The sequence below is a fragment of the Lycium ferocissimum genome, chromosome 4 (assembly GCF_029784015.1).
Source record: "Lycium ferocissimum isolate CSIRO_LF1 chromosome 4, AGI_CSIRO_Lferr_CH_V1, whole genome shotgun sequence".
Taxonomy (NCBI): domain Eukaryota; kingdom Viridiplantae; phylum Streptophyta; class Magnoliopsida; order Solanales; family Solanaceae; genus Lycium; species Lycium ferocissimum.
In genome coordinates, this window is record NC_081345.1 from 47528036 (window position 1) to 47656960 (window position 128925).

At 33.5% G+C, this 128925-nt stretch overlaps 9 protein-coding genes and 1 non-coding gene across 18 annotated transcripts in view; 6 read left to right on the forward strand and 4 right to left on the reverse strand.

Annotated features, from left to right (window-relative positions):
• LOC132053369 (E3 ubiquitin-protein ligase RMA1H1-like) overlaps window positions 1–742 on the forward strand; it is an 8161-nt gene extending 7419 nt beyond the window's left edge. Inside the window, exon 2 of the mRNA XM_059445364.1 lies at window positions 1–742. This exon is cut by the window's left edge and continues 160 nt beyond it. Within this exon, the coding sequence (XP_059301347.1) occupies window positions 1–583 (583 nt within the window). The 3' untranslated portion in view covers window positions 584–742.
• Window positions 743–5238: 4496 nt separating this feature from the next.
• On the forward strand, window positions 5239–7476 carry LOC132053367 (E3 ubiquitin-protein ligase RMA1H1-like). Its single transcript, XM_059445362.1, has 2 exons — window positions 5239–5345; window positions 6352–7476. The coding sequence occupies exon 2, from the start codon at window positions 6390–6392 to the stop codon at window positions 7101–7103; it is 714 nt and encodes a 237-aa protein (XP_059301345.1). The 5' UTR covers window positions 5239–5345; window positions 6352–6389; the 3' UTR covers window positions 7104–7476.
• A 17371-nt stretch (window positions 7477–24847) lies between these two features.
• On the forward strand, window positions 24848–25718 carry LOC132053373 (E3 ubiquitin-protein ligase RMA1H1-like). Its single transcript, XM_059445367.1, has one exon. It carries the CDS (start codon window positions 24978–24980, stop codon window positions 25623–25625), a length of 648 nt encoding a protein of 215 aa, XP_059301350.1. The 5' UTR covers window positions 24848–24977; the 3' UTR covers window positions 25626–25718.
• Window positions 25719–28096: 2378 nt separating this feature from the next.
• On the reverse strand, window positions 28097–31974 carry LOC132053371 (uncharacterized). Of its 2 annotated transcripts, XM_059445365.1 has the most exons (4): window positions 29942–31971; window positions 29094–29360; window positions 28480–28599; window positions 28097–28394 (listed from the first exon to the last, which is right to left on the reverse strand). In XM_059445365.1, the coding sequence occupies exons 1-4, from the start codon at window positions 31049–31051 to the stop codon at window positions 28338–28340; spliced, it is 1554 nt and encodes a 517-aa protein (XP_059301348.1). In that variant the 5' UTR covers window positions 31052–31971; the 3' UTR covers window positions 28097–28337. The 2 variants fall into 2 exon arrangements, with proteins under 2 accessions (XP_059301348.1, XP_059301349.1); XM_059445366.1 differs by lacking the exons at window positions 28097–28394; window positions 28480–28599; window positions 29094–29360 and adding an exon at window positions 29653–29820 and having other exon boundaries at window positions 29876–31974.
• Window positions 31975–63365: 31391 nt separating this feature from the next.
• TRNAV-UAC (transfer RNA valine (anticodon UAC)) lies at window positions 63366–63438 on the reverse strand. Its single transcript has one exon. It is a non-coding gene; the product is annotated as a tRNA-Val (tRNA).
• Window positions 63439–78220: 14782 nt separating this feature from the next.
• On the forward strand, window positions 78221–82612 carry LOC132053374 (expansin-B3-like). The gene is made up of 4 exons (XM_059445368.1): window positions 78221–78491; window positions 79432–79732; window positions 81040–81169; window positions 81826–82612. Exons 1-4 carry the CDS (start codon window positions 78350–78352, stop codon window positions 82021–82023), a joined length of 771 nt encoding a protein of 256 aa, XP_059301351.1. The 5' UTR covers window positions 78221–78349; the 3' UTR covers window positions 82024–82612.
• Window positions 82613–87896: 5284 nt separating this feature from the next.
• Window positions 87897–94146, forward strand: LOC132053375 (lanC-like protein GCL2). The gene is made up of 6 exons (XM_059445369.1): window positions 87897–88189; window positions 90632–90810; window positions 91744–91855; window positions 91976–92092; window positions 92185–92502; window positions 93542–94146. The coding sequence occupies exons 1-6, from the start codon at window positions 88001–88003 to the stop codon at window positions 93875–93877; spliced, it is 1251 nt and encodes a 416-aa protein (XP_059301352.1). The 5' UTR covers window positions 87897–88000; the 3' UTR covers window positions 93878–94146.
• Window positions 94147–94542: 396 nt separating this feature from the next.
• On the reverse strand, window positions 94543–98262 carry LOC132053376 (uncharacterized). The gene is made up of 5 exons (XM_059445370.1): window positions 98109–98262; window positions 97753–97964; window positions 96568–96738; window positions 95687–95922; window positions 94543–94880 (listed from the first exon to the last, which is right to left on the reverse strand). The coding sequence occupies exons 1-5, from the start codon at window positions 98176–98178 to the stop codon at window positions 94634–94636; spliced, it is 936 nt and encodes a 311-aa protein (XP_059301353.1). The 5' UTR covers window positions 98179–98262; the 3' UTR covers window positions 94543–94633.
• Window positions 98263–99150: 888 nt separating this feature from the next.
• On the forward strand, window positions 99151–108021 carry LOC132053377 (uncharacterized). Of its 8 annotated transcripts, none has more exons than XM_059445376.1 (10): window positions 99151–99370; window positions 102490–102579; window positions 102993–103102; window positions 103315–103383; window positions 103951–104066; window positions 104538–104592; window positions 104706–104826; window positions 105515–105562; window positions 105654–105748; window positions 107521–108021. In XM_059445376.1, exons 2-10 carry the CDS (start codon window positions 102558–102560, stop codon window positions 107614–107616), a joined length of 732 nt encoding a protein of 243 aa, XP_059301359.1. In that variant the 5' UTR covers window positions 99151–99370; window positions 102490–102557; the 3' UTR covers window positions 107617–108021. The 8 variants fall into 8 exon arrangements, with proteins under 8 accessions (XP_059301359.1, XP_059301357.1, XP_059301360.1 ...); XM_059445374.1 differs by having other exon boundaries at window positions 102505–102579; XM_059445377.1 differs by having other exon boundaries at window positions 99156–99370; window positions 102505–102607.
• A 7461-nt stretch (window positions 108022–115482) lies between these two features.
• Window positions 115483–119243, reverse strand: LOC132053378 (uncharacterized). The gene is made up of 6 exons (XM_059445379.1): window positions 118838–119243; window positions 118420–118640; window positions 117245–117464; window positions 116513–116598; window positions 116137–116228; window positions 115483–116045 (listed from the first exon to the last, which is right to left on the reverse strand). Exons 1-6 carry the CDS (start codon window positions 118925–118927, stop codon window positions 115807–115809), a joined length of 948 nt encoding a protein of 315 aa, XP_059301362.1. The 5' UTR covers window positions 118928–119243; the 3' UTR covers window positions 115483–115806.
• Between the last annotated feature and the right edge of the window lie 9682 nt (window positions 119244–128925).

A 128925-nucleotide genomic window follows, 5' to 3' on the forward strand; every position in this document is an offset into this window, starting at 1 on the left:
AGGTTTCGACTGTAACATTTGCCTGGACGTTGTGCATGATCCCGTTGTTACCTTCTGTGGTCACCTCTATTGCTGGCCTTGCATCTATAAATGGATTCAATTCCAGAGCATCCCTTCAGAAAATTCAGATCAGCAAAAGCCACAATGCCCCGTTTGCAAGGCAGATGTTTCACAAAAAACGTTGATTCCGCTCTACGGCCCTGGCCAAGCTACAAAACCATCCGAAGACGACGTTCCAAGTAAAGGCACGGTCATACCACAAAGGCCTCTAAGGCCAAGATGTGGGGTCCACATGCCGATAGCAACTACCTATTTGCATCCATCCCAGCAGAATCCTCAATCACATCCGTCTATGGCCCCACCAATGCTCAGCCTTGGTGGCACGACAACGAATGTGTTGCACCCCATGATTGGTGAAATGGTTTATGCACGGGTTTTTGGAAATGCGTGTCCAAACTCATATAATCTAGCAGGCAACAGTAGTTTGAGAATGAGAAGGCAGCTATTACATGCTGATAGATCACTCGGCAGAGTATCTTTTTTCCTCTTATGTTGTGCAGTGGCATGTCTTCTCTTGTTTTGACCACTTTTCCCGCTATATTGCGTGTAATTTGTAGATATGAGTAGTTCGTTAAATGATGAATACATGAGCTTGGCTCAATGTAACATCTTGTGGAAGCTTTTCATCTTGATTCAGACTAGCAAAATAGTTAATCTTCATCAAGAAACCAGTTTTTAGAAAGTTGAATGGATCTTTCCTTTGACAAACTATCCATGGGTGTTTTTCCTTTGTCAAACATGCCTGTTTAAATTCTGGCGAATCCACCATTAGTTTGTGTAGTCATCTAGAATGTCAAGGCATGTGAAGTTTTAATTTCTTTGCTTGAAGCTGAAAACTCTGCTTCTATTACAAAGTTGAAAAGTTCATATTTGCCAAAGGGTTTTTGACGAAATTTCATTACGATATTCTAAATTTCACTACCAAATTCGAACATCAACATCATGGTGTTCATGTTGTTTCACGGTCAGTATTGAAAATGAATATAGAAGTAGCCAAATTGGAAATTCGTCAGTGGGATCAAGTTACTTGCCTACGTGGATGTGACAAAAAAGAGCAAATGTATACTAGAGAGAGCGCAACAATTTGAGGAAATTGATGTGGTGTATGTGGTTCAATCTAAAGAAGTGTTTTTCCCCAACAATATAAAATAGATATTCACTTTTACCTTTTGAGCATCAAAGAATAGAGAAATACTATAAATTATGAAGTGAACTAATAAGGCTTATTACAATTGTGATATAATAGTCCATATGACCTGGTTAGCAAATTTGATGACCAAGGCAGATTACTTAGAAATTGTCAAGATCATCTATTTCTATCACAAAACCAAAACATAAAAATAAACTATATGTCTATTTGTGTGTACGAAACCAAGTTTTCTTTCAACATATGTTACGATATTCTAGTTGCATATCTTTCAACCAACGCTTGGAAAGAAAAGAAAATCTGCAGAATTACCTATGTTTGGTAATATTTTTCAATCTTTTCTTGTTTGGTTGATCAAAATATTTTGGAAAATATCTTTTTTAGGAAACAAATTCCTTAAAAATGAAAATGACTTTCCGAAGTGGGGAAAACAAGTGGAGATAAGTTGAATTTGCTACTTGAAGCTGCTCCGCTCAAAATAGCTGAGAGTATCATACTTGCCATCCGGTTTTTGACTAAGTTTGATTCCGTTTATATATTAAGCCTAAAATTTATGAATAGTCATTTTTTAAAAATGGATCGACTTGTCATTTTGCACTTTGAAGTCTTGATTAACTCAGAGTCGCATCATGTGAAGTCTATTAAAAAGAAAGATTTTCTATCAGAATTTTTTTTATTTCAAGAACTCAAACTTTAAGATATCTAATTAAGGACGGAAGAATTCTCATCCCACCACCTGAGTGATCTCTACTAAAGACTAATTGGTGCTTTCTTGGGATTAAACTTTTAGCTATTTGTTTAACCAAATAAACTAGAGAATATATTATTGCATTCACATCAAAGCAGATCTTGGACCAATCCTTCCAACCTCTAATTCTTTCCTAGCAAGAAGGAAACAATAATAATTCCTCTGATTATAAATATGAGTCGCTTTGACAAATTATAATTAAGATAATTAACGCTTTTAAAAAAGCAAGAACAAATTTATTTATTCTCTTTTATATTATCCTTATAATATATTTAAATTCAACTAAAAAGACCCGCTTTCTTTAGAAAGTGTTCTGAAGTTCAGTTTTTGCAATTCAAATTTTAGAATAATATTGTTGTGAAGTTCAGTTCAGGCAGTTCAAACTCAGGTCACTATCCTAAATTTTGAACTATATTTTTTTTAATAAATCATGAAAATCGATGCAATATTTTTTATTTATTTTTTGCCTTAATACTTCAAGTTTTTATTAGGTTTTTACTTGATACGTAAGGTATTTCGAGATACATGATATCTGAAATTTATAAAAGCTTATCAAAGTTTTGCTTCTAAAATTAAAAAGGCGTAGAGGTTTGTCCTAATCACTTATCTATATTCATTTTTCTAAGCTTTCTTTTCTAAGAAAAGCAAAACTCTCAACATTAATGGCTTCTAGTTTGTACTCCCTTCGTTTCAAATTATCTATCTCTTTTTTTTTTCACATATCCTTTAAAAAATATTAATTAAGAGGGGCAATGACTTAACCTTATTTATGTATAAGTTATAATCTCTTTCATTAGATGCTACTCTATTTATGTGTCCTTTCCATTAATGATAAAATTCTACTAAAGATAAAATGACAAAAAATAAATAATTATGTCTTGAATTTCTAAAATGACAAATAATTCGAAACAACAATTTTTATTAAAATTATGACAGATAATTTGAGACTAGGGGATAGTAATTTTTACTCGTCAGGTTTTGTAATATATCGTTAGTTTTTGAAAATAAGAAAAACTACCATCACGTTTCATAAATATTTCTCCTTAACATGTATATATACGTAATTTTCCCTTTGTTTTTTTCCGATGGAAGAAGGATAATGAAATGCCTAGATTAGTTGTCAAGTAAACTTAAAAAAAACTTATTAATTCATTTCTAACAAACTATGATTGATACACAATTCTAAAAATATCCTAATTATTACTCCATTGATAATTAATCAAAGATTTCCTCAAGATCCGCATAAGCCTCTTTGACTTCTTTAAGAAATATTAATCAAGAGGGCATTTGCTTAACCTTTTAAATTTACATATAAGTTATAATCTCTTCCATTAAATGTTTATTCTATTTTTGTGTCATCTTCATTAATGATAATTTTTTTATTTTTTTTTAAATTGTTTTTTATTACATAGCGGGGGAGGGGTAGGGGAAATAGGGGAGGGGATTACAATGTGGGGATTCGAACCCTCACCAATAAGGTGAGAGTTCAGGTAGTCAACCAACTGAGCTACTAGATCCCTACATTAATGAAAAATTATACTAAGAATAAAATGATGAAAAAATAACTAACTATATCTTGAACTTCTAAAATGATACTCTCTCCGTCCCATAATAAGTGTCACCTTAGCCAAAAACACGCATATTAAGAAATCAATAATGTAATGTGAAGGTTACCAAATTACCCTATATGATAAAAATAAATTACTTTTACCTTTTGATTGGAGAATGCACAAGAAGTAAACCTTTTAACATTGGGAATTCAACAATACCAAGTTATTATGTGACTTTTTCAATCATCATTTAGATGTTACTTTATTGTCTAAGAGTAGAACTGAAAAAAATAATCAATTTATGTCTTGGTTTCTTAAGGTGACACTTATTATGGATAAAATTTTTTAGCTAAGGTAACTCTTATTATGAGACGGAGGGAGTAAATAATTTGAAATAATTATTTTTAATAACCACAACATATAATTTCAAATGGAGGAAGTAGTAGTTTTTTGCTCGTAGAATTTGCACAAAAAAGTTTAACCGGCCTCTGGAATATTGGAAGCCTCTAGGAACATAGATTTTCTAGAACACAGTTTTGAAGTTGCAATTTAATTAACGTGTGATTACTGATCGCAGTATTAGTAGTCAAAACTAAGAGAGTTTACAAGTCTAAAGTGCGAGACTCGTTTAAATTAATTAATTAATAAAAGTACTGTTATTAAGAAACTGACAAATGTTTATTAGACCTACGAGTGTGAAAATGAAAGGAAGGGTCCAACCAAACTAAAAAGGTGGCGAAAAAAGAAAGCCCTAATTAGAAAAAAGAAATTGGGTGATAAAGACTGATAACTTGACTTTAACATTATAATTGCCAGGGTGGATAATAGCGCTGATCTTGATATTTAAGTACTCTCATGTTAAAAAAAAAAGAAAAAGAAAAAAAAAAGACCTTTGATATATAAAATAATTTGTTGGTAAAGCGTGAATATAAGAACCCTCTTCCGCCCCTTTAGCTTCATCCCTGGCTCCCTATATCTTGTATTGTCTACATGGCATAAATTTAAGAGAAAAACAATGTCTTAAAAATTTTATAGGTAAAGTAAAGCATAAATATTTATATGGTCATAAATCATATGAAATTAAAAATTAAAAATTAAATTATTTCTAAATAAAAATATAATAATTTATGAAACAAATTTAAAAGGAAAAATATGGCACATAAATTGAAATGGATGGAGTAATAATTCAATTAAAGGTCAAATAGCCCCTTAAAGTTGCTACAAATTTTTATTTGATACCTTAACTGAGGTCTTTACCCATTAAACACCTAATACATGATCAAACGTATTTATTATAATCAGAGTTTATTAAATATTTGACGGAGATTAAAAAAAAACACTAAATTTATTTTTGACAATAAAATACCAAAAATTGCTCAATTATATGAGTATTAAAGATGTCATTTTGATCCTATCCAAACACAAGCGACAATTGTTTGTCATTTTCTGGAGTAACAAAATCCAAAAATAAAAAAGCAAAAGACACACTCAAAAACGGCGAGTAATACGAAAAATCCAACGTAAGCGCCACGTTATTTTCAATTATCCAGAAGAAATTGACAAGTAAAATTTGTACACGTTTATTAGTATATAAATATTATATTACGCGCTAAATAAACTTTCCTATACACACATACACAACAACCTTGTACCTATAGGCCCATATGTATTTGTAAAGCACTATATATATGTAAAGCCACCTCCAAAACCACTTCATTCTATCTTACACATTGCTTCTTTGCTAAAATCCTCAATCTTGAATTTCTTTTCCCTTTATTACAGTCAGCATAAAATTACAGACTTGTTTTGTTTGGACATTCTTGATACAAATATAATTCAGGTATCTATCTTTTTTGCTTCTTTATGTCTATGTTTTTTATTTCATTTATGTATTAGATTGGAAAGATTTGAGCTTTTCGTGATTCAGTTGGTGTTTGAGAAGTTTTGATGCAAAGTTAGGTTTTTTATTTTCAATTTCCCCTTATCAAGAAAAAGATTCAAGAGTTCAGGTAGAATTTTTAAGTTTTTGTTAGTGGGATTTTGTTTTATCCTTTTTTTTTTGGAGTATATAATGTTACTGACTGTAGGTGTGGAGCTATGGATTATTGTGCTTTGAATTTTCTGTATAGATTCTAAGGATTTCTGCTGAAATATATTGAAGCATAACATCTAAGTTTAGCCGAATTTATGGATTCATAGCTAATTTTAGTTACTGTTTCGCAATTAAATAAAAGTTTGTTCTTTCTACAGCTAGATAACTGACAAAACTTACATGTGCTTTGTTAAAATTTATAGATCCTGTTGAGCTGAGTTCTCCCTGGTAGAACCAAATCTCGCAACAAAGATGTTCCTCAACAATAAACAATTTTGAGATTTGATGTTCACTTCTCTTATCTTTTTTCAAAAACAATTTAACTAATTGGAAGAATCACTATACTTTTTATCAAGTTTTCTATGAAGATTTCTATGGGTTTCTTGGTCTACAAAGTGATAACAAGACTTCTCTACCTCACAAAGGTAGGGATAAATCAACTATGAAGATTTCTATGGGTCTACCCTCCCTCTCTACCTCACAAAGGTTAAAGTTGGGATTATGCTCCCCGGGTGATGTTCTTGTTTATTGATATTTATCTTCTTGGAGTTTTATGATGTAAGTTAACATCTTGAACTGATGGGATGTGGCTTTTCGGCAACCCATCATATTATCGCTCCTTTTGTGCAACTTGTGCACATTTTTGAAATAATTGGAAGGCCTTAATAGGGAAGTTCGCAAATTTCCATACTAGTTATATCTAGTTAAGATCCTGGATTCTAATCCTTTTCCCTCTTGGCATTTGTTTCTACAGGCACTAGCAATCAAGAAAATTACATCAAGAAGCAGGATATGGCCGCTGATCTTCAATTCCAAGAGCAAATAGCAGAAACTGCCTTTGACGAGCGTGTTACTCCTTTAGAGAAATGGAAGACGTTTGATGATGAGGGCGAAGAAAAAATCTCTGGAGGTTTCGACTGTAACATATGCCTGGACGTTGTGCATGATCCCGTGGTCACATTTTGTGGTCACCTCTATTGCTGGCCTTGCATCTATAAGTGGATTCAATTCCAAAGCGTCTCTTCAGAAAATACCGATCGTCAACACCCACAGTGCCCAGTTTGCAAGGCTGAACTCTCACATAAAACCTTGATTCCGCTCTACGGCCCTGGCCAAGCTACAAAACCATCTGAAGACGACGTTCCAAGTAAACGCATGGTCATACCACAAAGGCCCACGAGGCCAACATATGGGGTCCACACGCCGATAGCAACTATCGATTCACATCCATCCCAGCAGAACCCTCGATCACATCAGTCACATCCTGCAAGCTACATGGCCCCACCAATGCTGAGCATTGGTGGCACGACAACAAATGTGTTGTACCCCATGATTGGTGAAACGGTTTATGCACGGGTTTTTGGAAACGCATATACAAACTCATATAATCTAGCAGATTACAGTAGTTTGAGAATGAGAAGGCAACTATTACATGCTGATAGATCACTCGGTAGAGTATATTTTTTCCTCTTCTGCTGTGTAGTCGCATGTCTTCTCTTGTTTTGACCACTTTTCGCATATTGCGTGTAATTTGTAGATACGAGTAGGTCGTTAGATGATGAATATACATGCTTGGCTTAATGTAATATGGTGTGGAAGCTTTTCATCTTGATTCAGACTAGCAAAATAGTTAATCTTCATCAAGAAACCAGTTTTTAGAAAGTTGAATGGGTCTTTCCTTTGACAAACTATCCATAGGTGTTTTTCTTTTGTCAAACATGCATGTCTAAATTCCAGAGAATGAGTCAGAGTTTGTGTAGTCATCTAAAATGTAAAGGGATGTAAAGTTTAATTTCTTTGCTTGAGCTGAAAACTCTGCTTCTATTGAAAAGTTGTAAATTGAAAAAGAGTTTCTACTTTTCAAAAGCTTTTGATCAAATTTCATGATAATCTGCTAAATTTCCTATCTAATTTTGGACATCAACATCCTGTTGTTTCAAAGAGTAAAACACATACTTCCTCCAGTTCAAAATAATTAATGTCTTAACCTTAAAAAACTAGTCCACAATAATTGATGTTTCACAAAATCAAGATGTTTAATTCTTTTCTTCAAATTTGCCATTGATAGATTCCCATGATAATTATGTCAAACTTTAAAAATCAATTATTTTGGATTGGAGGAATAATTAAGAGAGCGTAACCAAGTAAGTTTGATTGATGGATAGATCACCACCTCATTTGAAGAAGTTTTTACGAAAATCTATGTTTCAAACTAGAAGAAAATCTTCATTTCTATCTTTTTTAGCATCATAGGATCGAGAAATCTAAGTAGAAGTGAAGCAATACGCTATTACAATTGTGATAACAGTTGTCCATATGACATGAAAAGCAGTTTTGATAGACCAAGGCTCGCGCGCACAGATTTACATATATCAACTTTTTTATAAGTTGAAGTTAGGTTGGGCGCATTTCGACTTTTACATTAGGTGCCTGCAGCATCCCCTCCATTAGCAGAGGCGGATGTCGTGCATAAATTACTGGTTTATTCGAGCCCAATACCATTGGCCCAAATCCTGTACATAGTCATTTTCTTGTGCGGATTTCCCTTCAAACGCACTGGTCTTTAATTTTTACCCTTCACTTAAAAAAAATGACCGAAAATATCCCGAGGTTCTGGGGTCGACTCCTCGCTCAATCAAAAAAAAAAAAAAAAAAAAATGAATTTTGCAAGGCAAGACTTTCGCGAAACCTTTGTCTCAAGGCCTAACATTTGCCCAAAATTAAGCCAATTCGGGCAAAAGTTAGGCCTTAAGTCAGAGATTTGCCTTAAGGCCTAATTTTGGACAAATGTTAACCCATAACTTTTGCCCGAATAGGCCTAATTTTAAGTAAAAGTTAGGCCTGAAGGCAGAGGATTGCCTTAAAGCTTAATTTTGGGCAAAAGTACCTTCAGGCCTAACTTTTGCCCGAATAAACTTAATTTTGCTACGAAACTCTACCTTGCGATTTTTTTTTTTTATTGAGCCGGGGTTTGAACCTAAAACCTCGAGATATTAGGTGAAGGACAAAAATTAAAGACCAACAATTTGAGGGGCGACAATTAAAGACCACCCCCGAATAAGGGCAATCGTGCAAATTGTCTGTGTATGGTCACTCAAGGTAGGAATTTCAAATAATTACACGGTTTGCCCTTCAAATGGACTGGTCTTTAATTTTTTCCTTTCAAATGGACTGGTCTTTAATTTTTGTCCTTCAAAATTAACTTATGCTCCTATATGCATAAGTTCTTTAATGGATAGGTCATAACTTGTGGATATTATAATGCGTAACTTATGCCCCTATAAGCATAAGTTCGATTTTGAAGGGAAAAATTAAAGACCAGCACAAAATCGGGAAAAAGGTGCAAATGACCCCAGGAATTTTACCTATGACCCTAGAAAAATTAAACAATTTTTTTTGTTTGTTTAATACTCAGGTTTTTATAAGGTTTTAACTTAATGCGTAAGGTATTTGAAGACATGTGAATATCTGAAATTTATAAAAAGTTTATCAAAGTTTTGCTTTTCGTTAGAAGTCAATACTTAGAACATAATTCTATACATACAAAGAAGAAGTAGCGCAGTGGCTACCTGGTATTAAGTGTAGAGGTTTGTCATAATCACTTAGCTATATTCCCTTCCCTTAGTTTTCTTTTCTAAGAAAAGTAAACTCTCAACATAAAATCATAAAATCTTGAAAATTTAATGGCTTCTAGTTTGTACTCCCTCCGTTTCAAATCATCTGTCGTTTTTTTATTTTACATGTCCTTTAAGAAATATTAATTAGAAAAGGCATTTGACTTGCCCTTATTTATGTATTCTTTCCGTCTCAATTTATGTGATATAGTTTAAATAGGTACGGAGTTTGAAAAAAGAAAGGAAAACTTTTGAAAATTGTGGTCAAAACAAAACATACATAGTTGTGTGGCTGTAAATGATTTCATCAAGGATAAGTTTTAAGTTAAATTATTTCTAAATATAAAAATGCATCATTTTTTTTTGGATAGATTAAAAAGGAAAGTGTATCACATAAATTGGAACAGAGAGAGTATAAGCTATAATCTCTTTCAATTAATGTTTACTCTATTTATGTGTTATCTCCATTAATGATAAAATTCTACTAATGGTAAAAATGATTTGGGCTAGCAAAATAGTTAGTCTTCATCAAGAAATCAGTTTTTAGAAAGTTGAATAGATCTTTCCTTTGACAAACTATCCATGGTTTTTTCTTTGTCAAACATGCATGTCTAAATTCCAGAAAATGAGTCAGAGTTTCTATAGTCATCTTGAATGTCAAGCATGGGCGGAGCCACCTTAGACGAAGGGTGGTTCAAAGGCACAACCTTTGCTAGAAAATTAAGATGTGTACATAGGTTAAATGTTAGCTATTATGAGTATATATTTGATTTGCACACCTTTAACGCAAGTAAGAAGAAAATTGCACACCCTTTACTAAATTTCTGGCTCCGCCACTAAATTGTCAAGGGATGTTAAGTTTTAATTTCTTTGCTTGAGCTGAAAACTCTGCTTCTATTGAATAGTTGTAGACTAAAAAAGAGTTTTTACTTTTCAAAAGGTTTTGATCAAATTTCCTTCCTAATTTTGGACATCAACATCGCGTTGTTTCAAAGAGCAAAACACATAGTCCCTCTGGTTCAAAATAATTTATGTTTTAGCCTTAAAAAATTGATCCAAAATAATTGATGTTTCACAGAATCAAGATACATCAAACCTCTCTATAATTGTCATTCATTATAACAACACTTTACTATAACGACCTGATTTTCTCTGAAACCAATTTTTCATGTTATATTTTACTTCTCTATAACAACATTCTACTTATAACAGCAGTGTCATTCATTATACCGATACACTCTTTGTAAAAATACCTCTCTATAACAGCTATACTCAAATATTGTGTAATAATATTTTTTAAGAAATATATTATGTATAAAATAAAATATTAAAATATTTATGGTAATCATCATTAATGTCATGAAGAGCCTCAACCAATTGCTATTTCAGGCGAGATAGAAGATTCAGTAGAATTTCCCATTTGCTGATAGTTTGGACAAAAATCTTCGACAAGTCAAGCGTTATTATCACTAAGAGACTAGAATTTGCGAAACAACCTACAATTGTAGAATTCTTACGTCAAACTTGAAATATTTAAATATATAATTAATTTCAAATGCATATGTTCCTTAGATTTTTATTCTTATCATACGGTACAACTTATGAATTTATTAGTCTTTTCAATAACAAGTATTTTGTTTTTGTTTATAACATGAAAAGTATAGAAAATTAACTTTTTGCGTACTTTTGTTTGTAACAGCTAAATGAGATCTAAACATCAAATGTCAGTATACATACAAAACATCACCTCACTATAACAACCACGAAATTTTCGGACAAACGCGGCCATTATAGAGAGATTTGATTGTATTTAATTCTTCTTATTTTTTTCCCTTAATAGATTCCCACGATAATTATGTCAACCTAAAAGAAAAAGAAAATAATAATTAAGGATATCTTAGTTAAAAGTCCTCTTAACTTTTAGAAATGGATAAATTTCTTAATTTATGTGCTCAAGCTTAAAAAAGCAATTATTTTGGATCGGAGGAATAATTAAGAGAGCGCAACCAAGTAAGTTTAGATTGATGGATAGATCATCACCTCCTTTGAAGAAGTTTTTACGAAAATCTATGTTTCAGTCTAAAAGAAAATCTTCACTTCTATCTTTTTGAGCATCAAAGGATAGAGAAATCTGAAGTAAGAAGTGAAGTAATACGCTATTACAATTGTGATAACAATTGTCCATATGACATGAAAAGCAATTTTGATAGACCAAGGCTCGCGCCCACAGATTTACATATATCAACTTTTTTATAAGTTGGAGTCTGCTTGCGCGCATTTCGACTCTTACATTGGATACTTCCTATATCCATCCTATCAGCAGAGGTGGTTGTCGTACATATATTAGGGCCATTCGCACGAATGCCCTTATTCGGGGGTGGTCTTTAATTTTTGCCGCTCAAATTGCTAGTCTTTAATTTTTGTCCTTTGACGCTTTAAGTGACCGAAAATATCCTGAGATTCTGCGTTCGAACCCTAGTAAAGTATAAAAAATAAAATTTCGCAAGATAGAATTTCGTAGCAAATTAGGCCTATTCGGGCAAAAGTTAAACCTTACTTTTGTAGAATCCCATAAAAAAAAAATCGTAAGGCAAATTATACCTTAAGGCATAGTTTCTATATATAAGTTTACCCGCTCGGCATAACTTTTGCCTTAGGCATAACTTAGAACTACAGAAGTTGTGCCTTACGAGGCCTAACTTGGAACTATAAAGATAACTAAGTTAGGCCTTATAAGGCCTAACTTTCGTGAAACCTTGCTTTGCGACTTTTTTTTTTTTTTTTTACTGAGCCGGGATTCGAACTCAGAACCTCAGAGTATTTTCGGTCACTTTTTTAGGCGAAAGACAAAAATTAAAGACCTACAAAGACGTTTGAAGGACAAATCGCGCAAAAAAGCCCATATATTACAGGTTTATTCGAGCCCATTAACATTGACCCAGACCATGTATATGGTCATTTTTTTGTGCGGATTGCCCTTCAAAAGCACGTTTTAAATTTTGTCCTTCGCCTAAAAACTCATGAGTTCCGGATTTGAAACTTCACTTAGTCAAAAAAAATTTAAAAAATTGCAAGGCAGAGTTTTGGATTCAAACTCTACCTTAAGGTAGAGTTCGCCTTATGCCTGAAGATAGAGTCTTATGCTGAAGGCAAACTATAAGATAGAGTTTGCTACCTTAAGGAAAACTCTGCGTCATAAGGTAGCAAACTCTGCCTTAAGGTAGAGTTTTGCAGGCAGATCCAAACACTGCCTTGCGAATTGTTTTGTAATTATTGACTGAGCGAGGGTTCAAACCCAGAACCTATAAATTTTCAAGCAAAAAACAAAAATTAAAGACCAGCAATTTGAGGAGCAAAAATCAAATACCACCCCCGAATAAGGCAATCGTGCAAATTGCCCTATCAAAGGTAGGAATTTTATACAACTAGTGTTGAGATCAATTGTTGGCCTACTATATTTTTCAGCCCCTTTCTTGTAATGGATCTCATAGTCCAACCCCTATAGTTTGGTTAGCCCATTTTGTTGGGCTGCAGTAGTAACTTTCTGCTCTATATAGTGATTTAGTTTCATTTTCTTTCTAAAGAATACTTGATTTTCTAGGACACAGTTTTGAAGTTGCAGTTTAACTTGAGGTATTATAGTTCTAACTCGATTTAGTTAGTAATAGTCCGTAAAATCTTAATCGCGATATTAATGATGATTGTATTCAGTGTTGGATTTTATTTTTGGGTTGGATCGTGGGTCGCGCATATGAACCCGACCCGGCCCATTTAAAAGAGATAACCCTTCAGAAAGTTACTTAGAAGTCAACCCACAATATAACTCCTACATTATCTGTACGTGTACGTGGGTTTATTCAGAAGAAAACTTCCTGTGACTTCTTCTCTTTTAAAAGGAAAAAGAACACTTTTTTCTCCAAAAACTGCAAGTCTGCAAAATATTCTCCTCTTCTAAAATTCTCCCTAAAGAACACACATGCAAAAGGATATCTAGTTTGTGGTAATTAAACTTTGTTTCCTAGTGAATCAAAGTTCGACTTGGGGTAATTTTTTGGCGGCGAGTTCAACAATTTCCGCTGCAATTGAAAGGTACACAATTCGTTATTCTTGCCCCGTTATTATTTTCTTATAATGGTATCACAGCCAAGATTGTTTATTCTAATTTGAGTACATGATTGTATCGGTTCTTTCCATTGTTTGTGTGGCAGCACTGCATCTTCGCTATTTTTTTTTGTGGAAGAATTTGAAATTCGTTTCGTTGTTGTTTGGAGTAAAATCCAGTTTGAAAACGAAGTTGCGTTGAAAGTTGAATATCAAATTGCATATTCCTGTAGGTAAATTGAGAAACACGATTCTCTAAATAAATTTTCTCCACTTGTGTTGAAGCACGTTGGCAAGTGTTTGGTACAATAATTATAGTAATATACTTTGAAAACAATGGAGATAATTTCAATTTTGTCGGACTCCATTTTTTCTCCTTTTGTGTTGAAAACTGATAGAGAGACCAACGAAATTGTTTTTTTTAAGAGAAAAGTACACATAATTTGACAACAAGTCTCGATAGCAAACGGAATTGCTTCTCAATTTTTAATAGTATATATGCTTTGAATTGCTTCCCTGCACTTCTGAAGTTAAACCATGTGTTTGGTCTTATGAGATTTGACTAGTCAATATTTGTTTCCTTTTTGTCATGTTCCTTGTGTGTTTTTCTCATTATCATAATGATAATTTTTTTTTTTTATGAGAATTGTGATAAACACAAACCTTTTTACAAAAGTGGACAAAGGAATGTCAATTCAAGAATCGGTAAACTTCAATTCTTTTAGAAGTGCCCCTTTCCAACGTGAGGAGTTTGTATACTTTCCTTCCAACGTGAATTGGATGGTGCTGCATCTTTAATTTTTTTTTTTTTTGTTTAAATTCAAAACAAAATATGATCTAGTTTACTTAAATAAATTAGAAATTATCCCTCAGATATTATTTTTTTGTCTTCTACGAGTAATTGTGGCATGTGTTGTCACATGGAATATAGTATAAAAAATACACGGTATAAACCAAAAGGGGACTGCCTTTTCATTACATACCAAAACGGGTATAACGTGGATCAGTCCACGTTATACCCCAAATTTTTTTTTTCAACTGAAAATCACAAAAAAATTAAAGTTCCCCATTTATACAAATAATTTTGTATAACGTGGATCAATCCACGACAAATATATGTTGTAAAACGGGGTTATACAAAATTATTTGTATAACGTGGGAGTACCACGTTAACCATTAATATATATATTTCTCCCCAACGTTTTACAAAATATTTTGTAAGACGTTGTCTCTATTTAAATCATACTCGGCTGTGTTTTTAATAAAAAAATTTATTGATTTTTTTAAAGCATATAGTTAATTTCAGTGATTAACTGAAATAAATATTTTAACACATGCAATAATTAAATATGTGTTATATATGCGAACATAAATAAAAAAAAATTTGGCAAATTTTTTTTGTGCAACAGTTAGTGTGTTTTTTCATACTATGACCAACGATTAGTCGTGTGTCAAGACTTCGAAACGTCAATATTTTATATAGAACCTGATATTTTTTTCTGCGTACAATAATGTAGGCTCAATACATCAAGGATACGTATACGAAGATCGTCATTTTAGGGATAAAAGGTGCCCGAAGTAAGTTTTGTTTGAAAAAACTTAGTGTTTGAAGGTTATTTTAGTCAACTTTAGAGAAAATTTGTAGAATTTTCAAAAATTGAAACCGAAAAGTGAAATTGACATTCACAGCTACATTACCCCGGGATTTTACGTTGAAATCTATTGCGTATCATCATCTTATAAGTAAATAAAACCTTTCGTTTGGGGAAAAATTGAAATCGAATTAAAAGGTGTTTTTTTAAAATCGGGAGGAAATTGTACGCAAGTTCAAAAAAAAACGCATAATGTTTCAACATTTTAAAAGTTTTTCTCCTTAAGTAAAATGACGATCCGATACGTATCCTTGGGAACATTATTGTAGCAAAAAATATCAAGTTCTATATAAAATATTGATTATCTTCACACACGACTAATCGTTAGTCAAAGATGAAAAAACACACTTTATCACAAAAAAATTTGGTCCCATATATAACACATATTTAATTATTGGTATATATTTATTTCGGAAATTAACTATATGAAAAAAAAATCAATAAATTTTTTTATTAAAAACACCGGAGTATGATTTAAAGAGACAACGTCTTACAAAATATTTTGTAAAACGTTGGGGAGAACTAAATATATATATTAAATTTGGACTGGCTTACTAAAGTACTTGTTCTTATACCTTTTAATTATTTATTTTTTTAATTTTTCTGATTTTCCCAGTTGAAAAAAAAATGATAACGTCCGACTGATAGTTCCTATGTAATGACAAGGCGTCCCCTTTGGTTTATACCGTGTATTTTTATGCCCTTTAGGGCTAGACTATTCTCCTTGTTCCCATTTTAGATAAAAACATTGGCTAAATACATGGTTGAAAGTGTATGTAATGATTCATCCTTGTCACTACAAAATATCGGGATGATAGAGTTGTGGGAAGGGAAGGAGAAAGAAAATTTGTAGCAAAAATGGACCCATCTACATCTATTCCAAGCTACCTTCGTCTTTTGGAGGATGACTAATGTTTCAACATTTTAAAATGTAAATTCCAATCTTTACCGAATTGCAAGGATGTTGGCTGTTTATCTTTGGTCCAAATGAACCTATTTGGGTATATATATGGAACTTGAATATGAATATTTATTTATTTATTTAGACCCATTGTTAATTGATATGCTTTCTCCCATAGATTTCTAGACTTTCTCCCAAATACATGGTTACATGTTGTCGTCCTGTCACTCACGAAGTAGTATATGACTTGTAAAGAAATTCCTTTTATGAACCTATGTTTGTTTATTCTAATATATGCATATGAATATTTATTTATTTATTGTTAATTGATATGCATTAACGAATGTTGTAAAGATTAAAAGAATCGCTTATATAATTAAGGCCTGTTTTTAAGCCAAAATAGCTTTAAGTACTTTTTTAGTGTTTGGGTAAGACCAAAAAGTGCTTAAAAACACTTATTTTTAAATAAGCCAAAAGCCATAAGTTAGAATTTCCTAACTTCTGACCTTTGGCTTATAAGTCAAAAGCCATAAGTCCATCCAAACGGGCTCTAAATACACATTAAGAAATGATATTATTTTTGGTTAAACATTTAGTTCGTAGATAATTATTGGAAACTTTTGTGATCATTCGATTTTACACTAGATGTGAAACCTTTATGAAAATTGATTTGCTTGAATGTGTATATCACATGCTTTTATTTAAGGGTAAATATTGATAAGTAAAAACTTGCTTAATTGTCTTAATCAACAAATATGGCATCTAAGAGCATCATTGCTGATTTAAACAAGGGTGAGAAACTAAACAGTGAGAATTACGACATTTGGAGTCGTAATATGTGGTATGTACTGGAAGAGCAAGATGCTTTAGAAGGTATTAACCATGTTTTGGTTCACCCAGAAGAGGGTAACACTGCTCGACACAAAAGAGAACTAGAAACTTACAATACGTGAAAAAAGAAAAATTCTACTACACGTGGAATTATTGTGAGTTCTATTGTTGATGATCTCATTCACGAATGTGAAGAATACCCTACTGCTCATGCTATGTGGGTACACTTACGAGAGACTTATGGGGGTACTACTGTGACCCGCCTTAGACAGCTGACTATCAAATTTGACACTTACAAGAAGCGTCATGATAACAATGTCAAGCAACACCTTGGGGTGATGTCTAACATGATTGCTCAACTCAAAAGTGTTGGTCATGTTCTCTCTGATGAGCAGCAGGTTCAGGCAATGATCCGGTCTCTTCCCAATAGTTGGGAACATTTGAAAGTTAACTTAACCCATAATGATAGCATCAAAACTTTTTCTGATGTTTCCTGTTATGTCGAGCTTGAAGATAAGCGACTTGGTGCAGCTAAAACTGTATCCAATGCCTATGTGGCAGAATCCAGTGGCATAAATTCTTCAGGATTCAAACTCAAGAAGAATTTGAAAAATGACGGAAAGTGTAAGGAGATCGGAGAAGGACCCTCCAAGAAAAGGAACAAGTCAAATCCCAAGCAGGGAAAACGGTTTTTCAAGAAGAAAGATAAGAGTAAGATGAAATGCTACAACTGCCATGTTCTAGGGCATTTTGCTCATGAGTGTCCCGAGCCAAAAAAAGTAGCATTTCAAAACGCATCTCTAGGTGCTACATATGTTTCTAGCACTGTTTTACTAACTGAATCTTATCCTGTGTGGATTGTAGACTCAGGGGCCACCGACCATGTGAGTCGTGATCGAGAAGCGTTTGTCGAGTTTTGTCGAGTCTCACCTGGATCAAGGTGGATATATGTAGGAAATAATGCAAAGTTTGAAGTCAAAGGGATAAGCACTTGCAAAATGGACTTGCAAGGTGGCCGAACTTTGATGTTGCATGACGTTCTATATGCTCCAGAGATCTGACGTAACTTAGTATCTGTGTCCGTTCTTGTAGATCTAGGTTTCGACTTAAAGTTTAGTCGCAATGGTGTTAGAATTACTCAAGACAGTGTTTTTTATGATTTTGGACTTCGTTATGATGGTTTTATCGTTTTAGATTGTAATCCTTCAACTTATGACTATTATGTTGACCGTTGTGTAATGACATGTTAATCTAGTAATAGTGAAGTTGATGTTATTACATGACATGCAATATTAGGTCACATAGGGCCAGACGGATGAATAGATTGACAAAGGAAGGACATTTAGGTTCTTTCTCCAAAATTGTCTTGTCGGAAAGATTACGCGTAAACTATTTAGGAAGGCTAAGAGAGCAGATTCCCCATTGCAATTAATCCATTCTAATATCGGTGGTCCAATGAATGTGAGGGCAAGGTCTGGTGCTTTGTATTTCATTACATTTATTGGTGATTTCACACACTTTGGTTATGTCTATTTGATTTCTCATAAATCTGAAGCACTTGAATGCTTTAAAAGATATATGAATGAGTTGAGAATCAATTAGATAAAAGTATAAAGACTTTAAGAACCGATAGAGGCCGTGAATATTTATCGAGACAGTTTGAAGAATTATTTAATGAAAAAGGCATTACAAGACAGTTAACTACTCCTTACACACCTCAACAAAATGGTGTAGCAGAAAGGAGGAATAGAACATTATTGGACATAATAAGGTCAATGATGGCGTAGGCAAATTTACCTATCTCTTTCTGGGGAGACGCATTACTGACTGCTGCCTACATATTGAATAAAGTACCTTCTAAATCAGTTACTTTCACTCCCTATGAGCAATGGACTGGTCATAAACTGAACCTGAATGATCTATGACCTTAGGGTTGTGCTGCATATGTAAAAGATCATTTTGATAAGTTTGAAAAACTGAGTCCAAAAGGAAAAAAATATATCTTTATAAGATACTCAGAACACTCCAAAGGTTACGTGTTCATTAGTGAATTAGAAGATGGAAGTATTACTAAAATTGAATCACGAGATGTCACTTTTCTAGAAAATGACTTTCCAAAAAAAGGGCAAAATAAAGGAAGGAGAGTCTCTTTACGAAATATTGAATTCAGATGATCAGACAATGTCTTCGGACATGTTTGATAGTCAAATAGATCAAGGACCGGTTCCTAGTCCAAGTGGGAGTTTTGAATCCCAAAATCCTTTAGAGGTATCTAAATTTCAACAACGTAAGAGTACCAGAAAAAGTGTACCTAAACGATCTTATGAGATTGAAGATTATGTTTTCCTAGTGTCTCCCACAAAATTGGATGAGCCTAATTCTGTGACTGAGGCTTTGACTAGTCATGGAAAAGATGAATGGATGAAAGCAATGAAAGAAGAATTGAAGTCTATGACAACCAACAAAGTCTGGGATCTGGTTTACCTTCCTTCTGGGCGTAAAGCTATTGGGAACAAATGGGTTCTCAAGGTTAAACGTAAAGCGGACGGGTCAATAGAAAGATACAAGGCACGATTGGTCGCAAAAGGTTTTACCTAACAAGCCGGAATAGATTATGAGGAAACCTTTTCACCTATTGTGAAATTTACCTCAATTCAGTTACTTTTGGCTATAGTTGCATGTTTTGATCTAGAATTACAATGGACGAGAAGATAGCTTTTCTCAATGGAGAATTAAACGAGGAAATCTAGATGGAACAACCTGTAGGTTTCATCGTTAAAGGCCAAGAAAAGAAAGTTTGCAAATTAAAAAGATCTATTTATGGCTGAAAGCGTCTTCAAGGCGATGGTATTTGAGATTTCATAAAGAGGCGATTTCATATGATTTCAACATGATCGATGAAGACCATTGCATCTATGTGAAGAAATCCAATAGAATGTTTGTAATTCTTTCACTTTATGTGGATGATATTTTATTAGCAGGAAATAATTTGGAGTATGTGGAAACTATCAAGTCATGGCTTTCAGAGTCATTCGACATGAAAGACATGGGTGAAGCAGACTATATTTTGGGTGTTAAGATCCAAAGAGATTGTTCCAAGAAGTCTTTGAGTCTATCTCAAGAAACTTATATAAAGAAAATTTTGGAATGCTTTTGAATGAATAGTTGCAAACCCATGAATACTCCTATAGCAAGAGGTGAGACTTTAAGCCTTGAAATATGTCCGGAGACTGAAAAAGAAGACATGTCTCGAGTTCCATATTCTAGTGTTGTTAGGAGCTTGATGTACGCTATGATGTGTACTCGTCCGGACATTTGTTATGGCGTAGGTCTGGTTAGCAGGTATCAGTCCAATCCTGGAAGAGATCATTGGAAAGTTGTAAAGAGGATTTTTCGATACCCGAAAGGAACTGATGATTATTCACTATGTTATAGTGGAAATGACTTACACTTGAGAGGGTATACATATGCTGATTGGGGTGGTGACCAGAACAATAGAAAATCGACATCGAGTTATGCTTTCTTACTTAATGGTGGTGCTATTTCATGGAAAAGTAAGAAACAAATTTGCACGGCTCTTTCAACTATGGAAGCTGAGTTTGTGGCTTGTGCATCTGCAGTACAAGAAGCTGTTTGGTTAAAAAGATTCTTTGAGCATTTGGGCGTAGCAAAGAATTCTCAAGGATCAATGATTTTACATTGTGATAGTCAAGTGGCTATTGCATACACAAAGGATCCTAAGTATCACAAAGAAAACCAAACATATCGACATCAAGTATAACTTTGTAAGAGACACAAGCAAGTGGAGAAGTAACTTTACAATACATACCTACACGAGAAATGATAGCCGATCCTTTTACAAAGGCGATATCTAGAGACCTGTTTGAGAAACATGTTATGGCTCTAGGTTTGCGTTAGGACATAACTATATTTCTGTATTGTAAAATGACTTGGTTGTTATAATATTTTCATCAATATTCGACCCTTGAATTTGTGTTCATATCTTATATGCATGTGATGATATAATTTTATTGATAAAGTGTGTCGAACAAGTCGCAAGATTGGCTCTCTCACACGAGCAATCACCTCTTACGTTGAGTAACGTGAAGAAATGAGTTCCACCACTATGTTATGACTTGTTTTGTAAGCCAGATATCATTTTCTCTAAGAAGATGGATTTGAGGATCATTGAAGAGAGAAGCTCGGATTAGACATTTTGGAGATGTCTAGATCAAGATCTGTACGGTGTTGAATGAGTAAAAAAATGAGACACACGCGCCAATATAAGGTGAGAACACCATAAAGACGTGTTTCATACCACGTGTGCTAAGCGACCAATGGGTTAATGGAAGAATGGATCGCTAGTTCTTCATTGTGTGAGACCCCGATAAGTTACATTAACTTTTCAATGGAATACCCTTTGACCTTTGACTGTTTCTTGAAGTTTCCATCAGTGTTGCTACTTTAGCATGCTACTAATAGCCATAAGTGATTCGGCAATGCAGTGCATGTCTAGGAAAGCAGTTGATTTGGAACAGATAGGTTCGAGTAGAAAGGGAAGACAATTAAAATTATTATAAAGTTACCATAAGGGTGTCAAGTGTAGTTGTGGATATAAAGTTAAAACACGAGCTCGAGTTCACCTCTTAGGAGGATTAGAGATTGGACAAATAGCTACTGGTGTAGCGGATGATGTTTAGGGTATTGCGAGTAATAAGATCCTTATAATTGATGGTGGATTCTTTCCGCATGTGATTGAATTCCTACATTGAGCTCAAGTAAAACCTTAATAGGTATTAGCTCTTGATGCTCGTAGGTCACACGAACTATTTGTCTGTATGAATTATGTGTGTTATTAATATGGTACCGATTTGGGTCTAGTCCACCATGTGCGAAGCGGGAGATGTTGGATTTTATTTTTGGGTTGGGTCGTGGGTCGCCCATGTGAACCCGACCGGGCCCATTTAGAACAGATAACCCTTCAGGAAGTTACTTAGAAGTTAACCCACAATATAACTCCTACACTATCTGTACATGTACGTAAGTTTTTTCAGAAGAAAACTTCCTGTAATTTCTTCTCTTTTAAAAGGAAAAAGAACGCTTTTTTCTCCAAGAACTGCAAGTCTGTAAAATATTCTCCTTTTCTAAATTTCTCCCTAAAGAACACACATACAAAAGGATATCTAGTTTGTGGTAATTAAACTTTGTTTCCTAGTGAATCAAAGTTCGACTTGGGGTAATTTTTTAGTGGCAAGTTCAACAATTTCCGCTGCAATTGAAAGGTACACAATTCGTTGTTCTTGCCCTGTTATTCATTTCTTATATTCAGTAAAACCAAGATATATTTGACCTTACAAGTGATAAACAGCTACTAATTTGCACAATTTAACCCATAATTTATAATAGAGAGTCAGAGAACGTGTACTAATCGCATTATTGATAAGAATCATATTTTCAAAATCAAGAAATTTTATAAGTGGAAAGTGGGTGTGCTCACTTGCTTTAATTTTTTATTTTTTATTTTAATTTATGCTAGTATTATTGTAGAAGTCTCACGCCACTTGTTTTAGGAAAAAGTTACGTGAGTGTAAGTAAAAGATCCACTCTAAAAATGCTTAAAAGAAAAAATATTGCTTTGCAAAGAGAAAAAATGAGCATGTCATGGTGTATCTAAATGTGGACATAATATACATGAGCATGTTTGATTGACTCATTAGCGTTGACGCAGACCCCTGTATATATATGTCAAAAAGATAGGAGTATTAGATAGGTAATGAACAATGTGTATAAAAAAAAATCTTAAACTAATAAAACTTAAATCATGTATTCACCTCAAACAGTATGGATCCGAGAAGAAAAAAGTTGCTCCATATATGCAATAAGATACCAAATATCCATTCATGATTCTGATTATGGTAAAAAAATTGTTTAGCAATAATCAATTATCTAGCATTAAATTGTAAAAGTTAAAAAAAGAAAAACATATTTGTCGTAATCGAATAGGAGCTTTGTAATTTATAACTATTATAGGTATTCTTTCTGATTCATAATAAGTGATTTTTAAGATTTTGGCATATTCATTAGAAGAATCACTTGATAACGTTAACTAACAAAATTATTTCACTAAATTATCTGTTATCAGGTATCTCTCCTTAACATTAATTAAGAACTACTGAAAAACTTTTTAAAAATTTATTCATATTATTTGTATTAGACAAGAATAAATTTGAAGAAGACAATAATTGAAATTGCCACAGACCACTCATATCTATAGGTGCTTCATTGTAGAACACTATATATATAGTGCCACAGTGTCACCCCCATAACCACAACATTCACTCTTTTATCTGGTCTATCTTATTTTTGCTTCTACAGTTTTACAGTACCTAATTTACATAAATTAGCATAAGATTAAAGAGGTGTTTTGATTGAGGACATTCTTGATACAAATATATTCAGGTATTTATCTTCTTTCCTTCTTTCTAGCCTATATTTTTGCTTACATTAGAGCTTTTTGGGGTTCAGCTTGTGTTTGACAAGTTTGATACAAAGTTGAGTTTTTTGTTCTTTTTTCAAGTGTTCAAAGCTTTATGTTCAAGTGTTTTAGTGTTTTTGTTAATGGGGTTTTGGTTTCTCTCTTTTCTTGGAAGTGGGGTGGAAGACATTGAGTTATTGTAGATGGGATTTTTTGGGCACTGATTGTGATTGTGGATTTGAATGAGGGTGCCAGCAATTTTTTCTGAGGATTTCTGCTAAAGGATGGTAGTATTTTGTTGTTTCTACAGCTAGATATTTGATAAAACTCTAAGTAAGCTTGTTATTATTGGGCTAAAACAGTTCAAAGTTAGAGTGTGTTTTTGGCCAAACCTGCACGGTTTTCCTGAAGAGGCCTCACACCATTAAGAGTATTAGAACACCTTATATGTAGCTTCTTTTGATTTTCAACTCTGAATGCCAGACTTTGTTCGTACACCCAAAAGTTATAACTAACTATGTTGCTCGGATTCTCCAAAAATGCTGCCTTACCCATGTCAGATTCTCCAAAAATGCACTACTTTTAGAGGATTTGACATGCAACCGATGATATTTTGAAGAGTCCGAGCAACATAAATACCTAAAGCATGGCAGAACCTTGTTTTCTCCTATCCATTTTGCAGTTTCAGAGAATACTGAGTTGTTTTGGTTTTGACAGGAAACAAATATTGTGCCTTTCTGGGATAAGATAGAAGGCCGTTGTTTAGAAATAATAGCTGAACTCTACTTAGCTGAGCAATGTATATATGTGCCTTGAATTTCTTAGGATGGTTAAAATGATTTTGGTTTAGAGCTTATCTTAAACCGGTTTTGATCCCGTGCTTTACCTGCTTGTCCACTTTTCTGTAATTTTCTCGAAACTATATAATCAATTCAAGTTTTGTCTACAAAGATCTCCTCAATTTCAAAATTTTAGGCATAAGTTTCTAGTGATTTTTCTTTACTTGTGATATTGGTTTATTTGGCGTTTGTTGATCTAAGTTAAGCTCTGAGGCACTAATGGGATGTGCTTTTTGGCATCCCTTCAGGTAGTTGCTCCTCGTGTACAGCATGTGCCGCATTTTTATTGAAGTTAACAGATTTTTTATTCAATTGGTAGGTCTTAATATGTTTAATATAGTGTAGGTCCTTTGGCCTTGCCCCTTTGAATAGTTTGAGAAACAGCCTTTGAGCAGTTTTCTGTAGCTTGCTTTCTTAGGAATGGTCAATTAGGTGAACACTACTTGATACTGATTAACTCTCTAATGATAAATTACCTCCACCATTTGGTAAAAGGAGTGCCATGAGATTATTGAGATCCTGTAATCTAATCGTTGTCCCTCATGGCATATGTTTCTACGTTTCTACAGGCACTAAAAATCAAGAAATTTCATCAAGAAGCAGGATGTAAGTGCTTAGTTTAGAATATCAAGAAGCAGGATATAGCCCCAGTAGCCTGTTTGGCCAAGCTTTTAGGGAAAAATACGTGCTTTTGAGTAGTAGCAGAAATAGTTTTTCAGAAGCTAGTAAAAGTAGTTTTTCCCAGGAAGCACTTCCGGAACATTGGCCAAGCACAAAGTACTGCTCTAATATTGGTAAAAAATAAATTGCTACTCTTCAAAAGTACTTTTTCTAAAAGCACTTTTGATATAAAAAAAAAAAAAAACACTTCTCAAAAATAAGTAATTTTGGAAGCTTGGCCAAATAGGCTATAGACCTTCATTTCCAAGAGTGAATAGAAGAAGGCAGTCCCTTAGAGAAGTGGAAGATGTTTGATGATGAGCGTGAAGACTATCTCTCCAGTGGTGGTTTTGAGTGTAACATTTGCCTGGATCTTGTGCGTGATCCGGTGGTTACCTTGTGTGGTCACCTATACTGCTGGCCTTGCATCTACAAGTGGATTCACTTACAGAGCAGCCCTTCCGAAAATCCAGATCAACTGAGCCCACAATGTCCTGTTTGCAAGGCCGAAGTTTCACAAAGAACCTTGGTTCCACTCTATGCCCGCGGCCAAGCTACAAAACCATCTGAAAACGACGTTCCAAGTGAGGGTATAGTCATACCACAAAGGCCTCCAACTCCAAGATGTGGGGTCCACACGCCGATAGCAACTACTGATTCACATCCATCCCAACAGAACCCTCGATCACATCAGTCTCATTCTACCAGCAGCTACATGGCCCCACCAATGCTCAGCGTTGGTGGCACGACGACAAATGTGTTACATCCCATGGCTTATGCACGGGTTTCTAGAAATTCATCACCGACGTTGTATACATATCCAATTAACTCATATCACCGGGCAGGCAGCGGTAGTTTGAGAATGAGAAGGCAACAATTACATGCTGATAAATCACTTGGCATATTATATTTTTTTCTCTTCTGTTGCGTAGTGATATGTCTTATCTTGTTGTGACGACTTTTACTGCTATAATTCCGTATGTACTTTGTAGAAATATGTACTACTGTAGTGGATCATCAACATGCAAGCTTGGACCTATATGAAATTTCTCGGGATCTTTTACATCTTTGTTGGTGCTAGTGGTCATAAAAAGAAGACCACAAGCAATTGCTAGATAAAATGAACAAGACGGAAAAAAGAGAGGAAAATTGCTACCCGTGGAGTATAGGCAAGCAAGCCGCTACCTTATTTCAACACGGACAGAAGGAAGAAGGTTGTGAAGTTGGCCTCGTTATCCATACCTTCAACCGGAGGAATGGAGGACCGATTGATCGGAGGTATGGATAATGAGGTCACCTTCACAACCTTATCCCTTCCGTCGTTATGTTGGAATAAACAACTTAGTAGCCTACATCAAGAAACTGATAAGTACAAGTTGGTGATTTTTTTATTTTTTTTTTGTAGAAGGTGAAAAGGTTGAATGGGTGCTCTCTTTGTTGAAACCACCCGTGGTGCTCCTTTGACCCTTTTGAATTTAACATACATACACTAACCGTGCGTGTAAAGAATTTTTACACTATCAATTCAATTTAACATATTAGTTGTGACCTAATGTAGTGTAGCTTTTGCTTAGAGTATGAAGAGAAGTGGGGTATTCAGATGCTCAATGAAAAATAAAATACTATCTAGCTTTCACTTATGAAGGTGTGGAATATTCAAGCAAGCACTAAGCATGAGGTTTGAAAAAAAAAATGGAGATAAATTAGACCCTGTCACGATCAAGGTACTCAAAATGAAATTGTCCTCCTTTCATATTCCTGTCCTTATCCAACAACCAACAATAATTGTGAGAAAAGTTTATTCTTTTCCAATTGTTCATATAGAGGAGAGAAGGCGCAGCCAATTTCTACATCAACAAAGAGATCCTTTCCCTGATGGCAACCATTCTTAAGCTCTCTATCACTCTCCTTCTCCTTGTACTTCTCAACAAAAGTGTTTGTGGTTGTGATTTGAACAATATAACTATTGGAACAATCAGGAGTGGGAGAGAAATAAAGGGAAAGCCAGAATGGAACGTGGTTGTGGTGAACAATTGTGATTGTCCCATGCAAAACATGTTATTGTCTTGCAATGGTTTTCAGACAACTGAACCAGTGGATCCAGCTATTTTCAAGCCTACCGGAAACGACACATGTAGTATCAACAACGGCAGTTCTATAAAACCAAAGGATAGTGTCAAGTTCTCTTATGCTTGGGATCCTCCGTGTTTCCTAAGGCCAACTTCTGTTGTAGCTTCCTGCTGAAACTAGAATTAATCAAAAATGAAATTCAAGCTTTGTTTGGTTCAAAAAAAAACAATAATTGTGAGGATTGTATGAGAGGATATCTCATTCAGTTCTCTATTGAACGCCTTGATTAAATTCGAGTTTGTTAGGCTAGATATTCAAGGGGTTCAACAGAGAATTGTATGAGGGATATGTAAAGACAGAATTGATTGTGGTTGCTTCATTGGTATTTGGTAGTATATCTCATTCACTTGCTCGTTGATTAGATCGTCTTGCTCCCAAATAAATTAAGAGATGAAAGAAAATAATAAGTTGACAATAAGTTCCCTTGTTGAATTTGCAAAAGTTTATGTAGGATCCACCAAAGAATAAATCCATGACCAGGAAAATACAGACTTGTTAATGGAAGATATGATTAAGGAATTGAGAAAAACTAAATAAACCAAGTAAAGTTCCCAATGTCGCCTCCATACCTCAACTGGTACAATTAAGGGTGTTAAGTCATAAGATCAATTAGAAAAGTATAGATAAAGTATTGAAAAGATAAACCTACTCGGCAATATACAGAAAAATATGGTAAAAAACATTAACAAGTATTACATACCACATTTAAAGAATTGAAAACACTCATAAACAGATAGCACATCGAGATGGAAGGTCGCAACAACAACATACCCAGTGAAATCCCACGACGGTGGGTCTGAAAAGGATAAAGCGTACGCAAACCTTCCCTCTGCCTGGGAAGGTAGACAGACTGTTTCCGAAAGACCATCGGCTATTCCCAAGATGGAAGGTCGTAACTAATGAAAATAAGTAATCACCTCAATTAGTCGGACAATTCTTGTACAGACATGCACATTTTCACACATTCCTGCACTATACACTAATCGTCTCTAATACCTTTTGAATTAGAAAAACATAGTTGAATGATTTAAGCAGAATTGAACACTCCTCGAAGATGCTTGCTGTATGCACCAGAAAGACGTTCTGCACATCTGATTCCCACAGATATAAAGCTGTAGACAATACTATAAACAGTTTGCACAGTTCGATGGATCTATATTGATATACTCTCAAGCCTGGAAAAGTATTTCGCAACCCAGTTTTGGCCAGAGTTCACATGAAAGATTTAAACTGTGTCTCACGAAAGACATATACACCACCTAACAATATATGTTGTCTCACCTAGGAAGCATGATATATGCAGCTTTAGCAAATAGGAGTACATCTGCATTGAAAAATCATCTCCTCATATTACACATTCATCTCTACAGTCTATACACGCTACATTAGCAACCAATAGTTTCGTCAGATACGTGACATTTACAAAAGGTTAATATCAATGGAAAGAGTAAGTTCTACACAAATCACAGTCGTAAAGTCATTCTACACATATCACAGTTGTGAATACTTGTCAATGTGACTCATCGGAAATATAGGCTCAGCTCGAAACATTAGCACGATAGAAGGGCAGCAACTTGAGTGGTGATACATATTCCTGCAAAGAGCAAAAAGAAAGCATGGTAAGATCCCTGAGGACCATCTCCTTCTAGTGTTATACACATAAGCTCTAATATTCCAACCTGGAAAAGAAGATCATGCTCAGGGGGCAAATCGAAGCCCGTTGAGCAGTTTTGCAACACCTCAGGATTCTTCATCCATGCTTTACGTGCATCACTGAGTTTAATTTTGTACCTGAACATCTGAAAGTCAAGTTGAAGAAATAAGCTAACAAGTAATAACTTCAGTCACATCCCCAATAGTCCAAATGCTGCACTCAAGAGAGTATACTATGGCGCCATGACAGTGCAAGTCTAAATGACCATCTGGTCCCCACCGCATCTGCTGGTTTTACAAGCCAACAGAGGACTCTCATATATGGGCATTTCAAGATATTAGAGATCACTAGCGCTATCTAAGTATTACTCGCCAGAAACAATATTGGTTACACAACTTTTTCCCAAACTGCACTATGCATACAGGGACGGGGAGAATCTAAGTAGAAATAAGACATGGAAGAAACAGAAAATGCAAATGAATTAAATAGCATTAGCGTGGTGATGAACAACTATCCCAGCAAGAAAAAAACCACCCCACATCTATTTTTGCTACTCTTTTCTTTTTTTGGGAGGGGGGGAGCAAAAGAGGGAAGTTGAAGTAGAGGTGGAATGAGAGCAATTGCAGGTTGTTTGCAAACCTCGGAAAGTGAGACAGTAGGCTTCTCTAGCTCATCTCCCTCAATGCTAATACCGGTGCCCTGGCATTCTGGACAGAACACTGAGTTTATCTTCCTCGCTGCTTTTATCTCATCTTTCTTCCCTTTTGCACTGCGTTTGGCTCCAGTCTTCCTCTTAGATCTTCGTTTTGTTTCCACTTTTGGTTCCTCGACGGGTTTATCATAAGTTTCCAATTCACAGAGAAGTATCCAATGAATGAGACACGACACGTGAAACACATGAAACGCCTGTATTGACACAGGAATTGTAAGTCCATGCAATGTAGTAGTTAGGTAATGAATCTTCAGTAATGTTTCCAAAAGTGGAGAAACAAGTCTAGAACACAATGCATGAGTATCCAAACAACACCAACAACAACATACACAGTGTGGTCCCACGAGTGGGGTCTAGGGAGGATGAGATGTACGCAGACCTTACCCTACCTTTGTGGGATAGAGAGGTTGTTTCCTCTCAAGAAAAACGGTTTTCAGAACAGGTTTGCAAAGAATGCAAGAGTAAGAAAGCTATGATGAAAATATTGAAGACAGAAAAGTACTACCAGCAAAAATAGTAAAGATGATCAAAGTAAGAAACAACAGCAAAAATAGTAAAGGTAACTAAAGTACGAAACACAGTAGTAGTAAAATTGAAGAAGATAATGCTAGCATAATGGTAATAATATTGGTAAGAGCAGAACCATGTTACCTTCTCAAAATAAAAATAAAAAAAATAAATTAAAAAAAGAGCCGAACCATGCTCTAACACAATGCATGAGTATATATGAACAAATATCATATGGAAAAGACCAAAAAGACAGAGCAGTGTTTACCCCTGTCAAATTTCTACTGCTGCACACAAGTTTTCCAGTTTTCCTGCTCAGGAGAGCTGCCACATCCTTACCAGGAAGCATTTTCTGTTGGCAGATATCACACATTCTCTCAGAAGCTACTCGCTGTCGTTTCCTCAACTCTCTCCTCATAGTTTTACTGGTAATAATTCTTGAACTCACTTGTTGATCATCACATGTGCCCAGTATCAGTTTCATATTTGAACTATTTGTTGATTGAGTTTCTTCACCAGAAGAATCACAATGATTACTCATAGACTCACTTATATCCTCGGGATCCGAAAATGACTTTCTCTTCCTCTTTCCAGCAACACTGATTTCCTCTGATTCTGAATAAGGACTGGACGGGAGCAAAAATCTCTCATCAAGTAACGCCTTTCTACCCAAATTATAGTTATAAGGAAATGTAACAACCGCGAACTCATGATCTGGAACCTCAAACGCATCGATATCATCAGCATCCTTCTGAGCCAACCATTCACACCATATCCTACGAATTCTTTTCGAGTCAATGTCATGTACAGTAAGCCGTACTGCGATTTGTCCAATACCAATAAGCTTCACTTCAAGATCAGTTACTTCATCTTTACACAACACACCCGGAATAACCAAGTTATCACTCTCTCCATTATCAGTAAACTCACTATCCATCAGGCCGTAGTCACGTGCACCCCCATTAGGTCTCGAGTTGCCATCATATTCAACAATAGCAAGACTACTTTCATCTACAAGACAAGTGTCCACCAGCTTGCTTTTTCCAGCATTCTCAATAGGTGAGTGTTTATCTTGCTCCGAATCATAAAAGAAAAGTACCCCATCGTTGAAAGGCCAAGGATTAGGTTTCAACAACGTGGCTTTCGCAGCAGCAACCATTTCCGTATGGAGACTACCTTTCAAATGATTAAAAAGAACCGAATCGCTATAACACGGAGAATGACATAGCGTGCAGAAAAAGACTAATCTCTTCCCATCCTCTCTAAGCTCAATATACGTGTGCCCTTGAGACCTCACATTTTGCAAAGTTCTCCTCACTAACTGCTCTTTCAAGTTACAAGTACTCGTCTTAGGGAAATCTAGTTGCCTACCCGCCATTCAATTCGTCCACAAACCAAATTTCCAACTCAACAATGGCCTCTTAAATCAAGTACTCCGAACAACAAAAGCCAACAGATCTCTCACCATATTTTCAATATTGTCCATATAATGGCAAAAATCACCAAATTCGGCCAAATTTTTCAGAATTTTCGCATGAATTACAACAACAAAAGCACTACTCTTCTCCAATTTGACAGAATTATCAAACAAGGAATTCAAACTTCGGTAATTCCGAACCAACAATTTCCACAAAGTACACCAAACTTAAACAACTTCAAAACCACGAAATTCGATGAATTTCCACACTAATCCTTCAACTTCTCGAAATTTGACAGAATTATCATTCACAAACTTCAGTAAATTCCAAACTAACATCTAATTTCCTCAAAATTACCAAATTTAACAACTTCTCTCGAAATTTGACACAATTATCAAACAGAGAATGTAAACTTGAGTAATTCCAAACTAAACAACTTCCAAAACCACAAAATTCAACGAAATTCACCTTCAAATCAGTACTCAGTAACAACAACAACACAGGTAAAAAGTAAAATTTAACCGAACGGTAACAGAAGGTAAATTTAGCAAACCCTAAACTTACACGAACTTCGAGGCGCGCTTAGTAGTATCGGTATCTTCATCGTGAACGGTTTAATAACAACTATTCGATTTTTAGCAGCGAATCTTCCAGAAGAAATCACATAAAGCAACGAAAGTAAATACGATAAATCTTCCATTTTCATATACATCTCCATTTAAAAAAAAAAATACTTCCTAAAAAAAGAAACCAAAATAACTAACCGAAATTACCACAGTTAGAGAAGAAGGAACAGTAAATGTATAGAGGTGTGTAGATATAGGGTTGTGTGTATGTATAGGTAGAGAGAGAAAGTGGAAGATGGAAAATTCTAGAGAGAGAGAGGAGGGAAGATGAAGAAGAGAGAATTTGTGAAATGTTTTAACTAAATTTTGGTGAGTATCTGTAAGATTTTTAGTTTGAGAAGTTAAAAGGATATTTTAAACGGAAAAGGGCCAAAATTACCCTTGAACTTTGAAAAATAGTTCATTCATCTTTACTTTGTTATCTTTGGGCTAATTATCTGCTTCTGTTATCTTTATGGGGTCAATTATCTCTCTGCCTACAGCATTGCGCGTGACATCCTAGCCCTTCAAAATTATTTTACCTTCAAATAATTTTTTACTCACTAAAATAACTCAATCAGGCTGATTTTTTTTTTCAAAAAAATAATACGGATAATTTTTCCAAAAAAAATATAAAAATAATTCCGCATTATTTTTGTTGAAAAAAAAAAAATTCGGCCGGATTGAGTTATTTTAGCCAATAAAGAAAAATTATTTGAGGGTAAAATAATTTTTGAAGCGGCTAATGATGCCACGTGGCAACAGCTTAATATAATTGACCCCATAGTATAACTGTAAGGTTATAATTGGCCCTAAAGTATAACGAAGGGTATGGATGAACTATTTTTTAAAGTTCAGGGGTAATTTTGGCCCTTTTCCGTATTTTAAATGATCGAGGGTTGTAATCTTATGCTTCTCGGTGTACAGTTATGTTATGTTTTTTGAGCTTTTTATATACACCTGCATTTGACATTTAAATAATTTTTTGATTGGTATAAGTAAAAAAAAATTATCAAATTTTAAATTTAATCTAAAAGAAAAATCATTTTAAGGACAAAAATATAAATTCATAAAATACTAGGGCTGGGCATAAATACCGAAAACCGAAAAATCGAACCGAACCGAAATCTCGAAACTTCAACAAACTAGTTTAGTTCGGTGTTTGGTGTCCACCTTCAAAAAATCGAAACCGAAATAGTCGAATCGAAGTTTGATAAAACCGAACCGAAAAATCGAACACACACCGAAATTTAATACATTACCCCAAAAAATTAAAATAGTCCAGGCCCATTAAGATTAAAGCAAAAAAAAAAACCAATTGTAACAAGCGCTTTGCATTTATATATATATATATATATATGAATTTACGAGAAAATCAAATATGTTAAGGAAGGCACAGATGTGTCTTTAGGATTAATATGTCCTTTATGTGTTTTCTTAATTATTCTTACGGTATATATATATAATACCTAGTAATCCTATATCATGGTTATAGTTTTCTATTCTTGTATATATCGTTTGTTTGATTTTGATTTCAATTTATCGCCTTTATATTTTATTGCTTTTGAGAATATGAATTAGTGTCAAAATCGCTTCTAATATCATATCAAAAAAATCGAATTGAAAAAGCGAAACCGAACCAAACCGAAATTTAAAAATCGAAACCAAAAGAACCGAACCGAACTAGTTTGGTTCGGTGTTCGTCCACCTTCAAAACACCGAACCCGAAATAGCCAAACCGAATCGATATAAAATCGAACCAAAAATCAAACGCCCACCCTTATAAAATACTATAACAACAACATATCCAGTAAAATTTTATTAAGTGGGGTCTAAAGATGGTAGAGTGGTATGCCGACCTTACCTCGACCTTGAGAGGGTAAATCTCAAGGTAGAGAGGCTGTTTTCGATAAACGCTCGACATAAAAAGAAGCAAATCAAAGCAGGATGTAAAAGAAATAACGAACAAACATGTAAACAAAGTAATGCAATAGAATAATAGTAGATAATAACAGACATCATCAGGCAAGAAACTACGCGAGTGCTACTACTAATACTAGAAATTGCAATCAAGGAACAGAGATTGCATAGGTGTAGATATAGGGAGTATATTATGTATGTATAGGTAGAGAGAGAAAATGGAATAAGGAAAGTTCTAGAGAGAGAGATTAGGGAAGATGAAGAGGGAATTGTGAAAACAGATTCTTTTTAACTAAATTTTGGGTTAATATCTGAATGATTTTGGTTTTAAAAGGGCACCGGAAAAAAGAAGTTAAAATAGGGCTGTAATCCTACACTTTTCGGCACATAGCTATATGTAGGGGTGTCAAATGGGCGGGGATGATGAACGTGACATGAAAATAGGGTAGAGAGAGAGAGAGAGAGAGAGAGAGGATTGGCCCAAAAAAATATTTGAAAACAAATTGGGAAATGGACTAAAAATAGGGCTAGGTCATATATTGACCTGGCTTCTAGAAAAATATTTTTTGGAAAATATTTTCTAGAAATACATTTTCGCGAAAATATTTTCGAAAATTATTTTTACGGATTTTTCGCTAGAAAAATATTTTTTAAGAAAACAATTTTCGTGGTAAATATTTTTCGAGAAAAAACATTTTTCGTGAAAAATATTTCCTTCATATTGAACACACCACAAACTATATATATATATTAAACAAATAAACTATATAAACCCAAATTTAAGTAAATCTTAAAAATGGGCTAGAGGTTGCTGGGGATTGGGATTGGAATCCAACTTTAAAATGGGCATGTTGGTGTCAAATTTGGCCCAATATCTGATGACCCGCCCAACCCGCCCAAACTTTTATGGGTTGGGCTCAAGATAATTTTATATTCCCACAATTAAATTTGATTTTTTAGTCCCAATAATATCAATTTAATCTCCAATTAGCCCAATACTAAATATGCAATTTAGCCCATTTTTTTTTAGATTTACTTAAATTTGGGTTTATATATATATACGAGATTTAGTTTATTTGTTTAATATATACACTTTTCTTGTATCATGTATCTTATAAGTTTGTGGTGTGTTCAATATGAGAAATATTTTTTACACGAAAAATGTTTTTCTCGAAAAATATTTACCACGAAAATTGTTTTCTTAAAAAATATTTTTGGCGAAAAATCCGTAAAAATAATTTTCGGAAAAATGTATTTCTAGAAAATATTTTCCAAAAAAATATTTTTCTAGAAAATAGACCCTTCAAAAAAGCAGGTTCCATGTTGGGCGGGTACATAATAGTTCCCCATTTTTTCTCTTCATTTTCAAATTTCAAAGCCCATTTTAATTTATTAAAGGTTAAATGTTTCGAATCATATTTATAAACCCATTTATTCACAACCCATTTTTATTAGAATTGCTACAGTATTAATCCCCATCATTCAAAGTACACAAAGTTAAATGTATGTTCCAGATTTTATAATAGCTTGATAATGAAGCTACTCTGTGACGGGGATGATGAACGGCTAGGATTGTTAGTAGTAGATATAAGAAGATTGAAGTATAATGTGTAGTTGATTAGCTAAGCAGAAGGGTGATTCTTGGTATAACCTGATATTCTTTTCCTTTTTGTTTTCTTCTTTTCTTTTAATCATTTTTAAATATGTATTTTGTTAAACAATTTCACACGTAAGCTAATTGCCAACTGGCTGAAGCTCGTGTTGGTTTTATATTATTCTTCTTGAATCTTGAGCAGTATAATCTATTTAGGTATTACACTAAAAACAAATTAGGACCACCTGTGATGTGATTACTATGATCATTCAACGTATAAGTTTTGTATTCAAACTTGAGGATGGAAATTTTTTTTTAGCATGGAACGACCTTCTTATAGTTTATCAACTAGTGACGAAATCAGAATTTTCACCTAACAGGTTCAAAAATATGAAGAAACCGCGGAAATTCAACGGCCATCTACTATATATACATAAAAAAAAAAATCTTGTATATACATTGTAATTTTTCGCCGAGGGGGTTCAGATGAACCACCGGAACCTACCTAGTTCGCCCCTGCTATCAATAGGTCACTTAATACCAATAAGAGACATCTTGCTTAACGGAGTGAGCATGCTTTCGTCGACTGTCAAAAATGATTTTTTGTTGGGTTTAATTGATAGGTTGAATGGGAAATGGAGGAAAAGTGGAGGGAAAAATGAGTTGTTCATCTTGCTTTATAAAATAAGCATTTGTCCTCATAAATAGGTGATGGAAAGAAAAGTTCTCCTACTTAAAGTAGAAGCACTCCTTTGTGTTGCTAAAGGGTCAAGAAGAGGGTCTCTCCTCGCGCTGTCGTAGTCGCTTGGCTAGGCTCCGGCTACTCGCGACCCGACCCGTTTTCTTTCTTTCCCGGATTAATTTAAAACATTTCCCTCCGTTTTTCCAACGGAATTTCCCAAACAGGTTGTATATTTCTGTTGATCCTCAGAATTTTTCCTTCTTTTTCTTTCTCTGCACTTCCTAAAAACTCTCGTGTGATATACTACCTTTGAGTGGTTCGTAGTCACTTTTGCTTTGCTTATTTTGGTGAGTAAATCGTTCTATCTAGGAAAGATTCCAAAACCTCGGGTACATTAAGGGGAATAATCTCCTTAAGGACACACTTTGAATTCAATGGAGCTCAATTTGGTTTTCCATATCTTTGTTCATATTATTTTTCGGTTGCTCGTTAATTTCGTTTTCTATAGTTTTGCGAAAAAAGAATAATTTCGGAATTAGTCTAACTTTCAAAGTATTCTTTGCAATCAATAACAATCTTAAGGAAATTATTGCTTATATATTTTAATTTGTGTGTTTTGAAGACTAAAACCTACACTCGTTGGAATTTTCTAGTCCAACTTGAAGGACATAAAAACTTCGTTGGATTATTAAAGTTTATAACAGTGTGTGAATTTGAAGAACATAAAAACTTCATCGTGCATTAAGGAAAAAAGGGAAAAAAATAATATATATATATATATATATATATATATATATATATATATATATATATATATATATATATCTTCTCTCGTATTTGCCATTTATTAAACGGTTGTCAATTATTGACGAGAATGGAAACGAGTGATGTGATGTTCAAATGGAACTACAACCGGTTCGGTACTACCGTTGGCGTGACGTGAGAGAATTACACACACGCGATGGCACCGGCAAAGAAACCGATCAACTTCAAAGGATGGCAGAAAGAATGTTCTTCAAGTCGACTACTCTAGGCATGCGAACAAATGAAAATCCTCTTTATTGAAGAAGGAATGCTAAAACCGGCTTTATGATTACCGAGGCTTGGAAGCATGTAGATTTTTTGTGCAAAGGATACATCCTTAGTGCACTAGATGATGATCTGTATAATGTCTACGATTTAAAACTTCAAAAGAATTATGGCTTGCACTCGAAAAGAAGTATAAAGCGAAGATGCGTGGAAAAAAATTTATGGTTGCCAAGTTTCTTGACTACAAGATGACGAGATGCAACGTTCAAGAACTCCAAGTCCTTATCCATGACCTTATTGTTGAAGGTATGGTGATCGACGAGGCATTTCAAGTGGCTCGTATTGAGAAGTTGCCTCTCGTGGAGAGACTTCAGAACTATCTGAAACACAAGCGTAAAAATAGTCGAAGATCTTGTGATTCATGAAGATTGAGGGAAGATAATAAAGTTCTTTGAAAAGAAGTCGCGTGGAAACTCAATGATTATGGGAGCGAACATCGTTGAAGAAGGCGTTAAAGAATAAGAAAAGGAAGAAACCTTTTGGAAAGAGTAGGAGAGAGAGATAATTGAGAGAGAGAGAGACAAGAGAGAGAGAGAGAGAGAGAGGAGTGCGATTTGGTTGGAAACCCAAAGGAGTGGTGGCTTGATTAAATTGCCACTCAACATGTTTCTTATTGTAAAAGAAGCATTAGCAACCTATATGTTTTTAAATGCGCAACGAAAAAGGTTGAAGGATATGGGAAGATACTTCGAAGATGACTTCGAGCAAGTCACTCTCAACAACGTTACGCATTCCAACAATTAGGAAGAATTTAGTTTCGATGTCTACTCGTCAAAAACGGGTTTAAGTGCGTGCTAGTTAGTGAGAAAATTGTAATAAGTAAGAATGATATGTTCATAGGAAAGGGATACCTCATGGGCCTTTTCAAACTTAATGTAATGGTTGTTGACGGCGTAATAAAAGAATTATTTTACTTGTCGAGTCAAATGATTTATGGCATGTTCGTTTAGGACATGTCAACTACAAAACCTTGCGAAAATTGATTAATTTAGAAGTATTGCCTAAATTCGAGTGTAATAAATCAAAATGTGAAATGCAGTGGTGAGTCTAAGTTTGTTAAACATCCGTATAAGTCTATCAACAAACATCCGTATAAATTACATTGATAGGAGTTCAAATCACTTTTAGACAATCCGCGTATATGTGATATGAAGTCAATACCATCACGTGGTGGGAAAAGTATTTTATAACTTTTATTGACGATTGCACTCGATATTGTTATGTGTATTTGCTTAATAGTAAGGATGAAGAATTGATGCATTTAAGCAATACAAACGAAGTGAAAAATCAATTGAATAAAAAGATAAAAATGATTAGAAGTGATAGGGGTGGAGAATACGAATCTCCTTTTGCGAGATATGTTTAGAATATGGAATTATTCATCAAACTATTTTAAATGTCACAAAATGGAATTGCGGAATCAAAGGAAAAACCAAACATTAAAGGAAATGGTGAATGCTTTATTAATAAGTTCGGTTTACCGCACAACTTGTGGGGAATATCCTTAGTTAATCGAATACTCGGGGGTGCCTACGTCTATTCCATATGAATTATGGAAGGAAGAAAACCTAACTAAATATGTGTAGAGTGTTTAACAAAGGTCAAGTTTCTTTGCCCAAAAGGGTAAAAAATCGGACCAAAAAGCGCTGATTGTGCTATCTACAAACAAACGACAAAGGTTGTCGGTTTTTGGTTCTAACAGGACAATCCCGAAATTCATGTTAATACATATAATGCTGAATTCTTTGAAAACATTTATCCGTATAAAAAGCTGAATGTGAGCCGTCAAGTGAAAGATCTAAATGCCGCGAGAAGAACCAAAGGAAAGTAAACCAAGTTCCAAGGCGTAGCAAACGTCAAAGGATATCTACTTCCTGACGGTGGCATTGAAAATGAAATGAGCGGCAAATGTCTTCTTTTGATTGACATTTTGGAAAGAAATGAGTCAATAGTGAGATTGAATCAATCTTGAATAACCATACATGAGAATTGGTTGATCTTCCTCCCGGACATAAAACCTCAGGTTCGAAATGGATTTTTAAGAGGAAAATAAAAGCTGATGGCACTATTGACAAATATAAGGCAAGACTTGTGGTCAAAGGTTATAGACAAAAAAGGCCTTGATTACTTTGACACATATTCACCAGAAATAAGGATAACTGTATGTTGGCCATAAATGATATGGTTTGAAATCCGTCAAATGGAGGTCACCAAATGGAGAATCGAGGAAGAAATTTAAATGGAACAACCTTGAGGGTTTTGTGGTTCGGTTAATAGTCAAAATACCCCCCAACGTTTGACCAAAATCCAATTCATCTAACATTGCGTTGGTCGTATTACCCCCGGACAAATTTTTTTAGTATTAAAATGCCCACTTTTTCTTCGATGTGGCTTGACAAATATTAATTTTTTGTCCAATCTTTAATTTCTTCTCATTTTTTATTAATTTCCCCCCCCTTCCTCCATACATCTACTCTTCTTCAAAAAAAAAAATCTCTCAATTTTTCACACTTCATTTTTTTCTTTCCTTCATCTTCATCAACATCATCATCATCATCATCTTCATTAGGAGTTGAAAAAAAAATCACACCAACTTCCTCAAATTTGATCCAAAAAAACCCAAATGTGAAAGGAAGCTTCCTAACACCAAATAGAACAAAGTTCATCCATTAATTTGATCAAACAATCAAGAATTTAAAGAAACCCACTTGGTGTTCTTCATAACTTTCTCCAAATTCTTAGCAATGGAGTTTAATTTTCTCCCCAAATCAACTCAAAAATTAATTAGCAACTCCATAATCATATTTTTTCTTTAACAAGATTAGATTATTTTTTTTTCCGCATTTTCATTTTTTTTTCTTTTTTTTGAATTTGGATTTGGGAAAAAACCCAAATGTGAAAGGAAGCTTCTTAACACCAAGTAGAACAAAGTTCATCCATTAATTTGATCAAACAATCAAGAATTTAAAGAAACCCACTTGGTGTTCTTCATAGCTTTCTCTAAATTCCTAGCAATGGAGTTTAATTTTCTCCCTAAATCAACTCAAAGAATTAGTGCTTAAACAACTCCAACCAAGCAACAAGTAGCAACTCCAAACAAGCAACTTTCAATCGAGATTTTCTTTAACAAGATTAGATTTTCAACTTTTTTTTTTTTCCGCATTTTCGTTCTTTTTTCTTCGCATTTTTTTTTTTTTTTTTGAATTTGATTTGGGAAAACGGGATTATAAGAATAATCACTATCCTAGCTCTAAATTTATAATGGGTATTATTTGGCAAAAAGAATGGAGATGGGTATTAAATTGGGAAGAAGATGAAGTAGCCTAAAAATGGAGGGAATTTAAATTTATCTATGTGGCATCTACGTGGTTTGGCTCTCCAAAACACGTCGCTTTTTTTTTAAAGGCTATAACGCGCCACCGAGGTACTCACGCTCTTGTCCACATCGCAAAAAAAGGCATTTTAATGCGAAAAAATTTGTCCGGGGGTAATAGGACCAACGCAAAGGTTAGGTGTGTAGTTGGCATTTTGGTCAAACGTTGGGGGGTATTTTGACTATTATCTCTGGTTCCTGGTAAAGAAAGGAAAGTGTGCAAACTTGCTAAGTCACTTTATGGACTTAAACAAGCACCCAAACAATGGCATTTGGACCAAACAATGTTGGCAAATGGATTTAAGATTAATGAGTGTGACAAGTGTGTTTACATTAAAAATACTCCAAATCATGAAGTCATTGTTTATTTATATGTTGATGACATGTTGATAATGAGTAGAGATATTGCCGATGTAAATGCTACGAAAGCGTATGCTTCCTAGCAAATTTGACATGAAAGACTTAGGGTTCCGATTTGATCTTAGGAATTAGGATCCATAAAACTCCACAAGGTCTAGCATTATCACAATACATTATATTGAAAAGGTACTTGACAAGTTCAAGTATTTAAATTTCAATGTTCAAAGACTCCAATTGATGTAAGTTTTGCACTTCAAAAGAATGAAGGTGAAAGTGACTCACAATTGGATTATGCACGAGTTTGGGAAGTTTGATGTATATTATGAATTGTACACGACCAAATATAGCATGTGCTATTAGCAAGCCGAGTCGATTCACGAGTAATCCCAATCAAACTCATTGGATGGCAATGAAACGAGTCTTAAGGGTATTTGAAACACACACCCAAAACTATGCTTTGCATTATAATAAATATCCCGCAAGAATTGAGAGATATAGTGATGCAAACTCGATCACCGGATCATATCTGAAGTTAAATCCACAAGGGATATGTTTTCACACTGGAAGAGCAAGTTGTCTTGAAATCATCAAAATGTATACGCATCGCCCGCTCTACAATGGAATCTGAATTTATAGCTTTAGACAAGGCCGATTTTAATGGCTCCGAAATTTCTTGAAGATATTCCATTTGGCCCAAACCTTTGGCACCTACGTGTATACATTGCTAGCCGCGGCAATAGGTAAGGGAGCGTTATGTATAACGGAAAATCGCGTCACATTCGACGGCGACACAATACCGTTCGACAACTACTCTCTAGTGGTGTTATCACTATTGACTACGAAAAGTCAAGAGATAACGTATCGGATCCGCTAACAAAAGGCTTATCTAGAGAGGCTGTTGAAAGATCATCGAGGGGAATGGGGTTAAGGCCTAGGACAAGTCATCATGGTGGTAACTCTACCTAGTAAACTGGAGATCCCAAGAACTAGGTTCAAAGAGATCAAACAAAGTTATGAATGACGGTTCAACATTGTCAAATAACTCAACCCATTCTTGTTTATGACAATGTTCGTAAATAAGATAAAACCTTAAGACTTTTTAATGAGTTAATAAAGCATTAAAGTTTTTTAATGATTATCTAAGCCTCGTAACATGACCGATAGTGTGTCTATAGTGACTACACGTTTAAAATCACCTATGCGAGTGTGAAGTATAAGCCGCTTCAAGGGGAAACGATGGTAAAGGCCCATTCTCTAATTCACGAAACCAACTGTTCATGGTCGAAACGAGCACAACCGTGAGAACCATAGATGGTTGAGGGTTAATTGTGTGACTTATGTTGTCTAGTTATACAACAAAGTTCGAGTTCAAAGATATCACATCTACCGATTGATCGAGTATATCCGATATAAGTTCACTACGGAAAGTTCAAAGGAAACCTACTTATCCGTATGCAATTAATCTTCGCTTGTATATCACACACTTGTCCGTGCATTCCTTTATCTTATAGCCATTCCCCATTCAACATTGTTGGTTTAATTGATAGGTTGAATGTGAAATGGAGGGAAAAGAAGTGGAGGGAAAATGAGTTGTTCCCTCTTGCTTTATAAAATAAGTATTTGTCTCTCATAAGTGGTGGAAAGAAAAGTACTCCTACTTAAAAGTAAAAGCACTCATTCTTGTTGCTAAATGGTTAAGAAGAGGGTCTCCCCTCGCGCCATCGTCATCGCTCGGCTCGGCTTCGGCTTCGGATTTGGATTTGGATTTGGTCGAATGATCTGATTGATTGGTAATATTTTTGGACCAAATTTCCTTTAATTTTAATTATTTAATTAATCATTATTTAATTAATTAATTAAAGATCCTGACCTGCGACCCGACCCGTTTTCTTTCTTTCCCGAATTAATTTAAAACATTTCCCTCCGTTTTTCCAACGGAATTTTTCTGAAAGGTTGCAAACTTTTCTGAAAAGTTGCAAACCTTTTCCCAAACTATATATTTCGTCGATCCCGAATTTTTCCTTACGAAATTTTCTTCGATATTCATCTTCTTCTTTCTCTCGCACTTCTTAAAAAATCTCGTGTGATATATATACTACCTTCGAGTGGTTCGTAGTCACCCGAATTTGTTGTGCCGTTATTTTGGTGAGTAAATCGTTCTATCCTAGAGGAAAGATTCCAAAACCCTGCTATCAATAATTTCTTAAGGACACCGTGAATTCATTTGGTTTTTCATATACCGTTCATATTATTTTTTCGCTCGTTAATTTCGTTTTTCTATAGTTTTGCGTAACGGACAGATTCGTTTTCTCTCTCGTTTCGTGAATTAGTCTAACTTCGGTTCAAAGAATTCTCTCTGCAATACGATTTAATAACAATTTTCAATTTGTTATGGGTTTCAACCTGTGAACTTGATAATAAGAGTTGTTATCGAATTCGGTCTTAAATGGTTGGCAGACAAAATAGAAGCAATTGATGATAGAAAAAAAAGGTAATTTAATAAATATGACATCATAATAGGATGAAGGCGAGAGTTCTTATTGATATGGATTTCAAACCTATGAACTTGATAGCAAAAGTTGTTATTGTATCCGGTCTTAGATGGTTGGCAGACAGAACTTAGAAGCAATAGCATGATAGGAAAAAGGTAATTTAGTAAAGATGACATCATAATAGGATGTAGATGAGATTTCTTATTTACTTTCACGTGACGTTTCACCTTAAATAGATCTTATATCGTATGGACTCAACTAATTGGATGTTAAAAAGGATACCAAACATTAGGTGAAAAATAAAAAAGCAATGTTAAGAAATGCACATGGGATTTTCTTTACTTAATTAGAAAGACTACCCACCATAATTTTGGTTAATATTTAATTTTTAGATCTGTAACTTATATCGAGTGTTTAGTTTTTCCTGCCAATAACGTCTTTCTGTCGTGAAGCTAATTACCAACTGGTGGAATCTCGTGTTAATATCACACCTTTGAGTATGATGTTAGAAAATGCACATGACTCATGTGGCATTTCTTCTTCGACTTGAAATACTATCAACCATAATTAATTCTAGGATTTAACTTATATTTATTGATATTATAATGAATATTTTACACTATTAATATAATTTTGTATATTAGAGTAGGTTGTGTTTTATTACGTCATCAGTAACATATAATTACCTTTTTAAGTAAATTAATTTTGTATAAATGATTTTTCCGTTATCAGTACATAGTAATTAATATAACCTAAACTCGTACAATACAAAATTGCGACATTCTGTTCCTTTTATGTTCGTTAATCGATTTTGTACTCCTTTACAAATTTATTTTTTGGTTTGATGTCTTTTTTATAAAAACTTTTTTTACATATAAAAGATTCTAAAAGTAACACATAAGAAATTGTTACATGGTCATTTATAGGGGTGTCAAATGGGCGGGTTGGGCTGAAATTGGCCCAATAAAAATGAGCTGAGGTAATAAATGGGTTGGGCTAACATTGGCCCAAAAGTTATTTGGCAAATTAATTGTCATTGGGCTGAAATGGACTAAAAATGGGTTGGGTCATGACCCGCCCAACTTGACCCAGTTTTTTTGAAAGGTCTATTTTCTAGAAAAATATTTTTTTGGAAAATATTTTTTTTCGCAAAAATATTTTCCTGAAAATTATTTTTACGGATTTTTCGTGGAAAATATTTTTTAAGAAAATAATTTTCGTGGTAAATATTTTTCGAGAAAAACATTTTTTGTGAAAAATATTTCCCTTCATATTGAACACACCACAAACTTATAAGATACATGATATAAGTAAAGTGTATATATTAAACAAATAAACTAAATCACAAACAATAAATCCAAATTTAAGTAAATCTTAGGAATGGGCTAGTATTGAGCTAAGTTGGACATCACTTTAAAATGGGCTATGTTGGGTTGTGCTGAAATCAGTCCAATATAAAATTATCTTGAGCCCAACACATAAAAGTTTGGGCGGGTCATCACCTTTTGGGCCAAATTTGACACCCCTAGTCATTTCTTTTCCTTTCGAATTGCAATGAGTTGTGTTTACTTATTTCCTCGTCCTCCTTTTGTTATCAGTTATATTCAAAAACCTTTTCAACCTAATGACTTACTGTCATGCACCGAACCTGAGCCTGGACGTAATATGATACTTGGTGTCTGACTGCATATGACCGAGCGAACCACATGATTGGCTAAATCAACATGGGACATGAATTGATACGGGATATAATTTGAAACATGAATAGTTAAATAAATCCTGAGTCATCCCAATAATAATACTGAAAATATTGTTTTAAACATACGTGCAGAAAATAGTCTGAAAACATAGTTGTGTAACCCACGAGGCTAAATATTACTGAATATTGAACATGACCTACTAATTAGTTTATGAAACCTCTGACATTAGTATGAAAATACTGAACTGTTGCTGGGACAAGGCCCCTAGTAAACCTGATTGTCTAACACGACATGACTGCTGATAAATAAAGACAATGCCCCGAAGTAAACGGGGCTCACCAAACAACTTACAATGAAGTCTCGAGCTCTATCGTGTCGGCACCCGCATCGTGAAACGCAGCCCCGGCAAAACTTAAATACACCGGAATCACCGTACACAGCAACTGAAAGAAAGAAATTTGTTAGTGGGGTGCTCGGGGAATGGGCAGCCCAAATCAATGACATGGATACATAAAGAAATCTAAAACTGAAATTGTAACTATGAACTGAAGCTGCAACTGTAAGCTGTAAACTGTAACTAAATACTGTAAAGCTGTAACTGTAACTAAAACCTGGACATGACCACGATCTACATGATTAAGCTGTAAACTGAATAAAATATTTTAAGCATGTATATCCGTGGGAGAGCCTTAGTAAAACCGACATGTAACCACCACGTGAGCATGTGGTGTATGGCCTTTGACCCGACCAGCTGAGCCATCTCTTACCTTGCCGGGGTTTGAGACATGAATATGGTATGAATGGATCCATAAAATAACTCGCAATGGATAAAGTAAAGGAATCAACCTAATCGAAGTGAGTGATCCCGATCCTGCCGCATATGTAGCAATTAAGCCTTCGCAATCAGACATACTCCCAAAACATGAACACATATAATAGGTGGCATCTGAGCCCATGATTTTCAAAACATAACTTAAAATATAGTTCATAACATGTATACATAATATATTTTCATGAGACATGAAATTCATGGAGGGTTTCTTGGAATATAACGATAGTAGTTCATATACCTTTTCGTATGACATGCTTGAAAACTCATGAAAATCAAGATATGAGTATTCATGGATTACGTATTGAGTTCATGATGCTCAGAATGATATACATGAACAAAATACGAAGTTTCGTTATTTAAACTATAAGAACATTTAAGCTTTTCATGAAACTAGGGCATAATACTCATAAGAATGAGAAATTCGTGGACAAACGTGGCGTGGGGAAGAACAAGGGCATCCCACATGTAGATAGAAGCCATACATACCTGTAAACGCTTCAATCCAACGAACTAGTTTGCTTCTCTGACGAATAACACCCAAAACCCTAGCTTTAATCTCTTGAGAAAGATTACCTTAGAAATCCTATGTTTTCGTTTAAGAATCATGTATTTAGTACTAGGATCGATTAGGGATCTACAGATGTTCTTACCTTGATGTGGGGGTTTGAGATGAGAGAAAAATCATCCTTCAAGGGTTTTTTACAAAGTTGGAATGTTTGATAAATGAATTTCTGGGTTAAGTGTTGAATTTAAAGGATGAGACTTCGAGACTGCCTGGCTAGTTGAGCAAGCTCCAAAGCGAGAGGTGACCTCGCTCAGCGAGCTCTATAGCGAGATCATACCTCGCTTTGAGCTTCGCCCAACGAGCTCACCCGACCTAATCATACTTAATCAATTTTCTGAATTTTTCTCCTTCGGACACTACACCTCGTTGAGCGAGGTCTATAGCGAGCTCCTGTCTCGTTGCGAGCTCCTGCTGTCATTTCTATACTTAGTCAAAATTTTACTTTTTTTTTAGCTCCTGCTGGAACACCCTAGCTAATGAAAAGAAGGCAATGCAGCTCGGTCTTACTCACCGAGCTCCCTCTGTCCTACAACACTTAGTGAAACTCCGGCCTTCTGATTTCATGGTTCTATACTTTAGTTCTGGAGTACAGAATGTTACACTTACAATTGTCGTACATACTAATAATAAAGAGTAGGGGAAGGTCAATAAAAGTAATCGAGCTTGCAAAATGGTGATTCAAACGGTGACATCTAAACCCGTCTTAATTGGCTTTTTAAGTTAATACACTTTTAAGATATTTTAGTGGAACCATATATGCAGAGGTGAATTTAGGATTTTAAGAGGATAGGTTCACAATTTTAAATAAAATTAAAAAAAAAAAAATGGAAGTGCATTTAGTGGGGTTCAATCCCATAATCTTAAGGGATTAAACCCAACACTTAACCAGTGCTCCACCTAGTCTAGTTTGATCATGTGTTCTTTCAGTTAATATTAGATATATTTTAGTAATTATATACATAATATACCGAGCTTAATCGGGTGACCATGTGTTCACGTGACCTATGTTTAATGCATAAATTAGCCACTTTGATATATGGGAGTTCTTATATTTACATGCATCATCACATACTCTTCAAAAATGTAAAAATAAAAAATAAAAAAATAAACATAATAAAAGTTTTCTCTCTCTTCTCTCTCCTCACTCTAGGTGCACGTTCGTCTAGCGTACGCCCCGACGGCCGGATGGCCAGAGGAAGGACGAAGAAGGGTGGCAACACCATAGATTAACCGACTATGGCGACGAAACAGATTGGGAAAGGACCGGGAGTGACACCGCTACCGAACCAAAAGGAGAAGGCGATTAGTGAACTATGGCCGGATACCACCGGCAGTGCCGCCTACGACGCCAGGGAAAGCAAATGAAACACGCATGGCTACGGACGGGATATCAGGAAGTGGGTCAGGGGAAGTTAAAAACCCTAGCGCCATGACTACTCCGAGGGCCATAGGTGATACTACAGAGGAGACTATGGAAGAACAACGGGCAAATGAGCTACAGGTAGAGCAGGAACCAACCAAAGCTTGGAATACACTATTCCAAAGAAATAAAATGGCTGAAAAAGGTATGAGTCTCACTTATATTGCTCCTTCTATTCGAGATGGGAAAAAAATTATTGAATTAGACCAAGGAGCAGTGGATGCAGGAAGTGAAAAGTGGAAAAATGCGATTGTTCTGTATGTAATTGGGGCTTCCCCTACTATTGCGAGCATTGATAGATTTGTTGGCCAAAATTGGGAGTATGTGGCAGGACCTAAGATCTATTACCATAACGATGGGTATTTTGTGGTTAGATTTGGAAGCCTTGAAGATAGGAATGAGGTTTTGTATTCAGGGCCACAAATGCTAAATACCAAACCCATTATTATGAAAGCATGGACAGCTGAGTTTGATTTTGCAAACGAGGTGCTGAAAACAATCCCATTATGGGTGAAATACCCCAATCTGCCCCTCAGTTGCTGGGAAATGGAATCATTAAGCATAAGTAGTTCTTTATATTTAATGCACCACCATTATGGAAAGGATCTCCTATGCGAGGGTATTGATTGAAATGGATATAACAAGGCCATGAAATTCATGCAAGACCCACAAGGAGTGTTTCCAACAAATTGTCACATACGACCGGAAACCATTGTAAACTTGGCCATGATTGCTCAAAAGATAGATTGAAGGGGCTGGTGCCAAATGGGAAAATGCAAATAGAGACCTTCACGGTAAAACCCGTAGAAGTAGCTAAGGCTCCGCCACAAAGAATCCGCTTGCCACAACAATCGTAGGGGCTGCTCAAAGACCTGTAGAGATGGTCCCTAAGGCCCAGCAGCAGAGAAACAAACAGGAATGGAAATCTAGAGTAAATCAAGGTGGGGTGGCAGTCAGTGTAACACCACCACCTAATGGAGTTGATTGGCAAACTGTAAAACAAACAGCTGCTGCTAGAGGAAACATGTTCCCACTAGTGGTAAAAGATGTAGCAGGTGGCAAAGATGTAGGACAAAATAAAGACAGACCAGAACCAGGTGTGATGGATGAAGGTGGGCAAACTAGCAGTCCCACGCAAGGCTTGGAGCCTAAACCTCCTAATGGAACCAAATGATGTTTGGTCATATTAATGTGAGGGTTTCAAGGTTCGTATAAGCAAATAGAGATGATAAAGTTTTTACGAGAAAATAAGGTGAGTATTATTGCTATTTCTGAACATAGAGTTCACAAAAAATTTGCAAAAAAAATAGTAAAAAAAGTGTGTCTAGGGTGGGAATGGGCTGAAAATTATAATGGCAACGAACAAGGTAGACTTTGGCTGCTATGGAACCCCAAAGTTGTAGCTCTTAAGGTTCTACAAACTCAGGATCAGTTCATCCACTGCCTAATCACTAGTGGAAGCTTCCAATTTTTGTTCACTGCAATATATGGGCTGCACACTGTTGTAGCTCGAAGGACCATGTGGAAGGAGCTGGAAAGACTGAATAGTGGTATAAACGAACCATGGTATAGGGGATTATAATGCAATCACTGAAGGGGAGGATAGGATTAATGGGGCGGAAGTGCAGGAAAATGAAATCAGAGATTTCAGAAATTTCATTCAAAATACAGGCTTAAATGAACTCCAGACTACTGGGAGGCAATACACTTGGAGTAATGGGACAATTTACAGCAAGATAGATAGAGCCCTAGTTAATGCAGCCTGGATGCTTACAGTAGCAACTACTAATGTGACTGCCATGGAACCCTTATTCTCAGATCATTCTCCTATAAGCCTGTACATTACGGAATCTGGAAGGAATCAACCGAAACTATTCAAATTCTATAACTATATGGCTGAACATGATGGCTTCAAAGAGGCAAGTAGATGTTGGAATAGTTATCTTATCCAACACTTACTCAAGTACGGCGTTTAAAGAACTAATGAAGGTGAAAAAGGATGAAAGAGTTGAGGAAGGTGGAGTTTCAAGGAATTGAGGAGAGAATTACTAATGCCCGACAGAAACTACTGGATATGCAAGGCTTAACAGCTGATGGCAAGCACCAGGAGCTCCTCCAAGAGGAAAAAGGCCTAAGAAAGGAATTAGAAAAATGGACTAACATTGAGGAAAGTGTATGGCAAACGAGAAATCAAGAGTGCAGTGGCTAAAACTTGGGGATTCTAATACAAGGTATTTTTTTGCTAGCATGAAGAGTAGAACTGCACAAAACAAAATCAGCTGTCTCACAAGTGATACTGGGAGATTATTGCATACTGATAAGGAGATTGAAACTAATATATGTACTTTCTATGAAACATTACGGAACCTAATCATTCCTTATCGAACCGGAGTAATGAAAATGGGGAATATTCTCGATAGGAAGGATCAATTAATGCTACTCCAAACTGTCTCTACTGAGGAAGTAAGACAAGCTCTAAATGACATTGATGATGGGAAAGCACCAGGCCATGATGGTTTTAATGCAGTATTTTTTAAAAAGGCATGGTGTATTATTGGAAAGGACATCACAAGTCTTTGTGGTGCAATTTTTTGATAATCCAAACATACCATCTGTGGTAAATCGCTCCAGTGTAACACTAATTCCGAAGGTAAAGAACCCTACTTCGGTGAAGGAATACAGACCAATATCTTGCTGTACAGTGATCTATAAGATCATATCCAAGATTATAACTAAGAGAATGAATGGTGTCATGGAAAAACTAGTGGAGAACAATCAGACTGCTTTTGTGCCTGGCAGGTTGATTAGTGACAATATCATCTTAAGCCATGAACTTGTGAAGGGATATAATAGGAAAAATGTTTCTCCCAGATGCATGCTTAAGATAGATATGCAGAAAGCATATGAATTCAGTGGAATGGCCTTTTTTTGGAGCAAATCCTCATTAGCATGAATTTCACATCGCTTGTTACATAGATCGGGATGTGTGTCACTCCGTATCGGATGCCCTACATTAATGGAAAAGTAACCAAAGCCTTCCGAGCTCAAAAGGGCTTGGACAAGGGGACCCTTTGTCCCCTTATGTGTTGTGTGGAATTTTTGAATAGGATGCTTAAACCATCGGGACTTACCACCGATTTCAATCACCACCCAAAATGTGCCAAACTCAATATCATCCAATGTTTTGCAGACCTTTTGATGTTTTGCCGAGGGGATGAGATATCTATCTATAAAGTCTTTGATTGCTTTCAAAGATTTTCCAAAGCATCTGGGTTGATCGCAAACACCGGCAAGAGCTCTATATACTTTGGAGGAGTGGATGAGAGGACACAACAAGCAGTACTAGAAAGATTGAAGTTTTCCAAAGGGACTTTGCCATTTCGATATTTGGGAGTACCACTTAACACCAAGAGGCTATCAGTCATGCAATGCACCCCATTACTGGACAAAATGACAGGCAGAGTCACCCAATGGACTGCTAAATTACTCTCGTACGCTGGCAGAATGCAGCTGGTTAAAACTGTCTTGTTTGCTATACAAACCTTTTGGGCACAAATTTTCATACTCCCTAAGAAGGTGATGAAAGTAGTAGAAACTATTTGTCGAACTTTTCTATGGACTGGTGATACAACTGCATCCAAAAAAGCACTTATAGCTTGGGAACAACTCTGTCTGCCAAAAGTTGCTGGGGGACTGAATATCCTACACGCACAAACATGGAATAAGGCTGCATGTAAGTTTATGGAACTTGTGCAAAAAGAGAGATAAACTTTGGGTAAAATGGGTACATGTGTATTATGTCAAAGGTCAAAATATATGGAGCTACTTTCCAAATCAGGCATCCTGGATGGTAAAAAAGATCTTCAAAGCTATAAACACCTTAGAAGAGGCTGGTATAGATGAAGAACAGTTCAGAGCCTCAAAGGTGTTTTCCATCAAACAGGTATATTTGAAATTGAGGGGGGACTTCCAGAAAGTCAGTTGGAGAAGAATTATTTGCAACAACTTTGGAACACCTAAATGGTCCTTCATCCTCTATCTAGCACTTAACAAAAGGCTGTATACAAGAGATAGGCTGAACAAGTGGAACATTACTGATCAGATAATGTGTCCCTTATGCGAGAGTGAAAATGAATCAGTGGAACATGTATTTTTCAAATGTAACTACTCTGCTAGTGTCTGGGAAAAACTGCTAGGATGGCTGGGCTATAATAGGGATGCAATGGAATGGACAAATGAAATGTCTTGGCTGATAAAGACAAGTGAATGGGAGAGTCGCTTACAAATGGTTAGAATGGTGACCATGTCTACTATGTGTGGCAAGAGAGAAACAACAGGGTGTTTACAAGCAAGCAAAGGGCTCCTAAGGTGCTTATAAAGAGAATCATTCAAGAAGTGGTGATAAGGGGAAGTATGCAACCAAAATCGAGCCAGTAAACTCAACTTGAACTAGATCATTATCCTGTGTAGGTTGTAGGACTAGGGAGACTTCGATGAATAGATAGAACTGTTTTGATGCACTGGACCATGGGACTGTCTGTCCATGCGCCAGATTTCACTAAGCGTTGTACATAACTCTACTTTGGTTAATAAAGAACTTTATTTACCAAAAAAAAATAAAAAAAAAATAGGAATGTTTAATTACAAATCAAATTAGATTATTTTTGTTGAAGAAGGAACAATAAAGTATGTTGTTGGTCACTGAATCCCTTTCAGATGCCAGGTGAATATCCCGAAAAGTTTATCAAAATTATTATGGTTACTTTCTCAAGCATTTACATTATAAATTCTTCTACAAGTGCTTCTAATAGTATTTTTTTACTGATGTAAATTTCTAAAATATTAAAATTACGTGCAATTTAGGTAGGCTTTTATTTGTAAAAATAAAAAAGTTACACTTATTTAATTATTAATTCATAAACTATGTCAGTAATGGTCAATAATTACAAAAAATTTAACTACATCACATCTAAAAAAAAAAAAATATCAAAAGAATCTAAATGATAACCACATTAGTATTTCAGATCGGTCAAAATATTGGTAAAGCATTGTCCAATAGGGTGAACGACATTATTTTTCATACTAAAAAGGGGTAAACGTGTGAATTAATTCTCATAATTGCATACACACATGTTAAGATGCCTTTCTTTACAATTTAGCTATATATACATCTCTCTATTTTAGCCCTCGAACCACAGTGTTTTTCAATCGATATTGTTCAAATAGCGATATGTCTGTCTTTCTATAGTGAAATTTTTATTTTTTAGTATTTTGTACAAAAAAAAAAAATTAAGATGCACTCATTAAAAATACTTAGATTTGTATAATTTTCCGGAGAAGGTTTTCTAGGGAGGTTTTTTCATATAAAAATAGAAAAGTTTTCTCACAAAAACTCAAGACAGTTTCTTGATTGTGGCTTTTTTGAGATAATGCTTTAAATGTCGATTCACACTTTGAAAAAACTTAAGGGTAACTATTAAAAAAATATAAAGAAGTCAAAGTTCTAGAGAACTTGATATAAAAACAGAACCATTTTATGCCTTCAAAATTTAGATAATTACTCTATACTTCTTATGCATCTTTTACCAGTGGCGGAGCCAGAATTTTACTAAGGGGTGTCAAAATATAAAAAAAGTAAATTCAGAAGAAATCGAGAAGGAGTCATATGTAATATATATACATAAAAATACAAAATTTACCTAGCTACACAGTGTAATTTTCCGACGAATGGGTGTCGATTGACACCCCGCAACTACATGTGGCTCCGCCACTGTCTTTTACAGGCTCAACAAACCCAAAGAAATGATATTAGTAAATGGGTGCTAATACTCTCTGGAGTATCAAGTCATCCAATGGAGAATGTCTTAAGGACAGCAATAAGAAAATGTGTTGAGTGTCCATCTGTTGCAGATGGAAGAAGATAGTGGCATAAGAGAAAATCATCTAATATATATCTTCTTATATCAGCAACAGATCGACACATTTTCTTACTGTTGTCCTCGAGACATTCTCCACCGGCTGACTCAATACTTCAAAGGGTATTAGCACCCATTTACTAATAGCGTTTATTTGGGTTTGTTGAGCCTGTAAAAGATGCATTAGAAGTATAAAGTAATTGTCAAAAATTTTAAGGCATAAAATGGTTATGTTTTTCTATCAAGTTCTCTAGAATTTTGACTTCTCTAAATTTTTTTAATAGTTATCCTAACGTAGCGTTAAGTTTTTTCAAAGTGTTAACCGATATTTTGTTATGAAACCATTTGAAAAAAAAAAAAAAAAAAAACAAGAAATCGGTTTTTTTTTTTTTTTTTTAAGAAAACTTTTCTATTTTTATATATGAAAAAACTTCTCTAAAAAACCTTCTCCAAACATTATACAAATGATCTAAGTATTTTTAACGAGTGCTTCTTAATTCTTTTTATACAGAATACTAAAAATAAAATATTTCACTATTGAAAGATAACATACCTCTATTTGACCAATATCAATTGAGAGAACGTGAGTATTATCTAACGCCAATTGTTAATTTCAGAAGAAGAAATCATTTTTCCTCTACAAGCAAGATCTAAGAAAAAAAAATTTACTCAAAAGAATATTGAAAAACAATGTGGTTTGAGGGCTAAAATAGAGAGATGTATATATAAGTGAACTGTAAAGAAAAAATATCTTCACAGATGTGTGCAATTATGAGGATTAATTCATACATTTATGTCTTTTAGTGTGAAAATAATGTTGTTCACCATATTTGGACAATTCTTTATCAATATTTGACCAATCTGGAATAATATTTATCTGTAATGATGTGGTTATCATGTAGATTATTGTAATTTTTTTGTAGATGAGATGTAATTAAAAATTTTGTGACTATTGACCATTACTAACATAGTCCATGAATTAATTATTAAACAAATATAATTTTTTATTTTCACAAATAACAACCTACCTAAATTGAGCATGATTATGATATTTTAGACATTTACAATATTAAAAAAAATAATACTATTAGAAGCACTTGTAGAAGAATTTAAAATGTGAATGCTTGGGAAAGTAAACATAATGATTTTGGTAGGCTTTTCAGCATAGTCATCTGCACCTGATAGGAATTTGGTAAGTAAGAGCTTTTTTTTTTTTTTTTTTTGTTGCTTCTTCGGGAAAAAAAAAATCTATTTGATTTATAATTACACATCCCTATTATATTTTTTGAATTTTGAAAAGTATGTGATGATGCATCCTTATATGATGTGTGGTTTAGATATTACTGTCCGAATCACAATGTTATTTTATTGACCTTCCCTACTGTTTTTTTAAATTTATTTATTATTATGATTATTATTATTATTGTAACCCGTTTGGATGGGCTTATTTTAAGTGACTTTTAAGCATAAGCCATGCGTTAGGAATTCTAGCTTTTGTTATTTTGGCTTAAAACATGTGCTTAAAAGCATTTTTTCACTTTACCCAAACACTACAAAATGGCTTAAAAGCGCTTAAAATCACTTAAAATAAGCCAATCCAAACGGGCTCTAAGTCATTAGGTTGAAAAGGGGGTCATTCGAACAAATGCCCTTATTCAGGTGTGGTCTTTAATTTTTTTTCCCCTCAAATTGTTGGTCTTTAATTTTGCCCTTCGGCACTTTAAGTGGCCGAAAATATCCCTGAGATCACGGCTCGTACCCAAGTAGAGTATAAAAAAAATTCGCAGGGTAGAATTTCGTCGCAAATTAGGCCTATTCGGGCAAAGGCCTAACTTCGGTAGAATTTCAGCAGAGCAAAAAAAAAAAAAAAAAAAAAAAAAAAAAGCAAATTTTCGCGAAGCCTTGCCTTGGGAATTTTTTATTTTTTTATTTTTTATGAATGAGTGAGGATTCGAACCTCGAACCTTGGGATTTTCAGGCACTTTTTAACAAACTTTATCTATTAGCATCGACGAAAATTATGAAAAAATAAAGATTTATCGAGAACTAGCATTTGAATGTGCGATTTTTGTAGTTTCTATTAATTTTGATTTATTTTTATAGTTTGATACAATTTTTCGTGGTGTAACTTATGTTATTCTTGGTCTATTTTGATATGTAGTGCAATTTCCAGAATTTGATGAGACTTTTAGTGTTTCGGATTAAATCCATATGTTTCTTAACACTGAAACATATGAGATTTATATAGGTTTTCAAGGAAATCTGCTAAGCTTTGTAACCTAAAATAGCAAATTTCTAGAGCTTATTCGAGAGGTAAAATTTCAACCCCTTGTGAAATATGAGTTCATAATTGATTCTAATAATCTCGTTAACTTAATAATCAGGGAGCATCGAATTATTAACTATGATTGTGGGAAAAAAATGAAGATTTGGATTGATAATAGAAGGCTTGGAGCCATCTTGTGAGCACGGCATGAGTAATATTTTATTAAATTCAAGTTGATGAAAATCGACTAGAATTGTGTAGATTGAATTGAATTGGATGTCTGTCGGTTAATTAGAGAAAAGTTACATGAAAGCTGTTTATCCCGAATTTAGGTAATCAATTGAACTTGTAAGTGAGGTTTAGGATATGTGGACAAATTTTAATCTATTTTGATTTTTTCGTGGAATATATATATATATATATATATATATATATATTACTGCAATGGTTTGTATATATGAACATATGCGTTAATAAAAACTTGAACAAATACGTTCTAATCTTATGGATTTAAGTCAAGTAAATGATGTTAGAAGAGTAAATAATTTTCTTTTTTAAAACAATAATATTCCACTTTTAGGTCCTAATCTTATTTATTTAAGTCAATTTTTTTGTTTTTGCCAAAGAGAAAAATGATACTTTGATTTGCTATTACAATGCTCTAGATCCCAAAATTCAGATAACCCTTAAAAGTAGGGAAATACCTCCAAAGATTTTTTCCATAGTTTTGCCTTATGAGAGCAACTTGCATTAAATTATGTATTTGTCATAAAACTTAACTTTTAGATTAAAGAACTAAATAACTTCAAAAAGGATAAGATTGAATGTCAAATTCTGGTTCCAACCGTTTGATTGTTAAATAATTTCATCAAAATGACGTAAAATATTAAAGAGTGGAATGAAAATTTTGCTTTCATATAACTAACCGACTATTGGGACTACAACTAACGGATGAACTGTTGTCATGTTGTACACTTGTACCAACACAAATTATATTTCTCGGTCAAATATCTACTTTTATATCCCGGGCTTAAGACAGGCTCACATAACGGAGTTTATTATATATAAGAGGGAGTGAGGACTTTTGTATCAAATAATTTCCAAATTTTTCACTTTTCTTAATTACTTTTATGTCCTAATTTTATTTATTTAAGTCAATTTTTTTTGCTTTTTTTGGTTCTAAGGGAAGACTCGGGACTGATCATGCAATAATTTCTTCTTATATCCGGTCCCCGGTCTCACCGGTCTTGAATATATCCGGTTTTTACCGTATACAAAAACTATGAATTTTTTGTTTAATTTTTTTAAAAAAAGAAAATCAATGGACGTCCGTCAATTAGTTTTGCACGAAAATTTAATTGAAGAGTACAAATAGCCTTAAACCAACGAGCACCAATGGTCTCATGATAGAATAGTATCTTGTCAAGGTACAGACCCTGCTTCATTTTTCAGTTGGTAAAATTTAGAATTTTGTGAATATAATAATTACGTAATTTAATAAAATCGATGGACTTTTTCTGCCACCGTCTTCTTTTTAATTTAATGAACGTCTAAGAATTTTGTGAATATAATTGCGTAAGAAAATCGATGGATACGATCTTCTTTTTAATTTAATTAACCGATAGTGGTTATTGAAATTTTTGATGATACCTGTTTCAGTGGAAAAATAACGTGATAATTCCCAATGAGACGAATCTCTGTTGCTTAAAAATCCTTGATTACTGATGGCTCTCGATCGTTTTTTACTTCAAAAAAAAAAAAAGTGTTCATGATTTAGTAGTGATTTTTTTTCTGTAACATATCGCCAATGTCAAAAACTAAAATCCAGTTAAGCATTAAATTTCATTATCATCCCAGAATCCGTCATAGTTATTAACCGAGTCCGGAGCCTATATATACATATAAAAATACACGGTATTTACAAAAAGGTGTATTTTAAAATTTATATACCAAAGGGGTATATCGTGGGCTGATCCACGATATACCCAAAAATTTTTTTCCCCGAACAAGTCAACGAAAAATTAAAAAAAAAAAAAATTTAATTGTATAACGTGGAGTCGATCCACGTTATACAATATAATATTGTAAAACGTGGATCAGTCCCGTTTTACAAATATATTTTGTAAAACGTGGGCCTCTATCCACGTTTTACCTCTAAATTTTTTTTTTTTTTTTTTGCGAGCACTAAAAAAAGAAAATTTAGTAAACTTTTTTTTTTGGTAACACTTAGTGTGTTTTTTCATACTTTGACCAATGATTAATCGTGTGTGAAGACTCCGAAACGTCAATATTTTATATAGAACACGATATTTTTTGCAAAGTACAATAATGTAATATTTTAAGGGCTCAATACATCAAGGATACGTAGACGTTCGGATCGTCATTTTAGGGGTTGAAAAGGTGCAAAGTAAGTTTTTGTTTGAAAAAACTTAGTATTTTTTCATACTTTGACCAATGATTAGTCGTGTGTGAAGACTCAAAAACGTCAATATTTTATATAGAACACGATATTTTTTAGTTTCGCGTACAATAATGTAGGCTCAATACATCAAGGATACGTAGACGTTCGGATAGTCATTTTAGGGGTTGAAAAGGTGCATTTTTTTTCAAGAAATAAGTTTTGTTTAAGGTTTAAGTGTTTTATTTTTAAGGTTTTGATTTAAGCGTGTTATTTTTTAATCACGATAAAACATTATTTTGAATATAAATATAATTCTAAAAAATATAGGGAGAAAAAACTAGTTGTAAAGTGGTCAAACTTTAGATGGTCATAACTTTGCGCTCGGACGTCCGTTTTACGCGTTTTTTTTTTTTTGAACTTGCGTATTTTTTTCGAGATCTATGCGGACAAACCGCCATAATAATTCTTTTGGCCGAGCCGATTTTTAAAAAAACGCCTTTTATCCCTTATTAACAATTTCGATTTTCCCCCAAATTGGCGTGAAATTTTCAGTTTTTTAATATTTATAAGATGATGATACGTATATATATTTGGACGTAAAAATCCCAAGGTAATGTACTTGAATAAATACGTGCTATGGAATGTCAATTTCATACTAAGTTTCAATTTTTGAAAATAAAAAAATGATTAATTTTCTCGAACATATAAAGTTGACTAAAATAACCTTACGATCAAACACTAAGTTTTTTCAAACAAAACTTACTTAAAAAAAGACCTTTTCAACCCCTAAAATGACGATCCGAACGTCTACGTATCCTTGATGTATTGAGCCTACATTATTGTACGCGAAAAAAAATATCGGAGTTCTATATAAAATATTGACGTTTCGGAGTCTTCACACGATTAATCATTGGTCAAAGTATGAAAAAACACACTAAGTGTTACCAATCCGGTTTTTTAAAAAAAAAAAAGTTTACTAAATTTTCTTTTTTAGTGCTCGCAAAAAAAAAAAAAAAAATTTAGAGCACCAATGGTAAAGTATCGTGGATCGATTTTTCACGTTTTACAAAATATATATTGTAAAACGTGGACTGATCCACGTTTTACAATTTATATTGCTCATAACGTGGATCGGTCCACGTTATACAATTAAATTTTATTTTTTTTTAATTTTTCGTTGACTTGTAATCGGCGAAAAAATTTTTAAAATATCGTGGATCGACGATTTTTACTTCAACAAATAAAAAAAAAAAAAAAAAAAAGTTTTTAGGCACCTTTTTGTAAATATCGCCAATGTATTTTATATCGCTGCTATTATCATCCCAGAATCCGTCGTTATTAACCCCTAGAATAGAGAGACATGATAATGAGCACTTATCAAAATTCCAAAGTTTTAAACCAACTCTACTGAATCTATTACATTTCAACTTTTTAAGAACCAAACTGCAAATTAAACCAAATTATAATGATGACAGAAACCCAATTTCTCTCCAATCCTCAAAAAAATATTAAAAAAAAAAAAAAAAAGTGGAAAATAGCTCCCTCAAAGAAAAAGAAAAGAAAGAAGAAACCTACATATCATGTTTAAAAAAAATAAAAGATTAATTTTTTTTTTCTTCAAAATTTCAGCTTATTTTTTCTTTAACTCCTCATGTGCTTGACCTTATACCAACCCTTCTTGCAAGAATTTCCCACAATCTTCAATCCCTTCTTGAAAAATGTCTTCAAATCTTGTGCTCTCTCCTTCACTTTCTCAAAACTCCCCATATTTCCCTTTCCCTATACAATATAAAAAGGAAAAAAAAAAGAATCACAAATCAAAACAAATGATACGAGGGCGGAAACTTTCTTATCTTAGAGTAGGGATATATAGCTCCAAATGAGAAGGGTGAGGGGATTCGCTTTTTTAATAATCAATATTACGTAGCAATAGACTTACAATAGTGATTCTTACCAGTATCTTAGCGACCTCTAAGCAATGCAACGATCTATGATAGATACTCCGTTTGTTCTTTTGTACTCGCTTATGCTAGGAGTAATTTAAAAAAAACAAGCAAGCTAAACTTATACTCACTATTTCTTAGATGTGAAGAGAATGTTTGGCAAAGCCCAAAAGCAAGGTTTTTAAAGGAATTGGGGTTCGTGGGATCCAACTCATAATTTAGACTTTGGCTCTTATTATTAGATGGACGTGAGGAGAGTGTCTATATCATTTCTTTGGCTTTTTCAAAGAACTTTCTCGATTTAAAAGAATGACATTTGGCCTTTTATCTTATGCTTTACGTGCACTTTAAGTTAATTAGCTTGTGGTATAAAACTTTTGGAAAGAATTGCTTTATTTCAATTTTATTATGCCTTTTCAAGATCTTCTTTCCTTCTGCTTTTCTTTTTCCTTCAAATCAAAGTTGTTGTATAATACAGCAAAACGGAGACCCTGAAAAGGTAAAAGAAATAATAGGGGATAACTAAGAACCCATTCAAAAGTAAAAGGAAATTAGAAAGAGAATAATCAACACACCTAACCTATTTGAATTAGTGGATTAAAAGTGGTTGATAAGCATCGAATACTGAAAAGCATTTTAGGTGTTGAAATCCATTTTTGATAAATAAACAACATGTTTGAATAGAAATATTGAATCCGATAATAAGCAGTTAGTGTGTTTAGTTTATCAATACTTTTTCTATTAAACGACAAAAATGTCCTTAAAGCTATTTACAAAAGTATAAATTTTTAAAAAAGAATTACATAAAAAGATGCGAATGACAGAAATAGAATAGAGAGATAACTAAAAATTATGTTTTCGGAATATAAAAGAGATATTAGGGATAAAATTGTAAAGACTTGATCAAATCAACCAAATTACTATTATATATAAGAGGGAATGTGAGGACTTTTGTAGTCCAATAATTTATGGCTGATTTTTAAAAACTTTTCATTAATTACTTTTATGTCCAATTTTATTTATTTAAGTCAATCTTTTTGTTTTTTTGTTTTAAAGTCTACTTTTGAGTATCGACCAGGGGCTTTTGTAGTCCTTACAATAATTTTCAAATTTTTTAAAACTTTTAATTAATTACTTTTTTAGGTCCTAATCTTATTTATTTATGTCAATTTTTTTGTTTTTGTTTTTAATCAACACTACTTTTCAAGTCCAAACCTCTATTGCATTCTTTGATTTTTGATTGGTGCTCGATATCCGCAAGCCCAATTAATCCCGAATAATTCGCCTTTGCTCGCGCCTATTAAGAATGCTTCCTCCAATTTTTTAGTATCATGTTGAACCCACAATCCTAATTAAGAGAGGGCTTGAGCTCATCCAAAGATGCACAAGTTAAATTATGTATTTGTCTTAAAAGTTCATTAACTATGTATAGATTATTTATTTAGAACTAAATAACTTGAAAATTAGGATACATAAGTTATAATTTCATCGAAATGGAAGTTAAAATATTAAAGGAGTGGAATGAAAATTTTGCTTTTATATAACTCCAGCTTGTGGGGCTCTGATAGGTATATGGTTGTTGTTGTTGTTGTTGTAATTGTCTTACTATTAAAATTATTCTTTAACTAAAATATCTGCTTTTATATCTTGACCCGGGCCTCACATAACTAGTATATGTATAAGTTGTAAAGTCATTAGTTTGAGGGTGACCAATTACTTATGGCTGATTTTAACTTATGACCACTTTATTGATAAATACTTTTTGTGTTTATAAGCTAGTATCACCAACTTATAACCTTTGCTAAACACCGCTACTTACTGTAGTTATGAGAAAAACCAAAAGTTCCTTTAGCAATCACGAATCTAATACTAATAATCAACACTACTTTCAAGTCCAATTGCATATAACAACAACAACATACCTAGCGAAATGTTCATGAAAGTGGAGTGCGAAAGGTAGAGTGTATCATAACCTTTCTTTTGAAAGATAAAGAGGATGTTCAGGTTGGGCCCTGTTATAATATATGTACATGCTTCAATCACATTCATGTTTCAATCACATTGACTTTTAAAAAAATGATATTGAGAAAGAGTGGGATCCCAATAACCTTTCTCGCTTTGCCCAAAGTTTTGGGCCTTCTACTTTTTAGTATACTTCACGTATTTATATTGACGATGGGAGGAGAAAACCATTTCTTTTGAATGAAATCCCACCAGCCAAGTACCAACTGCAGTTATGCTCTCATTAACAGTTAGCACAATGATCTTATTCACATGATGTCATAAGGAAATCTTCAATAAGAAAAAATGATAAAAGTTACACGTCAATATAACATGCTTACCTAAAAGTTGACGTCAAATTTTAAAGAAAGAGCAAAACCTTATACTAAAGGCCTCAATAATTAAAAATGGCGAAAATGCAACATGACACAAGCATGATGGAATATAAACTTCACACATGTGCCAAGTATAGTGACCCAATCAAGGTCCTCTCCAAAATTGCCAAAACAACCAACCGTAAGAAAGGGAATTTCAATTTCTTTTGATAATGATTTAGCCAACTCAAATAAGATATATCTACATTCAAATAAACAACATATTATTAGCGAAGCCAGAATTTTAATTAAGAAAATTCAGAATATAAAGAGATAAAAAAAATGAAGAAGTTAAGATGATTCAACATCAATTATATACTTGTACACAGAAAATAATTGTAACTTTATATATAAAATATAATATTTCAATAATGAAGATTCAGATCAACCTATTGCACTCTTAGTTTTACCCCGCAACATATGATGCCAAAGTAAGTTGATCTCATAAGGCCGCCCTATATTTCGTTGGTTTTGCAACTAATTAATCTCATTGTAAATACGATAAAATTAACAAGCTCTGCATCATCATCTTTTAATAGTAAGTACTAAGTAGTAACTAAATTAAGAACCCAACACTAATGTGTTCCTATTACATGCTATAACAATGGCAAAACAGGTGTTTTTCCTGGAAATGTCCGGAGAAACAAGTAAAAAATGTCACATAAATTAAGATGAACAGTAATAATTTGGTTTACAAGCATAAGCTGGTGGAGCAAAATTAAAGTGTAAAACAGTAACTTAATGTTGCTGCCCAGGATCGAACTGGGGACCTTTATTGTGTAAGACTAACGTGATAACAACTACACCACAGCAACCTGTTGATGTAGAGCGCTTAGTAATATATTAGGGAACCACATCACATGTATACTAACATGAACAGTTGTTTTGAGCAGGACTAAATTCAGTTGTTTTCAGTATGGCTAAATTTAACCGGTCATTTTAATGGTACTAGTTTTATCGTACGTGTGTTGCACGTGTACATCGCGTCAATCAATATAACAACAACAACAACAACATACCCAGTATAATCCCTCAAGTGGGATCACATCTAACAATATAAAATGTATAATAAAAGAAAAAATTGTTGAAGAGTGATTAACATAAAAAAAAAAATACAGTATTTTTTCCTTGATTTCTACGAAGAAAAATGAAATCAAGGCTCTTACGGTAAATTAATTATAAAAATTCTGACTTGCAAATTAATATATATTAGTTAAATTGTTAACTATGATAATTAGGGTTAAGGTATTTAACATTCACAACCTACAATTTTTTGTGCAATTTTAATTTAGACTTCTATTTTTAGAAGATGCACATCGCATCACAATAATAAATATCAACTAAATGCTCGACTAAATTAGGATGTACTCCAAATTACAGGCAAATAAATCAAAAGTTAGATGTTTAAGAGGTAAAAAGGGCATGCGAAAAGAATCTCTAAGAAAGGTTCTCAAAATTTGGAATATCATTTTGTTCATATAGGTCCTACGACACCATATAAAACATAGCAGATTTCACACACGACTTAATCATATGTATATATCTTCCATTATTAATAATTATTTAACACAATTAAAATTAGGAAGAGATTTGTATAAGTAAAATTAATTGATTTTAAATTCCAAAGTAATAGGAGTTTCTACATAGTTTAAATAAAGAAAGATTTAATAACTAAAATTTTAGTTAATGTGTAAATCTTTAATATTTGAAAAATAATTAAATTACAATTCTGTTCAATGTGAGATTTATTTTAAAATGGTAAAAAGGGTGTATTTCGTTTTAAACAATTTTTAAGTTCAATTCCACGCATAATGACGCTAATGATCAAGGAGAAAGAAGGAAGATATCAAATAAAACGTACAAATATAACCAAATACGAAAAGTAAAAGTATACCTACATAATTAAATGTCGTCTTTCGAAGATCAAGGGTGATGTCCTTCCTACAATATCTGAATCATAATCAACATAACAATTGAACTTCTTGGTTTTTTTTCATTCTTTTGATTTCCTTGTTGCCACTTTTTAATTCTAGCTTATGGTTCCCCTTTATCTATAGATTTAACATGACTTGAAGATGCAGCCACCAACGAATAAGGATTCTCAACCATCAACTCTCAATTTTTTTTGTATTCGTTTGAGAATTGCGTGCTAATGGGAGATAGTATTTACTCGATAAAATCAAAATGCACAATTATAAAATACTGTATATAGAACAAAACATATGGTAGATCAATAATTTTTCTACAGATAGATCGTAGCATGACATGAAGAAACATTAGTAGTATTGAAAGAACGGAAAAGGACCAAAATTACCCCTGAATTTTGGAAAATAGTTCATTCATACCCTTCGTTATACTATAGGGCCAATTATACCCTTATCGTCATATTAAGGGATCAATTATACCCTTACCGTCATACTATGATCTAAATATACCCTTATGTTAAACGGACTGCCACGTGACATCATCCTAGACGCCCAGCCCATTTTCCTCCCAAATAATTTTTTACCCATCAATTTAATCCAACCCAACCCGACCCGAATATAATATTTTCAATCAAAACTATACGGACCCAACCCGTATACTCCTAAAAATCACTTTCCCCGTAAACCCCCACACACACTCTCTCTCAACCCCACACTAAATCGCCCCTAAGAGGACGGACGAGTTTCCGAGTAAAAGGATTAGTGTCCAATCAGTCACAACTCAACATCGAACATCCACACCTATCTTTTTCTTCACTCACGCTACTTGTACGGTCTCGATTCACCTGTCTGATTCCTCCATTACTGCAACTCATAGCTCCGTTTCATTCAACTATCAAAGACCAACTTTTACTCTCTTGTCTCCACCAAAAAAAAAAAAAAAAAAGACCTCAGCTTTATTTCACACACAAAAAATATTCAACATTCACTGCAGTGCTATCCAGCAACAACTCTCTCTCTCTGCTAATCTCACCGCCACAAAAAAAAAAAAATCTCTAGCTATTAAAATATTAATTTGTGTCTGACTTTCTTACTGTAAATACTCTCTTTTCTTTTCCCTTTTTCAATTCTTCAATGGAAAAGTTAAACTCTTTCAAATCTCTACCTCCTGTTCATCATCTTCATCGTATAATCTCAACACTTGAATGGGCTATTTAGTGTGGAGAGAGTGAGAGTGTGTGTGGGGGTTCAGGGGGGAAATGGTTTTTAGGGGTGTACGGGTTGGGTCCGTAAAATTTTGGGTGAAAATATTATATCTGGGTCGGGTTGGGTTAAATTAATGGATAAAAAATTATTTGGAAGGAAAATGGTGAAGCTATGGATGATCTTACGTGTATCTACATTTAACATAAGCAAGATATATTTAATTACAGATGACGGAAGTGATAATTATTTACAAGATAACGAAGCAGATGAATTTAATTATTTTTCAAAGTTCAAGGGTAATTTTGGCCCTTTTCCGTTGAAAGAATGAAAACAACATCAATACTACAAATAAATGAATAGTTTTAGACTGCTAGAAATATCTCAGACGGGTAGAACTCAATTTTTCTTACGAAAAACAACAAATAACAGCTTCAATATGCAAAAAAGAAAAACACTGTCAAATTATTATAAATATATTATGAAGTACAAAATTACAAACTTGTGAAATCACATGTAACTTTTCTCTCTTGATTTTGTAATACTCACGCACTTCCAACAAAGTGTTTCTCATAAATAAAATTCCTCATTAATTATAATTGCTATGAAACTTTTTCATCACCCTTTATATAATGTGTATACAGTTGTCCAACTATTTCTTCCTCGGACTTCTTTGTCCACTTCCGCATCTATCGTATCCAGAAAACCTTGCTGCTTGGCAGAGCATTTAGTAATGCCAACAGCCTGGTGAGGGTTGGCTGTCTGAGGACAGGTTAAGGCAGGGCCTGCTTCTCATGAGATAAGGTGAGGGAATCAGAAAGGGTCTCAAAAATCGAGCCGGCAGGCTTTTGGGCTCACGAAAAAATAGAAGTGGGTGGAGGGTGCTTCTCAGCTAGAATTGGGGGTAGTGGGTGCTATAGTGACTAGGGTGAGTCTTCCTACACGACTGGACACCGCGTTCTTAAGCTGCAGGAATTACCACCACATCCTTTCTCGATAGACTTTTGAAGTTCTTCATAGGCAGGTGAGTAGAAAATTTTCTCTCAAAAAGAGAGACAAGAGATGACAGAAGAAGATATTCAGTTATTAAAAGATACGGCAATCAGAACCGCTTCAATCTAAAATTGACCAAGGACAGAAGCAAACTACAAACCTTAGCGATCTATGAACCTTTTTCCTATTTGGTCAAAGGTTATATTTCTTGGCGTAAAAGTTTATTTCCCAAAATAAACTTTTGGACATTTTACTCGTGGAAAAACTTGAATCCAATTCGTAATTGGAACAAAGGACTGCCTTGAGTCCTTGGACTTTCCTTAAGTCCCATAGTTTTTTCTATTGTTCTTTTTTTCAAAATCGAATCCAATTTCTAATGGAATTGCTTGCCGCGTGATGGACTTTCCATCGTCATACCATTCTTCAATGGACTTTCCATTGGTGAATCTCCAATTCAAAATGGGGCTCAAGCAATATTCTAAAGTCCTAAATACTAGAAAAATTATTAAATAATTATTTTGTCTATTGTAGAGTCTTTTAATGAATGATAAATAAATCCAATCAACATTTTTAAGACACTTCGTTCTTTTAATATAAAGAAATTTACATGGTATAGAGAACATTTGGCCTTATTTATATTTAGTAGCTATACTTTGCCAAAATTACATCTCATAGCTAAATCTTGTATGTCAATTACACAAGGTAATTAGTACACTAAAATTATATTGTATTTATTATTAAAAATTATATTCTCTCTATTCTCTCACAATCTGCTCCCATTTTCCTCCATTTTCTCTCTCCTCCGTCACCTCTCTCTCTAAGCCGTCTTCTTCTGCTCCAACAACCACCACCGCCGGCGGAACTCCGGCAGCACCCACCAAATCTGTCACCACGAAACCGCCAACCCCACCGTCCCTCCACTGCTCCTCAAATCACCACTCCTTCTCCGATCCCACCCTACACTGCCATCTCCGTCCAAACCAACTTCGGTGAAACCCGGCTCCGGCGAAACCGGCTTTTCTGTCTCTCATCGGCGTTTTCTGTCGCCGCCAGATTTGAAAGTTGTTACTAGCATTATTGGTTCTAGATGATTTAACTATTACTAGACGTGCATTTCCTCTAATGTGATGTTGTTTTTGAAATCTGCAATGCTGTATTGTGCTGGAGATTGTGTTTTTTTTTCTTTCTAAATTTCTAATGGACTAGTCGATTTCTTCGGTTGCAAGGATTGTTTGCTAATTGAGGGATGTTATCTGGTTTAGGTAGATGGACGAGTCAATGATAATATTAAATCTGGCTCAGTGAAAAGAAAAAGATAAATGGCATAACAGGCGTGTAATTGGTCTAAATCGACACAGAGCTAAGAATTCTGATATCGTAGATTCAGATAGATATGAGATAAAATTCTGCGATAGATCTGGTCGGAACTAATGGTTGGTGTTGTTGTATTCACGAATTCGACGATTGTATTCATTCACGAATTCGACGATTGTATTCACTTTTTTGAGTTTTTTTTTGTTTGTTAATTTTTTAGATTGTATTCATTTTTTAGGATGTATTTGTTAATTTTTGGTGTATCTATGTTTTTTGAAGGATATTTTTTTGGATACAATGGATTTTAAATATAATAAAGTGAATACAATGTAAAAGTAGCTACAAATGAATACAGTTGAGTTGGATACATTTGACTTGAATACAGCTTAGTTGAATACATCTAACTTGAAAGACATCAAAATTTGACTTGAATACAATGAAATTTAACTTGAATACACCAAAATCTCACACAGCCGAATTTTGAATACAATTTCGTTGCCGTTTTGAATACAATCTCTTTATACAATCTACTGTAGCGTGCGTCTACTATAGCTACGAAATGTAATTAGCTAAAGTGTAGCTATGCCTAAAAGATAACCCCCAAAATGTAGTCATTTATGTAAGTTTCCCTTTAATATAATACTAGTTGTAGCGTACGTGCGTTGCACGTGTCTATTGCATCAATTAATAAAAAATTGTATGCAAATTATATAAAAAAGCAATAATTAATGTCAAAATAGATGCAATATTTAGTTAAATGACAAAAATAAATATCACTACATAACGCGATAGTTGAATTCAAATAATTGAATAGCTTCTAAACATATAATTTGCAAAGACAAATAATTTAGTTAAGTTAGGTAAATATAATATTCTTAGTCCCGAAATGTTAAGAAGAAGAGTACTTCTTGTGGGCATTTTTGTTTTAGTTATCCTAGTGTGTAGTATTTTATTTTCTCTATTGTTTACAGATGTTCTCTCACCCTTGAAGTGAGGATGATAAGAGTGACAAAGTTACTTTGTTTACTGCATTCAACCTTCAAATTAAGAAAATCCTTGCAGTTAACATGACTTGCTTTTCATAGAAGAAACACAAGTATGAAACAGGCAGATTGTTTTTTTTTTTTAGAGTGTCCATTTGACAAACTAAAGTTATTTTTCTTGTGTTCTAGGGTCGTGATCCAATTCTCTCATCTAACAAACGCAAGGTTCTCTTTCATGCACAACCATTTCCTATTACAAATGAAAATGTTGGTCAATTTATTAGGATGATTGAAGCCACCCCTATAAATTCACCTCTTCTCCCCATCTGCCTGATGCACCACCAGGCCAACAAGGTATCTTGTATAACAGTTTTGAATCTTGTGTTATTTTGAGTATTATGTTGCGTGTTTTTACACCAAATGGTGATCAACAGAGATTTTTTTTTCCTGATTTTCAACAATTTTGGTGCAGGTTTCGTGGATCTTACATTTCATGGTATTATTAAGGGTTGTTTTCTGATTTTCCCCCTGGTGTCAGTTTTTGGTTTGTCCTGCTTTGGAATATGGGTTGCACTATTTTACACCCATGGGTGGCTCAAGGGTAAGGCCGCAAAAGCATCTGCTTTAGGCTTGCATGAGTCAAAAGCCCTCAAAATTTTTATTGTTATTATATAACTACTCACTTGTACGTATTTATAGTTTATAGCTTTTTATGTTAAAAAAAATAATAGTATCGTATGTCTTATTATATAATTGAGAGAGGATCTTTCAAGTTAATAAAATGTTAGCCATTTGTTGTAATACAATACCTTCATTCTTGTTGTCAAAAATCATTTTGGTAGATATTAAGATTATACATAGTTTAATTCAAAATTCTAAAATATCAAGCAAAGTTCTACCGTCATTTAACTAAAAACTTTAAAAATTGAAAGGGATTTACTACATTCCTAATGTCATGACTATATAAGGAAACAATAAACTTTTCTAAATATTAATTGTAACTTTGTTATATGTATAGCAATTTTCTAGTGGTTATAAGAAGATTTTTGCCAAAGAATAATTATTAATTGTGACTTCAAATATTGAAATAAAAACTTGCTAATATGGAAAAATGTTTAATGCATTCCTCCGTCACTATACAAGAAATTATAACTTTTTATATATTTTTTTTTGGCAACTAACATTGTTTATTACCAAAAGTGAGCGTTTGAGTACAAGAGAAAAACTGGTTATTGGACAGAGTCACAGTATTCCAGTTTGCATAGCAGCAAAATAGCGTAAGAAACACCATAACTACATGCTAGCTAGGGGTAAAACTTGTAGTTTTCCAGCCACTTCACCATATGAGGGTGTGAATTTCCTGTACAATAATAACAATAAAGGACATAAAGGAAAACAGACCACAAATTTGAGGGGCAAAAATTAAAGACCACATATTTGAGGGGCAAAGATTAAATCTCCATGGAATATCTCTCAAATTATCAATTGGATGCAAAAGTTGTTGGTGCAGAATCAGATTCAAATCAAACACTGTCTAAGAGAGGCTAACCAAACTGCAAATAAACTGGCACAAATCAGTCATACTCAGAGTGATACATTGACTTACAATGAATCTCAAGATCTTCTAAAACCAGTGAGAGGCATTCTCAACATTAACAGATGGGGTTTAAGAACAAGATCATAAAGCACTAATCTTTTCTACTTTGATCCTCCTTGAGATTATTGGCTGCTAGAGTAGTATAGATTACATTATTAGTCTCTTTAAACTGCAGAGAACATCTAACACTAATTAAAAATAAGTACTAGATGTCCTTTGTACATAGAAAAGCATGCATCACTTAGAATTTTCCCACTATTTAGTAAGAATCCCTTTCACCCCTTAGGACATTCATCATGTAGTTCATGTATAATATTACTTTGGCCACCATGCATCAAACTAGAAATGTTCAGTTTCATTTTGTATAAGGGTAAGGTTTATGTCCTCCTCTCTATGTATTCTTTTGCAAATGACCCGTAGTACATACTTCCCATGATTCTCAAATTAAGCCCTAGAACAACATTTTGGATCAACATTTCTTGAATTTAGGATCTAATGTAGCCCAACTTGTATGAACTTAGTTAATTAATACTCCAATTTAAATGTCTATTGTATGCATCAAATCAAATAAATCTAATCTGATGGGTCTGATATCACCCACCTTCCGGTGTGGAGTTGCCACTGCCAATTAATTAATTAAAATTTTCGACCAAATCAGATGATTATTCACAGTATTGTGCTATAAGCTGAAAAGAAGTCATATCCCTTCGTAGCAAAGAGTTATTCATAATATTTAACTTAATAAATTAACAAAAACGCTCAACTTCAATCCATTATGGAATAGAACTGTTGTAAATTACAACTTGTAATTAACAATACCCTAATCATCCAAATAATGTCATCTAAATTATTAACGTTGTCATGCTCTTGGCCTCTCCGAGAAGGATTAATTAAAAAAAGTAACCAATGTATATAATTACATCTCCAATAGTGGCCGAAAATAAAATACTACTGAGTAATAATTTCAAGTGTCCCTCGCGCTCCAGTTTTAAGCTTACAACTATCATCATCCCCGTGACAAGATGAACTTTTATAAAACTATTAGGTCATCACAAAATATATTAATAGGTCATGCAAAATATTGGGATCTAATTTAGAAAATAAGTCAACTTACTTGGTACAATAACCTGTAAGGGTGCCTTAATAGTGTAAAATTCTTTAAACTGCCAATGTATATAAATTATAAGTAATTAACTACAAGTTAATTACTTTTCTATTTCATTTTATGTTACTTTTCTTTTTGCTCCATATAAAAAGAATGTCATCCTTCATTTCTTCTATATTTAGTAATTTTTTAATTCTAAAGTTCGCATTTTATAATGACACTCCTCTATATGAATGACATGACATGATTAACATCACAAGATACAAAAGTTATTTTTTTGTATATTGAATACAAGTAGTTTAAAATCATAATATTTAAAAGTCTTTTGAATAGTTATAAATTTTGTGTTCATTTAAATTAAGACACATAAAATTAAACGAGAGAGCGGCACAGGAGTTAATATCAATTTGGGGGCCTTGTTAGCAAATAACGTTTAAATTAAATATTGCCACATGTTCAATTGATGATAAATTTAGGAGAAGAAAATATATAATCTAACATATATGAGTTTAACATTTTCTCCCGTGGTCACGCAAATAATAAAACGGACGTAAGCAAAAAACTGGTTTCAATTGAATAAAGAAATTCAACTTAATACGTACTAACACGTGTGTACTACGTACATAATCTTATATTGTTATTCTAAATTGTAGAGAACACCTAGGAAATTAAGTGCATAATAATTCCTTGGAATGTTGATACATATGACTTTTTTTATTCTTTTCTAAGTGGGTTCAGCTATGAAGCTAATTACGAACAAAATATGCTACAATGCCACTTTGAGGCAGGTTTAGGATTGTAATTTGATAATCTATTTTTCTAAATATTTTATGAGTTTAATTTTTAAGTTCTTATCATTAAACTCATCATATATTTGAAATTAGAACTTTAAGATTTATTATTTACGAAAAATGTAGTATTATTTTTATATATATATTTCTATGCTTATGTCCAAAACGTTGAATTCACATAAATCCATTACGAGTACTTTTTATTGTTCACCGGTCACTGCTCGTACACGTCATGCAAAGAGCATCAGAACGTGTCAATCATTGATATGGTAACACTTACACATTTATTTGCTTAAAAATTATGAAGTGAGTGGTGATTGGTGTGTGATCCATTTGTTGGATGGATAAGGAATGCACGAGGCATGTTTTTGCCTTAACGTCCCCAAAATCACCAATAATATCTTAGACTTCAAGCTTCATTCCAATATTCTTATTATATTATTATTATTATATATTATTACATCAGGGTTGGAGAAAAGAAAGAAAATACGATACTACTGATAGGTTTGAAATTACTAAACAACCTTTACAAGTATAAAATATCCTACGAGCCACTTTGAGGCGATAGATTTTAATTTGATAATCTATCTTTCTAAATATTTTATGAACATATTAACATCCTTTCATTAAACTCATCATAATTTGTGGAATTACATTCGATGTTTTGTTGATAGATTCGAGCATAATTGAGATGGCAGGTTCAAGCTTCATTCCATTTTGAAAAATTGCTTTAACTTTCATGCTTAATACGTGAGAAAATAGGGATGAAAAACATTTGGTTATTCACATTTATGTGTAGCTACACTAGCAAGCCCCAATAGTACGTAATCCGCAAATTCTTCTGCAATGCACTATAACTACTTCATTTTTTGCCCCCTATTTATGTCTATATATACATAAATACATACATAGACCACTAAAAATACATGAATTTATGATAGAAATTTCTAAGGAAGGTCCGTTAGGAAATATGAGGTTCCCAATGGAGTATCCGTCGGATAAACATACATCCAACGAAAATACAAGTGGAGGAAAAAATATTGGGTTCCCTATCCCTTCTTGTGATTTTTGCTCTGACTGCAATCTCAAGTTCTATAGGCAGGATCGAACAATATGCTGAATTTTAATAAGCATATCACTAATTGGAGGATTTCTTTTTACAAGGATTGCAATAATACTACATGTGTGTGTATTTTTGTCGCATGTTTGGGCTCCCCGACTCTTCTTGCCTTTTGATACTTCCATTGTAGTCCCAGGTCAGGCAAAGTTTGGATGACGTACTCGTTGAGTTTAAGCATATCAATAAGTAAAGAAAAGAAATTTATAAATTTCAACATTAATGGCGAGCGAACTGGAAATAGATCGTCGTCTTTTGATTAATGTAGTATCAAAGTTTTAATCATAATAATTTCTCTTTATGACTTTGAACATAGATGGGTTGTCCAAGACTCCAAAGTCATGAACAGAATCCATATACCAGGCTAATAGAGGTGTCAATCACATGAGCATAAAGTTCTCCCTGGTAGCCCCGTTTGTCAGGCCTAAAGAGATGCCTAAAGTGAAAGGAACGTGAAAATGGCAATAATAAAGCCAATAATAATATTCTAAAGTCAAGGTTTGAGACTTTGAGGACTTGATAATTAAAATCATGTTATGTACGTGGGGATTCTCTGTCTGTCATCTCACATGTGTCTGTTTATAACTAACTAGTAAAAAATATCTCTCCTTGTAGAGGCAGGGTAAAAATTATTGCTCACCATAAGTAATAATGGAGTCCGCGACTTTTGTAGCACAAAAAAAAAAAGTTGAACCAAACTAGCAAAAAAAAAAAAAAAAAAACATTAGTAGGTTTCACGCACTAAATTAGTGCGTGAAAGGACCAAACTGTAAAAGTGAAAATTGGGCCTTTCACGCACGAATTTCGTGCGTGAAGGGGTAAAGTCGCTAATCTCTGCAAGGCGGAGAGGTTCCTTCCATTTCTGATTCGATGGTTGTCATAAGAGGAATGCTTGCTTGTGTACCACAAGTTTCATGGATTTTTAATGCAAAAGGTAAATAACCCCCGTTTAAACGGAATCCGGAACCAAAATGACTCAATAAAAAATTAAGTGAACCAAAATACCCCAACAAATTTTTTTTTTACAAAACTACCTTTAGCGCAGTATTTTACTGCGCTAAAGTAGTTCACGGAGACGGAGCCATTAACTGCTTTAGCGCAGTATTTTACTGCGCTAAAGATTTTTTTTTTTTTTTTTTGCATAGGGTAGTATTTTACTGCGCTATAGCTAGCACTAAAAAAAAATTTGGTAAACTTTTTTTTTTTTTTTTTGCAACACTTAGTATTTTTTTCATACTTTGACCAACGATTAGTCGTGTGTCAAGACTCCGAAACGTCAATATTTTATATAGAACCTGATATTTTTTTCTGCGTACAATAATGTAGGCTCAATACATCAAGGATACGTAGACGTTCGGATCGGTATTTTAGGGGTTGAAAAGGTGCCCGAAGTAAGTTTTCTTTGAAAACTTTAGGGTGTTTTATTTTTAAGATTTTAATTTAAGCGTGTTATTTTTTAATCAAGACATAACTTTATTTTGAATATAAATATAATTCTAAAAAATATAGGGAGAAAAACTAGTTGTAAAGTGGTCAAACTTTGGATGGTCATAACTTTGCGCTCGGACGTCCGTTTTACGCATTTTTTTTTTTTGAACTTGCGTATTTTTTCGAGATCTATGCGGACAAACACCGCAAGGCGGTTTGGCCTAGCCGATTTTTAAAAAAACACCTTTTATCCCATTCAATTTCAATTTCCCCCCAAATTGGCTTGAAATTTTCAGTTTTATTTACTTATAAGATGATGATACGCAATAGATTTCAACGTAAAAATCCCGGGTAATGTAGGCGCGAATGTCAATTTCACTTCGCGTTTCAATTTTTGAAAATAAAGTCGACTAATTTTCTCGACATATAAAGTTAACTAAATTAACCTTACAGTCAAACAAAACTTACTTCGGGTACCTTTTCAACCCCTAAAATGACTATCCGAACGTCTACATATCCTTGATGTATTGGGCCTACATTATTGTACGCAGAAAAAAAATATCAGGTTCTATATAAAATATTGACGTTTCGGAGTCTTGACACACGACTAATCATTGGTCAAAGTATGAAAAAACACACTAAGTGTTGCAAAAAAAAAAAAAAAGTTTACCAAATTTATTTTTTTAGTGCTAGCTATAGTGTAGTAAAATCTGCGCTAAAAAAAAAAAAAAAAAAGTGCAGCTAATGACTCCGTCTCCATGACTCGCTTTAGCGCGGTATTTTACTGTGCTAAAGGTAGTTTTGTAACTTTTTTTTTGTTGGGGTATTTTGGTTCACTTAATTTTTTATTGAGTCATTTTGGTTCCGACTTCGTTTAAAATGGGGGTTACTTATCGTTGCATTAAAAATCCATGAAACTTGTGGTACATAAGCAACTGTTCCTCTTATGACAACCATCGAATCAGAAATGGAAGGAACCTCTCCGCATTGCAGAGATTAGCGACTTTACCCCTTCACGCACGAAATTCGTGCGTGAAAGGCCCAATTTTCACTTTTACAGTTTGGTCCTTTCACACACTAATTTAGTGCGTGCTACCTACTAATGTTTTTTTTTTTTTTTTGTGCTACAAAAGTCGCGGACTCGCAATAATGTTACGATTACATAATTGCATAGATAAAAATACATCTATGTATTGAAATAAAGGAAGGAAAATTATAGTCAAAGAAAGAGCCCTCAAAATAAATTAATTTTCATATAAATTGAGATGGAAATTAAGTATGCACCCGCGAGAGTTACAAACTATTACTCATAATTAAGCGAGTTAAATTGTTGTTAATCGACTGACTAAAAATGTTAAAATTCCATCTATAACGTCTGGTGCCTTGTCTACCAATTGCGAACATTTAACTCGTTTGGCAAAACTGAATTAATATATTAATAAATTCACATTTAGTACAGTAAATAATTCCAACACGTATGACTCTGACTCCCACCAACACGTGGGGACAGTGATATTCATCAATTACTGTGGCATAAACAAGAGAGAAATTAGACATGTACTTTTCATTTGCTCTCAATTTTTCTCACCCAAATGGAACAAAAAAGAATTACTGGATCCAAATATTTCAGAAGAAAAAAGATTCTTCTCTCCTGTTTTTGCTTTCTTTCATTCTTTTTCTTCTTTAGATGAAAACCAAAAAATGGAACTTAGAAACAGTACAATTGAGGAACAACCCAAATCTGCCCAAAACCCAATAAACAAACAAGAATAACGGTCGAATGCTCCATTCTTTTCAAATGACCAGTATGCCCCTAAAGCATTGACCGTTAAATATAGTAAGCAAGTATTTTATAGCTTTGTATGAAGTATAAAATCATGTTCTTCCTTTGTTCACTTTTACTAGTTCAGTATTCTAAAAATAGATTTTCATTTTTATTTGTCACTTTAAGCATGTCAAGAAAAAATAATTTATTTTTTCTGTTTTACCCATAGTTTTAAATACTCGCTTCAAATCATTTTTCAAATACAATAAAAATATGTACCAATTAATATGGGTACATTGGTAAATTATGTACTTCATTTATTATTTCTCAAATAGAGTGAAAAGTCCAAAGTTGACAAGTAAAAATGAACGGAGAGAGTATATATTACTACTAGTTAATCCCCCTGTCACCAACACAATTTTTGGTTTTCGGTACATATGAAGTTTAATACGGGGAACTTAATGTTGTATAATTAATAGTACTAAATAAAGTACACGAAAATCCATGCATTATTTTTTTATGAAATACTAATAAGTGAAATAAATAATACGTGTATTAACTACGTGGATTTGAATATACAAAAAGCAAATGCCCTTGCAATTGTAATTTCTAAATAACATTCATGTATTTATTCACCATATAACAATTCGTGCATTATTTATCGTTCATATAACAATCCTTATATATATATATCTCCGCATAACATAGTTATATTATTATGAGTATAAGTTACATATATCGTTGTAAGGAATTTTTATACCATCATAATTGCATGTCATGACTTCAACCTATTATAGTATACAAGTAATTTGTCTTATTTTACAAAATTATAAATGTACATTTTACCAATCCCGTTTTTAATATTCACATAACAATTGTTATGTTATTATCATGAGTTTAAGTTAATAGACATTGTTAGTGTAGCAAATTTTTACATTATCGTATCACTTTGATAATGTTAATTGCAAGTAGCATGCATATCTTATTTTCATGATTCCAAATCTACATTTTAACAAAAAAACACCTATTAACCATCTTTTGACTGATTATTTACACTAACTCTCAATCAGAATGCTACATGAAGAATTAATGCATTACAACGTCTATAAGTTAAATTCTGTTATCATTACGTTTGATAATTAATGCATTACAACGTCTATAACTAAAACCAACAACCAAACTGACCCCTAAACTGACAATAGTGTCAAGAGCTTTATAGCTTTGCTGTTGTAACGTCTTAACTGTCGCTGGCCCCCATATTATAAAGTAAGTACTGACACCATCGTGAATAAAAATAATTCAAATAGGGTCACATGGACCTAAAAGTTCCACTACCCTTTATATTCCCACCTTATAAAAATAGGACTACATACCTTACAACAAGTCTCCAAAATTAACTTTGTTCTTACTTCTAACTTCTAACACTACATAGCATTCTCTTCTTCTTAGTACCTCGGTTTCTCCGTAAAGCTGAGAAACTGAGGACTATATTCTACACTTACATTATGGATTTTAGTTATTTGGTTGTGTTGGTGGTTCTAGCTTTTTTCGTTGTCATCGACATTGCTTCTGCGGGCAGCCCTCTCAGACATTGGCACTCTGCTTCAGCTACTTGGTATGGCAGTCCTAATGGTGATGGTAGTGACGGTAAGTTTCGAGTTCTATCCATATTTACATTTACTTTTGTTTTTCCCTTTATAGTCAGTTCAGGGTTAAAAACTTATTCCCGCAAGTGTTTACACCAAATTAGTCGAATAAAAGCATGAAAAAGTCAGACACACATTTTTTTTTTTATAAAGGTGGAGTTTAGGCCAGTTTACTTACATTTCCACTAATTTTATTGAATACGTGCTATCTTTTATCAACACAAATTATTCTATTTATCAAAACTTGAATAGATGAAGAAAAAACACCAAATATTTTTGTTTTGGTAGCATTGGAACCAAAAACATCACGATTCTCAACCACTTTATTTATCACTTAGCCGAAGTCATACACACTTTTTTACTTTAATTTTTAACAAAATTTACGTTGCTTCAATTTACACGCAGGAGCGCTAGATAGTTGAAAGTCAGTAAAACAAGTCAGTTAATGATTAATTTTATTGTATTAAATAAATGCATTAGAACGTGCTCTCCAGGTCATGCATTACAGCTAGAGCCTAGAATAATGAACCAACAAGAATAGAGGCCGCTTCAGAAATTAAAATATATGGGTTGAGAGTGAACACGATCTATTAAACAATATAATTATATTTTATACCATCAGTTAAATTGAGTGTTACTTGCAAGTTACAAGTATAGTTGTCCTTCTACAACAGGTCAAATTGCACTACTCATATAAAGTTTTCATTACACTTCTCACTAAAATATAAGTTAGTACATTCAATACATTTACATTTTATTTTTTTTGCATATGTGGAAGTGATTTGAGTTAAGTTGAACCACCATACCCGCTCTAAATCCGTACTATGCATAGACCGACCCCAACTAGTTTGAGATTGATGAAACAACATATTACTACTTGTTATAACTACAATTCATTCAATGTCCTAATTTTCTTGTCAATGATTTAATTTTTGGCGTAGGTGGGGCATGCGGATACGGGTCCATGGTGGATGTAAAACCATTCAAGGCCAGAGTAGGTGCAGTGAGTTCAGGCCTATTTAAAAACGGTGAAGGCTGTGGTGCCTGTTATAAAGTAAAATGCTTGGACAAATCAATTTGCTCGAAACGAGCTGTAACAGTTATCATTACTGATGAATCACCGCAACTAACTAAAGGCCTAAACCATTTCGACCTTAGTGGGTCTGCATTTGGACGCATGGCTGTTTCGGGACGTAATGGGAAGCTGCGTAACCGTGGTAAAATCACCGTCATTTACCGCAAGTAAGTCAAAAGAGTAGTGAATTGTGAATTTTATAATCTTAAATTAAAGATGTGTATAATTTTAAAAAAAAAATTATTTGAATTTTGTTATTAAACATCCAAGTAGGAAGGGATAATGTTTTTAATAATACTACTAACAGTGTGCAGTTTCAGTTTTGTCAATTAGTGGTTAGTGTATGATTTAATTTTATTTACCGAAATTGGAAGTACACCGTACAATTTCGTTTTGAAAGTGTTTGAGCGACAACTGACAATGACAGAGCTGAGTTCAGTCACTGTGATGGGGTTATTTCTGTTTCATTTTTTAAATCTATTTTTATTACTTTTTCTATCTAAATTTATGCAGTAATGTCCTTTGCTTTTTAGTCTATCATAATTTTTTTATATTCTAAAATTCTCACTTTATCTTTACTGAAATAATTTGTAAATATACAAATGTTTAAGATTTGTTTTAGAATCTTAGACTATAAATATCAAAAGTTTAATTTTTTTCAAACTTCATTGCCAAACCACATAAATCGGGACGGAAGGAATAATCCCTTTGTCTTTTCTATAAATAGGTTGTTTAATTGGAAATAAAAATTTAATTTTAAAAAAAGACTTCTGGAATATTCAAAATTTGTGATTTAAAACGAATCAAGTGCTATAAAAATACATTTTTATGAGTAGAATGATAGTAGTAATAATTTTGTAAGGTGGTGAATTCTGTATTATGGTACACGCCTCCATGTTTTATCCTTCTTTTTTTTGGTCAAAATCTTCACTGATTTCTTCCTCGGTTTGCATAAAATAGAGTCTTGACTGCTGACACACTTTTCGTTTGACCAAATTTATTTCACTATTTTCTGATTACTGTGACTACTTTTTTCCTTTTGGGGGTCATTAAAGAAGTGAGTCCTTAGGTACTTCCTTTTTATTTTTATTTTTATTTTTTATTATAGTTATGGGAAATAACTTTTTTTTTTACAGAGGTAATAGTGGGGTTAATAGGGAGAGGAAAGAGTTAGCTGAGAGCAATAACTTGATTACTTCAAACTAAATTCAATACTAAAATGTCATTGTTGAGTCATCGCGGTGAAAGGATCGCGATGATCATCTAAAGTCCAATTTTCATTGAGCATTGGGTAGAATGATTTACACGATTTAAGTACGGAATGAGGTATTGTAAGTGCTAAAGTGATTTTGCTGCCACGAGTAACTGAGATTTAACTTTTTATCACTATGATTTATAAAATGAAAAAACTAAACACAAAATATTAGATAAAGATGATGATTGCTGAGAGTTTTAATTTTCGTGGTGGGTGTAGGACTCCTTGCAAGTATCCTGGACAGAACATTGCCTTTCATGTGAATGCAGGCTCAACAGCTTATTGGCTCTCTCTTTTGGTTGAGTTTGAGGATGGAGATGGTGATATTGGATCTATGGATATTAGAGAGGTACATATCTTAATTGGATTTCACTTAATATATTCACTGATAAAAAACATTTTTTTAGTAAGTACATTTTATTTCATGTGTACTCAAAGTGAAAATTTAGAATTCCAAAATGACTACCAATTCTCTAATCACTGCCTTAGAAGACTCATTACAATTTACAAGAAATCAAACACATTTCGATGAAGACAAATGAAAAGTATTTTGGATATCTTAGAATACTATTATAACCACGTGATGTGCCACAATGGTAGCCACCTTTTTCTAAATGCTACTATTGGAATGTGACCACTACTAATCACTTTTCAGATATTCAATAGCAAGGGTAAGCTTGAAATAATAATTAATTTGTCTTGATTTCTAAAACAACAATTATTTGTGACCCTTTTATGCTAAAACAGCACCTAAAATGGAACAGGGGGTTTATTGACTTACAAATCATTCATTTTTCTCCTTAAATGAGTTACAATTGATTACACATGTTTCATGGAATATTAGTAAGGGTGAAATCAAAACATATGAATGCATTCTTGATTTTCTAAAGTGTCAAATTATATATTTTGGACCAAAGTTGTTTGGCTAAGAGTGACAGTTTAAAAGGACATGATGGGAGTATATGTTGAAGTTTATTTAAAATTAATAATTTGTTAATTTTTCAGGCAAGGTCCAATCAATGGTTAAAGATGACACATCTATGGGGAGCAAATTGGTGCATTATTGGCGGACCATTACAAGGGCCATTCTCAATCAAGTTAACAACACTATCAAAAAGAAGAACCCTCTCAGCAAGAGATGTAATTCCAAGCAAATGGACTCCTAAAGCCACTTACACTTCTCGTCTTAACTTCTCAAAATAGACTTTTGACTCCATAACAGGATCACAGGAGCGGATGCAGTTAAGGACTTACAAATTTACCGAATAAGTACAAATAATAAAGTTCGTGATAGTATTCTAACTCGAATTAGTAATATTCAATTTCTGAATTCGCCTCCACTGCGGCAAGGATTTAGAAAAACTAAAATACTAATAGCCTTATAACATTGTTACATAGCTACCTTTGTCGGTTGGGTTTTCAAAAAAAAAAGGAAAATCAACCTTTGGATCAGCAAAATAAGTATCCGAGGTTCACCCTTTTTTTTTTCTTTTTTTTTCTCTTTTTGTCCTTTCTTGTTGATGTAACTCTTTTGTAAACTGCTTATATAAGGGTGGTTAATAGTAAGCCCTCTCCAAAGGAGAATGAGCCACCTTTATGTAATTTTTTTTTTTTTTTGGTTGTTGTTGTTGTAAAAGTTGTTTCCTATGTTTAGTTTTTGGGTTGTATATTAGGTGGTGTTAGGTCTTTCTATGGTTTTAGCTGAGGGAAGGACAAATATTATGTACATTTACTGTGTGTTTGCTTTATATGAAAACATATATATAATGAATGGTGTGGGAACGTTCTGCTACGGTGTTGTTTAATCCGTTACTATTAGTAATTTAGTATATTTTAACCTATTAACGCGTAATTGAACCTATTACCTATCAATAATATTTTAACCCGTTGAAGGTGGAAACAGGGCTGAGGCACAATGTTATTTATGTGTTCAGTAGAACTCAGTAATTTTGGCTCAAATCTTGCATTTATAATAGAAAAAGTTTATTTAATATATATAAATAATCTATTCCAAATTCAGTATACAAAGAGAGTTATAGTTCAAACCCTATAAATTAAAAATCTTAACTCAGGATATGAAGCAGGGGTAGAGCTAGGTTGGGCCGAGGGTATTCATCTGAATCTCCTTCGGTGAAAAATTAAACTGTATATACAACGTTAAAGTTATTTTTATATATTTATATATATTAGATGTTGAATCCCTTTGACTTCTTCGTGTGTTTACTTCTTTATATTTTTTAACCCCTTAAAGAAAAATTCTAGCTCCGCCATGACTATGAAGAGAATAATTTAATTTCAAAAGCCAAAGCAAAGGTTGGCCAGCACTTATGAGGGTATGACCATATCTTTGAAACAAAGAATATCATTCTCACATGTATAATAGTTGAGAAATAGTTTGAGTGTGGACAAGTATGATAATGTTCCACACGTGGAGGAGGTCCCAATAACTAATGACTGCTACTATTTTTTGGGATCTAACTGACACTGAGTAGTTCTTCTCCATGTGAATTTGCATGTGATCAAATCCCCACACATTGAAGGTCAAAAGTTACACTGGTGACAGTAGATGTCCCTTGTTGAATGGAGTAGTTTGCAATATGAAATAACCATAGTGGTTATTACTTACACCGTTAATTTTAAGTTATATGGCATAATTGGTACGGATAAAGAAAATAAGAAAGGAAGAAATAAATATTTTTTAAAATTTGTGTATTTGCGTGGTCTATAGTGTGGTCTTAAACACAATACAACATTTGTATGATTATAATTTTTTTGGAAGGTAGAATGGTAAGTGTAAAGTCAATTATTTGCGAATTTCAAAAATTTAAAACTGAAAAATGTACGGCATAAAATAGAAGGAAGGAAGTAAAACAAAATGATATCTCTGTTTTAAAAAGGTTTTAACCTTTTGAAAAATGTTCTTTGATAAACGTTATTGGTACTTCTAAATAAGAGAGAGTGAGACTAAGATCAAACAAAAATTACAACAGCCACTGTTAAATAATTATTAGACTGGTATTTTCAAAGATTAATCTGTTACCCCCAAATCAGGCAATCAATCTTTTGAGGAAATATTCTATGTTGGAAATCTTAACAAAAGATAGAATTAACTTATCGGATTAAATCGTTGTGTCAAGTGTTTTCAAAGATATCTTGAAAGCAATCAATTTTGCCGATAGTACAAAATCGTTAAGGCCGGTCACTCCCCAAGATTTTACAGTTCTTCCAAACACGTGCACCAAAGGACTAAGCTTTTCCAAACACGAACAGACAAAACCAATTGCCCAAAAGACAACTCAAGAGGAAAAGATGAAGAAGAAATAAAATTTTTCTGTGTGTAAGTAATTCACCAATAAGGTGATTCTATATAGGCTGAAAATCCGAAAGGGTAAAAGAGGATCAATAAGCCATTAACTCAGCCATTAAGGAGAACTTAATGAGCCATTAACCTGGCTATTAAAATCAACAATAAATCAGTCTCTAAAACGGAATTAAAGATGAGAGATGATAATTTGTTTATTCTTTGCATCATCACAAGGTTATGTCCAACATTCTACACACTTCAAATTTTTATTTTTGTCGGTAATATCTTTGTTTTCCTTCTTTCTATTTCAAATTTCTAACAACTTAAAAGATTTAATACAATAAATTTTGCCTAAGCGCATACCAATTTTAGACAAGGCTTGGAAAGTGTTGCCAAAAGTATATGTGAGAACTTCTCACTAAGAAGTATTACAAGCGTGTTTTTTGGTTAATGAAAAGGCAACACTTTCTCGCAAATTAATAGCCTTTACCTCAAGAAAAATGTTGCTTTAGCAAAGGCAAATTTGGAAGCTCAATACTTCGACTCCACATTCAACAATTGTGTTGGAATATATTAATTGAAAGCCGTCGAATTTTAAAATTGGGTAGAATTTGGTTTCTAATTCATGTTTAGTTAGGATTTATCGTCAAATTTATATAAAGACTAGGTTTTCCTGTTTTGAGTTCAAGTAGGTTTCTTACTATTATAACTAGAGGTGCCGCTATTCTCATAATGTGAAAAATTGCAGGAAGCATTCAAAGATTTGTACATTTATGAATAAAATTCAAGAAAATAGTGTTGCTAATTGATTCAGTACAAAAATGGAGGAAACATATGAAGGGTCAACATATTTGCCCCAAGAAATCATCTTTGAAATTCTCTTGAGGTTACCTGTCAAATCCCTCTTGAAATTCAGTTGTGTTTCAAAATCATGGCTTTCTTTACTCTCAACTCCAGTTTTCAGCAAAACTCATGTCAAATTTTCATTGAAGAACCCCAAAATAACTGAAAGTAGACTTGCTGTGGCAGCCTCAGTTCCTGGCTTGGATGGAATCTGCAATATTTGCCAACATGGGGTCTGAAAATTCATTTGTTCATTCAATCGTCCTCCTATATCTTTACCCCTCTATGGTCGGATTTTGGGTTCTTGTAATGGGTTAATTTGTTTACCTAGTGACTCGTTTACGTTAATGTTATTGAACCCACTTTATTCTAAAGCATAAAATCAGGAAATACATCAAACTTTTCTAGTACATGTGTTCAATAGCGTTAGCGTAAACGAGTCACTAGTTAAACAAATTAATCCATTACACGAACCCAACATCCGAGCCGAGAGAGACAAAGATTTAGGAGGACAATTGAGTTTAAATGAATATTCAAACCCCAAATTGTAAACATTGCAGATTGTCCCAAACCAGAAAAAGAGGCTACTACAGCAAGTCTATTTTCAGTCATTTTTGAGTTATTTAATGAAAATTTGACATGGGTTTTGGTGAAAAGTGGAGTTGAAAATAAAAAAAGCCATGATTTTGAAACACACCAATTTCAAGAGGAATTTGACAGGTAACCTTAAAAGAATTTCAAATATGATTTCTTGGGACAAAAACTTTGCCCCTTTAGATGTTCCCTCCATTTTCTATGAATGTTCTTGATGCAACTATGGAGTGTGGAGTGGAAGTACTTAGCAAGATTTGGCTTGCCGTCAAAATACTACTGAAACAGAAGCCCTTCTGCTAGGTATTTATATAAATGTATAACTGTAATGAATAATTAGATAGATTTTTAATTTTATAAAAATAAATTTAAAAAATATAAAATTTAAAATCTATCTAATTTAATTTTATAAAAATAAATTAAAAAATATCGAACTTCATTGAATAAATTTATATGTCTAAAATAATACTTTATACATTAAATTTAAAAATAATAAACATTAAATTTAAAAATCTTGGGCCTGGCGCGACGAGAACAACTTCAAGCCAGCAGGAAGCCCATTATAATTTTTCTACTAAAACTAAATGGGTCATTTGTACGATTGCCCTTCAAAGGCACTGGTCTTTAATTTTTGTCTTTGGTGGTCTTTTAGTTTTTGCTCTTCGTTAAAAATTTTTTAGTTTCGGATTTTAATTTTTGCTCAGTCAAAAAATAAAAAAAATTACAAGGTAGAATTTGAATTAGCAAGGCAAAGTTTTGCAGCAAAACTTTGTCTTTTGAATCTAAACCTCTGCCTTGCGGATTTTTTTTTTTTTTTTTTTTACTGAACTGGAGTTCGAACCCAGAACCTCGGGATGTTATGCGAAGGGCAAAAATTAAAGACCACCAATTTGAGGGGCAAAAATTAAAGACCAGTGCCTTTAAAGGGCAATCCGCAAAAAAAAAAAAAAAATGATACGAAATTAGTTTTAGTATTTCGAATAGTAAGTAGTAAGTTACAAAAAATTCGAAATTCAATACTAAACTATTCAATAGTCTTAAATATTCTTTCTCTCGGATGAAATAAAATTCTCTCATTTTACAGTCAAACCTCTCTATAACAGCATCGTCGGATCCGAAATTCTTCAGCTGTTATAGAGAATAGCTATTATACACCTATAACAGCATTGACATTTAAATAATACTTCGCTGTTATAGGCAAAAGATGCATAAAATCTAATTTTCATTTTTAATTATCAAATTCTAAGCTTAATCACACTTTGTATAACGAAGGAAGATCGTTTAGTGATGAAAATATATATATATTCATATGACATTTTTTGTCATAAATAGTGTATTAAATAATCAAATATTTGGTCAAAATCTCTACACTTATTATTGGTAATCATAAGTATTTTTTTTGTATTAAGATGGTTAACTATTATGTTACCAAAAAAAGAAGATAGTTATTATATGGGGTGTAATTTTACAAAGAGTGTACTGTTACAACGTTGGCTGCTACTGTTATAGTTGAAATGTTGTTATAGAGAAGGAAAATATAACATAAAAAATTAATTCCGAAAAAACTTAGCTGTTATAGAGAGGTGCTATTATATGCGAGTGCTATTATAGAGATGTTTGACTGTATACTTTTTCTGTCCTAATTTATATGATACAATTTTCATTTTAGTCTATCCCAAAAAGAATAATATATTTTTATATTTAGAAATAATTTAACTTAAAACTTTCTTAATTTAACCTAAATAGTTTAAGAAAGAAAGGTGCAAATATACCCTTTTTGCTGATGGGAGTTTTTTCTTTAAAAATCATTTAGGTTATTTTTTAATTAAAAAAATGCAACGTGCCTTTAAAAAAGGTCTACCTATTTCGTTTTGAGTAGACATATTTTTCTAAAGCCATGGTGATTTTTTTATTGTGTCGGGTATAATTGGTTTAAAAAAATCTCCATAATTTAAAAAAAATAAATCTACCCATTTTTTAAACGGATCAGACCCCACCCATCACAAGAAAAAAATTACTATGTTGCTATAGAAAAATATGTTTACTCAAAAAAATGGGTAAACTTTTTTTAAGTCACGTGATATTTTTAATTAAAAAATAACTTAAATAATTTTTTTTAAAAAACACCATCAATAAAAAAAATATATTTATATTATTTTATAATGACAGGAGTATATTTGCATCAATTTTATATTGATAACATATATATATATATATACCTTTTTATAATGAGGGGTATATCCCTTTAACCATATATATATTTTCACCTACCACTTTTTCACGATGCGATGCCACGACAAGTACACGTGTAAGGTTCAGAGTCTTCTCAAATTTTCTTGTCGGGACAACTCAGTATAGCATCTACAACAGCATACTCAACATAGCATCTCTCTATGTTAAAAAAAAAAAAATAGTTCTTGAATTTTTGGTGGAATTACAGAAATGTCGGACAGGTTTTATCCAAATGTAATGCCTGATTTTGTAGCAGAGAATCCAAGAGTTGAAGAAGAACAGTTACAACAGCAACCAATTCCACAAGGCACAAATGAATCACTGTTGAAGCTTCTGTCTACACCGTATAATACTCTATCTGAGAAGTTCAAACGTGCTGCTCTCGATCTTAAAGAAACTGTAAATAACTCTTCTTCCCTTATACACATAAATATATATAATCTCTCTATTTCAGTTTTTTGTCTTACTTGCCTTTTCAGTCTGTGTTTAAAAAAAACATGAACAAGATGGATATTTTGGTACTATTAGTCCATGCTATATTTTGACTGGGCACAAAATTTAAGGAATAAAAGGAGATTCTTAATCTTTTGATACTTAATTAAAGATGCGTATAATATACTTTAATTCTTGTGGTTTTAGATTTGACATGTAGGATATTTGACTTTTCAATTTATTAAATATAAAAAGATTAGAGACACTTTTTTGGATAGTCTAAAAAAATAAAACACTTAAATTGAGACTGTTGCTCCCAAACGCACACGCAAGTATACGTGGTCGTACAAGTAATATAGACTGTTAAGTCCAGATATCGATCCCACAGAGACTTAGATTCTACTGTTAAATTAATTCAAATTCGGATGAAACTATTCAAGAAAGTGAAAATCAAGATGTTTATTGTACTAAAACTAAAACTGAAAAGTAAACAATTTGTGATGGGTGTTTTTGTGATTGGGAATATCTTGACAAAGATTTTAAGAATTATCAGATGAGAGAAAGATCTAGGGTCATGGCTTTCGACAATCCAGTTAATCTTCGGACAATTCCACCTATATTATTTTCTGGGTTACTAGTTGACGGGTTAATTATACTTTGTGATATTCTCTCGAACTACTTACAAGCCTGTAGATATTACTATAACGCCTATATCTCTATGGTCGTCAGAGGTAATAAGAACGCATTTATTTCTCCGTATTCAACTAAGTAGGGCTAAAGGGTATATCTCTATCCTCAGTAGCCAAACGATCAAATCGAACAAACTCTATTTATTCTTATTACGTACGTGAATTCCCTTTCTCAAGTCCAATTCGCGCACCACAGATAGTGTCTAACTATTGGCCAGATAATCAAATAATTAAGATCAAGAATAAATAAGCAACCCAAAATATGGAAAATCAATATATAATAATTGTCATCAAACCAACTTTCAAGTCTTTCGCCACAACCCTAGAATTAAGAAATTTAGCTACTCATGATTCGATCATAGACAAAAGAAATCATGAATAACCTAGGGTTGAAAAAGATGAAAAATAAAATAAACCTAGAGAGAGAAAATAGAACGGTGGCTTACAAGTCTTTGAAATAATCCCAAAGACACCTTTTTCAGCTAATAAAATATCTATATATAGTCTAGGGTAAAAACAAAAAATAAGTAAACCTAATCCTAGTCGAACCGGGAAAGCTTCCGCAGAACCCCGCTTTCCTTCCGCGATGCGGAAGAAAAGCGCAATGTTCTGAGGCCTCCCGCTTTCCTTCCGCGATGCGGAAGGATAGCGCAAGCCTGGTTCCGCTTTTCTTCCGCTATGCGGATGAAAAGCGAGACCTTCAGTTCAATTTTTTTCCTTTTAGTTCATCACTTGTGGTCTTCGACTCGTCACCTCGTGTAGTCATCATATGCTCCAAAGTCAATCACTTTTAGCCCGGTTTTCCATCGTTTGTCTTCATCGTACCTATACACATGAAATATAACGACATAAGTTCAAATACGACGATTTCATCATAGATTAAGGGACAAAAGTCATAAGAATAGGATGTAAAATGACACGAAACATAGATATTTGTGCCAAATATCAGAGATGGAGGGAGTATCTTTAAATTCAAGACCACACAAGATTCCGTAGTCTTCTTTATTTTGTTAAACTCCGTGCCAAGTCAAAATCAGCCAAATAAATTTAAACGGAGAGGGAGTATTAAGTAGTCAAATTTTAAAAAGAATATATTCTTAAGTAGTAGAATGAAATGGGTCTAAGTGAAACAGAATGGATAATGAGGATTTATATAGTGGAGGTTAACTTTTTTGAGTTGTTGTTAACTAATTCTTGTAGAGAACTTGTAATTTATATACCAGTGGACTTCTCTAGTTTGAGGTTGAGTAGTAGCAGCAGTTGTTACAAAACCCTTAACCCTAAATTATTGAGTAGTGTAAGATTTCAAAGGGTTAAATGAAGCTGAATAGCCTGTTTGGCCACACTCCTGAAAAGTCTCAACGAGTGTTTGTAAGTGCTTATTTTAAGGAATTGAGGTGTCTGGCCAAGCTTTTATAGAAAACTTTAAGTGCTTTCGAGTAGTAGCAGAAGTTGAGAAAAGTAGGCACTTTTGGAACCTTGGCCATGCACAAGTGGCTGCTATATCTTGCAAAAGCATTTTTCAAATTGATTAGTCAAACACAAACTGCTACTCTCCGAAAGTACTTTTTCAAGAAGCACTTCTCACGAAAACACTTTTCAAATTAAGCAGATTTTGAGAGCTCGGCCAAATAGGCTATAAGGATTGATGTATAACTGCTTGAGATTGAGGTATAACTGTTTTTTTTGAGTAATCGATGTCTGGTGCGACCGCTGACAGATAGTGGTGGAGACATGGGGACTAACAAGGCAACAGGTTCCAGACTTTACTCTTTACTGTGGAACACTTGGGACTGCTCTTTTGCTGTTCAAGGCCTATCAGGTGACAAAGAACACGAACGACCTTTCTGTTTGCTCTCAGATTGTTAAGGATTGTGACTCTGCTTCTCGTCACTCAAGGTCTGCCCTCCATCCACCCAAATCAATCCTTTATTTATTATATATTTATATATATATATATATATATATATATATATATATATATATATATATGCATCGTGGTTTTCGATTTAAGATTTCCAATGCTGAAAGATAAGCTAAATGGACATTTTGGTTGATCTTTTTTGTTACTTTGATCCCCATTTCACACTCCTTTCTTGGTTTTCGTTTAATGCTCAAATGAAATCAAGATAAGAACATCGGCCTTGTTTTTTTGATTTATGTGTTAAATAGATCCATGACTTTTAATTATTTGATATCCCTTTTTGGGGTTTTCAATTTAAAGCTTCAAATGGCAGAAGGGTGAGGAAAATGGGCTTTTTCGGTAGACATTGTGTTAGTTTTGATAAAATGAGCTTTAGGTGGCTTTTCAATTTAAATCTTCAAATGGCACCAAAATAAACGAAATGGCGTTCTTTGGTTGATTTTATGTGTTAATTGGATCCATGAGTTTGAACTATTTGACATCCCTTTGTGGGATTTTCAATATAAAGCTTCAAATGGAAGGAAGATGAGGAAAATGGACTTTTTTTGGTAGATATTGTGTTACTTTTGATAAAATGAGATTTAGGCAGCTTTTCAATTTAAAGCTTCAAATGGCAGCAAGGTAAACAAAATGGCTTTTTTTGGTTGATTTAATGTGTTATTTGGATCCATGAGTTCTAATTAGTTGGCATCCCCTTCTGGTGTTTTCAATAAAGCCTCAAATGGCAGCAGATGAGAAAAAAAAATGGGCTTCTTTGGTAAATCTTTTGTATTAATTTTGATAAAATGAGCTTTAGGTACGTGATGACTTTCTGGCTTTTCAATTTAAAGCTTCAAACTGCAGCAAGTTAAACAAAAAGCCCTTTTTTGGGGGTTGATTATTGTGTTACTTTGATCAATGAATTACAGGGATGTGACGTTCCTATGTGGGAGAGCGGGGGTTTGTGCACTAGGTGCTGTCGTTGCCAAGTACATGGGCGATGATCAATTGGTTTATTACTATGTGTCTCAATTTAAAGAGGTTCGTTTTTAATAGTTGATTGCTAGACTTTTCATATTGTAAGTTTTTCTTTATATAAGCTTCCCTTTTGTTTTCCTTTACGTGATAGCTTATAAGATACACATTTGGTTCTAAGAGCAGATAAAATTAACCAAAGATCTTCCTGATGAATTGCTGTATGGTAGAGCTGGATACCTCTGGGCCTTTCAATTCATAAATAAGCATATTGGCAAAGGAACAATTCCTTCCACCTACACTGTAAGTGCAACAGCAAGTTCTGTAATCTAAGCAGGCATTAATCAGGCGGTTGTGGTCGAATCCGAACTTACTTTTTCTTGGTGGCATCTTAGGCTGCTGTGATCAATGAAATCATCAAGAATGGAAGAAGATTGGGAGGGAAGGGCAGAAGCCCGTTGATGTATGAATGGTACGGTGAGATGTACTGGGGTGCAGCTCATGGATTGGCTGGAATTATGCATGTTTTGATGGACTTTGAACTGGACCCTGATGATCTTGAGGATGTCAAAGAGACTTTAAAGTACATGGTTAAAAATCGGTTTCCCAGTGGAAATTACCCTGCAAGTGAAGAAGATAGGAGGAGAGATTTACTCGTGCATTGGTGCCATGGAGCTCCCGGTATTGCACTAACACTTGTCAAGGCAGCTGAGGTAATAACCCCTTTAATTATATTTACTTCACATGCATTATGTGTGGCATCGTACTGATAGAAGATTCATCATTTCCTGTACTAATTAAGGGAGTTTGAGCATCCAGACTTCCCTTGTGTAATTACATAGAACATTTTTTTTTTTCCTTTGTTTTGATGCTCCTGAGATGTAAGAGGTTCTAGCATCTTTTACAATGACGAATTCCAAAGTTTTTTATATGGTAACTGCTTAGCGCATTAATTCCAATGGTTCCTATCATCATAAGTAAGTGCACTTTCAACTGTTTCCACCCCGTCTATATGCTTGGAAACAAAAAAGTTGAGTAGTCCCAAATCCCAAGTCCTCTATTGTCTTTCTTGGCAAAATTTTGTTAACGTTTTTTAACAGTTCAACAGATATGCTGTGTAACCTCTTTATTTAAATATATACTCACTGGGTCAGATAACTGAATTTTTAAAAATGGATCAAATATGGATATTATCCACTATAAAATAGATATCCAGATGGATAATATGGGTATCTATATTATCAATACCCATTTGTCTGCTTGTTATTTTTCATGAGTAATTACTTTCTAGGAGTCTAAGCTTATTTTTGGTTTTTAGCTTGTGTTCTCACCTAACTTATTTCTGAAACCATGGATAGTATGGATATCTGTTTTATCCGTTGGTTAAACAATTTTTTATCCGTGTTAAATATGGGCTGGTTGGATATTTATCTGCTTTTGTTTAACCCGTTTTCAACCCGCCTTTTTGCCACTGCTAATCGCGATATATCGAATTCTGCATTGAAGTTACCTTGTTATCCATGGACAAGTTTGAGTGTGTTTATCATTGCATTTGATTTCTGAAATAAATTGGGTTGTCAATGAGCGTTATTGCATTCCTACTTTGGCATGGACACCATAAGTAGAAAAGGAACGAAGAAATGAAGAAATTGCATTTTCAAATATTTATATAATTCTTGGTTTCCTTAGCTTAAAGACTTTCTGTCACTTGATTTTGTAATTTGGAATTGCCATACAATATTCCAATGCCAGGTTTTTGGAGACCGAGAATTTCTTAATGCAGCAGCAGAGGCAGCAGAGGTAGTATGGAACCGCGGTCTTCTTAAGCGTGTTGGGTTGTGTCATGGCATCAGCGGGAATGCATACGTCTTCCTATCTCTGTATCGACTCACAGGAAATGTGGAGTACTTGTATAGAGCCAAAGCTTTTGCCTGCTTCCTTCTTGATAGAGCTCACAAGCTAATAGCAAAAGGAGAGATGCATGGAGGAGATAGCCCTTACTCTCTTTTTGAAGGTATTGCGGGTATGGCTTATCTTTTCCTAGACATGACAGATCCGAAAAACGCTAGATTTCCGGCCTACGAGTGAAAAGTTCATCCCACTGAGAGAGATGAAGTAGTAGCGTACTTCTCGTACATGTATAGAGAACTCACTTCTGTGACATGCACCTGAATTTCTTCTATTTCATTTGCTTTTATCCCATTTCCCCTACAAATGAGTTTGACAATTTCTTGTGCTAGTGGAACTTCGGTGCTTTCTTTTCTGAAAGAAACAACTTTTAGAAACAATAAGAAGTGATTTTTGAAAATAACGGGAGGACGGCTTAGGCATTTCTTCACTTGAATGCCTACCACAAACATTTAGTTGAGCACTGCACTATGATCCTTCTTGCCTGTTAGATTACTTTGACTAAGGCAGATCTAAAATGTCTCTAGCCTGCTTGGCCATGCTTTTAACATTTATTTTGAAATGATTCAATGAAGAATAACAGAAAATGTTGCTGTAAAGTCTCTGGAAACATGTTTTGGAAAAAATATATTTTTCGAGGCATGAAAAACACACTTATTTTATCCTATGCCTCAAGTCAATTTTCTGATTTTTTTAAAGAAAATAAGCACTTTAGGCTGTCTAGAAGCTTTGGCCAAACATCAATGAAGAATAACAGAAAATGTAAACTGTTGCCCCATTCAACATAAACATACAAGTAGAGATATGCTGAAAATGTGATATGGTATAGTTTGATCAACATGTGATCAGCATTCAACTGTGAGAAATTATCTTATTTAATTCAGAGATTTCAGAGAACTACAAAGTGGAAAAATATGTTACTTCGATTCATTTTCATCATATGAGCTTATTGAGGAAGGTGATGATCAACTGATTGACCTGTTCAGGAAACTGTTCTTGGACAAAATGGCTTCCTTCTGGTAAGAATGTGGTTTCTAGATTAGGTACATATTCTTTAACCATTCCACTTGATATGAAGTGCTCTAATCCACCAAACTTAAGGGCGTAATCCTTCTCCCCCATTAGAAGCAGACAAGGAACTTTGATTTTGAGATCTTCAACTCCATATTCTTCTAGCCAAGCCCTGTCAAAAATCCCCAGCTTAATATTTTACCAGATCACAACTGCTAAAAGAAAAAATGTGCTAAATGAAATGAAGAAATGTCTATTGGACGAGCTACATCATATTTTCAGCCACAGAGTTGAATTCAAGATCTAGTGATTATAAAGTAAGGGAATGAATTCAAGATTTAAAGCCAGTGTGGGTGAAGTAACGGTTCGCGTACTAGTTATACGAGATTATAATGTATGAATTTATGCGTGATGAGTAATGAAGATATCGTTAGATATGAATCACATACTTTAAAAGGGAATATTTTGTGTTTGAACAGTTTCTGCATTATTAATACGCGTATTCTTACTTCATTTTCGTTCTCGAATAAAATAACACGTATATTACCGCACAACTCAAAGGAGGTGTCATTAATATCGCCAACCAAATGATGCATTAGTTATGTGGCAACCATTTTCTCTTAGTGTGGCCAATCAAACACTATATTATCTTATGTAGAATTTTATGCTGGAATTAGTTGTCCCAACACCTTTACTCAAACCCTAAGCGTAATGTTATTATGCATATACACACTACAAAAGTTCTCTTGTAATGCATAGTTTCAGAGTGAAAAATAATGGGTTTGTAGGAGCATTAATTCCTTTCCTATGGGCTTTTGAGTGGAAAAATTGTTGAAATTTCATGAAAGAGTCTCGAAAACCAAGATCATACATGCCAGTTTCACACGACCAGATGGAGTGACACAAGATCTGCCTATTAAACCTACGGAACTCGCCCTAAATCTGACCACCATTAGCATTTAATTTGAAGTGACTGACCTATAAGGCACCTGCAGTGCAGTTTGGAAGCCTGATTTTTCATAAAGAGATGCATAGTTTGCAAGATCTTCTTCAGTGAACCAGGCAGGCAATGGAGTAGAAGGATCAACCAAGTCCATTATTTCCTCATCATCCTTTGCTATTGGCAGTTCACTTCCAGAGAATAGAATATATATGTTCTTAACTACTGTTTTTGTATCAAATCGGCCAAAGTCCGCTTCAGCTCGCCCTGGTTCCTGCAAAAATTGAGTGTGTATTTGGTATAGAAAGTCATTTTTCATGCTATATTTGCATACTGAAGATTAATAATAATGTGTAAGTCGAAGCTAGCAATATGAAGCTTAATGTGAAGGAAAATCACTTCCGTCCATAAGTGAGGCCAAGCTTTCTAGCTCATTTTAAAGCGTTGAAGAGAGAAGTAGGGCATTCTAAAGATAGTTATTGAGGAAGCATCTGATTTTCAACTATGAAAAAGTTTTCAAGCTAACTGAATGCCTGTATGTTGTTAGTTCTGTTCTACTATCTGTTGTTAGTGCTCTCGTTGTCGGGGTGGCTGAGTAGATGCTGTTATCTTTCTTCTTGTTTTTGGGTTCATAACCGGCGCTAGTGAATCTGCAGTTAAAGGAGTATCACCCGTTCTTGAAATAAGAGTGACTTCATGGAGGGAATTAGCTTAGGCTTAAGCCTTTTCAGAATAGAATGCTTCTGTAACTTGACGTTTTCTCGTTTGATGAAAGATAGATGTTCGGAAAAGTATATTCTGTCAACTGTACACTAGAAAATGACTTACTCATGAAAACTATTTTCCAAAAAGTGAATTACGCCATATAAACACGCTCTTATATTCGAGTAATTTTTGTATATAAAAGACATGAAATTACCTGCCATCTCAACACATAGAAACCTCTGGGAATGAGATCTCGAGGAAATGTGACTGGACCAGTGGGAAGGAATGGAACTCCAAGTGTTGCAACTGCTGAAACTCTATCAGGGTGTAGTAGTGCAAAATGGTAAGCTACTCGACCTCCAAAATCCTTCCCCACAAGAATAACCTGCATAAAATAGCAAAATTGTGTCAGTAAATTTGATGGACTAATTAAGCAGAGACAGAAAAAAAAAAATTCTAAGTAGGCGTTTGGCCATGAAAACCAAATATTTTTCACTTTATTTGGAATTTTAAAGTTGGAGTTGAAGATGAAGTTGTGTTCGGTTATAGTTTTTGCAAAAGATATTTAGTTGTTTGAATGTATTAAAGTGAAAAAGTGAGAACAACATTTTTTGTGTTTTTCAAATTTCAAATACAACTTCAACCTGTATTTGGAATTTTCATGGCTAAACATTGATTTCCAAATAAAGTGAAATAATTTTTCAAAAAAAAGTGAAAAATTCTCAGGGCCAAACTGGTCGCGACAATAGATTTGATGGTCCAATAGAATCTATCATTTTCATCACAAGTACCTAGCTAAGTATATATGCGAAAAATCATTAAAATATCAACTTGTAGTAAAATTTAAACCAAAATCTCAGAAGTAAAATGAGCTTAATAGTAAGAATCTTATAGGGTGAACTCATTAACTCAATTCATGAATCCTTTTCTGCCTACTTTTTTACTAATAAGAGGTAACAAGTATCTAATGAAATAATTGATGTGTCTCTGAGCTAACTCAAAGTCTCAGACTGCCACGTTTATAAAAAAAAAAAAAAAAAAAAAAAAAGAAAAGTGAGATGTACTTGTGTGTTAGATAAATTTACAACTTGTACATACTTTGACACGACTTGGTGGTAATTAATGAATTTTTTTTTACTTTTTAAAAAGAGAGAAGACAGCTGATGTAGGTAGTAGAATAAACTTTCTCCACAATTACGATGTGGTGGGATGGTAAGTACCTATTTATCCTTAATGAAATCTCATATTCAGAGTTCTAATAATGCAATTGCCTCTAACAAAGAGAGTTTTACCTCAAAGTGGGACTTTCCAGTGTGAATTTGGATTAGTCAATCCCCAAACGAATACCGGATACTGTCTGAAAAACAAAAAAAAAAATTCTCTACAAAGGGTTCTGTACCTGGTGGATGCCTAATGAATCAAGCATGTCAAGCAGATCATCAACAAGGTCCTTGAATTTAGTTTTCTCAGGTTCTTTAGGCATATCAGACAAACCATAGCCTCTGTAATCCGGGGCTATGGCTCGAAATCCCGCCTCCGCCATTGCTATCATCTGATGCCTCCACGAGTACCATATCTCAGGAAATCCATGAAGAAACACTACAAAAGGACCTGTATACATGTAGTTAATTATAACTTTACTTCAGTACCAATTATTCAGAAAGAAAAACAAAAAGATGATGAAGAAAATTATATTTACACAAAAAAAAAAAAAAAAAAAAAAACACAGATCAGACGTGGAGTATTAATTAGGACCTGTTCCAATCTCTGCAAAGTGAAGCTTGAGTCCTCGTACTTTCACATAATTGTGCTGAATCTTCTCCATTTTTGTAAGGTGTGATAGGAGTGCAAACAAAGAGAATCAATAGTAAGTCAATGTGTTATATTTTCTAACTCATACATAAATGGACTTTTAAACGAGGGAAAAGGGTCAAATATACCCCCTCAATTTTATTAGCTTTATTTTATTAACCAATATATCTTCCGTTAGTAAATTAAATTATCCGATTTTAAAAAATATTACCCAATTCTTTCCCGAAGAATCTTCTTCTCCAAGGAGAGCCAATCTCCTTCAATTCTCAATCAAATGAGCTTAAATTTGAGATGCAACTTCCTTAAAATTCAGTGAACAAATCCCAATCACTAATTTCTTAATCAACAATGAAAAAAAATTATATTTGAGCCTTTTCCCTTTAAACAATGTAAGCCATGTGGTTCATTTAAATATTTACATATATTCTTTATGTTGTCATCTAATATCCCTTTTTTAAAATAATCATCTAATTCTTTTTTATACAATGTAATCGATGTGGTTTATTTAAATAAAACATCAAAATAATCTTAATGTTCACTTTCTTCTTTTTAAACTTTAAATTAAGGATAAAATTATGATCATTTATGTTATCTACTGTACATCCAATTTTTCTGCATTAAAGAACTCAGTAATATTAATTTATTTATTACAATCTCATTATAAATAATTTTTATATAATCTTGTCTACAAACCAAACATGGTTCATGCTATATAACTTAATAATTCTTTTTTTTTTTAAAACAAAAAAAAAAAGGAAGAAGAATGAATGCAACTCTTGATTAGCTAAAATGAGGTGGTGTAGTGATTGGTACTACTCCATTCTTAACCAAGAAATCTCGAGTTCAAGTCCCCTTGGTTACGGAGTGCTTTGCCCCCAATGTGGAGCTACCTAGGACGAATCCGGATTTAATCGGGCACCAATCCTGCTACCGGACACCGGACCAAAAAAAAAAAATTTTTTTTTAGCTAAAATGGGTGCAAATGATTATAATCTGCAAAAAAATTGGCTACAAATTAGGCAGTGTTTTAGCAACATGGCTGGTTATGGAAACCAAGAATATATATTTATTTATTTTGAAAAAGGAAACCAAGAATATTTTTTTCTCCATTTCTCCAATTTTTCTTCCTCTTTTCTCCATCACTTGTACTTGAATCAACAGTTTAATCAAGAACATGAATTTACCTTTATCTATTCCATAAAAAGGTACATACCCTTTTTTATTTATGCTGTAAAGATGCAAAATTTATGTCTTATTTTTTTTGGGTTCAAAATTACCCAAAACAGTTGAATCAAGAACACAAATTTCTCTTATTATATAAAGGGTGTTTTTTTTTTTATATATATATATATATATGCTGCAAAGGTGCAAACTTTATGTTTTTTTTTTGGGGGTTGAATCATGAACACAAATTTATCTTATTATATATAGGGTGATGACATTTTTTATGCATGTTGTAAATGTGCAAACTTTATGTTTCTTGGGGTTGAATTAAGAACACAAATTTATCTTATTATATATAGTGTGATGACCTTTTTTTATGTATGCTGCAAAGGTGCAAACTTTATGTTTTTTTGGGGTTGAATCAAGAACATAAATTTATCTTAATATTGTATATAGGGTGGTACCCTTTTTTTAAGTATGTTGTAAATGTTCAAACTTTATGTCTTGTTTAGGTTACACCATTAGCCAGAACTGTTGAATCAAGAGCACAAATTTATCTTATTATGTAAAGGGTGATGACCTTTTTTTTATGTATGCTGCAAAGGTGCAAACTTTATGTTTTTTTGGGTTGAATCAAGAACATAAATTTTATCTTATTATATATAGGGTGGTACCCTTTTTTTTAAGTATGTTGTAAATGTGCAAACTTTATGTCTTTTTTAGGTTTCACCATTATCAGAACTGTTGAATCAAGAACAGAAATTTCTCTTATTTTATAAAAGGTGGCACTTTTTGTTAATATATGCTGCAAAGGTGCAAATTTTATGTCTTTTGGGTTCACCATTGCCCAGAACAGTTGATTCAAGAACACAAATTTCTCTTATTATATAAAGGGCGATACCCTCCCTTTTTTTTTTTAAATTATGTATGCTATAAAGGTGCAAACTTTATGTCTTTTTTTGGGTTTCACCATTACCCACAGCAGTTGAATCAAGAATGCAAATTTCTCTTGTTGTATAAAAGGTACAAACTTTATGTCTTTTACCTAGAACAGTTTAATCAAGAACAGAAATTTCTCTTATTATATGCCAATAAAAGGTGGTAACCCCTTTGGCCCCTTTTTCTTTTTATGTGTGTACATGCAATTTCCAAATGTGTAAAGTACCTTTATGTTTGTTTTTATCCTTTTTGTCTTATGTAATGATGTTATTTGTTGGATGTAAACAAGAGCAAGCATCTCAATCACCTTTTAGAAGAACTTTTTTCCAAAATACTGCACCTTTAATGAAGGCAATTAAACAAAAGTGCCCTTTGATTGAGGTGTTAATCTCCAATTTGTTTGTGATTATCTCAGATTTATCCTTCTTTTTTCCCTTTTTGGGGTTACATAATTTTGGTGGTTGGAAGTAAGAGTGTGGATTGAAATGATGATAGTTTGAAAATGTAAGAAGGAAGCATGGGTTGGTGTAATCATTCAAATAACTGTTTATTATAATTCTGCTTTGCCCTTTCCTTTTCTGTATGAAACTTGTGGGAAAAATCTGATCTCCGTACAAATTTTTCTTTCTAATGAGATTAAGGCGTCGCCAATGCATTCTTTCTTGTGCCTCTTACTACAAAGTAAGCTTCTTTCTTCCTTTTAATTTTCTCAAAAGTTTGGTTGTTTAGCTTGGTTTAATGCGAGCATAGTTGAATGGAATGGATGTTGATGATTGGTGTTAGCAGACCCCAACTAGTTTGGGATTGAGGTGTAGTAGTTTCCGTCAATGAATGCAAGCATTGTTGGACAGAACGGGTCAAGTTGAGGAAAATGGATGTTGATGATCTGTATTAGCACACCCCAATTAGTTTGGGATTGAGGTGTAGTAGTTTCCAATAGGGAATGCGAGCATAGTTGAACAGAACAGGTCAAATTGAGCAAAATTGATGTTGATAATTTGTGTTTGCGAACTCCAACTAGTTTAGGATTGAGGTGTAGTAGTTTCTGTTAATGAATGCAAGCATAGTTAAACAGAAATGGTCAAATTGAGCAAAATGGATGTTGATTATCTGTGTTAGCGAACCCCAACTAATTTGGGTTGAGGTTTTGTAGTTTCTGTTAATGAACAAGCATAGATGATGGGAATGAATAATAGGTTTCATTAGTTCACGCTGCCATTCTTGAATCCTTCGGCAATGTGGGTTGCTTTGGTTATCCTAGGCAAGATTTGATCTTGATATCCGCAATGACTCCTCCTATGCTGAATGCACGCATAGTTGAACTATGCTTGTTGCTTCCTTGTTCTTCTTGTTTTTGTCCTTAGCAATATTTTAGTTGTCTGAAAGTATGGTTGTTTATAGCTTGGTTGAATGCAAACATAGTGGATTCAAACGGCTCAAATTGAACGAAATGGATGTTAGTGATTTCTATTAGCGGACCCCAACTAGTTTGGGATTGAGGTGTAGTAGTTCCTGCTAATTAACAAGCATAGATTTGATCTTGATATCTGCCATGGTTCCTCCTATGGTTAAAGCTTTTGAACTAATTCGACGGTGGGACAACTTCGTTCATTCTATTAGATTGTATAATACGTAGATCTGAGGCTAGATGGTAGGACGATTGAAATGTCGTCACTAATTGTAGGTGTTGACTTGAAAAGCATTAACTTGCAACTTTCTTGAAATCATTGTTTGAATTTCTCTGCTGCACTCTGCTATGATCTATATTATGCAACTTGATACATTTGTTGTTTTTTAGTGCATTCGGTATAGATGATATTTAAGTCAAAATCATTTGCACTGAGTGAACTCTACCAAAGGAGTAGAGTTAGAGCCCTAACACAGTAGTTTCATTTCGATTTGACTAACTTTTAGAAATAAAATAAGAATTTTGTAGTGGATTTAGCTTGTGTCTATGTTTCATTCCATATTGTGATCAGTTTACTTAATTATCTTTAACCAAACCCTTTTCACGCGCAGCAGCTGAAAATAATCTTGAATCTGGAAGTCATGCTATAAGCCTCTTAGATTGTGTTTATCTCTCTCTATTTGGTTATATCTTTCATGCATTTCTTCTTCAAACTTCAAAGCTTGAATTTGTCACATTTCATTGTGTAACTTATTTCCATTAGCAATTTATAATAAAGCCAAGTACACTTCTATTCCTAATTTTACCTCACAGAACTTATGAATTCAGGCTGATGAAGATGAAAGTAATTGGCACAGAAAGAAGCTAGATGAGGAGCCAGCATGGTCATGCAATTCTCCTCACGTAATTTCACAGTTTGCTCAATGCTTTAGTGAGTGCAATTTTTTTTCTCTAAGTTACCACCTAAATGTCTCTGCATCTGTACTATTTTTATCTACAGTTCGAAAAGTTTCTCCTAGGTAGTGCACCGGAGTGTATTTTAATATTTCAAATCTTTCTTTTTTGTTAAATTCATAGTACAACAAATATGTGTTTTTGTGATGTCTCTGTTTCTTATACATTGCAATTTTTGTTGTTGTCTAAACAGAAACTGTTTTTCTTAATAACCATGGTCTAATTAGAATAACGCAAAGCATACTGAAACAAACGACTTTAAATATAAACTTCAAGAAGCACCTCTTAGTTTTTTTTGTTGGGGCTGTTGTTACCTTTACTTAATATGTTCGTTTCATTTATCTATATTCTGATGGCTGCAGCTAATGCTATGGTTGGACCACGAGCATGGATAGGAGGAATCTTCAACCGCTCGAGCAATAAACGGTTCGGAAGCGATAAATATCTTAACTACCCTTTAACTCCTCTTCAGGTAAATCAGAGTACCCTATTGGCCTTTGCGTTTATCTAACCTTTACCTTTATTTCGTGTCCTATCTGGTAGAATCAGTTCCTTTGTTAAGTGGTTCTTTCTGTTGGTAGAAATTTGTTGAGACTATTATGGAAGTTTTTTCTTTTTACTTCCCTTTGTAATATTCACCTTCTTAACATTGTGAATTTTGCATATATATTTAATTTCTGCCAGGAACAAAGCTTACACAGGCTTCAAGAACGGCTAGGAGTACCTTTTGATGAAACACGCCTAGATCATCAAGTATTTCCAAAATGCCTGTTCTATTTTTATTTCATTCTAGTTTTGTTTCATTGTTACCATGAAACATTAATGCCTTAGAGATAGCAAAATTGCAACTTGCTACCGTCATGTAGAGGCAATTTTTTATAAGGGACTTGAAATGCTATATTTATTGATCCAAGTTATCTACCTTTTGTTTTACAATTTATCAACAACATATTGTTTTAAAATCTTTTATACTCGATAGACGTATTTATCAGAATAATAATGAAAGAATTATATTATACTAGTAATATTCGCAGAACAGTTTTGCCCCAGGCATTATGGGAATATTACAAATATTCCGTCTCTCTGACACCGACATCACTATTTTGTTACATTTAATCGCAATGATAAATTAGTTTTTATTATGATATGAGAGCAGTAACTTACTTTATAAAAGTTGGAAAACTTGTACCTCTGCTTCCTTTATTTTTTTCCGGATTTTGTGTCTAACAGCTGTACCTGCATCTCTTTTGAATTATAATCTCATTTATGTTTTTCTGGTTACAACCTGTATTTTAGAATATAACTAACTCCAATTTTCAGGAAGCTCTTCAAGCTTTATGGAATGCAGCATTTCCAAATGTTAAGCTTAAAAGTTTGATCTCCGAGCAATGGAAAGAAATGGGCTGGCAAGGAGCAAATCCATCAACTGACTTCAGGTCAAGTTCAGCCCTTTGAGAGGCTAAATGTTTTGTCAAGACACGTCGATATTTTTGTCACTTTACGTAGGATGAAATGTGTAAGACCTCTTGGAAAGAGGTGATCCATTTCTGTATTTCAACTGTAATACTCCTTCCATCCTAATTTATGTGACACTCTTTCATTTTTTGTCAGTCCCAAAAAGAATGACACCTTTCTCTATTTAGTACTAACAATTTAACTTTAAACTTCTCATTTTACCCTTAATGAGATGATTTACAGTCACATAGATATCCATGGCTTATTTTAGAACCACTAGTTTCAAAAGTCTCTCCTTCACTGTTAAACTCCATGCACAGTCAAACGCAGTCACATAAATTGGGACGGAGGGACTACTAAGATATGTGCTTGAATGCATATCTCAAATATCTCCCCACTTCTAGCTCTTAGTCTAGGCTGTTTATCTCATTTGAAAAATCTTATTGTTGTAGGGGTTGTGGATTTATTTCGCTCGAGAATTTGCTATATTTTGCAACAAGATATCCGGTATGATTGTTCGGCTGTTCTGCAAAGAGATTAAATTGCTCAGTAGGATAAGGGTTCATAGTATGATTGTCATAATTAATAATCATAACTAATTGTGGATATTCAAAATCAAGGCTTGTTTTCATAGGTTGCTTTGCAAGCAAAGTGGATCGAGAGCAACGTGGGAGTACCCATTTGCAGTTGCTGGGATTAATGTTACATTCATGTTGATTCAGATGCTGGACTTATACTCAGGTAGACAGCATGCTGCAAATTTGTGTAACTGCTTATCGTTGAATCTATTGGATGCGTTTCAAAAAACAGAAACGCAAAACATTGACAATACTTCTGAGGATACTTTTAATGTTCTAACTAATTCGTACTGTTAAAAACCATCTCCACTGCATTCAAATATCAATATAATATTTCATCTTATCTATTATTCCTTTTGTGCCAATTTATGTGAAGGTGTTTCACTAGTCATAGAATTTAAGAAATAACGGAAGAATTTTGATACTTGTAGTCTAATAAAATAAGTCATAGATATTTATGTGGCTAGAAATCATCTCATTAGGGGTAAAACGGGTATTTGAAATTTAAATTGTAACTAAATATAGAAAGATGTCTTTCTTTTTGGGACTGACCAAAAAGGAAAGTATCACATAAATTTGACAGAGGGAGTATTTTGCTAAGATTTTCCTGGCCACCTTTTGTCCTCCTTTTACTATAGTCTTAATGTATTTTCTTCTTTTTTCTGCACTAATTTGTGGACTGGATATAGTCATGGGTGGTTATTCTCTGATTTTTTGTTTTCTCTGTTAGTATCTATAGATGGCCTTTCAGCTAGAAAACATTATGTTATTGCTTAGAATAAAAAACCTTCCAACATTTTAGAGTAACTGAAAAATATGAACCAGCATTAATACTTCTTTTTCTGTTGCAGAAAAGCCAAGGTGTCTTCCAGGATTGAATTTTGTTAAGTTAATAGGAGGTAAGCCAGTAAGGTTCATAGAAAATAAATTTTAAGTATTTGTGAATCACTGTTCTATTTGGCTGAACTTGCTTTTTGAAAAAAACTGCAGAAGATGATGAGGCATTTGATGTTCTATACTGTATAGCATTTGCGATGATGGATGCGCAGTGGCTGGCTATGCGTGCTTCATATATGGATTTTAACGTATATACTCTCTCTCTCTCTCTCTCTCTCTCTCTCTCTCTCTCTCTCTCTCTCTCTCTCTCAGTAAGTAACACATAAGCTATGTCTCTCGTACACTCGCCCTTCCTCGCAGACGTGCAGGGGGTGGAGCTAGAAGTTGACTTACGGGTTTGGGTAAATTCAGTAGCTTTAGTTCAAACCCTGTATGTGAACAAAAATTAAATTCTGAACCAATTAGTAACACTTGATGTCGTTATCCTAGAAATTTGAACCCAGGACGTTCAAATCCTGGCTCTGCCTCTGCACATATGTTGACCAAATGTGGAATATGTCACGAGCTTATCACTTAAGATTAATCTCAATGCACTTGTTTATTAATGCTGAGTTTTTGTGATTGAAGACTAACACTTAGGAGAAAGCATTAAAATATAGGTCCTCTAGTTCAAACGCAACTTTCATGTCTGTCCGACTTCATCTCTTAAGCATGGTACAGGTATAGAAATTTGATCTGCATCCACATTAGATTGGCCACGCCCTTATGAGATGAAGGGCTTTGAAGTTTTATAATTTGGCAAAACTGAAGCTCAATATTTACATGTTTGTCTGGAGAACAGTCACATAAAGGGCAGCCGGGTGCCCTAAGCATCCCGCGTTCACTCAGGGTCCAGGGAAGAACCGCACCCCAAGGGAGTGTAGTGTCGGCATCCTGCCCTGACGCAAGCATTAGTGACTGATTCCACAGCTCGAACCCGTGACTTATAGGCCGCATGAAGACAACTTTACCATTGCCACAAGTCTAATTAATATACCTACAGCCTATGTTACTCGGACTCTTCACTTTCGGTGCCGCACCCGTGTCGACACGACATGGGTGTGGGTGTGGGATCCGTACCCGATCTAGTCAACAGATTTTGGATACTTTGACCAAAATCGATGGAGAAATTGGGGACGAATTCAATGATTTCTTAAATCAAAACAAAAGCTAAGGCGAAATTGAAGAAAATGGATACCTTGTATCTAGAAATTTCTATGTCATTCCTTTTCCTTTTATCTCCTTCCTGGATTCTCCCCTTGATCAATATTTTTTCCTCAAGTTTTCCACATAATATCTCATAATTTAGGTTTTACAACTCTATTTTTAGATATTTGAATTTGTTTTAGCCGAATCCCCGCACCCGTATCCATAATTGGATCCTTATCCCCGAATCTTAAAATTTAGATCACGAAGGATCCGACCTCTAGATCCTCACCCGTATCGGACACCCGCACCCGAGTCCGAGCAACTTAGCCTACAGCACATATGCTTTGCATGCTTTCTTTTCCCTTAAGGTGCTATCCCATTAATTAAATTTATGCAAATTACTCTAGATGAAAGTTCACTCACCGGAATACTACCCGAGGCATGTATCTCGTGAAGTTTTTTCCGCTTCCAGAAGAAAAAAGAGAAGGGCTCCAAACAATTTGTCTTAGACGAAAAAGCCATGTGAAAATGAAATGAGCATGCAGTTTGATCTGTTGTTATCAATATGACAAAGTGGTGAAGATATATTGGCACTAGCAGAAAAGCGTTAATTTCCAGCAGAATCCATCGGTATTTGGCTCATTCGGTAATGTTTCAGACGACTTTCTGTCGGAAATTCCTTAGCAACGAGCCAAATTCCGATGGAACGTCCGTAAAAGTTTAGCGATTTTCTAGTAGGGTGTTATATCTAAAACAGAAAGGAATGTTTCACTTTTGTAGCTTACGGTCTCTTCTATATATTCTACTAAATGGTTTTGTGTTATTCCATCAGGACGTTTTGCAAGCGACGAGGACACAGTTAGAGAGGGAATTATCATTAGAAGATATACAAAGAATAGAAGAACTGCCAGCATTTAACCTGATATAACACACACACTTCTTGTTCTCCCTCTATAATAGCTGGAAGTTCTTCTGCAGAAAGAACTTTGATGGTCATAATATCTGCAGATTGGCTACTGGTTTAGAAAATTGCTGCTATTAAAAATAGGCAGAATGTTATGAAAGGATTTAGATATATCCAATAGCCAGACCTGAAATTTTTTTGTACAAAAGGGGGAGGTTCTGGCAACTCAATGTTACTTAATGGGTCCAAAATTTTCTAGAAGTCTATTACTCCTATCTGAGATTTAAATGCTAATAGTAGGAAATATAGAGGACTTCTAATGCTCTTTATTTTTAATTTTAATTTTCTTCTATATAAATATCGGATTGACATGAGTGTAAATGAAGTGACACAGGCAATGAAGATTCATATAGTCGATTTTAACTTGCTTGTGATTGAGGTGTAGTTGCTGAATGTTACTGAATAGGCTAAGGAAATCTTGTCGGGAGTTGATTAACAATGTTTGCCGGTAGAAAATATAGGAAACTTCTAGCGCTTCTTTTACTTTTATTTTTTATTTTTTATTTTGTTTTTCTATAATATCGGATAGAGACGAGTTTAAATGGAGCGACATAGCTAGTGAAATTCATTTCGCCGATCCTAACTTGCTTGGAATTGACGCATAGTCATACCGAATAGACAGAAGAAGTGTTACTGGATTAGTGACATGTATTAAGTGCAACTCATAAGGTTAAATAAGTTTTAAAGATTGAATAAGCATAACATAGAACCAATCATTTGTATCTATCCAACTTAGTTTTGATCCATAAATTTCTTTCTATTTTGTTTTTGTCAAGGAAAAGGAAGACAACACTATCTGTGTGATAGAATGAGCAAAGAATAAGTTATTCGAATAATCATATTTGTGGTTGATGATGATAGCAACCACATCTACAGTGTGTTTTTTAGGTTTGGAAATATTTTGAAAAACTTATCTATAAAGAAGCGTTATTCAAACCCAAACATGTTCAACTTCAACTTTCAGAAAAGTGTTCCAAATTTTTCTTAACCAAACACCTTAGAGATGCGATAACAAAGAGGCAGTGGCGTACACAAAAATTTGCATAAATAGTATTATCATCTATAGTCAGATTTGGCTTGTAAACGAGTTTCGATTTGGGACTGCGATGGTTTGAAAACTTTATATTCCGTAACAAATTGGAATTTTGCATAAGTACTGTTATCGACTTCTTGGTTTTTAATCAGAGATATCGAGTTCGAGCTAAGCAAATGGAATTGTCTTTGTTAGAAATAGCTTTAGCCTCGAAAGTGGAATTTTTCAGTGCCAATCCAAATTTGTCAGGGGACATAAGGGGTACCTACATCGAGCATGAAACCGAAAAAAAAGAGAGGCGAATCAAAAGCTCACAATTTTACTAGTTTATAGATATTTAAATGTTCATTGATATCGCACTTATTTGTCATTTAAATGTACAATTTGGGATTTTAATCTTCTAATTATATGATTAGTTTCATACATTTACCCTTCTCCAAAGACCGGTTTGCTAATCTAACCAAGTTTCTGCATTTGTAATTCTCTTTCTTCGAACCCTTTCTAAGTTCCTTCCACAAATTTAGTAAATTGTGAAAATTTGGGAAAGATCCCCCTCAAATCAAAATAATTACCCGCCCACACCTCTTATCCCCCCTCAAATCAAAATAATTACCCGCCCACACCTCTTACTTTCGTACCCCTAGAAAAAAAAATTACCCGAGATGCCCCCCAGTTATGATACTAACATGGTATATAAATATAATGAGATGGCGCATCACGCGAAAGATCTTAGATCCCTTCTTGATCGCCCTCTTCACGTATACCATCATATATAAATATAATGAGATGGTATCGTAAGATCTTGATCCTTTTCTTAATCCTTCCATGATACTATCATGGTATATAAACATACCTGAGACGGTATTATGAATGATCATGTTCATTTATTAAAAATGACACACTTTTCTCAAAAAAAAAAACTTCTACATTGTACCATCGTCTTATATACATATACCGTGGTATGGTATCGCGGAAGGATTCTTGATCCTTGATGAGATCTTACTCGGGACCATGGTACCGTCATTTAATATATAAATATCGAGATGAGTCCAATGGATCACATCGTTTTAGTCCTTCTCCTAGTCTTCCCGATCTGTCTTGATATATAAATATCTTTAACGATGGTATCGCGGAAAGAGCTTTGGGCGAGGAGTATGTCGGGTAAATATTTCTAGCCAACGGGAATAGAATCGAAAATAGTTTAAAGGGCATGAGCGGATAAATATTTTATATTTTAGGGTATTCATTGATATTTTTCCCAATGTCATAAAGCCTAGCACATCCAAAAAGTCACCCTTTGTGGAAAATCGGCAATTACTGATGGATCAAATACCAAACTTAACGTCGTTATGTCATTGGACCACAAGCCTAAGTGGCATTTAAAATAATTATTTTCTAAGGAAATATTGATCTCCAATATTGATCCTGTCCAATCATCGATTACTAAATCATGTGACTCCCTACTCCACCTTTTGAATCACCATTGTTACGTATTGAAAAAATTTAACTGATACACACCACAGGCAGAGTGGATTATTAATTTGTTGTTCTAAATTACAATCCATTTTATTTATCGGATTCTGAATAAATTATATATACATATTAAATAAATTTTTCACCATAAATACCAAGTTTGAGGTAAAATTAGTGGGTTCTGCCGAACACGTAATTTGCACTATGGCTTCACCCCTGCTTCTTTTCGTATAAATAGAGGTGAATTCTGGATCTAAACTTAATGGGTTTGATTTCTTAAAGTTTTTCATATTGAACTTTTTTTGCTTTTAAAATTATGGATTTGAATTTACTATTTGTCGAAATTTTAGTAAGTTTTCACGTATAACTATATATTTTGTGTCAAAAATATTGGGTATAGATGAATTCTTAAGTGCTAAAACCACCGCTGAGTGTAAAGAACTTTTATACTATTAGCGTATTTTTAAAATGTTGTACTAGAAAACTTAATTTATTTTAGGTTACTAATCGCACTTATTATGAATGATTATCGATAGTTATCCATATCTTTTAAGTGACCGGATAATTTAGAAATTCTTTTACACTATTGGTGTTTAGAAATTAAATTCTACTAGAAAAGGTAAAATATTCATCATGCACTCATTTCTTTGATTCCCAAAAAGTGGATTGCATAAGCCATTTCCTAGTTGAACTATACAAAAGCCACACAACAAATTGCATCCTTTACTAATTGACTAGGAAAAGAAGCAACATGCCCCATGTGTAGCTAGGAGTTGTTTGTTGGGGGTTGCCTAAAATTTCTCCAATTGCCATATGGTTAGTGGTTGTGCTTTTTAAGATAACATGATGTTCTTTGTCTCAAAAATGAAATCCAATCAGTTAATTCTCCTCAATTACACGATTAGATTGTTCAAATGATATGTGCAAGTAAACTTCCGTAAAATGGAAGATTTGTAATTTTAAAAATAAAATAAGTTATCTTGTACAAAAGTATACACAATCTAATGATATAAAAATTACTTATACCAAAGAGGACAGTGTATATAAAATTATATAATCTTATCCTATCCATTCTCCTATTGTGACTCATTTCCTTTCCAATAATAATTAATATTGTATATTTTTTACTATAAGCTAGAAATTTGTAAGTGGATAATATGTTGACTGCATTATCAACTCACCACTAAAATTATGATATGGATAGGATTTCACTATTTTTAACTACAGATTTTAGATTTGAACCCTGCGAATTAAAAAGATCTTGATAGGAAATAATCCCCTTTAATAGGTCTTTCACGACACGAATCGAGTTAGTCGGATCCTCAGATCGAATATCGAATACCGGATGAATAACTAAAAGAAAGGGACCAAAAAACTCTCACCAGTATGGTTGATAGAAAGGAGAAGGGAAGAAAAAGGGTATAATAATTTACTGTGTTGAAAACTCTCCCCTTAGTGGCTTATTGTGAATTCGTATTCATATTTCGTTACTAGAGTTTTCCAAAGTGGACTTTTCTTATGCCCAAGAAGTCAAGATTATCTAAAACGTTAAATCAAATTAGACGACAATTAACTAATTGATTAATACTTCGTAGATTATCCTAAGTACAAAAAATTAGGTAAAAGTCCAAGATAATGAATCACAAGTACTTCCAATGGAGTAATGGACGCCAAAAGTCTAAACCTTTCAAGGCGTTGAATGACTTAATGATGGCATATTGGCATGTATTACCCCATTCATTTTATTTTAAGCGGTTTAGTTTAATTGAGTACCGAATGTCGGAATTTAAAAAGTAAAGAAGTTTTTTGAATTTTATGATTTCAAATTATATATATATATATTAAAATGCTACAAATTTAAAGATATTAGTCATACTATTTGGGATGTTGCAACTGAAAAATGAGTACTAATAATTTAAAGGAATTTTTTTTGTGCTTTCAGCCCCTCAAACATTGAAAAATTCTGAATTTGATCTTTTATTTTCTTGTTAAGCATATTTAATCTTCAGTTAATTGGTATGCACACTTTTGATCCCTTGTGAATCTTCACAAATTTAAGTACTAAATTATTTCATTATCGACGTGTTGTGTTAAAATTGATTTGCTACTCCATATTTGAGGGTGAAAAAGTTCTACAAATAGTCTAAATATCACATATATTTCCTATATAAAAGGAGCAAAAATAATCATTTTAGTTAATTCAAGATTAAATGCGCTTAACCAAATAGTACAAAAATCAAAATTAGAATTTATCAATAATCGAAGTACTATATATCCAAGTATCCCTATAAAATGACTTTCTTAAAGAAATTAAAAAGAAAAATAAGACGCATAAATTAAAATATAGGAAGTATTAGACTTTTAGAAGGAAATCTTAGCGTCACTTGGGGGAAAATTTTTGAAATGTCCATTCTGTTTTTATCGTCGCTAATCACGTCGGACATTTTGTAACTTTTTCCACAATAATTTCTTTCTTCCAACCATGACTCGTGTAGTGAGATAATAAGAATTTAAGTGCATACATATATTAAGTATATGTTGGTATGTATTGATATAAGTGTCTGTATATGCTTGTATATTTTTGTATGTTTTGGGCTATTTTTTGTAATGTAAATTTTGAGCTATTTTTTTGCAATGTAAGTGACCAACTTGTATATTTCTGAAATTTTCCATATTAAAGTATTGATTCTATTATTTTATGATAATAGATAAGAATTTAGTACAAGCACAAAGTTTAGAATAGTACTATTAAACTATATGTTACCTCCTGTATATTTTAAATGTCGTTTAAGATTCTGAAAAAAGAGAAATAACTGTTGAGAAGATATCTACAAAATTGTAGAAATTATTGAGAAAAAAGTAATTAATGCTTGCTTCATTTTCTAAAGTGATATTTTCTTTTGGACCGAATTTATTTGACTAAAAGCAGACTTACAATAGACCAGATATAGTATATTGCTTCTTCTACTTCATATAATAAATCATTGAAGTGACAGTTTGGTTGACAATGTGCATCTGCGTTTGAGGTTGATTTGGTAGAGCGTAAAAGAGTAAGGCAGAATAAGGGGTATTAATAATGCTGGCATTAGTAGTGCTGATTTTAGTTACGTTGAGATAATTTTTTATTCACTGTTTAGTTTGGTGTATTAAAAATAATATGCATTGTATAATTTTTTTTAAAAAAAATTGATTGTTTACAAAAATACCCTCAAACTTAATAATTGTAAAAGGTTTTGAGAGATTTCAGGGGCAATTGTGTCTTTAGCCATGCTTGTAGGAGTGTTAAAAATTCTTGCATTGCTAATACCACGGTTTGCTATGTATTAGTTATACATACGATAATACAAAATGAGATTGAAAAAGTTTACCAAACAAGATATTAGTAATACACAAGGTTAATGCAAGCATTATTTTTTCTAGTACCTCCTACCAAATGATAATCTCAAGTGAACCCAAGAAAATGTCCAACAAAGATATTTTGTATTAATTTATAAGATCTCTTACGTTAACTTTCACTGATCTCTCGTGAAAAAAGTCAATTATCTAATATAACATTTATGATGAATTACAAAATCAAATCTTTCGAGTAATTTTGATAAGGAGCGTTTTACCCCTTTAGTAAGCTTTTGATGAGAATTTAAATTAATCATACCAAGAAATTCAAATATGTAACGATTAAAGTGCGAAAAGGACTACAATTACCACCCCACCCCCTTCTTTCGTAGCAAAATTATCTCTAGATTTTTATTTCAGTTCATACATATAACAGTGTATTTTAGCATTAAAATTTTCTCCTTGGGAGTAAGCAAATATGTCATTTATATTTATAGATTGATTCACTTGGAGTAAAGATACTTTGTTTAACTCTACGGAATACATAACGTGTGTTATATTACTTCATTCAATAAAAGAAAAAAAACCATACCTTTAGCCAGAAAAACTTAATTTGTGTTTGCAATTTGTAAAAAGAGGCCAACAGAATTTAGACAAACAAAAGGAGCCCACGTCAGGTTTTATACCTTTTTAGGGAGCTTTAATGAAATTATCATACTCATTCAATGTAAGGACCAATATTTCTTGCCTTTTTCTTTAAAATATATTTGCAATCGTGGTGTTCGAACCAACTTGCAGAGGCAGATCCATCCTACTAGGAGGGGGTCACGTGCCACCGCTAACTTCGGAAAAACATAGTAGATATATGGTGTATACACCGTAGAAAACGTATGTATATTTAAAAGGACCCTAACATATATCCACTACTTTGGTGCAATTGGTTGTTGGGCCCCTTTTGTCCTTACATGAAACCTGGGTTATCGCAGTTTAGTTTATATTTTTTTGTTGAGTTTGTTTTGTAGATTCTCTACAAATAAATTAATAAGCCCACAACTTCTTCTTTTTATTCTCTAGTCCTCCCTTAACCACACCCCGCCCCCCACCACACACACCAAAAAAAAAAAAAAAAAAGAAGAAGAAGAAGGAGAAGCCCCAAATCAAATTTTTTCCCCATTCTAAACATATTCTCCTTCTTCCAATGTTGAAAAGTTTATACTTTATAGTATTTTACTAATATCTTATCATAATGATTAAGTTTTCAAAGATTTGCACGTCAAATTTTGACAGTAACAATTGATATGTCAATATTACGCTATTTGGTCATTAGTGCCCCCTCTACGTCAAAATCCTGAGTCCGCCTCTGCCAACTGGCATACGTCTCAACTATTCTACCGGAATATGCTACATATCACCAACACATGTACCGAGTATTGCCTAACAAGGCTTAGGCATACGGAAAAAGCAACTAATGTATGTTTTGTCCCTATTAGGAATTGAACCTTGGTTTTTCTTTTTCCTTTTTTTTTTTCCTCACTTGATATCCGATACTCACATTGGGGCCCGACTAAGTCCAAATTCGCATCGAGAAGCCTTACATTGGTGGTAAAGCATCCTAAAGGGGGCTCTATATCCGGAGCTCGAACACAAAACTTTTGGTTAAGGATGAAAGGGTACTTACCATTCCACCACAACTCTTGCCAGAAACCATAACATTCGCACTGGCGGCCCAACAAAGAGGCTAAGTAGTAGTAGCTAAAAGAGGCTAAGTAGTGGTAGCTATCTTTCTTTCCATTACGAACGACTAGAGATCCTGTCAATGGACCCTGATTTTCATAGTAGTATCTTTTCTTGCCATTTATCTTCTTTGCAATTACTAATAGATTAGTTCTTTCTCTGTATAAAGATCACATATTGATAAATATTTACAAAGCACAAGAACAACTAAACAAATGAAGGGTCTATCAGAATCATAGAAAAGTGCAAGAACTGCATTCAAGATAAAGGGCTTCATTAACATTCTAATGATCATGTACCCAATTACTCAACAGTTACAAAGAGCCACAACAGCTCGTCTCTCGCTTCATCTCAAGTTTTATCGCTTAAAAGCTAGGCTCGTTCCTATACAAAAAGTAGTCACATAAGTCACAAGCTTAAAAGACTGAATTACTGCGATCCTCAGCTTTATGAAAAGGAGAGGAGACTGCGTAAAAAGCCAAATGCCTTTACAAAGATGCATCGACGATTCTCAGTTCAAAGGCCAATTCCATTGTTAGTGTGCAAAGATGATTTCATCGTTGTCAAGTTTTTTTTTTTTATCAACCACGACGAATACTCATGTAGTTAAAGTCATGATGCTGGACACCCAATTGCTTTAGCCAAGAATCGGCCACACTAAAAAGTGACATGAGCCTCTCTTGGTCCTTTCCGCTCCTATCAGAAACCCATACGTCACCTTGCATCTTGTAAGTGGCCAAACCAAAAGGCGGGAGAGAAATGCTTTCTCCTTCCTTTCTTTTCCTACTACCATTCTCCATGTCATCTCCAAGGTCCATATCTGGACAAGACATGAAGAATAAAGCTTGAAATTTAAAGGGAATATAAGCAAAGGTGATTTCAAGTTGTTCAAAGGACAAATGGAATAATACCTTGAAAAGAAGAAGAAAGGGTGTGGAAAGTGAGAAAGCACGTCGACAAGTCCTTAATGGTTCTTCCCATGGGAATGTGATATATCGGGTACCTACATATTTTCACCTCAATAAAGTTAGTGACCTGATCATTCCTTTATTCCCTTTTCCATATTTGATGGTTGCAAAGAAAGAAGCATCAATGTCATGGTATCATGTAGGATATGCTACAGAGAAAACAAGATCTCCTGATTCTCCTTGACCACTAGTGGAAGGTAAATATAAAATTTTAATTCACCTTATATAAGTACTTGGAAGGAAACACAGTTTAATGCATCTAAATTACTTGAATTTGATATAAGTTGCAAACAGAGACTGAGACTAAAGGCTGATATACCAAGCAACTGCCATCCAACTAGCAGGCGAAAGATCGACACTTCTCAATGACATTAATCCAGGGTACCTTTCAGCCAAGCTATTAATCTGAAAGGCGACATGAGCTGGTGTTAGATTCACATAAATCAAAAGAAAAAAGACTTAAAAATCCAAACCACATGTAGTCAAACCTCTCTATAACAACGTTGATTGTTCCTATATTTTTTAGCTGCTATAGCGAAATGTTGTTACAGAGAACATATAATGTACCATAACATGAAAGATCGGTTCCACAAGAAACATGGTTGTTATAGTGAAATGCTATTATAGAGGATGGCTGTTATAGAGAGGTCTGACTGAATTTCACATGGAATCAATACTGTATCATCATAAGGTGGCATTACATAAATCTAACTGCATAAAGAAAGAACATAGGCTTCTAATTATATCATATGATATGATATTATGCTACTGATGGTTTCTGAATAAAACTGTATAATATGGTGTATATGAGTATATTATACCAATTAAAACAAATATTCCATTTTACTCCTATGAATTGTAGGCCTACAACTAAACTTATCTAATTCTACACCTAATTTCCCAAAGTGCATGTCATTAGCATAACTTGTGGGTTATAAGAAGATTGTAAGAAGCAGGAAAAAGCAACTAAACTAACATGGTAACACTACATAATTCTATCTAGATTTTTTTAGTGCACAAAAATGAGATGATTTGGTAAAGATGATGATACCTTATCCATCAGAGGAACTCTTCCATATGGAGTACATCTCTCGAAATACTGAAAATAAAGGTATCCCAATCTATCGTTCGTTCTGCTTAAGCTATCTTGTTCAACTACACCTTCCTCAGAGGAACATCCATCCCACCTCGATAGTTTTTCGCTCTCACTCTCATCACTTAAAGAATCGCTGAAAGAATCCCTCGTCTCGCAAACAGATTCGGCCTCCTCCCTAAAGAACAAACATTTTACATTTTACACAATCATTGTAGTTTAACATGTTATAACGGGTCACTTGTTCATCCTTCTGCATAACCGTTATTGACCCTAGTTGGTTTACTGAGTAATTAACAAGCTTATGAAGGACTAAACTTCAGGAAACACATGATCACCAAAATAAGCAACAATTCTAAAACTAGTGTAACTTCAACAGAAAGCAAGAAACTACCCTTACAAGTTTTGACCAGTTCAACATAGTGGAGAAAATGATTAAAAAATAAAGGTCACTTATGTTTGATGGTAGAATTGAAATAGTCTCTTAAGTATGCACTTAACAGTTTTGATCCTTTAAGTTTTCCAAGTGATAACATTTTTAGTCTCCATAAAATCTTTACCAAACACCTATTTGTTAGATGTGATGGAAATAATGGAAAAAAAGGACTTTAACTATAAAAAACCAAGAAAGTTCCATCAATTCCTAAAATATGCAACAAAAAACTACACTAGATACTAAAAAGTAGCAAAAATTACACCTCAAAAAGCAACACCAGACTCTAGAAATAATTAAAAATAGCAAAAACTACGAAAATTGTATCTCTAAATGTGAGTTCCTGCTAATTTTTTTTTTTTCATAGTTCCCATCAAATCTACCGGACAGAGTTCGGTAAATATGTTACGGAGACTAGAAGTGATAACTTTTAGCAAACTTAAAGGACCAAAACTGTTAAGTGCATACTTAAGGGGCTATTTTTAACCTACCCTCAAACATAAGAAACCATTTTTGCATTTTCTCCAACATAGTGCATAAGCATTCAGCTTTCTAATTTTCACAAATACATTTAAAAAGCAAGAACTCCCTAACACCCCACCCCACCCCCCAACCCCCACCCCAAGGCCCCAAACAACAACCAAACTCTAGTGCTATGATCAAATTGAGATAAACAAGAATGTATACAAAAGGGGAATACCTTAAAATATTTGCAGGTGAAGTGCTGGTAAAGATTTGAATAGCTGAAAGATAAGGAACATAATATTGGACCAAAGTTTCTCCTGTATCCAATCTAATTGGTATTCCAGCCCCATAAGCACTCCATTCATCATAACAATTCCAAAGATCAGCCAACTTGAAATATTCCACCTTCTCCCTTTCCCATGGATGCCATAGCTTATTCAAATTTTTAATCTCACTCTACGCAACAAACAAAAACAAAAAAAGAATCATATAACACAAATTACAACAATAACGACAACAACATACGCAGTGTAATCTCACAAGTGCGGTCGGGGGAGGGTAGAATGTACGCAAACGTTACCTTAGAGAGGCTTTATAACACAAATTATAGACACAAATCAAGAAATGAAATTTGGCAAACAAAATTTACAAACCTTGGCTAAACACTGAGATTGGACAAATGGGGTTGTGTAGTTAAGGAAACAATCAAGATTTGATTGCATTGATCCCTTGTCCATGTTCATTAATTATATGCAAAATATAAACAAAACAAAAAAAAAAAAGACAAAGATTGAGAGAAATAGAGAGAGATAAAAGAAGAGGAAAAAAATGATTCTCTCTCTCTAAACTCTGTGAATAATGGACAACCAAAGAAGGAGAAGAGAGGAAAAAAACAAGAAATATAAAACAGGGTAAGGAGAAGAGAAGATGAGAGATATAAACGGGATTCTATATTCCTTCTTTATAGCATGTGTGTTGAGGTAAGAATATGAAGTGGTCGGTCCGCATACATGAACTCCATTTTTTGACGTTTTGACAACTAGTTTATTTAAAATTTTACTTCGTCCCGTTTCATAATAATTGATGTTTTTAGCGTAATATAAGAAAACTACTCACTTATATAAAATAAATGTTGTTTTCAGCTAACTTATTCTTAATCAAATGTCTTGAAAAAGAAAAGAATTTATGTGTTTCATGATAAGTGATTTTTTTAACTTATACACAACCCTTAAGAAATTATTCACTCCTGAAAAATTAAAAGTGTTTTTAATAAGTTACCACTAATTAAATGTCTAGAAAAAAAAAGTTACTTAATGATTTATATAAATAAGAGTAATTTTAAAAGAACAAGATCAATTAGTTTATTTATTTATTTCTTTCGTTTCATAATAAGTTGTATTTTTACCTTGGCATAAAGAAAAATGCTCTCGCGTAGAAACTAAGAATTGTTTTCACCTAACTTACTCTTAATTAAATGTCTTAAAAAAGAAAAGAGCTCTTCTGTTTCATGATAAATAATTTTTTAGCTTATACACGCCTCTTAAGAAATTATTTACTCTTAAAAAATTAAAAGTGTTTTTACTAACTTACCTCTAATTAAATATCTAGAAAAAAAAAAACTACTTAATGATTCTTGATTATGTAAATAAGGATAGTTTTGAAAGAATAAGATCGATTTCTTAAGCCTAAAGCGCTATTTATTTATAAACACAGGGAGTAGCTCTTTAACAAGATTACCAAAAACTCCATTTATTTAACTAAGAGTAAATTTGAAAGAAAATACTAATTGATATTTTCTTGATTTGGTAAAAGATCACTTATTTTAAAATAGAATGAAAGGACAAGAATACCACGTCTTTTAAAACGACAGTAGTATTATTTATGGAAAATTTAAACAAGAGTTAAAAGATAAACATAAAGTTTCCGGCGAAATTTTCTGCTAGTCAAAACCCACAAGATAAAGAGAATAAAACTTTCAGCCAAACTTCAAGATTACTCAAAACCAAGAAAAATTGGAGACTTTTCTTTGATTTTTGATGGAAATTAAAACTGACCCACAAAGGAAAAATAAACCAAGAAAGTATTACCCGCCAGTTTCGGGTAATCTGTGTGTTTGTGAGAAAAAAGAAAGAGATATTTTAAGAGAAGAAAATGAGAAAAAGTTTGGACTTTGGGAAGAAATTTGTGTGACGCGAAGAAAGTAGCGGAAATGAGGGTGTTGAGATAATTCTTCTTTTTTACTCATTATCAAATGGAATTCAATGGTTTCTAATATAAGGGAGTTTGTCCAATTTTTTTTTTTTAAAAATAATTCACGTGGCGCGTAGGACTCAATTGGAAGGGAAGGATCCACGATTATGGGCCCGTCCCAATTTGGAAGGTAGATTAGTTTAGGGAGTCAAACAGTTTTTTTACTTAATTTTAAAGGGCGATTTTTTGCGCAGTGCACTGTTCGCCTTCTTTGAGGTGGTCTTTAAATTTTGCCTCCTCATTTGAAATCTTTAAATTTTTCTTCGCTAACACCCATAGTTCCAGTTCGAACCATTTAAAATTTTAAAAAAAATTTTTTAAATTTCGCTATACTTTTGTCGGAATTACTAAAGTTATACGGACCGGATACTTATGCCTTTTATAATACATATTTAAAAAATATCAGATAAAAGTTTGCCCATTAAAAGTATGCCCCACCGGCATAATCTCATGAAAATTATCAAAGTTGCCCCCTGATAACTTTGTTAAGGAACTTGGCGTAAGTATCTGCGTCCCGCATAACTTTGATAATTCCTTCCCGGCAGTTACGCCGTCCCAAGATAAAGTTTTTCCCATTAAAAGTATGCCCCCGGCATAACTTTGTGAAGGAATTATCAAAGTTATAACGGACCAGATACTTATGCCAAGTCAATATTTAGGTCTTTTGTAATTCCTTAACAAAAGTATGCGTTGGACCCAAACCTTTTCTTGCGATTTTTTTTTTAATTTATGCTTTAAAGCGAGGTTCGAACTTGATTTCGGCCCTAAAACTTTTGCAATGCGAAGGGCAAAAATTAAAGACCAATGAATATGAGGGGCATAATTTAAAGACCACAAATATGAGGGGCAAAATTTAAAGACCACCCCAAAAGAAGGGCACTCAGCGCAAAAAAATGATTTTAAACATAGATTCTTTCAATATTTTATAATAAAATTTCTATTTTTGAAAAATACAGAAAAAGTATGAAAAGTGTTGGAGAAAATCGTAGTCAAAGAAAAAATTGTTTGACTCTCCTTCAAACAAATTGCTTTTTATTTTCGACTATTTTGGATTCGGAGTCCGAAAATGAAATTGTCTTTGTTAGGGGGTGTTTTATCTCTTAATGCGTGACTTCTCGGTGCGATTCTGAATTCAGTCGGTCCTAATGCGAATATCGAATAGAAAATCTAAAACAAAAAAAATTAGAAAGGAACGAAATTTCTATTAATACGATTTTTGGGTGAGGTATCGGTAGTTAAAAATTGTCCCTATTTTGATAACTGATCTTTTTGTCTAATAAAAAGTTCCGAACTAAATGTCCTTATGTCGAGCATCATGGATGGTACAACAAAGTCAATAACTAGGACATGCAAGTAGACAATAATTCACGTGGCGCGTAGGACTCAATTGGAAGGAAGGATCCACGATTATGGGTCCGTCCCAATTTAGAAGGCAGATCAATTTGGGGAGTCAAATATTTTTTTTATTTAATTTTAAATATTGATTCTTTAAATATTTTATAATAAAATTTACATATTTGAAAAATACATAAAAAGTACTATAAGTTTGTATAATTAATAATTCACAATATATTATAAGAGTTGGAAAAAATTATAGTCAAAGAAAAGGTTGTTTGATCCCAAACTGGTCAATCTTCAAACAAGTTGGACGGATGGAGTACTTTTTTATTTTCAATCAGATATTCTGAATTCGGAGTCCGAAAATGAAATTATCTTTATTAGGGGTTGTTTTATCTCTTAATGCATGACTTCTCGGCACGATTCTGAATTCAGTCGGTCCTAATGCGAATATCGAATAGGAAACCCAAAAAAATTTAGAAAGGAACAAAATTTCTATTAATAGGATTTTTGGGTGATGTATCAGTAGTTAAAAATTGTCCCTATTTTGATAACTGATCTTATTAAGTTTAATAAAAAGTTCCGAACTAAAATATCCTTAAGTTGAGCATCATAAATGCTACACAAAAGTCAATAACTAGGACATGCGAATCATGACAAATCGATAGGACTTCATGATATACTTAACACAGTTATGATCTTGTTGGATACTTGGGTTACTTATGATAACGTCCAAATTCACCCTCAAAGAGAAAGTGTACACAGTCGTATGCAATATAATTTTGACCAACTATGAGTCGGAGTCGAATCTACAGGGAACAATATACTAGGCGATCAAGCAAGTACGAAATTATCAACAACTAAGCTAAGCCAAACACTTTTTCAATAGTGATTTTTGATTTAAAATCTAACAAAGATAAAACTAACCTAGAAAGCAAGTAAAATGAGCAATGGCCACAAGCAAGGATACAAGAGAATTTACTCTCAAGTAACGATCCAATGTATTTTACGATTTTACAACTAAGAGCGAGTTTATGTTAATAGATAATGATTTCTAAAATCTCATTGAAAGCCTTTCAACCAAATCAATGAATTTCACAACTAAGCTTTTTCAAACCTTAGGATGTGATATTAGGCACAATCAATTAACCTCAAGTTAACTATCCTATTCCTAGCTCAAATAATTAGATGAGGTTTAAAGCCCCAAATCCTTGCTATCTACTCTTTTTCTCACCCTAACTTTTTTTTCCAAGCAAAGCCAAGGTAAAAAGGCACACTTAATGTTTGCAACCGCTAAATGACATTAAAGTTTGAAGAGTAAATAGAGAAATATTAACCCACTTCATTAGAAATAAAAACCGTTTAATACATAAGCAAAACAAGAGATTCAATCCAAACTTTAACAATGTATACTTCCATAAACAAGGTTCAAGTATTGAAATGAAATATTGCACACTAAAATATTTAATACATAGCAAGAGTTGAGGAAATGGGTAAAGAATTTTTCATTGTGTGCCTCCAAATCTTCAAACCCTAGGTGTGGTTGGTGTTCCTTGCTCCCAAGCTTGGAAGAGTTGGCCAAAGATGAGAAATATTTGCTTTTATAAATTCCTATTTTCCCATGTCAAAATATGACCAAAATAACCAAAGAAATTTGGAATTGCAGATCTGGCTAGTTTTGCGCCTCTAGCCACTTTTGTCATTTTCTTCAATTTGGCTCATTTTTGCCTCGTTTTCACTTGGTTTCTTCCCGAATAATTTTAAATCACATAAAACCTGTAGAATGGAAGTAAACAATATTAAATGCACTATTTTCTCAATCAAACATAGCAAAAATCTAAGCTTAAAGAAGAGCTACGTTGGTAAACTACCAACTTATCAACTTACAACCATACTGCATCGTCACGATTACTTTATTACCTCGGACCATAACTTGTTCGAAAGCTTGTAATATGCCGACTTCTATTATCTGGCCACACATATCATGATTTGCATAGTAAATTGATAGAGCCCATTTTCACAATAAATTTTTAAAAAATAAAATAAACGATGACTATGTTTAAAGATCAGTCACACGCTAGGTCCATCCGAGCAATTTTTTCAATTTTTTTCATTTTTAAAATTCGAACTCAAAACTTTGAATTAAAGATGAAAAAATTCATTCATTCCACCACGTCTTTTAAGGGTAAGAAGTCTTCCTTTCTTCATAAAACAATGTCTTCTTTTAGGAAAAATAAAATGAAATGTTATATCTTCACATAGTACTACAAATAACCCACTTGTTAGTATTAGTGTTTTTTAATGGGTTATGCCATTTTTTTTCCTCGGGCAATATTCGATTGCACATTTAACCTTCAATTATTTGAAATGTACGCCTTTTTTAATCATTTTAATGAATATTCATAAATGCTAGAAATATCAACTGTTTAATGCATATGTATTATGTAAAACTTGAACTTTTACTCCATATTTGGGAGTAATATACTTTTCAAAATAGTTCAAATACAATATTACATAAAGAAATCAAAGACACGCATAAAGATTAGATGTGTTAGATCACATATCATAATGATCAAAGTTAGATTTATTACTCCCTCTATCCCACCTTTATGTGATACAATTCAGATTTCGAGAGTCAAACAAGAAAATTTTGGCCGTGATTTATTCTTATGCCCTTTAAATATTATAAATTGTTAATTATTATGACTTACAATATTTATGTAATTTCTAAATATGTAAACTATTTTTCAAATAACTTAAAGATTGTAGGTCCAAATCCACGATCAAAATAAAAAAAATTAATTCTTGAAATTTAAACTGTATCACATAAATTGGGACAAACCAAAAGTGCTATTATCACTTGTTAATTTGTTGAATTAAATGTGCTTGCCCACAAGATTTTTTGTTTACTATGTGTGTGTGTGAGAGAGAGAGAGAAAGGAGGGTGGTGGTGTGTAAATATGACATGGGTTTGGAAGATTTTATCATTAATGAGTGCATGTCTGTTTCAACACACTTACCATTAAAAGTTTTGTTTTGTACTTTTTGTTGGTACACTTTTTTCTTCAATTATGGTTAGTTTCGTTTGCTTTTGAGAACTTTTAAGATTTAACAGAAAAGAAGTCTCTTTAACATAAAGTAGAAAATCTTTTTTTCTTTTTACGAAATATTTCGTAATTGACATCATTTTCTTCTTTCAATATCTTCGAACACCATGCATATATATATTCTTCCCCCCTGCAATGATAATTAGAGGCTAATTTAATGGAGTGTAGTATATTGATGACGGTCCTGTTAAACTATACTAAGACTAAGTGAATTGTTTAATTGATTTTGGCGGTCTGGCCACTACATTACTTCTTTTAGACTTTTAATAAACGGCTTATAGTCACTTTAGTCCTTCAATTATTAATAAATTTTAGTTTTAGCCCCCTCTGTCTATTTTTACTTGTCATGTATTGACTTAACACGTATATTAAGGAGCCAAAAATAGAATGCAAATTTTACTATATTATTCCAAATTATTGCTAAGTAACATAATGATTGAAATCAATAAAATATACTTTAAAAGTTGTGCAGCCTAAGAATTCCTTGAACTTTCTTACTCAATAAATTAATAATAAGGGTAAAATAGGTATGAACTGGTAAATTATCTCTTGGTTTATCAAACTAGATAAGTAAAACCGGACACTTATTTTTAGTATACAGGACAAGTAAAAATGGACGGAAAGAGTAATATTTAATGACATACACTTAAATTTTAATTAATTGAAACGTGTATTTTTTATTTTATTCTTAGAATACCATAAATTAAAAACTCATCGTGCTTATCCGTATACAACACATTAATTTCACGTTCCCCTTTTAAAAAACATTTTTCATCTTAATTAAAAATGTTTACTTTTAAAATTGGTTAACTCGACAATCAAGGCTGATTAAACACTTAACACGAGACAAGAAAACGTGAAGCATGTAACAAATACATAATCTTTTAATTTTCTTCGAAACAAATACGATCTTCCTCTTCTTTTTCTCTATCTGTAACAAATACACTGCTCATTGTAATTTCTTTGTAACTATTTGCTACAGTAATTCGTTAGTTTCCTGCCAAGGCAAGATAAGAAGTCAACAATAGCTTGTCATCTGGTAAACCGCGTTGATGCAACACTGGAAAAAAAAATGCTGAAAAACTATGCTAAAGATTACTTTGAACGACTCCTAAGACTTTGTGTAGATATATAAATTAATCGGTAGTAATATTTTTTTTGTGATTTTTCTTTTAATATGCCCAAACAATGGTTAAATTTATTTATGGATATTTGGTGTATGAATATTGTACTAATAGATAGTTGCATAAAAAGTAATGTGAATTGTACTATAAACTTGGGGCTATTTCATTGGGGCATTTTGCTATTTTGCTGTTCAATCGCGGCACTTTCATTATTCTCATTTTTCCGATACGTGTTTAGTCTTTGTATTTTTGTGGCACATTTAGCCTTGGTGATCCGACGGTGAGTGTGAGATGAGTGTCGCTCAACAGATAAAAGTTACTCTGAGGAGAATAAATTAATCTTCTTATTGAGTTTTCGTCACCTAAAATTGTAGTAGTATGTTTCAAGAGCTGGATTATTATCTCATTAAAGTGGTTTTTGAGCTAACTGTTATAAATCATAACATTTTTTACCACACAAAAATATTATCAATTGTACAAAGAATTGTTTGTAATGGAGCATAATTTGGAATAGCTTTTTACTCTTGATTCTTCCAATTTAGAATTCTTTCCTTTTGAGGGTTCTTTCGATTCTTCAAGTCTTGCCAAAAACCAAAGAACTCATTGAATGATTGCAGCAAATAATTCTCTAATTTGTGTCCTTTTTTCTGTTTTTTTTTTTTTTTTTTTTTGGGGGGGTTGGGGGGAGGATGGGGTAGTGAGTGAGGTTCTTTTGTTTTCAATCGGTGTTTGATACTGCTTTAAAGCCTCGACTAATTCGGATTCATGTCGTGTAAGGCTCATTAAAGGAGGAGACGTTCTCCACGTACCAGACATTATCCATTTTCAGTATTGCTCGAATCCACGACCTCTGGTTAGGACTTAGGAGTGAAGGGTCCTATATATCTATCCCACCCTAATCCTTGATGGTTGTGGGTGAGTAGAACTGTTCAAAACGAACCAACCGATCACAGAACTTCATGTGCTAGGACGGGTCAGCCCATCATTTATCAACCGTAAGCAGTCCACGGGCTAGGACGGCCAACCCTTCATTTTTTTTAAAATTTATTTTATAAAACTTTTTTTCTATCTATATGCAGTAGCTTTCAGTTAATGCAATTAACAAGTAAAAACATAGCAGACATGAAATCCAAAGTAAAGTGTTTTAGGGGTCTCAGGATCTGATAGCAAGAACGTAAGATCCAGTAGATAAATATATAAGAATAATTATCACATATCTATGCATGTATAACAATAAAAAAGTGAATTCAAAACATAGAATGTTATATATATAACTGAATATGAAAAAGGTTATAAATTCTAAACCTAATAAGTATATAAAGAGAAAATCAAATTGAAGGACCAAGTGTGTCCGGGTATAATAAGTACCAGGCTAATTAATACCTTGGTTAGTCTCTATATGATCATTAATTATATGTAATGTAATTACAATTCATGAAGTTTAATCTACTGTAGTCAATTTCTTGACACACACACACACACACACATACACATATATATCGTCCCTCTAAGTGGTGTGTTAAATTATCGGAGAATCAATGTTGAGTTGATTAAGCACTTCATTAAGCTGTTGTTTGCACGATATTTTCAGGATCATTGTCCGAATTCCGAAACAATGTTTTCATAATAAGTCAAGAACAATATCTGCCCGATAATCATCATAAAAAATCCACATTATCCACAGATAAATCAAGATTAAGATGGACTCTAACAAAACTCTTTGGACATTGGTTGAATTAATATCATCATCATGATTGATAGCCATCGAGGGTTGTGATCAGATGAATATGATATTGTTATTCTTAATCGGATGTCTTGAGTTCAAGTACTAGCTATTAAAATCTTGATAGGGAACACTTAGACGGAGAATGTAGCATTTGGCTATGGGTTCATCTGAACCCATAAGTTTCCATACGGAGTATGTATTTTAACAGTACAATGTACATGTTGAGAATTTTATAAATTGAACCCATTTAAGAGAAATTTTCATAAATGACAATAGTTTGTTAGGTTATTGCAGGTCGTAGCTATACTTTTGCTATTTACCATTTGTAGCTATTTTTACACTGTATTCAATTTGGCTATATTCAATTATGTCATATTTATGGCAAAACGATTAGTGTGTTCATGATAGCAATTCGGTTGTATCCATGAATATAGTTCAAGGCAAAATACAATGTATACAAGGATACAAACAATAAAAATTCAAAAAATATAGGAATTTGCCAAAATTTCTCCTTTGAAATACACAAATACATACGAAAATACAAACATTACACTGTATTTACACTAAAAAAAGAAGGATACACTCAAATCCGACCAAATCTGAAAAATACAATCAGAAAATCCGGCGAAACAAAAATACACTGTGATATCTTTACAATAGAAAAACAGAGATTCCAAAAAACTGGCAACAAACAAGATTAATTAATTAAATAATGAAGAGAAGAAAGCGACTAGAGAGAAGAAACAGAGTACATGCTATTCACATGTTTTGGCCCCAAACATTTTCTTGAGCTCTGTATTTGTAGCTAACTCGAAATTTATTTCATATAATCAGTTACAATTTGAGTTATATAAATTTATCGATCTTTTACGTTATTCTTGTTGATCTCCTATGAAAAAGATCATATAATGAGGATAGAGGTAGATATTCGGATATGGGCCGCCGGGCCGGCCGAATCCTATAATTTTTATTCAAATAATATATTTGTGTTAAGAAGTTCATTAAATATGTATACATATTAAATTTAGAACCCAATTATTAACACTTGAAATTGTTATTTTAAAATTTAGAACTTATAAAGTTGAAATCCTGGCTTCACCGCTACGTATAACTAAAAAAAATTGTTGTAATGAGCCATAAAAACTGATCTTCGCGCTATGTGTGACATGCATGTTGTATACGGTAAAGACCGGACA

Coding starts and splice junctions, on each gene's coding strand:
- LOC132053367 (XM_059445362.1), top strand. CDS start 6,390: ATGGCCGCTGATCTTCAATTCCAAGAGCAAATAGCAGAAACTGCCTTT.
- LOC132053373 (XM_059445367.1), top strand. CDS start 24,978: ATGTTTGATGATGAGCGTGAAGACTATCTCTCCAGTGGTGGTTTTGAG.
- LOC132053371 (XM_059445365.1), bottom strand. CDS start 31,051: ATGGCGGGTAGGCAACTAGATTTCCCTAAGACGAGTACTTGTAACTTG. Junction 29,361..29,941: donor GCAGTAGAAATTTGACAGGG/GTAAACACTGCT, acceptor GTGTCAATACAG/GCGTTTCATGTGTTTCACGT. Junction 28,395..28,479: donor AGCATGATCTTCTTTTCCAG/GTTGGAATATTA, acceptor TGCTCTTTGCAG/GAATATGTATCACCACTCAA.
- LOC132053374 (XM_059445368.1), top strand. CDS start 78,350: ATGGATTTTAGTTATTTGGTTGTGTTGGTGGTTCTAGCTTTTTTCGTT. Junction 78,492..79,431: donor TAATGGTGATGGTAGTGACG/GTAAGTTTCGAG, acceptor TTTTTGGCGTAG/GTGGGGCATGCGGATACGGG. Junction 79,733..81,039: donor ATCACCGTCATTTACCGCAA/GTAAGTCAAAAG, acceptor TGGTGGGTGTAG/GACTCCTTGCAAGTATCCTG.
- LOC132053375 (XM_059445369.1), top strand. CDS start 88,001: ATGTCGGACAGGTTTTATCCAAATGTAATGCCTGATTTTGTAGCAGAG. Junction 88,190..90,631: donor CTCTCGATCTTAAAGAAACT/GTAAATAACTCT, acceptor GACCGCTGACAG/ATAGTGGTGGAGACATGGGG. Junction 90,811..91,743: donor TCTGCTTCTCGTCACTCAAG/GTCTGCCCTCCA, acceptor AATGAATTACAG/GGATGTGACGTTCCTATGTG.
- LOC132053376 (XM_059445370.1), bottom strand. CDS start 98,178: ATGGAGAAGATTCAGCACAATTATGTGAAAGTACGAGGACTCAAGCTT. Junction 96,739..97,752: donor ATTCATTAGGCATCCACCAG/GTACAGAACCCT, acceptor TATTTTATGCAG/GTTATTCTTGTGGGGAAGGA. Junction 95,923..96,567: donor TCTATGTGTTGAGATGGCAG/GTAATTTCATGT, acceptor CAATTTTTGCAG/GAACCAGGGCGAGCTGAAGC.
- LOC132053377 (XM_059445371.1), top strand. CDS start 100,899: ATGAGATTAAGGCGTCGCCAATGCATTCTTTCTTGTGCCTCTTACTAC. Junction 102,608..102,992: donor ACAGTTTGCTCAATGCTTTA/GTGAGTGCAATT, acceptor TGATGGCTGCAG/CTAATGCTATGGTTGGACCA. Junction 105,749..107,520: donor CTTCATATATGGATTTTAAC/GTATATACTCTC, acceptor TTATTCCATCAG/GACGTTTTGCAAGCGACGAG.
- LOC132053378 (XM_059445379.1), bottom strand. CDS start 118,927: ATGAACATGGACAAGGGATCAATGCAATCAAATCTTGATTGTTTCCTT. Junction 118,641..118,837: donor AATCTCAGTGTTTAGCCAAG/GTTTGTAAATTT, acceptor TTTGTTGCGTAG/AGTGAGATTAAAAATTTGAA. Junction 116,599..117,244: donor GAGTTCCTCTGATGGATAAG/GTATCATCATCT, acceptor GTCGCCTTTCAG/ATTAATAGCTTGGCTGAAAG.